The sequence below is a fragment of the Zingiber officinale genome, chromosome 2B (assembly GCF_018446385.1).
Source record: "Zingiber officinale cultivar Zhangliang chromosome 2B, Zo_v1.1, whole genome shotgun sequence".
NCBI classification, from domain to species: Eukaryota; Viridiplantae; Streptophyta; class Magnoliopsida; order Zingiberales; family Zingiberaceae; genus Zingiber; species Zingiber officinale.
Genome location: NC_055989.1, coordinates 112,451,174 through 112,595,352, shown reverse-complemented (window position 1 = coordinate 112,595,352; position 144,179 = coordinate 112,451,174). Strand labels below are relative to the sequence as shown.

At 35.4% G+C, this 144,179-nt stretch overlaps 5 protein-coding genes across 8 annotated transcripts; 3 read left to right on the top strand and 2 right to left on the bottom strand.

Annotated features, from left to right (window-relative positions):
• The first annotated feature begins 18,409 nt into the window (after positions 1–18,409).
• LOC122046835 (transmembrane emp24 domain-containing protein p24delta9-like) lies at positions 18,410–21,289 on the top strand. Its single transcript, XM_042607740.1, has 4 exons — positions 18,410–18,634; positions 18,721–18,930; positions 20,800–20,876; positions 21,002–21,289. Exons 1-4 carry the CDS (start codon positions 18,410–18,412, stop codon positions 21,144–21,146), a joined length of 657 nt encoding a protein of 218 aa, XP_042463674.1. The 3' UTR covers positions 21,147–21,289.
• On the top strand, positions 21,192–43,612 carry LOC122046834 (vacuolar cation/proton exchanger 2-like). 3 transcript variants are annotated; one of them, XM_042607739.1, is made up of 13 exons: positions 21,192–21,334; positions 21,695–21,741; positions 23,737–23,982; positions 34,185–34,252; positions 34,334–34,362; positions 34,467–34,663; positions 34,735–34,947; positions 35,680–35,811; positions 37,937–38,050; positions 38,155–38,208; positions 38,591–38,707; positions 42,808–42,901; positions 43,269–43,612. In XM_042607739.1, the coding sequence occupies exons 1-13, from the start codon at positions 21,259–21,261 to the stop codon at positions 43,280–43,282; spliced, it is 1,401 nt and encodes a 466-aa protein (XP_042463673.1). In that variant the 5' UTR covers positions 21,192–21,258; the 3' UTR covers positions 43,283–43,612. The 3 variants fall into 3 exon arrangements, with proteins under 3 accessions (XP_042463673.1, XP_042463671.1, XP_042463672.1); XM_042607737.1 differs by having other exon boundaries at positions 42,808–43,612; XM_042607738.1 differs by lacking the exons at positions 21,192–21,334; positions 21,695–21,741 and adding an exon at positions 22,816–22,918 and having other exon boundaries at positions 42,808–43,612.
• A 4,918-nt stretch (positions 43,613–48,530) lies between these two features.
• LOC122046833 (15-cis-phytoene desaturase, chloroplastic/chromoplastic-like) lies at positions 48,531–85,704 on the bottom strand. 2 transcript variants are annotated; one of them, XM_042607735.1, is made up of 15 exons: positions 85,533–85,704; positions 84,749–85,079; positions 84,527–84,659; positions 84,266–84,354; positions 79,239–79,296; positions 74,555–74,710; positions 58,194–58,342; positions 57,438–57,557; positions 56,945–57,158; positions 56,736–56,838; positions 56,496–56,540; positions 55,786–55,831; positions 54,962–55,149; positions 49,454–49,616; positions 48,531–48,803 (listed from the first exon to the last, which is right to left on the bottom strand). In XM_042607735.1, exons 2-15 carry the CDS (start codon positions 84,962–84,964, stop codon positions 48,741–48,743), a joined length of 1,743 nt encoding a protein of 580 aa, XP_042463669.1. In that variant the 5' UTR covers positions 84,965–85,079; positions 85,533–85,704; the 3' UTR covers positions 48,531–48,740. The 2 variants fall into 2 exon arrangements, with proteins under 2 accessions (XP_042463669.1, XP_042463670.1); XM_042607736.1 differs by lacking the exon at positions 85,533–85,704 and adding an exon at positions 85,279–85,480.
• LOC122048580 lies at positions 85,430–89,275 on the top strand. Its single transcript, XM_042610133.1, has 3 exons — positions 85,430–85,632; positions 88,568–88,811; positions 89,010–89,275. The coding sequence occupies exons 1-3, from the start codon at positions 85,430–85,432 to the stop codon at positions 89,193–89,195; spliced, it is 633 nt and encodes a 210-aa protein (XP_042466067.1). The 3' UTR covers positions 89,196–89,275.
• A 1,243-nt stretch (positions 89,276–90,518) lies between these two features.
• On the bottom strand, positions 90,519–117,823 carry LOC122046832 (protein STRUBBELIG-RECEPTOR FAMILY 6-like). The gene is made up of 16 exons (XM_042607734.1): positions 117,457–117,823; positions 115,704–115,836; positions 115,550–115,621; positions 115,415–115,486; positions 115,265–115,336; positions 115,120–115,191; positions 114,719–114,790; positions 114,560–114,625; positions 114,423–114,488; positions 114,040–114,341; positions 108,262–108,539; positions 98,734–99,005; positions 94,762–94,897; positions 91,149–91,285; positions 90,906–91,062; positions 90,519–90,825 (listed from the first exon to the last, which is right to left on the bottom strand). Exons 1-16 carry the CDS (start codon positions 117,560–117,562, stop codon positions 90,715–90,717), a joined length of 2,124 nt encoding a protein of 707 aa, XP_042463668.1. The 5' UTR covers positions 117,563–117,823; the 3' UTR covers positions 90,519–90,714.
• Positions 117,824–144,179: the final 26,356 nt, after the last annotated feature.

The following is a 144,179-nucleotide window of genomic DNA, read 5'->3' as shown; positions in this document are numbered from 1 at the left end:
CATCCTGTCAGCCCGTCGACCTGTCTGGACTTCATGCCAACTATCCAGTCGACCCATTGACCTAGCTGGACTTCTTGCCAAATATCTGGTCAGTCCGTCGACCTATCTGGACTTCATAACAGCTATCTAGTCGACCCGTCGACCTAGCTGAAATAAGTATTAGGACAATTTAATAATAATACAGAGTAGTAATTAGTTCTTGTCCTTTCAAGATCAGGAACTAGTCAAAGTCTCAGCTTGGGGATCCCAAATGGACCTAAACTGAACTGACGCCTACTGTCCCTTCAGCTGGGACGCGTCTTCACTTGGTCGTTCTCGTCCAGTGACTTACCTTAACTTACCAATTTGTCAGACATCCGGTCAGCCCGTAGACCTATCTGGACTTCATGCCAACTATCTGGTCATGTCTGATTCCATGTTCAACATAGAACTTAGCAAACATTGATACATATTCACATCATTAACTACTTTGTATTGCCTTAATCTTCTTATTAAATTAATTTTCAAGCTCATTTTTAGAAAATAAATTTCTTTATATCTTAATCCTTACTTTTGAAAAGATACACATATTAGAATTTTATATTATCATCAACAAAGTGATAAAATATTTATTTTTTCCATGTGTTGGTACTTCTTTTAGACCACACATGTCTGTATGGATTAGGTTAAGTGATTCACTACTTTTAATATATTGAATTGATGACCGTATTAATTTTACCTCAACATAATCCTCACACTTGTATTTCAGATCAATTCTGAATGTAGATATACTTTTCTAGTTAATATATATGCATAGTAAATCATAATTAGCATACTCTAATCTACCATATAATAAGTTGGAAGACTTAAACATATAAGTAGAAGAACTATCAATTTTATTTAGGCCTAACGACCATTATACTGAGTTAGAACAATCCATCACATGCATAGTGTTGGTACAGGGAGCACAATATCAAACCTATATTTTAATATAGTGATAATTTAAAGTTAGTTTATTTTGTGATCTCACAAGGGTGTTAAGTGTGTTGGTGCAAATAACTTGACAGAAGACAAAGTCTTCGTAGAAAACCAAGCAGTTTGTGGAAAGTCCTACTAAGCAATGACAAAGAAAGTTCGAATAGGGAACTAAGTAGTAGAAACCTGGCGCTGAGCAGAATATGTATATTATTCTGGGGTGTGAAGTTATAGAGGGATTAGCAAAAAAAATAAGAGAGAAGTAACATAAAAAAAAAAGAAAAAAGAATAGCCTAAATTAGGCTTAAACCTATTATGAAATCAAGAGCACAAAGAAAAAGAGATATAGTCGTAACGTGGCTTAAGCAAAACTAATTGATTCAATATCAAAATAACTTGTCCTAAATATCATCTAAGTATAGATTTATATACTTTCAAAATTCTAAAAAAATCTAAACAAAAAAAATAACCAACTAAACTTATTTCCTAAGATTTAGGATAAATTAACTAATAAGACTTATTCTCTAAGATTTAAAATAAATTAACTAACAAAACTTAGTTCCCTAAAATTTATGACCAAATTAAATATAATTAAGAAAAAAACAACCTAAACTTAATTAATGGATTACTAATTAAAAAATCCAAAAGATGCAAATCTAAATACTTTGGATTTTCTCTTGCATCAGTTGCATGGAGTTGAAGATAATTATATTAGTGCAATCGACCTCCAAGGTTTTAATGTCCGACAAATATGTTTAAGTAAGTTTAATGGAGTTTGATAATGGGAAGTTCTAGTAGTGGCTAGGCAAGGGTGGGAAGTCAACCGAGTGACTAGTCCTAACTGCGGTTAGGCAAGGGAAATCCTAGTTGCAGGCTAGGCAAGGGAAATCTCGGTAGATCATGGAAGCCAGGTGGATTTGATAGGTTTGAAAGACCTAATCCCTGGGTAGCCGAATACTGAAGCAAGGGAAATCTTGGTAGATCATGGAAGCCAGGTGAATTCGATAGGTCTGGAGGACCAGATCCTTAGGTAGCTGAATATTGAGTCTTGGCGAGTGAAGCCAGGTGGAGAAAGCCCCTAGGGGGTGGTAATCTTAGGTTCTGGTGAACCTTAGGTAGCGAGAAGTCTTGGAGGGGTGAACTCCAAGCAAGGTTGATCGGTACATCTTGCGAGAAGATAACCTTAGGTTCTAGCGAGAAGTCTTGGACCAGCAGATCTCGGTAAATCTAAGTTTAGGTTTACCATAGTATTCTGTATTATTATTATTACTGTTGGCTAATGTAGTATTGCAGAAAAAGTTTTAGTAGATCAGGTGATCAGACACTGAGCAGGCAAAGTCCAAACAAATCTAGAGGATTAACGTTTGGCAGGTAGGTTGAGATAAGCAACTGGAGGAGTGATAGTGAGGTCGTGTTCCTGAAAGGAACAACCTAAAGTCGATGATCCAACTGAAGAACCCGAGAATGCTTCCAAGTTGAGATCAATACAGTTGAACTGTCTATTATTATTACTCATGCATTATTACTGTGCTAATATCTGTTTTGCAAGATTATTGTCTAACACTGTTTTGCAGGTTCGGCTTGATTGGTCGACTAAACCCGATGATCGATCGACCAAACAAGGCCAACTCAGAACAAATATCAATTCAGACCAAAACAGAGCAGGGTCTGATCAAAGCTCGATCGATCGACCGATCTCTGATGACTCAGCACAGTCCAGATCGAGCAGAAGCAAATAAGGAAGAGCGACTGATTAGTCGACCGAACCAGGGGATCGGTCTGGATCGGTCGATCGAACAATCATCACTTAATGTCGCATTAATTCCAGATCTCGACGAACAGGGAAGGATATCTGTTCGATTGACTAAACAAGGGGCTCAGTCGACCGAACACTTTAATGTCATTAAATGTCGAAGATTGAATTAGCATCAGATCTCAGCGAAGATGGAAGGGAGCTGGTTTGGTCAATCGAACCTAGGGATCGGTCGACCGAACGTCGACGACTCTTATAAAAGTGAGCTCGAAGTCCGAGGCTAGGGAACAAAATCAAATTTGTTCAAAGTTCATCTCTGTGCAAGTTGTTGTTCATGCTACTACTCTTCTATGTTGGAGGATCGGTGGCCGGTTTGAAGGGGGGTTGGATAGACGGCACCCCCAAAACTCGCTTCCTACGTATTCGTTAGTGCGCAAGCGAAAATACAAATACTAAAACAATGAATACGAAAGCTAAAGACAAAGAAAAGAACTAGCAAACCAATACACGTCAATGTAACATGGTTCGGAGATGATGCTCCTACTCCACGGCTGTCCGTACGGTGGACGATCCCGATCCTTCGGTGGATTAGCCCCCGGAAACTCCGGCTATCTCAACCTCCTTGTGGGTGGAGAAACCTCACCACAACACTCACCAACAACACTTGGACACAAGGGAACCTTGAGCACTTTGGTGACTACTAATTAGGCTTTAACCAAGTCTAATTTCGTCGTCTTAGCCAGCCATACCAAGCTCCTTCTTATAGAGCTTGGGGAAATCAGCCTTGCTGATTTGCCCGTTACCAGTCGACTGGTCCTTGCACCAGTCGACTGGTGCCAGCCAAACGACACTCCAACGGCTATCTACCAGTCGACTGGTCCCAGGACCAGTCGACTGATCCCAGCCATTTCGGGCACAGAAAGCTTCTGTGCTCACCACCAGTCGACTGGTACAACCCTAAACTTAGGGTTTCCCATCCCGAGTACATTTCACTCGCACTCGGACCCTCACGACTCACTTGACTCTTCTTTGCAGCCTTGACCTCTTGCCTTCAAGCCTACTTCCTTTGGCTCTCGTCCCTCGGATGCATCCAAGCCCGCGGCTCGTCCCCAATGCCATCCTTCGCGTATGCCTCGAAGTCGCTTCCCTCGGCCCTTGTCCCTCGGTACCTTGTCCACGGTCCCTCGGATGCTCCATCCTTCACCGGACCCGAAGCCGTCAACCTGAGTCACATGTGTCACCTGCAGTCCTGCACAACTCAAGTACACATATCAAATAACAAGGGTAATCCTAACTTAAACCCTTTGCCCAAACACCAAAACACATGGTCCCACGAACCATTGGGATTACTCCAACAATCTCCCCCTTTTTGGTGTTTGGCAATACGTTTAAGTTAGGGAAAACATATAGCAAATAAACATGCTAATACAAATGGACTTACGATGCCAAGGCTACACACTTGGACTTACTCCGCCGAATGGTCTTACATTGCCAAGGCTACACACTTGGCAACCGCCGAAACAAAATGCAAACATGCATTGGAACCTATCACAAGGCTCCCCTACACCTAAGCTCCCCGTTGAGCTAGGATTTATCACAAGGCTTTTTAAGAACATATCAAAGGCTCCCCCTACGCAAAGGCACCAAAGGTTTTCCCAACTAAACCTTACTTCTCCCCCTTTGCCTAACATCCAAAAAGTTCTCCAACAATATCCCAATTGTTGAAAACTTATCATCCAAACTGACCCTAAACTCATGTATTAATCCCCCTTGGATCCCATACATCTAAGCGAGTTGACATGGTCACAAACCAATGCTGAAAATAATTTCAGACTGGTATCAGTCGACTGCCCTAAGTGCCAGTCGACTGCCCCCTTCGACAACCTTACAGAACCATTCTGTGGTCGAAAAACACTGTTACCAGTCGACTGGTATCTATACCAGTCGACTGCCCTCGTCAAAATGAGCTTACAGAACCATTCTGTGCTCAAAAACATTGTTACCAGTCGACTGGTATCTGTACCAGTCGACTGGTACCCTATTTCTGAAAAAATCAGCCTTTTCAAGCCACCTTCAGAAATGCACCAGAAATTCCCTAGACCTCCAAAAATTCCCAAATTTTGTGGAGAGGTCTATTGTACCCTTGTCTACTTGGGAAAAATACATTACAAAATGTATCTATTACCAATCCCAAGATTGACACAAAATCCAAAACTAGCTAAATGGTTCAATTGAACCTTGACCTAAAGTCCTAGTTTTGGCTTCCTTTTGATATATTTGCTCATACCAACCCACAATGCATCCCTAGCATTGGTTTGTATGGCATCTATACATCCAAAACTAATTATCATGCAATATGACCCCAATTCTCATATTTCTTGCATGAAACACAAACCATGTGTGCCAATTCCCTAGGTTTGAGACTCAAGTCCGTCTCTAAACCACTTGGCACACTCCATGGCTCCTCTAGACCCCCAAGTAGAACCCACCTGAGATCCATTGGCCATGGGTCCCAATTTGACTCTTTGAGCTCGCCCTAGAGCTCTTAACCTTAGCCACCTCCTTAGGTGACTCATCTATTGTGGCTAAACCACAATGATGTTCCTTAGAAGATCTCCTTATCTTCTTGACCTTGGACACATCATCCTTGCCATAATCATATGCAACCCTAGCATATTTCTTTTTATTGGCCTTGGATGACTCTCCCTTGCCCTTATCATGTGTCACCCTAGCACATGGTCTCCTTTTGACCTTGGAGGGACTAGATCGGTATCCCAAGCCCGATCTATCATTGTTGGGTTTTTGGCTACCCAACACCATACTTAATCCCTTAGATCCAATAGTGAATCTCTTAAGAAATTTCTCCAAATTATCAAGCTTTAACTTCAAAGCTTGATTCTCCCTTTCTAGGTTTCTAACCCTAGAGTCAACATGTCCACCATGGACATTCCTAGACCTACCCTTTCTAGGCATGTGTCTCTCCTTCTTGGGATTAATGCCTTGGGTCTCCTTAGGTCTATCATTTCTAAATTTATCATGCATAGATTTCCTAAGGTTATGATCCACATTTACCCTACTCCTATCATGATATTTGAAACCAAAATTTTGCATGGGCATATAATGATTAACATTATTTTTCCTAGCATGCATGGAGGAGTTTAAATTTGAATTAACCTTCAAGTTAGGGTATACCTCCCTTACCCTTGAAGCTCCCCCTTGACTCTTGCTTCTCTTCTTCTCCCATTTCTTTAAATGTGCAAGCTTCTTGATTTCCCCCTTCTTGGGGCATTTGGTGTGGTAGTGTCCCTTCTCCCCACACGTGAAGCACACAATGCGCAATCTCCTCCTTTGAGTTTCTTCATTCCTACAACCCTTGTTAGTGTTTAAATTTACTTGAATGAGTTTAGGAGTTACCTTCTTCTTACCCATAGGACATCTATTCTTATAGTGTCCCTTCTTATTGCACCCGAAGCATATTATATGGTCTTTTGACTTCGCTTCGGTGGAGGTGCTTGCTAGATTAACCACTTCCAAGACCTCTTCTTCTTCTTCACTAGCCTTGGAATTTTCTTCAATTATTGAGGATGTAGATGATGCCTCATCTTCCTTCTCCTCCTTTTCCTCCTCGGATGTTGAGCATGGCTTAACTTCCGGTTGCTCCACCTCCTCTTCTTGAGCAACTACATCCGTTTCTTCGGATTTTTCTTTTTCTTCTTCTTCTAGTGTAGGCAAAAATTCCTCCCATGGAAATTTCTTCACTTTGCTCCATAATTCATGGGCATTTTCATACTCACCTACATCACTTAACACGTTAGAAGGCAAAATATCTACCAAAATTGATATTACCTTATCGTTTGCCTTTAACCGTGTGATTTGCTCCTCCGTCCAATGTCGTGGTCGGAGCTTCTTCCCTTTCTTGTCTTTAGGGACTTCGAATGGTTCCTCCACCACTATCATTGTGTCCCAATCCGTTTCGAAGAAGTTCTTCATCTTCACCATCCAAAAGGTGATGTCCCATAAGCTTCCTCCTTCGAACTTCGGTGGTTCTATCAAGTAGGCCATCTTCTTGCTTCCTTGGCGGTTAGTCCAATGGAGAGCGTCCTCGCTCTGATACCACTTGTTGGAGGATCGGTGGCCGGCTTGAAGGGGGGTTGGATAGACGACACCCCCAAAACTCGCTTCCTACGTATTCGTTAGTGCGCAAGCGGAAATTCAAATACTAAAACAATGAATACGAAAGCTAAAGACAAAGAAAAGAACTAGCAAACCAATACACGTCAATGTAACGTGGTTCGGAGATGATGCTCCTACTCCACGGCTGTCCGTAAGGTGGACGATCCCGATCCTTCGGTGGATTAGCCCCCGGAAACTCCGGCTAGCTCAACCTCCTTGTGGGTGGAGAAACCTCACCACAACACTCACCAACAACACTTGGACACAAGGGAACCTTGAGCACTTTGGTGACTACTAATTAGGCTTTAACCAAGTCTAATTTCGTCGCCTTGGCCAGCCATACCAAGCTCCTTCTTATAGAGCTTGGGGAAATCAGCCTTGCTGATTTGCTCGTTACCAGTCGACTGGTCCTTGCACCAGTCGACTGGTGCCAGCCAGACGGCACTCCAACGGCTATCTACCAGTCGACTGGTCCCAGGACCAGTCGATTGATCCCAGCCATTTCGGGCACAGAAAGCTTCTGTGCTCACCACCAGTCGACTGGTTCCAGTACCAGTCGACTGGTACAACCCTAAACTTAGGGTTTCCCATCCCGAGTACATTTCACTCGCACTCGGACCCTCACGACTCACTTTACTCTTCTTTGCAGCCTTGACCTCTTGCCTTCAAGCCTACTTCCTTTGGCTCTCGTCCCTCGGATGCATCCAAGCCCGCGGCTCGTCCCCAATGCCATCCTTCGCGTATGCCTCGAAGTTGCTTCCCTCGGCCCTTGTCCTTGCTACCTTGTCCACGGTCCCTCGGATGCTCCATCCTTCACCGGACCCGAAGCCGTCAACCTGAGTCACATGTGTCACCTGCAGTCCTGCACAACTCAAGTACACATATCAAATAACAAGGGTAATCCTAACTTAAACCCTTTGCCCAAACACCAAAACACATGGTCCCACGAACCATTGGGATTACTCCAACATTCTACACCTCCATCAAGCAAACTGATGTACCATCCAAGAAGTACCGATCGAGCTGCATCTTCTATCTAAGTCATCGGTATATTTATTTAGTTTGTTTTGTACTTAATCTAAAGTAAGATAGTAGGTTGTTACTATCTTACTCATTCATTGTACGATCTTCTTCTCTCCGAAGTTTTCAGAGAAAAGAGTTTCAGTGGATTGCCCAATGGTGCGATCAAGGATCGCGGGCCATGGAGTAGGAGTCGACCTAGGCTTCGAACCAATTAACCAAACCTGTTCTTTATTTTTTGCTGCACGACTTTAATTTAAACAAGTTAAAAAAAGTTTTTTAAAGTGTCATATTCACCCCCCCCTCTATCGCACTCATTCGATCCTACAAATTCATCCTTGAGTTTAAAGTAGTGTCAGGTGGTAACTCGGGAAGAAGATCATCTGGTACCCAATCGATAAAATCTATTACAAGCTGCTAAACTATGAAAATCCTCATCTATCTATCAATGAGCATGAGATTATGGACACTACTCTTATCCATCTTAAATCTATAATCTTGTAGGTCCCATCTGTTCATGACCTTAGCTTTTTCAACATTTACCAAAATCGAGCCATCATCATATATTGCCAATGAGGTAACTGGTGAGAAGTGCTTTTCCAACACCGCAACACACTTCTTAGATTGCAAGTTCCAAACTTGAATAGTGGCAGCATCACCTCCTAAGAACAACAATAACTAGTTTTGCTAGAATTTGATGAATGTCACAATACCCCGTTGACCTTTGAAGAAATGTGGGCAAAATCCACCATCTATGTCCTAAACACAAACCATTCTGTTTGCTCCACTTGGAAATCCACTAGAAGAATGGCATGCCATGCTCTTTATTGAACCATCATATCCGTTCCATGAGCAAATACACTTGCAGGAGGACAGCTCCCAAACTCGAATTTGACAGCTATCGGTAGTAGTGAAAAGGAACCTGTCATCAAGGCTCAAGGTGAAGGAAGTTGTCACGCCCCAGAGGAGTCCCTGTCCGAGAAAATTTCGGCAGCATCTCCCCTGTACGGTGGACAATCTGAAACTTTTCTACATCCTCACATACCTCACCCACAGGCGACTGGAATAATAAAAAACAATAAAAATACAACCACACATTCCACGCAGTTTATATAACAAGTAAACAGAAAGATAATACCCTGACTCGAAATCAACCCTACTCCACTACACTCGTAAAGCTCAAATCCGATGAACTCACCTCTTCTGCCGTCCAGGCAGGCATGTAGTAGAATAAATCCAAATCTAAATCCATCGACATAATAAAATCCATACAATGTCCATAAGTAAAATACTCCAAAACATAACCAGTTCAAAACAGTCTAGAACAGAAAAGAAACCAAAAGAAAACCAATCATATCCTCGAGGTCTGCAGGGACCAGCAACTGGAACTCTCTCCTGACAGCATCAACCTGGAAATATCAACAATGGAGGCGGGGTGAATCCAACACTCAGCAGGTACAACTGATATACAAAGTAAGGAAATAACACCTAGCACTAATCATGCGTACAGTATCCTGATGTAAGAAAGATAAAAATGCATCTAAAGTAAACAGGAGAGAAACTATACTAACCAGGACCTGGGTATAAGAACAAACAGTCCGAGTGATATGGAAATCCTGTATGCATGTCAAACATAGGTATCCAAACAATATGCAGCATATAAATGCAACAAACGTAAACACAAGCAATAAATGCATCATGCACATGATGCCAATGATGCGTCCTGGTCACCCCTGACGCAGTTGATCATCTCACACAATAGAGAGGCCGAGTGGGTAGGGCTGTGACAACCGTGCACTCTGTCGTCACTACTCCTGATGAGTGACCGAGTGGGCGGGATGCTGTCGGAGTACACCTATCCTCCTACCCCAAATCATAAATGGGGGAGCGCAATGCTCTCACCTCCCGGTACACAATGACGGGGAGGAATCCCTGCCGGATAACACGTTGTGTCACACTACCCATGAGCGGACCAACGGTGCCTAACAGAGTCCTTGCTGCAACACACTCTGCCTGAATCGACCACTAACCCATGAGTGGTGGTGTGTGCAGATCCATGTAACTGACGATGTGCTCAACAATAATGGAGCGGACTATCGCACAGCATGCAATCATGCAAATGGTGCATGACACTAACCACAAAATATCCTGACCTAATCCATATATATATATATAAGTGCATCATAGGCCAACGAATCAAATCAAATCAAAGGTACACAGAATGTATAAAACCTAGGTCCTGAACATGGTGAAGCATGGTATATCACTACCCCTACAAGCATGTATAAACAGGTAAAGTATACATGAGATGCAAACCAATCAAGCATATATCAAGTTTTGGGTAGTGATTAACCGAAACAGAATGAGAAACATAATTAATGCAATTTGTTAAATTCACTACTATGTATATCAAATGACATAAGTCAAAAGTACCCGCCTCCGATAAAAGAAAGGTCCAATCCGGTAATCAAGATACTCGTCGAGATACCGTCCCGAATCAAAGTCCTGTGTCGAACATATATATATATTTTATTTAGCTACAATTCAAATGAATTTAAATAGCTTAATAAAATCCACGAACTAAATCAGGGAAAACCCTAATTAACATAACCAATTGCCTACCCAAAATTAAATCTAACCATTGACTAAGGTTAATGGTCTTAACCCTAATCGTTCCATTAGATTCATTTAAAACCAACTCAATCTACAACAAGGATCCGCCATCAATGTATCATCCTATAACCAAATTAGGTATGTATCAATTCATACATAAAACACATTTTCACCTCAAATCACAGCTGGAGAAGATTCGTTGTTGCAGCACAGTAGACGAAGTTGCTGCCAATAATCCTATCCGGAGCAAGGTGGAACCGTTGCCTAGCAAGTCACCCCTTTCAAATCAGCACCTAGACAAATCAGACGTCTAATTCACAGTGTGTACATGCTCAACCATGCAAGACCAAATCAAGGCTCACCTTGGGGGTCTGATCACCTTACTCACTGTCTGCACTTCACAGCAACCCGAGGCTGAGATCCAGCGCTGGAAGGGCAGTGTAGCACAAAGGGAAACAGGGGCACAGAGAAGAAGAAGTCGGCGTCGGCACCACTTCAAGAAGTAGGCAGTGGCTAGGGCTGAGGAATGCAAAGCTGTGGCCACCGGAGAGAGATGGTGGTCGTGGGTTTCTGGCTAGGGTACGCGGCTGGACGAGGGCAGAGGGTGTCGGAGGAAAGGAAATTAGCGTCAGGGCTCGCTACACTGTGGTGGTCGATGCTGGGGCACCAGAGGTGAGGCGCTGCTCCGTGAGTCGCCGGCGACAGTGGCGTTGGGTCGGAGTGGCGGCGACGCTGCTGGGGATCGGCTCCGCCGCTCGAAAGAGGAAGAAGAAAGGTCTCGGTGGCTGGCGGCTAGGGCACAGGGAAAAGGTGGCGCCATGAGGAGATCGGAGAGGGCGCCGGTGCGGGCAGTGGAGAAAAAAAATTGTCAGCGCCGGTTAGGGCTAGGAGTCGACGACGGGGAAGAAGAAAGGAAGAGGGCGCGTGGAGAAAAGAATCGGGCACGCACAGTATGGGGAGGAAAAGAAAATAAATAAGAAAAAGAGAAAATAAATAAATAAATAAATCTTTTCCTCACTTAAATGGGTAGCCTAAACAGGCTTTCCCGGAACCCAAATTTTATCCTCGTTAACTCGTCCATACGAGCTCCGAAAAAATTCCGAAAAATTTCCAAAAATTCCGAAAAATTCTCTTATTAATATTCGCCTATTTTCAGTATTTTACAGAAGTACTACACTTTGAAAGCCCTTCAAGACTCCTTAAGGAGGAGGAATCAGACGAGCTCACAATTTTACTTTGTCACCGTAGGAGCAAATGAGGAAGGAGACATCGAAGGACACAACAAAAGATCCACCGTCATAGAACTATTGCAATGATGACACACAGGAGTAGCTTTGCTTCAGAACTAGAGGAGATATTGCGTCCATCACCAACTGTGTGGAAGGTCCAGCTTGGATTTGATTGCTTCTGCAGAACTATAGCTCTTCAACTTTGTTAATTTGCTGATGTTCTATTACCTTTGATGAAGAAGAACCACTGTTGAAAGAATCCAATTTGGCTAAGACAGTAGATATTGGTTTGACTTATGTAATATTCATATTGATTTCTTTTATAGCGACATCCTTAGAACCTATTGTGTCACATTGATCATTTGCATCTTGTTTTTGAAAAAACTAGGAACAAGTTTTAGTGGTGCACTTTTCTTCGGTATTGCATGCAACAGTACCATCTATGTCAGAAGCATGATTTTTTTTTTTTTTGCTTCTTTCTCAATTTGAAAATCCCTATCAACTTCATCCACTTCTTTATCATCATAAATTGTCTCGCTAGTTAACTCGGTCTCATCTTGGTCATAAATTGGATCATCAACTATTTCTATCTTGTCATCTATATCTTTCTCAAGAATTTTTTTTTCAAATTAAAATAAAATAACTTACGACTTTTAAGATCTCGGGCACTACGATCACGGTGTGAGACTTCCTCAACCGGAACCTATCTGTCATGCCTCAACTATGCACCTCACTATCTTTAAGATCTTGAGCTGCTTGATACTGGGATAACTTCATAACATGCTTCTGCAAATCCTCAATCATCATTACATCTTGGATATTATGATCACGGTGTTAGGCTTCCTAGTTAACTCGGTTTTGTCTTGGTCGTAAATTGGATCACTGACTATTTTTATCTTGTTGTCTATATATTTCTCATGAAAAAAATTATTCAAATTAAAATAAAATAACTTACGACTTTTAAGATCTCAAGCACTACGATCACGATGTGAGACTTCCTCATCCGGAACCTATCTATCACAACCTCGACTATGCACTATATTCAAGATCTTGAGCCGCTAGATGCTGCAATAACTTCGCAACTTGCTTATGCAAATCCTCAATCATCATCACATCCTGGATATTACGATCATGGTGTTGGGCTTCCTCATTCAGAACCTACCTATTGTGACCATGACCACATCCACGATGGTCCTCCATTGGATCTTAATGAGCTTTGATACCAACTGACTGATGCCGAGCAGAATATGTATATTATTATGGGGTGTGAAGTTACAGAGGGATTAATAAGAAAATAAGAGAGAAATAACAAAAAAAAGAATAGCCTAAATTAGGCTTAAACCTAATATGAAATCAAGAGCGCAAAGAAAAAGAGATATAGTCATAACATGGATTAAGCGAAATCAATTGATTCAATATCAAAATAACTTGTCCTAAACATCATCTAATCATAGGTTTATATATCTCTCAAAACTCTAAAAAAAATCTAAATGGAAAAAATAACCAACTAGACTTATTCCCTAAAATTTGGGATAAATTAATTAACAAGACTTATTCCCTAATATTTAGAATAAATTAACTAAGAGGATTTAGTTCCCTAAGATTTAAGACCAAATTAAATATAATTAAGAAAAAATAAACTAAACTTAATTAACATATTACTAATTAAAAAATCTCAAAAGATGTAAATCTGAATATTTGGATTCCCTCCTGCATAAAAATCCTGGTCAACTGGGAGTTGAGCACTTGGTAGTGGAAGACCTAATAGGTAATAGGTGGTGGAAGTCATGGTGAATTAGTTAGGAGCTACGTACTTGGTAATGGAAGTCTTGGTGGGTCAGTTGGGAGCTACGTACTTGGCGGTGGAAGTTCTGGTGGGTCAGTTGGGAGATGCACACTTGGCAAAGGTAAAGTCCTAGTACAATAAGGTAAGTTGAGTTTCGAAACCTCCAACTTGTGTTAGTATTTTTGTACTAACTTTGCATCGTAGGAAACTACTTGATGTTTCCAGGCACTCAGAGGGAGTCCGGGCGATAGGGTGGCAATAAGTTCTAATTGATCGAGTCAAGAACTTCTAGGAGACTAGAGTGAGGTGTGCGCGACCTTAGTGTCCGGGTGACCATAGCAACTTCTAATCAACTAGAGAAGGTGTGATCTAGCAATCCAGAAGAGACGGTCAAGATATGCATTTGACTATGCTCCAGGCGTATGGAGGGAGTCCAAGCGACTGGAGTTCGTGGAGCTATCGTGATCCAACATCAAAGTGAATCAATTTTGCAATAAAGCCAGCATGTTCTTGGTGATGAAATGGCTTCTAATCTACCGAAAGAGTGTCACATCAATGTTTAGCTGGGCTCTAAAAAGGAGACTCGAGGAACTTGTTTTTCATAATTCACTACTATGAATTCTTCTTCTAAGTGCTCATATTCTCTCTTTTGTGTGTTGACATGCTGCATTCATGTTCATCAAGATCAAAACCTAGGGCGTGTAATTTCTATTCCTTTTATGTTGTCATACATTTTCATTATTATTTGTTCTTAAATCAAGATTATTGTTAAAGAGTTTCTCCACCTCCAGAAACTTTTTGGAAAGGAGATTGTTTATAAAGAATTTGTATATTTTATTAACTTGAGTCTTGTCATAATAATGACATCAAGTGTTATAAATATTGATTCAGTTTGATTTTGTATGTCTATATTTGGTTAAAGAAACTTGTTCTGCTTAGTTAAGTTATTTATCATTATTCAAAAACATATTTAACTTAGTTTATGCTTGTTAATCTTATTTCCATTGCATATTTTGTTTGTTTGTTTATTTAATTGTTAAACTATCAACTCGTAAAATTTTACTACTATTCACCCCCATGGTATACAACTCGATCTTACACATAACTCTTTCCTATAAACATTCTATTTTTTTCATATAATAACTCTATCAGACTCAAATATAATGTGAAAATCATGCTTACTCAGAAGTGATTCGAACATTAGATTTTTTTTTTGAATTTCTAGAATATACAATACATTGTTGAGGGGCATTCCTTTTTAGAAGTCATCTACAAAACCACTTTACTCTAGCCTTTGATGTTTGATATTGTCGAGTTTCCCATGAACAACTTTTCTCTATCTTTGAATTCTTTAAAGTTCTGGAGTAGCTTTTTGTTGGAGCACACATGTTTGGTGATACCAATATCAATCTACCACTATCTTAATTTTGAACCCTATAGTTCACTTCTGAGACCATAACACAAAGGTTTATGTCTGGCCCCTTATTCTGGTCTATCAGATTGACCTCTCGCTTCTTCCTCGGCTTCTTGCATTTCAAGGATTTGTCACAGACTCCATCAGAATTGTAGCATTTTCCAAAGAATTTCATCTTATTGATGCCTCATCTTAGTCCCACTTTAACCCTTTTTTTGGATGAACTAGGGGTCTTCCATTTCGAGATTTGACCATGCTTAACCACGTTGATTTTTACAGTAGTTTGAGAGAATGGTTTTTTTTGTGAACTCTTGTTGCCTTCCTTAATGCAAAATCTAATAATGAGTTCCTCGATATTCATCTTCTTCCGCTTATACTTCAAGTAGTTTTTGAAGTTCCTCCAAGAAGATGATAACTTTTTAATGATAATGGCTACCTGGAAGATTTTACTTAGCATCATGTCTAATGGTCTTTTTTCTGAACTCTTGTTGCCTTCCTTAATGCAAAATCTAATAATGAATTCCTCGATATTCATCTTCTTCCGCTTATGCTTCAAGTAGTTTTTGACGTTCTTCCAAGAAGATGATAACTTTTTAATGATAGTGGCTACTTGAAAGGTTTTACTTAGCATCATGTCTTCTAAATGAATCTCATGCAAGATCACTCGAAGCACTTAAACTTGATTGATCACTATTTCAAAATCAACTATCTTGTAGTCTAGGAATTGACCAATGATAAATTTCTTGACCCCTACATCTGCCATCTTATACTTCCAATATCCAAAGATTCTCACGTTCTTTAGCCATTCTTTCATGCTATGAACATTGTAAAATGAACTGACTGTGCAATTAAGGATGCCATTCTAGCACAGGAACTTTTAATGATTTCATGCATCCACAGCACTAGCAACTTGAACATCAGAATCATTTTCAATCATCTTGGGAGCTTCCTCCATTAAGAACTAGGCCAAATTTAACATGGTCAAGTAAAAGAGCATCTTCCGCTATCATCACTTGAAGTTCAAACTAGAAAACTTCTCAGTTGGGGCTGAGGGGGTTTGCATGAGTTGAGTAGTTTCTTCAACACCATTAATGGTCATCTCAACAGAATAAATATGTTTTAAGCTTGTTAGATGCTAGGAGCAATTATAAAACTATAAATGAAATATTGAATATAAAAGATCCTTGCTGAGATGAGCTTAACCTACTGAACTCAAGGCTGCTAGGATGGGAAGGTTGAGCTGCTGAGTTGGCCGAGTGTTAAGTGGCTAAGGGCTCAAGCTGTTGAGTGCTGCTAAGCTGGTCAAGCTGCCAAGTGGTCAAGCTGTCGAGTAGTTAACTGTCGAGCACCCAAGCTACAGGGTAGACTGAGTGGCAAGTGGGTCGAGTTACTAAGTGCCTGAGTTGCCTAGTCAACTGAGTGTCGAGTGATTGACTATAGAGTATGCTGAGTGTCGAGTAGCCCGAGTAGGCCAAGTGCTAAGCTGCCGAGTAGGCCGAGTGTCAGGCTACCGAGTGGGGAGATGTGCTAGAATGAGGATTGTGGTAAACATAATTTCTTTAAACAGATTTGTTTCCTCTAATGGTGCTTAGAGGTTTTGTAGGACGTTTGTTTCTTAAGATATAAGACTCAATCATGTTCGCAATCAAACACTATTTGTATATGGTGAATTGAATGTGTAGTCAAACGCTATCATTAGGAAAGCAAATTACTGTCAAGTAGGCCTGCCTAGCAGGGAGGTGGAGAATGTGGAGAAAAAAGTTGAATGGATTTTTCACTATACACTCTATGTCCTCTCTTCTACCAAAGGTAGGAGCCTCATTTTATATGCTTCGAACTTTGATGGCATTAAATCAACATTTTCATGGTCAAGTAGTGGTCATTCATTGTCTTCACTTTCTCCAATTGAAATGCCAGCATTTGGCCATCAATGACCGATGGTTACTATTCGAGCGATTATAGGTCGACCATTAACATCCGAGTATTTTGGGTTGACTATTATGACGTGTTTGATTCGGGGTTATCGCTGATAACCTTAATTGGTTATCAACGATAATTTTATTTGGTTTAAGTAATTAGTGATTCCTGATAATGCAACATTCCCGCCTCATCAGCAATTAGGGAATAGAACCAGGAATCAAAAAATCTTGGAAATCTTAGGTTTTCTACGATTCCGGGGTTATCAATATTTTTTCCCCAAAATTACCCTTCGAGGCGGAGGGGTCGGACTGCTGGTAGCAATCGGCGCAGGGGACGCACTGGATCCAACTGACGTCGCTCCTAGTGCCGAGGACCATGTACAGCGGCCTTGCCGGACTACCGACGCCCACCCGAGAGAAGTACTCGCCGCTACCCATGCTGGTTCCGGAGACGATGGGTCCTTCAATCGCCGCCGCCGCCGCGGTGCTTTGCAGAAACTTCTCTTCCGCAACGGGCTTCAGATCGGCCGCAGCGACACCACCTACAGCGAAGGCCGCGCGGGCGTTGACGACACAGACGCGGGCGGCGTCTCGGCGGAGACGAGCGAGTGTCAGTTCTTTGTAGTCGGGGTGGCGTTGGCCATCAGAGAAAGGCAAGAAATCGCGAGAATGGAGAGGGAGCACGCGAGCTTCGGTCCCCGCTTCGCAGCGAGATCGTGGCCGCCTGCGACGCCTGTGGAGATCGTAGGTGCGGCGTCGGCGGTGGTCACGATCGGGCCGATGGATGCGCGTGCGAATGAGGAAGAGACTCGTGATTGGAGTTCGGAAACAACGTCAAGGAAGAAGAGAAGTCACGGGAGAGAAGAGATAAAAAAAAATTTCATTCAATTAAATTAATTCAAAAAGTTAAAGGGTAAATTAGTAAATATAAAACTAAGTAATTGCATAATCTTAGTTGAACCAAACACCTAATAAGTTATGTTGTATTCCTCATAATCTTGGTTATGTGATTACCTGGTAATCACATAACCAAGGTTATAGATGATAACTTGAACCAAACGCACTCTTAATATGTTTGTTATCCATTTAAAATATTCATAAAAAATAATTCATTTAGCAAAATATTAATTGATCTATTTGAGTAATTTTTATCCTAACCGATTTAATATTCAATTCGTACAAATTATACTCGTACACAAATCAACTAGATTTAGTATAATCCGAATCTTAAATTTCTATCCCAACAAGGGTGCATGTGAGAGACCATCTCATCCTATAAATTCACATCTAAAGTTAATAGTATAGTCTCATTTTTTTTTTTGTTTTTGTATGGTTGGCGCAGAGGTATTGAATTACTTTTCCAGAAGTATAAAATATCTCGTTAATCTCTCCCATGTAAAAAATAATTATACTATGACAAAATGTACCGTTTAGGTTTAGAATGAATAATATCCCATAATTATTTTAATGTGTTCATTTCCAAAAATTCCAACCTGCTTCACGATTCACGAGTCACGAGTCACAGCAGAGTAACAACCAGTGACAGCGATGGGAGAGAGAAGCACGTCCACAAGTGGAGCAGGAGGCCGCTTCCTGGTCTCCCTGCTGTTCGCGGCGGTTTCTGCCACCGCCCTCCGTTTCGAGCTCGAATCAGGCTTCACCAAATGCATCTCCGAGGACATCAAGCTCCACGAAGTCGCCGTCGGCAAGTACTCCCTCGCCAGCCTCTCCGATGACGTCCCCCTCCCCGACTCCCACAGGGTCTCCGTCAAGGTCGCCCTTCCACTTCTTTCCAAACCTATTCCATCCACGCGCCTGTTTGATCTATAGCTCCTTACCATTGGTGGATGGATCGCTAGGTTACCTCACCGTACGGGAACAGCATCCATTACGCGGATCAGGTGGATTCGGGCAACTTCGCCTTCACCTCGAACGAGGCTGGCGACTACCTCGCGTGCTTCTCGGCCCACGACCAAAAGCCCCCCGTCAGGATGGCGGTGGAGTTCGAGTGGCGGACCGGCTTTGCCGCCAAGGACTGGACTGGCGTTGCCAACAAGGGGCAGATTGAGGTAAGGAAATTGCATTCCCTTTCCTTCTTGATATAATGCACTTCAAGTGTTGCAGAACTCTTTAATTATTCTATTGTTTCAGCTCGTACGAAATAGATATGAGCTTTTCCTAATCTTGAAATATAAATGAACTTGATGATCTCAATGTGCTTGAATTTGAATGTGGATTTTATAGAATATGTTCTGATTGGAGCAAACAAGAATAGGTTTTCCTGTTAGCTAGGCTCATGTAGATATTACATAGCACAAGATAGAGATCGTCAAACCACAAAGAACGATGCTATGATTATTTCCTGGTGGTGTTGAAAAGTTATGTTAAGAAGGATCATGGTAATAGTACATACAGTTTGTATAAAATGCTCAAGGTGCCCTCAGCCTGGCATGTGAGTTTCTATTTTAAGACCTACATCATCCCATATATGGATGGTTCCTGTTTAGGAAGCTATAATAGTACGACCTGACAAACAAGATCTTCAAAACATCACCACTGTGGTTTTTGTGTAAGAGTTCATCGATCATGGATACAAAATTGATGTCAATTCTTCTATGCAGCTGTTTTACTGAAGCTCAAATGAATAACTAAATCCTCCTGGTTTTAGTCATGTTACTATCAAGTGAACTACTGACGCATTGGGATCAAGTGAGCTACCCACACATTGAGAACATGATTACTTGTATGATTAAGTTTGGGTTCCCTCCCTTGTCATAATTGATACAGTTTTCTAGTCATTTTGGAGGTTTTTTATTGACAATGTATTGCTAGCAGAAGGAGCTTATCCTAACTAAGCTTTACCCTATGAGGCCATGACGGATTTGGCTTTGCAAAGGATTACTAATTTGGATATGGAAGTGTGAATCTAGTATCCTCAGTAACGTGATCATACATTGTGGAGTGGATCAAATCTGATATGAAACCCCTATCATCTATTGAAAGTCAAGTCACTTTCAGAAGATGTCCAAAAGGTGTAATTGCACCTAAAAGTGTACTCAATTAGTTACGAGGGATAAGGCCCGACGTCAGCAGTCTGGCTTTATGGAGTAAGGACAAAGAATCCAAATGCTTTTGCAACAAATTCAGTTTACACTTTAATGCGCGAAATAAAGAACAAATTCAATTCTTACTAGGGAAATATATGAAGGCTATATTTGCAAACCAGTTGCTTCAAATAACAAGCCAAAGTGGTCACCTACTAATGTTTTTTGGATGTCCAAATTTGCTATGTATTGCAGGGATTCCTATTAGGACTGATACAGACCATTACAGAAGTTTGAAACTCCTCTGAATGTGGGCAGAGATCTAAAAGGAAAAAAATCTTTGTTTTCATCATGACCTGGAATATGCTTCCATCTACCTTGAAATACCCCACCTAGTGATAATCCATTAGAAGGCAACATTCAGAATCACAATAACGAGAAAGCAGTACTATACAACAAAATATATTTTTTATTTACTTCTACAGAATCAGAAAATGTTTTAGCATATAAACAAGAACATCTCGTAAAAATTAAAGAAAAGCTCATCTGTATAAAAGAAAGTACCTCATGCATTGTAAAAACAAAATGCTAAAAGAAAGAAAATAAGTCAAAGAATTTGCTTGACAAAAAGTAGGAGAAATCATGAAAGTTCTTGTTTATAGAGATAAAAGTGATCTTAAAGATCTAAATATTACTAGCATGTAACCTTTCTTTGATTTCAATAGAAATATAAGATCCATAGAGCTATCCCAAAATGATTGAGACTAGCATGGCATGAAGGCAATCAATGGTTATTTTATTATTTACTTTATCAGGAACCAATATGGATCCAAGTACAGATCTCAACAACAATCATTTTATTACGATGTTCCAATACTTCGTTCTTGTTGATAGGCTATGGAACTGGAGTTGAAGAAGCTGGAAGATGTCGTGAAGTCCATCCATGATGAAATGTTTTATCTCCGCGAAAGGTAAACATGCTGTTTTAAGCCTGCTTGGGCTAGTTTTAGTTGGTTACAAATTTTTTTTTCAGCAGCTGAATTTCGTGATTATAGTACCACAATTAACTTAGTATCTCGGTGGCTTTGTGGTGCAGAGAGGAGCAAATGCAGGACATGAACAGATCGACTAACTCAAGGATGGCTTGGCTGAGTTTCCTTTCACTTTCTGTCTGTCTTTCAGTGGCTGGCTTGCAGCTATGGCATCTGAAGAAGTTTTTCGAGAAAAAGAAGCTTCTTTAATCATAGATTTTTGCCCTCAGTTCCTTCTTTACTTGCGTACATGTATCAATAATATGGTATCAAGGACGTTGACGACAAGTTAAACTTGGAACCCCTCCTGTTTTGAAACGAAATGAGGATCAGCCCAGCAAGTTTACTGTGCAGCTTCGAATCAATCTTGATTGTTGATCAATCAATTGCTCAAACTGGTTTGCACTTGGTCCCTTTGTTCCCAGTCATATAAGTTTTGTTTGTTTCACACCTGAGTCTATGCCATAAGTAGGTTTTAACCAATTCGAGTCATGTCGATCGTAGTCTAAACTTTGGTCATATTTATCTTATTAACCCAATTAGCTTGGTTTGATTCTATTATGACTTGGTCAAAGTTCGGATTGAGTTTAGTTAAATTGTGATTGATTTAGTCCAATTTAGGTTTAATCAAATCAAATTATGATTTTCTTATGCTTATCTTAATTAGGTTGACCTAATCAGGGGTTTGACTTATCCAAATAGGATCGAACTTATCTAATTTCACCAAGTTAAACTTACCTGATGTTTATCATTCGCAGGTCTACTGAAGACGCTAGCGCTAGTGTTGCCAGAGCAAAAAAAAAAAGTAAACTAGTTTGTATTTTTGAATTTATATTTTTTTTATGCTTAATGTGAGTTATCTTGTTTTGATGTATAATTTGATGCATTTTGAAGAAATTCGAGTTCGAGTTATTTAAATTTTAAAATTTTAAATTATGTTAAAATAATCAGACTATTATGCATTTGAATTTAGTTCGAAAAATTATTTTTGAATTTAGTAATTTTGAATACGAATATTCGAGTCTGATTCGAAAAGCTATTAGTTTGCACCCCTAAAATTTCAGGCAATTACTAGCGTTGCTACCAAACAATATTGTAACATGGAATGTGTCGCACGGGGTTTAAACTTCAAGGGTTGATTTCGGTTTATCGCTGGATTTTGTTTTCAGTTTATTACGAGTTGTTTTTTAATTGATTTTCAGCAAAAATCCTCTACTACAATCGTATATTTTAAAGGGTAAGAAAGCCTTATTTTCTTTTAAATCACGAGAGTATCTCATTTTAATTTTTTTTATTCAAAAGAGTATTTCATTCCATTGTTATATGTATAATTATTTAACTATTCTTTAATACTGTTGTCTGTCTAAATTTTGGGTCTGTCACTCTGTCACATGTATTGTAAGTGTTACGAATTTATTGTTATACTTGTTATGGCAATTGCACTTTTATAATTGTTATAACGTAAATATTAGATGAGATCTAATATACATGATAATAATTCAGTTTTCATAATTTTTATAATAATTATAATAGTTATAGTTTATAACTCTTATAATATGAATGAGTTATAGTAATTATGAAATTGTATAGCATGAATATTTTTTAATAAGTTGAGTATGTATAGATGAATAAAATTAAATTTTGTAATTAAATAATTATATGTGATTGTACACCAAAATATGACGGTTTTGTGATAAAAAAAAAATAAGATACGGTGGTAAAAAACACACGTCCTTTGCCTTACTTTAAATGCATTCATTTATGAAAGAATAATTTCTTGAATTTCTCACTTTAATTAATAATGCTTAAGTAAGGATCTTCCACGTGTACAGCTTCTAATTATAGTGCTTCCCTCCATCCTTGCGTCGAGTATCCCTTCCATTTTTTTTATTTCTTTTATTCCGATGGCTTTCTATTCCAGAGGTTGTGCTTCCCCCCAGATTTGATCTTTCGGTTGCAGGCATTGCTTCGAAGAGACGGAGGTAAACTTTTCGATCTTATCGACATTGCTTTGAGGATCTGGTGTGTTTCTCCGTCTTGCTTAAATCGAAATGAATAATGCGAGCTGGATTTTCGAATGGCTTGTGGAGTTTCGGATCGACTACATGATGTTTTGGTTATGCTGCCGTCTTGATTCTTAGCCTTATCTGGGATTGGTGGGAGCGTGTTGCGTAACTTTTGTAGTGCACTAAGGGTGGGCATTGGTGAATTCGATTTCATCGATTTTTTCCCCTAAATGCGAATTAGAGAAGGATCTGAACTCTAGAACTAGTAAAATGACTTAGGCAAAAACGAAAGACAAGGATGAGTTTGAGACTTGAACCGGGTTTGCTGGTTGCTACAGTAAGTTGTCAGTTTCTGTTGATGATTTAGCTTGAAAGATAACTATCCTAACTTGAATCCAATATCAGTTAGGACATAATTGCCTTGATTATGATGGTTTTAATTTCATGGTTTGAATGTATTTGGGGAATTGTTTAGAGTGGAAGACGCACGAGAAACTTTTCTCCAAATGAAAGGAATGGGTTTGTTCATGACACCAGCTCCATTTCAGATGTCCTAATTTCTTCATTAGCATGTCAAAGTTGACACCTGGAAGGTTAGATGCATGCTTAATTAGTTTGGATGTTTGTGCATGATATTGGAAACTAGTCAAAGAAAAATTTAGTTAGTAATAGTGACCCAAAGGTCAAGGACTTAGTAATGATTCTTCATCATTTATAATCAATTTCTACTCATATTAAGGAGATTAGATGTTTAACTTTTTTCTTATTATAACTTTAAATTTCTCCATATGTAGGTGACACCTAACAAGATGATGGATGTTGAACTCCCAGAAGATGAAGGTACTAGTACACCGCTGAGTGCAAGGAATATGCAGGCATTTGAGCACGTTGGATCATTTGCTGCTGTTGCTCAATATAACCCTAGGAGAACAAATAGGATTCTAATGAGTACTTACACAGTGCTAGTCAAGGCGAAAACCAATGTGCTATTACCTTTTGGACCTATAGCCATCATGCTTCACTATCTTACTGGAAAGCAAGTAAGGATAGCTCGTCAATATGATTGTATTAAATACCAAGTTATCCTCTTCTGTACATTGTTATTCTCAAATCACACTAGTGATGGTTATTCTTTTTGTTTTCTTCTAGTAATGATGAATCACTAATCCTTAGGAAGATTGTCTCATGATGCTTTGTTGTATGCTGGATCCAGCAATTTTAACTTGTTTCTGCTAATATATATAGCGAAATTACACTTTACTTGAAGCCTGGTAATTTTGTTGATAGATCATGGTACAAATGTGTCAAAATAGGATACAATGTAGAGTAGTCCTATTTGCCCAATTATTCCTTTCCCTACCTCACCTTAGAGTGATGGACGGAAAGAGGATATGATTAAGTTGAACCTTGATGTAGGGAAGGTAGATAAGGTTGCCAATGGGGCAAACTCAGGATTTTTTCGTATTTTTTCTCTTACTACTTAGAGTTCAATTTCAGATTATGCTTATGCAATTGATATAACTAAGCTTCTTCAGGTTTCTAAGGACTAGAGAAGAAATTTTGTTCTTGGAATATGCATTAGAGAATACTATCAGAGTATTTGTTAGTTGTCAAGACCTAAAGAGCTTTGTTCCTAGGTAAGGGAGGAGTTTCTCATTGATAACAATATAGCAAAATCAAATTTACAGGGTAACACATAATAGGGTAAACACATATAGCAAAAATAGAAAATAAACATGTTTTATCAATATTTTTTTTAGTTTGACTACATGTTGACATTATATAAGTAAATTCATGCTACAAGAATAACACATGGGTGTTTTTAAGGGTTATGCAGAGTTTGTGAGGATTATGTAGGGGGATTTGCAAGGTTTACATGGGAGCTTTTGTGAGGTTTATTGAGGGATTTTTGTGAAGGTTGGAGGAGGGTGACACAAGCGAGATTAATTAAAACCTAAACCAAACAAACAAATTATATTATTGTCTAATAAAATCTCAAATTTTTCCCCCAAACTCAATCCAACACAAATACCTCATCTCCTCAATCAAAGAAAATTAATATCTGTTGTCTAGAAAAAATTTCAATGGTCTCCTCTTGATTTTTATATAATTTTTTTATAAAGTCTAAAATAAAAAAAATATATATAAAATTAGCAATTTTAGTATTAGTGCTACTACCTATTAATTTCTTTTAACAAACACTTGTGAGTCATGCAATACTACTTTGACCTTTTTATAAGCTTGCAACTTAGCTTTATTTGATGTCATCTCAGTAAAATTTGTAGGTAACTATGTAATTTCTAATACCATAATTTTCAAACTCGGTTGACTCCCACTTATTAGTCGACTCCACTTAGCAAGATAAAGACTTTGCTTGTTAATAGTGGTGGTTGATCTCTACTTATATTCACCCAAATCAACTAGCGTTTATCAACATCCTTTTATGGCATTGCTTAGACTACCAAGCCTTTTTTTAATGTTTTATTTAGTACTATATCATACCTTGTTAATGCAAAGTAATAATAAATAATATAGTTTAATAAAAAAAATATTTAAACTAAGTAAACACAATCCATTATTTTTAAAAAATAACAACAAGAACAACCAAGGATTATCCCACTAGGTGGGGTCGGTTATATGAATCCTTTTATGCCATTGAGCTCTATCTCCTACTATATCATCATCTATACTTAAATAAATTTTATCTTTATTTTATTGTTGCTAAGTCTTTTTTTGGTCTTCCTCTTCCTTGTTAGATATGTGTGTTTGTCATAGTTTCACATCGCCTAACTGGAGCATTTATTAGTCGTCTAAGTACATACTGTACCATCTTAAACATGTCTCTCGGAGTTTTTCCTCAATAGATGCAACTTCGAATTTCTCTCTAATGCTCTCATTTCTTATTCTATCCATTCTCGTATATCTGCACATCCACCTTAACATCCTCATCTCTACAACTCTCATCATCTGCTCATATGCTCGAGTCATAACCCAGCATTCAACTCCATATAACATAGCAGGTATAACTGTGGTTTTATAGAACTTTCCTTTAAGTTTTAGAAGTACTTTACGGTCACATAAAACATCCGACATGCTCCTCTATTTCAACCATCCTACTTGTATTCTATGTAAGACATCTCACTCAATCCCTCCATCGTTTTGCAAAAAATGATCCTAAATATTTAAAGTTATCGGTTGCGGGCAACTCATCATCTCTTATCTTAATAATTATCTCATTAGGTCTAATATTGCTAAATTTAAATTCTATATATTCTATTTTTATTCTACTAAGCCTAAAACCTTTCCCTTATAATATTTCCCGCCAAGATTCTAGTTTAGCATTTACTCCTTCACGTGTTTCATCTATCAAAATAATATAATCTGCAAACAAATACACCACAGTTGACAGTACTATGTCTTGAATGTGTGTAGTGACTTCGTCTATAATTAGTGTAAAAAGATATGGACGTAGAGTTGATCTTTAGTGTAACCCTATCTTTATTGAAAATGCTTCAGTTATTCCACCTGAAGTCTTTACTCTAATCGTTACATCCTTATACATTTCCTTGATTAGTTCAATATATATTACGCTAACACTTTTCTTTTCTAGAATTCTCTATATAATTTCTCTTGGGACTCTATTATAAGTTTTTTCTAAGTCAATGAATACCATGTGAAGATCTTATTTTTACTCTCGATATTTTTCAATTAATTGTCTAAGAAAATGTATAGCTTCTATTGTCGACCTTCTAGGAATGAACCCAAATTGATTTTCAGTCACCGTGCTTGCCTTCTTTAATCTTTTTTGTATTACTTTTTCTAAAGTTTCATGGTATGACTCATTAATTTAATACTTCTATAGTGTGTACAATTTTATACATCTCCCTTATTCTTATATAAGGGAACTAGAATACTTACCCTCTATTGATCAAACATTTTTTTTCATTTTCAATATCATGTTAAATAATTTTGTAAGCTATTCAATACCTTGTTTCCCTAAGCACTTCTATACCTCTAGCGGAATATCATCTGGTCCAACGTTTTTTCCATTGTACATCCCATGTAAACCTTGTTCTACTTCTAAAGTTTAAATTCTACGATAAAAATTTAAATTTCTATACTCATTTAACATACTAAATTACCTAAGTTAAGTTGGTCACCTAAACTTTCATTAAAAAGTTGATGAAAATACCTCTTTCACCACTCTTTTATTTCTCTATCTTTTACTAGTACTCTATTACATTCATCTTTAATACATTTTATTTGGATAAGATCTCGTCTTCCTTTCTCTCACTCTGACTATTCTATAAATGTCTCTTTCCCCTTCTTTTGTATCCAATTTTTGATATAATTGTTCAAAAGTTTCATTCTTTCCTTCATTCATTACTTTCTTAGCCTCTTTCTTTGCTATTGTATTTTTTTTAAGTTTTCCTCGTTCTTACAAATATATAATTCCTTATAAGTTCGTTTTTTCCTTCACTTTCTCTTGTACTTTCTTATTCTACCACTAAAATTCGTTACTTAGTAGTGCATGTCCCTTTGACTCACCGAGTACATTCTTAGCAACTATTTTCAACTTTGATACCATCTTATCCCATGTCGTATTAGAGTCACCATGTATTTCACCTAATATTTTTACTTCTACCTTCTCTTTTAATATATTTTGTTTCTCATCCTTTAACTTTCACTACTTAATTCTAGGAGTCGTGTATATTTTCTTTCTATTGATATTATGCTTGAGGTGTATATCCAACATTACTAACTTATGTTAGGTAATTAAGCTTTCTTAGGGATGACTGTGCAATCTTTATAAATCTTTCTACCCTTCTTCCTAACCATAAAAAAGTTAATTTGCGATTTATTATTCTCGCTTTTGAACGTGACTAAGTGTTCTTCTCTTTTTTTTTAAAAATGTACTAGCTAATATAAGGTCATATGTTATCACAAAATTTAATATAGTTTTCCCTTCTTCATTTCTTGTTCCAAACCCATAACCCACATGTACCCTCTCATATTCCTCATTTTTCATTCCGACATGCCCATTTAGATCACCTCCTATTAAAATCATTTCATTTGGCAGAATATTTTGCAATACTTCATCTAAGTCATCCTAAAATCTTGATTTGTTAGCTTCATATAATTCTTCTTGCGGTGCATATACTCTAATTATGTTCATAGGTTCTATCACCAGTATTATCTTAAGAGCTATAATTTTATCCCCTTTGGTTTTTTCTAGCTACTCCTACAACTTCATCCTTTAGCGAACTATCTACAACAATTTCCACTTCATTTCTTGCTTTACTCTTTCCTGTGTACCATACTTAAAACTCAAGTTCTCTATCATCTTTGTCTTCTCGCATACCCATTTTGTCTCTTGTACACACAAATACTAATTCTTCTTTTATTCATCGTATCTATTATAGGATCGAAATGTGCTAGAGGGGGGTGAATAGCGCTCGTGACTTCTTCACGTTCGTTTAAAATCGATCGAGTAAAATGACAACGGAATAAAGACAAAAAGAAAGAAAGAGACAACGCTAGCATACCAAGAGTTATTTGGTTCGGAGCCTGTGACGACTCCTACTCCAAGACCCACACGTGAGAGTGCTTTCGATGGGCAAATACTAATCAATCCCATGATTACAAGAATAATTACAACTTTAGTACAGTAATTTGAATAACAACAATACCAACAACTTGGAGAATCAAATCTTGAGCGCAGTCATCGTCGGAGCATCTTTCAAGCGTCGAGGAAGCATGTTCTGAGCAGCACACAGAAGCGAAAGTTGTTCAAAATGTTGTTCTTGAGGTGCTGGTCGAATCCTCCTTTATAGCCCACTCCAAGCGCTTGGAACCTCCCCGGGCGCCCCCAAAGGCCTGACGTGGTGTGCTCTCATCGAAACTTGATCTATAAAAATTATCCATCCCCAGGCGCTCGGATCGTGACATAGCTCCGCCAATTAGTGTGCTCCAACTGTCCGAGCATATCGAATTTTGGTTGTCCGAGCGCCTGGAGCAACTCTGGGCTCCCCAACTACGAGGGCGCCTGGCCAGGCACCTTGCTCCAGGCAAAGTCTTCTTGAGCGCTCGGAATAGCTCCATGCACCCAGACTTCAGGCGCCCGGACTAGCTTTTTCCAGCAACTTCATTTTCTACAAAATAAAGTTAGTCCAGACAAAACAATATAAATAAGGTATGATTTTAACAATATTCGGATTGTCCAATCCTGACTTTGATTTTCGTTGAAACTCTAGATCCGACCGACGCCTACTGTTTCCTCTTCGGGGAACGCGTCCTCACCTACTCCTCTCAAGAGAAATTACCTTTTGTCAGACCGATCCTCCAGACCGTCTGGACTTTTGCTCAACGTCCGAGACTTCAAGTCTTCATGTTGAACGTTTGATCCATGACCCGTCCAGTCTTCCACTTGGTATCCGCAACCCCAAGATTTTCTCCTAGAGTCCTCGATTCTAGGATTTCACCCAAGGTCCTTGATCAGCCAAGACTTCGCCCAGTCTCTCGGACCAGGACTTCGTTACCTAACCACAACTAGGATTTTCCTTTGCCTAAGATCACTTAGAACTTTCCTGCACACTTAGTCACACTTATTATATCACAAGACATCTTAACTTTGAACCCCTTTGTCATTATCAAAACACAGGTTCGATCGTCTGATGCTCCCTGCACCGACATTGACTATCTCCAATGATTTATTGGTGATGGTTCCTATGTTGCATATTCCAAATCTTAGACTATTAATCTTCCTATCATATTTGTTTTTATCCAACCTAACTCCGCCCATGACGACCGGTCATGGCCGGTCCCAAGCCCGGATAAAGGAGGAGGGTTGCGTTAGGTTGCCAGTCAGCGTCAAACTATGACAAACATTCATTGAATGGATCCATTAAACTATTGTGCTAATGCTAGGTTGTTCCCCGGAAAGAATGCATTGCAGGGTCCGATTGTAACGTCTCGGCAAGGACCGCTACATTTCCAGAACTCGGGTGTAGTGCTAAATATGCAAGAGTTTGCATTACAGGGTCCGACTGTAACGTCTCAGCAAGGACCGCTACATCTCCATGAGAACTTGGGTGTAGTGTTAAATAGGCAAGAGTTCTCACTCCATAGGTTAGATAAGAACAAATATGATAGGAAAACTAATAATCTAAGATTTGGAACATGGAACATAGGAACTCTCACTGGTAAATCAATGGAGGTAGTAGATATGATGATTAGGAGAAGAATTAGTATTTTGTGTGTACAGGAGACAAAATGGACAGACGAGAAGGCAAAGATGATAGAGAACTCGGGTTTTAAGTTATGGTACACTGGAAAGAGTAAAGCAAGAAATGGAGTGGGGATTATTGTCGATAGTTTGTTAAAGGATGAAGTTGTAGGAGTAGTTAGAAAAGGAGATAGAATTATAGCCCTTAAGATAATAGTGCCGAAAGAAACTATGAACATAATTAGCGTATATGCACCATAAGTAGGATTAGATGAAGTTACCAAATCAAGGTTTTGAGAGGACTTAGATGAAATATTACAAAATATTCCACCAAATGAAATGATTTTAATAGGAAGTGATCTAAATGGGCATGTCGGAGTGAAAAATGAGGAATATGAGAGAGTACATGGGATTTATGGGTTTGGAACGAGGAATGAGAAAGGGAAAATCATATTAGATTTTGCGATAGCATATGACCTTATATTAGCTAATACGTTTTTTAAGAAAAGAGAAGAACACTTAGTCACATTCAAAAGTGGGAATCATAAATCGTAAATTGACTTTCTTATGGTTAGGAAGAAGGATAGAAAGATTTGTAAAGATTGCAAAGTCATCCCTAGAGAAAGTTTAACTACCCAACATAGGGTAGTAGTGTTGGATATACGCCTCAAATATAGTATAAATAGAAAGAAAATATATACAATTCCTAAACTTAAGTGGTGGAAGTTAAAGGATGGGAAGTAAAATATATTTAAAGAGAAGGTAGAAATACAAGCATTAGGTGAAATATACGATGACTCTAATACAACATGGGATAAGATGGTATCAAAGTTGAAAATAGTAGCTAAGAGTGTACTCGGTGAGTCAAAGGGGCATGCACCACTAAGTAATGAATCTTGGTGGTGGAATGAGAAAGTACAAGAGAAAGTGAAGGAAAAACGAATAGCTTATAAGGAATTATATATTTGTAAGAATGAGGAAAACTTAAAAAAATATACAATAGCCAAGAAAGAAGCTAAGAAAGTAGTGAGTGAAGCAAAAAATGAAATTTTTGAACGGTTATATAAAAAATTGGATACAAAAAAAGGGGAAAGAGACATTTATAGAGCAACTAAAGTGAGAGAAAGGAAACAAGAGATCTTAGCCAAATAAAATGTATTAAAAATGAATATAATAGGGTATTAGTAAACGATGGAGAAATAAAAGAGCGGTGGAAGATGTATTTTCATCAACTTTTTAATGAAGGTTTAGGTGACCAACTTAACTTAGGTAATTTAAGTAGGTCAAATGAGTATAGAAATTTTAATTTTTATCGTAGAATTCAAACTTCAGAAGTAAAATAAACTTTAAATGAGATGCACAATGGAAAAGTCATTGGACTAGATGATATTCCGATAGAGGTATAGAAGTGCTTAGGGAAACAAGGTATTGAATGGCTTACAAAATTATTTAATATGATATTGAAAACGAAAAAAATGTCTGATCAATGGAGGATAAGTACTCTAGTTCCCTTATATAAGAACAAGGGAGACATACAAAGTTGTGCAAACTATAGGGGTATTAAACTAATGAGTCATACTATGAAATTTTGGGAAAAAGTAATAGAAAAAAGATTAAGAAAGGAGACCACAGTGACAGAAAATCAATTTGGGTTCATGCCTTGAAAGTCGACAATAGAAGCTATACATCTTCTTAGACAATTAATTGAAAAATATCGGGAGCCAAAACAAGATCTACACATGGTATTCATTGACTTAGAAAAAGCTTATGATAGAATCCCAAAAGAAATTATATGGAGAATTTTAGAAAAGAGAGGTGTTAGCGTAACATATATTGAACTAATTAAGGATATGTATAAGGATGTAACGATGAGAGTAAAGACTTCAGGTGGAGTAACTAAAGCATTTCCAATAAAGATAGGGTTACATCAAGGATCAACTCTAAGTCCCTATCTTTTTATACTAATTATGGACGAAATCACTGCGCACATTCAAGACACAATACCATGATGCATGTTGTTTGCAGATGATATTATTTTGGTAGATGAGACACGTGAAGGAGTAAATGCTAAACTAGAATCTTGGAGGGAAACACTAGAAGGGAAAGGTTTTAAGCTTAGTAAATTCAAGACAGAATATATAGAATTTAAGTTTAGCAATATTAGAAGTAATGAAACAATTGTTAAGATAGGAGAGGACGAGTTGCTCGGAACCGAGAGATTTAAATATTTAGGGTCATTTTTGCAAAATGATGGAGGGATTGAGAGAGATGTCTTACATAGAATACAAGCAGGATGGGTGAAATGGAGGGGAGCGTCGAGTGTTTTATATGACCGTAAAGTACCTCTTAAACTTAAAGGTAAATTATATAAAACCGCAATTTGACCTGCTATGTTATATGGAGCTGAATGTTGGGTTATGACTCGAGCACATGAGCAGAAGATGAGAGTTGCAGAGATGAGGATGTTAAGGTGGATGTGTGGATATACGAGGATTGACAAAATAAGAAATGAGAGCATTAGAGAGAAAGTCGGAGTTGCATCTATTGAGGAAAAACTCCGAAAGACACGTTTAAGATGGTACGAACATGTTTAGACGACCAATAAATGCGTCAGTTAGGCGATGTGAAACTATGATAAACATCCATATCAAACGAGGAAGAGGAAGACCAAAAAAGACTTGGTTAGCAACAATAAAACAAGATAAAATTTATTTAAATATAGATGATGATATAATAGGAGATAGAGCTCAATGGCGTAAAAGGATTCATACAGCCGACCCCACCTAGTGGGAAAATGCTTGGTTGTTGTTGTTGTTGTTGTTGTTGTTGTATTTGTTTTTATCCAACCTATGGTGTGAAAACTCTTGCCTATTTAACACTACACCCAAGTTCTCATGGAGATATAATTGTCCTTGCCGATACGTTACAGTTGGACCCTGCAACGTGAACTTTTGCATATTACACCCGAGTTCCAGAGATATAGCGGTCCTTGTCGAGACGTTATAGTCGGACCTTGCAACGTATTCCTTTCAGGGAACAACCTAGCATTAGCACAATAGTTTAATGGATTTATTCATTAGACATGTGTCATAGTTTTAACGCTGACCGGTAAAGGTTACCCTCCTCCTTTATCTGGGTTTAGGATCGGCCTTTAAAAAAATAACCTTAGCTAAAAAATTAAAGATTGATGATATATTTATTTAGTATCCTAGTGGTATTGTTTTTAAATTTGCTTATGTTTATTACTAGCAATTGCTAATCTAATAATCATAAAACATATACAAGTCCTTGAAATTAAAGTTAAATATTCGTAAGGCTACACTTTTGCAGGTGGCTCATTCTAGTGCAAATCTTTTGTAGTAGTTATTCATGGTTTGGCAAAACACTAAATGAAGCATATCATGCATATTTGAATAGAGTAAAATATGTAAGTTTTAACTTAATTTTGCTTAGTCCTTTCAATTAATTTTCTAATTAGTTTATGTTTTAAAATATTTTGAAACCAAATTTTGCTTTTTTCCTTTCAATTAATTTCCTAATTAGTTTATGCTTTAAAATTTTGACATGGCTCCTGAAATCATCTGATCTATCCAATTTTATCTAGCCAATATTTACGCCCATCTGGATTATACAGATAATAATTCTTTTTTTTATTGACCTATTTCTATACCATAAGCTAGCTCTTGTTGTTTAGGTATTTGAGTTATCCTGATCAATATCAGTTTGTTGTTTCAAAGGTGAAAGCCAGGCTTCTCTAGCTAGATGAGACTGGTTGTTTCTCCATCAATGTAGTGATGGCATGTAAACTTAAGTGGATGGAAACTTACTGTGGTTCATAGTTAATTATGATTCTTTGACTGATGAAACTAAGCTTCATACTGAACCTATTATTTGTCGTGTTAAAGTGGAAAAACCAACCTTCATTTTCATGAAAGCTGGAGCAGTACATTGAAAGATTATGCTGCATTTGGTTCTTATGTTGACTTTGCAGTTTGACACCAATATTTTCAAATTCAGGGATGGGTTTTCTTTTTCAGTTTGATTGGAATCACACCTTTAGCTGAGCGTTTGGGATATGCAACTGAGTAAGTTGGTTTTGTATGACAAATAGGGTTCTCTAGTATAACTCTTCTTAAGTTGCATACTCATTTGTTATTATTTTGCAGACAGTTGGCATTTTATACTGGTCCTCTAGGTACATCTGTGTCTCCTACTGCACTTTATTGCTAGATTTTGTGCAGATATTATTTCAATGTGGAAGTACTATATCTTTTAATAATGTCATGTTACCAATTGCAGTTGGAGGCCTTCTGAATGCTACATTTGGAAATGCAACTGAAATGATAATATCAATATATGCATTGCATAACAGAATGATTCGTGTTGTTCAGCTATCCTTGTTGGGCTCCATATTGTCAAACATGCTTTTAGTTCTGGGATGTTCTTTTTTCGCTGGTGGAATTGTTCATTGCAACAAAGTTCAGACCTTTAATAAGGTAGCTATTAGTAACAAAGCTATGTCTTATCAAATGAGATCTTGATTACATTTTTTTTTGGTATGAAACAGGCTTCAGCTGCAATGAACTCAGGATTGCTGCTCATGGCAGTGATGGGCCTGATGTTTCCGGCAGTGCTTCATTTTACTCATTCAGAACTACATTATATAAGATCAGAGCTAGCTCTTTCAAGATTCAGCAGTTGTATCATGCTTGTGGCTTATGCTTGCTACTTATTTTTCCAATTAAAGGGTCAGAACAATGCCTACAAACCAATTGATGAAGTACGTTGTAAGCTCTAATTAAAGTCTTGGAATTGTAAATTCAGAGAAGCCTTTGCTGTTAGATTTATATTATTATTTTATTGTTGCTTCAAGATGGCCTGTCTCATTTTTGGCATGAGGGAGATTATTTTTATTATGTAACTTGTTACAGCTTTAAGACATAAGGTGTGGAAAGACATTTCATTTCCTGAAACTAAAGTGGCAGACTATAGTAGGAAACTTGGACCAGCTATATAGTTAATAGGATAGTTTCCTGGGGTTATGCTCACTGTATATTGTTTAAAAATTCCCTAGATGCTTTATGTAAAACTCAATGGAGAGGATAAGATTCACAATAGCTGACCTCCAATAGTTGGGACTGACAGGGCTTTACTTTGATGAAAATAATAATGATTTTACCTTTTATTGAAATTTTGAGTGATTTTAAAAGAAAGATTTCCCCGTGTGCTTGCTGTCGGAGGATCTATTTGGAGAAAGTGTTCTCATACTTGAGAAAATTTTAGCTCATTATTTGAGCTTCCAATTAATTCTTGTACTCTTTTGTATTTTTTTCTTGTACTCTTTTGTATTTTTCTGGAACTTGGTTTCCTATTTGGTCCTAAGTTCTGATTGTGTGAGATTTGCAAAGTCAAAACATCAGTGTCCGTGATCAATATATTGATTTATTTGACTTATCCATTTTTTTCCTTTCTGTAAGACTTATCATAATGATTGGTTAAACAAATTGTGTAGGAAGAGGTACAAAATAAGGATAGTGATGAAGAGGATGCACCTGAGATTACTCAATTAGAGGCAATATTCTGGCTCGCAATCTTGGGTGTTTGGATTTCTATACTTTCTGGTTACGTTGTGGATACTATAGAGGTACTAGATGCTTGTTTTGTTCCTTTGATGCTTCTACAAACATATGAGTTCATTTGTTAGTTGTCCATCTTCCTTCATCCAATCTACTGTCAAACTAATGCAAATATGATTACATTTGACATTAAAAAGGACAACCCAGCGCACGAAACTCCGTCAATGCGGGGTCCCAAGAAAATGTCTATCGACAATAATTTTACTGTAACGCTAAGACTCCCCTTCATTGCATCTGGCATTATGGCAATGCATCATCTCAACTCTCTGGCTGCTTCATCTTCAATATTGAAGTGATTGGGCATTTGGTGCCTTCCTACTGCTACCAATTAATGCAGATTTAATAGCTCAAATTTTTCTTTATTGAGTTAGAATGCTCTCTTCTTATTTCTGATTGTCCCTCGTTTCCCTTACTATGCTTCGATTCCTCTAGGCGCTAATATTTGCATATTTTTTTACCTTTAATGGCGATATAAATGCTGAATTTGACAACCCTAGTCCAACCTCACCCTTGGCAATAGAGTCAGTGTTCTATTATATATACACATATAATTTATATGAATGATAGTTAATATGATGTATTAGCAACCAAAGTTGTTAGAAGCCAAGCCAACAATATATTATGAGCAAGCAAGCAAAAGATTCAATAAAATAACTATATTTTCTTAAAGAATTGGTATAGTGAACTTGATACATTATACGACCCATTAATTCTTACATTGTCAATGTCAAACTACTTGACTTAGGGTTGCAGATGTTGCTTAGAACCAAAGGAAAAAAAAGGTTGTGACCCTTGAAAGGAAGAGCTAAGATAAGGAGGAAGGGGGAAGAAAAGGGGAATGCTATCAATTGATAGATCTAGGTCTCCAATGGAATATTATCCCTTAGAAAGATTGGAAGGTGCATAAATTAGTCAATTTCAATATGGGTCGATTGAGTTGGATTTATTGTTAAATATAATCAATACATTCTATAGTTAGACAAGTTGTTGGTTAGAGTTGAAGAGGTAGGGGACAGAGGGAGACAAAATAAAACTCTAAATTAGCATAAAATATTCACTTTGCATATCTCTATATAAAAGAGATATAATCTATTGAAGGATAAAATTCCTATAAGTATTTCAGACTAAGAGGTTGGATGATGTTAAAAGACTAATTTAACTTTCGTCGAGAAATAGAGGATTGTTGATTTTAAAGGGAAATTTTTTAAAATGAGAGGACAATGATTTATAAAGAATAAAACTTATCAGTTATTTCTAAAGAAATTCTTAAGACAAGCTAACAAATGTACCTCAATTTCTTTTGTCAATATGAATTTTTTGATATTTAATAAAATATAATATGAACTTTCTTAGGATTTTTTTATATTTTTTTGTTACCTTGTATATGAGATAGTTTTAAATATCTTATGTTTTGGCTTTTTTTAGTAGTTCTATTATGACCATTTTCTTTTGATTCGATATGATGGAGACTTCACTTCTTAATTTTTTATTTTGATGAATTGCATTACACAGAGGAGATGCTAAATAATAGCCCTATACCTGTATTCATTTAGATAATCTCCCTCCCAAGTACAGTATGTTACAACATAGCCTTGGCCATTATCTATGCCATTCTCAAGCTTTTGTTTAAATGGTTAGTCATTTTGGGTATTAAAATGGAATCCTTTCCCAGTGCACCTCATGGGAAATTCTCATCTCACACTACAGTATAATCAATTCTTGTTAGTAAATAATTTAGAAATTGAAGGATTTCTTGAGGGTAGTAGAGTCTACCTCGACAAATATTATCAATGTATTTCTTAAGATAAATCATTATTTTGGTTAACCTTATTCCCTCTGAGAATATCACGAGGCTCGCTTCATCCAAGGAGCTTCAAAATTTGCATATGATTTTGAAGGAAAATATGCACTTCCTTCCCCACACACCTAGATGGTTACGTTTCACCATGAGATCTTTCTTTCATAACTCATAATTTTGTGGCATATTTTTGGACTTAACAAGTCTAGTTACAAAATACAAGTTTCAAATCTTAAAATAATGTAGTTTTGAGGTCACTACCTCAGCATAGGTTTTGATCAAATTGACAACTCCACTTCTGGATTATGTAATTGTTTTATGATAATCTCTATCAGGGAGCTTCCGAATCCATGAACATGCCTGTGGCTTTTATCAGTGTTATTTTGCTTCCTATTGCTGGAAATGCAGCTGATACTAGTGCAATAATGTTTGCCATGAAAGACAAACTTGTTAGTATCTAATGACATGTCAATTATTGTTTCTTTTAATTTCCCTGGATCTTGTTATTTCCAGTTGGTGATTTTATTGCTTTGAATTTTTTTTGTTTCTGCAGGACATCACATTGGGTGTAGCTGTTGGATCATCTACACAGATATTAATGTTCATGGTAGATAACTTGAAAACTCCTCGCCATGGGGCATTGCATTTCCTTGATGGCAACATCTAGCTTTGTTGTTTGGATAGCAAGCATGATATATTTATTGCCTTTTATTCATTGCCTTCTCTCTTAAACTAATTATTTATTTCCTTTTATACGCACTTAAGTATCCTTGAAGATAATCATATTCTTTTAGTCATTTTGCCCTCTATTGATTGCTTGTGTTCTTGGTTAATTTTTTCTGTATATTGTCCCTAGATTAATGCATTCTTTTACGACAATATAATCAATAGTACAAGCTTTAGTATAGATCCCTTGCATTTTATATGAGCTATTGATATTAGTACATATCTATTCCAAATCAATGATTTCGTCCTTGCTGGTTTTGCAGATTCCTTTCTCGGTTGTAGTTGGTTGGATGATGGGAAAGCCAATGGACTTGAACTTTCAATTATTTGAAACAGCCACCCTGTTTATGACAGTATTGGTTGTAGCATCTCTGTTGCAGGTCTGTTATAGTTCTTGAGTAGTTTTCTTATAAATTGATTTGTTCCCTCTTTAATCTGTGTGTTCTTGTTATCTTGTTCTTGTTAGCATGAATAGGTTCCTTTTTCCCATCTGCTGATAGATCTCATGTGGTTGCTATGCCAGTGCCTCCCTAACAAAAATGATAATCTATTTCAATACACTTGCTTAACATATTGCGTTTAGAAGTTCTCACTGTAGAAGGCCATTACTTGGATCATTTTCTGCAACAATTTTTCATATGTAATCTTCTTGTCATCTTTAATCTTTGCTATATCTATTCCATGATTTAAAATCTGGTACTGTGTATGAAACAGCCAAAACATATTGTTCATCAAAACTCAATATCACTCAGTGTCAAAGTTCAAAATCGCAAGTCTTATCATAATTTCGATCTTTCACCAGAAACTTACTGTTCCCGTCTTTGGTCATCTTTAATCTTTGCTATGTCTGCTCACGCGCACTAGTTTGTGTATACTGGGGCAGCACGCTTGTCACCATTTTTTCCTAAAGATATAATATATTAGAGGTGTATGCAAACTTAATCATAATTTCATTGTCCAAGCTATATTTGTTTCCCTAAAGATATAATTTATATATTAGAAATATATGCCAACTCAATCATAATATTATCCATGTTGTCAGTGTTTGGCCCATTGAGTTGTCTGACACGTATAGTTAACCGGACCACATAGCGCACTTAAAGTTTCCCTTTCCATTGCACTTGATGTGATTGACTGATGTGTACGAATTCAAAAATATATAATTATCATCTAGTAATAAAATATTAATTTTATGAAGATTATTAATTAAGTACTAATTGATTTCACACCGTAAGTTATTTAGACAATTGAAAAATGATTCAGCTACTAACACTTGAAAAGAGAGAGAGGGAGAAAGTTGAGAGTAGAGAGAGAATGAGCGTAAGTGAATAAAGGATAATAAATTCTAGGATTTCGATTTCGTTATAATGCTTGTTAATGTCCCTATGTATTGTTCATCTACCTAACTTCATGCTTACATTCTTGTAAGTTTTCTAACTAAAGTCCGACAACCCCATGCAGGCTGTACCAAAGAATTTACCCAAATCCTAACGCCATTAAATAAAGAAACAACTCTAGAAAGTTTGGTTAAAGGGATATCCTAAGGTCCCCGGTCATACAATCTCTAGAGTTCACCGATTTATTTCCTAACGATAGATTAATGCAACTAAGTAGAATAGGTAACCTATAAAGTCTAATTAAAGGGTTACCCTCTGTAACAGGGTCCCTTGGTCATACAGTTCTAGATTACACAAGTCACTTCCTAACATTAATTTATGAGAAACCCTCTAACTCTAATTAGATACTCCTGGTAGTAAATTGATTTCCTTATAAGAGGATCATCCTAGAAAGTCCACTTAAAGGGTTACCCCCTGTCACAAGACTCCACGGTCATCAAGCTAGTATTTCTCTACAAAGTGACAAATCAACCACAATTCACATGCATATACCACACACATATTTCGTCAAACATGTACAAGGCACAATACACAAGAATAAGTCATAAACACTTTATTAAATAAGAAAATATGCAAGTACATAGTTTATATAACAACATCGCATCACAAATACTCCCTACATCCTAAGAATCGAAGGACCTACTCAATAGAGAAGGAAATACAACCAAGAGACAAGAAATAAAGTCATCTACAACTCAAAACATAAAGAGAAGAGAAGGTTTATCCATGTAGCGCCGGTCTTCTTGGATACAATCCCTACTCCAGAGGTCGATGGATCGGCGAAGATGAAACTTCTAAGGTTCCCCCAGGGGGAAGAAACCTTCTCCAAAGAATGAGGTGGAACCCCAAGCCAAAGATGAGTGAAAAGAGAAGAACCCCTGCCTGGGTCGTGTCACGGCCGTGCCTCTTGGCATAGCCGAACCTTGAAGCGGCTCTGCTAAAGGGGCACGGTCGTATGATTTCACACGACCTCCTAATGAATAGGCTATGGATGGGATGCACGATCGTGTGATGTCAAACTGTCGTATCTCATGGAAATATCTGTTAGACCATTTAGACGTGGTTTTCTCTGGTTGAAGTCTTTCAGCAAAGTTATAGATCTTGAAGTTATCTACATTTTGATATCTGGCACAGCCCGTAACTCTAATTGAGCAAAAGGTTATGATCTTTTTACTTTCAGTCTGCAGTATAGAAAATTCCACACAGTCGTAACTTTTTTCAGACACGGCAAGGCACGACCAAAGCTTGGAAAAAACTTGATTGTCACATAGTCGTATCTGATAGGCACGCTCCAGGCCTTTTGGAAGCTCTAGACTCCGTTTAAGCTCCGTTTTCCGTCAAATTTCTTCCATAGGATCATGCATGTGTCAAGAAACATGGCTAGAACGTGTTCCTTGATTAAATCTCTAATTTGAAGGTCTTTTGAAAGCCTCTTCCTTCATATATGTTTCGTATGAGCATGCTCCTTCCTCCGACTTCACGTTTTAAAGCTTTTTATTCCATTTTTGTTTCGAAATGTGTCCTATGAATCAAAATATGCAAAGATCAGATCTTCGAACAAAAAGAATGGAAATAATATATAATAATAAAATAGGATACGATAAACATAGATTATACGCATAAAATACAAATAGATACGCGTTAAAAAATACTTAAAAACATATATAATTTATGCACTCATTGACTTGTCTAAATCGTGGGGTGTGCTAGACCACCTAAACTACCTAAATGGACTAATTTCAACTGCCCAATCTTCTCAACTTGCTCGGTGGGGCAAAATTAGTCCTCAATTCTCTTAATTTGTTTGGATTGACAAGATCGCCTAGTTGATCCACCAATCTACCCAAACCACTTGATTCACTTGGCTAGCTTGACTACTTAGCTTGCTAGATTAGCAAGTCTGCTCAAAGTGCCTGCGCCACCCAACAAGTTTGACTTGCTTGGATTCCCCCATGCGTCCGATACACTTGAACTTATTGACCCAACTGCCCACTCAAATCAATAAATCATTTGTCCACTCAAACTAACTAGATAGCTTGGCTCATCATATCCTCTGAAACTTATTGAACTGCCCAAATGTACTAACCTCTCAAGTCTCTTAGCACATTGTCCCACCTAGACAACTTGGCTTAATCATCCTGCAGTACCCAATTTTCCATCTAACTCAATAAGCCCTTAGCCCTCCATTGTAATTTACGTGTCCTTTGGCCTCATATGTGATCTCCCACTCCTCGAGATGGTCTGGTGACTAATGCATAAGGTACTGCCAACTCGAGGCCTGAGGTTCAAATCTCAGCATAAGCTAAGATAAATACTTCCCTTATACATCATTCATTATTCCAAGACTAATAGTCATCCGTGATTTACCTCCTTCGTGTTAGCCCTAAGACAGATTGACAGGGACACTAAGACAAGCACAGTCGTCTTTTGCCAACTTACCTTCTACCCCCCTTGGAGATAGGAAAATATTTTCCCCTCCATATGCCAAGCACACAAAAATTTCTTTCATTCTAAAAAATTTTTGGGTAGAAATGATTCTAGAAAAATATTTTATACAACCTAACATTTTAGGGGAAATAATAACATTGAGAAAGAAATTCCACTTTGCTCACTTTAAAGCCATGACATTCAAGGGTAGCATCTTATGATGTACAAATTTCAAAGTTTTAGTTAGTTTTAGCTGTGGATGCTGCGATAATTGTTGGTTTTCAAATTCTTAGTGGGATCAAATTAATCACCTTTTTCCCATACAACAATTTTCAGTTAGCTCCAGCTGAAGACATTAAAAATATTGTGCTTTTTTTTCAGTCATTACTGTTAATATTGCTTGACAATATATCTTAGTAGAGGATGACAATCTCTTCAATGTCTTGGTGTTATCTATTCTATTTCTCTTTCGTACTTGATTTGTTTCAAATAAAACCTCTAATGTCTGCTTTGTTAGTACTTGAACTAAAACTTTGCAGCATTGATATAAAATGGTAAACTTCGATCAAAATTAGATAAGAAGTACAGCTTTACACGCACAGCTTTGTGCTAAATTTAGACCAACAATATAACTTCACAAATGACATTTCTTGCAGGAAGGTACTTCAAACTATTTCAAGGGGTTGATGCTTATTTTATGCTACCTCATTATTGCTGCGAGTTTCTTTGTACATATTGATCCTGCACCAAGTAAGTGGATCATAACTTGTATTCAAGCCAATCTAAATAGAGATATGAACTGGAAAAGTCATGTAATGTGGTATTGTCCTTCAGCTCTCACGCAACAAAGTATGATGTCCCAAGTGAGCTTGGACTTACAAGTTTTGCCAAATCTGACATCATGTTTACTACAAAATATTTCCATTTCTCAGCATCCATGAAGGCACATCATGCGTTTATTCATAGTCGGCTCTCCTCTTAGTTATGCTTGTCAACATTTGTCACAAGATGCTTACAGAATGGAAATTTATTGCTAAATTTAGGAAATTGTTGATTAGAAGACTGACTTACAGAGATTGATAAATTCTCCATCAGTAAACGAATGGTTTTCATGCAGGTGATGTTCCATGATTGAAGCTTCCGATATCTGTCTTTGCTTCAGTTCACGATTTTTGACAAGGTAGTGCAGAATTCAATACTAGAAGACATGGCAATATGGATAGTGAGCAAAATACCCAAAGGTTTTCTATATTTTCGTGGATCTATACCGCTCTGTATCCCAGCCACGAGGCACAATAGGAATGGGGGTGTAGTCGTTTCAGATCAATTTTGTTGTAGTCATTTTTACATAGTCTTGATTGTAGGACACGAACGGCCTGCCAGGATCCTCACGATTGAGTGATTATTCATGTAATGTTGTAAGATTTCTTCCATGCTCAATTGGTCTTGTTATATCTGCAATGAAATTAACTAAAATTCTACAAAGTAGGTTTTCGGCAAATTTAACTTGATTTGAGTTTTTCAAGTAAAACACCGCTCATGACGAATCGGTCATGGTCGGTCCCAAACCCGGATAAAGAAGAAGGGTTGCACTAGGTCAACCAGCGTCAAAATTATAACAAATGTTCAATGAATGAAATTATTAAATTATTGTGCTAATGCTAGGTTGTTTCCCGGAAGGAACGTGTTACATGATCTGGCTATAACGTCTCGGCAAGGACCGCTACATCTCCAAAACTTGAGTGTAGTATTAAATATACAAGAGTTCACATTCCAGGGTCTTACTGTAACGTATTGGCAAGGATCGTTATATCTCCATGAGAACTTGAGTGTAGTGTTAAATAGGCAAGAACAAATATGATAAGAAAACTAATAGTCTGAGATTTGGAACATGAAATATAGGAACTCTCACTGGTAAATCAATGGAGGTAATATATACGATGATTAGGAAAATAATTAGTATTTGATGTGTACAAGAGATAAAATGAGTAGGCGAGAAGGCAAAAATGATAGAGAACTCAGATTTTAAATTAAGGTACACAGGAAAAATTAAAACAAGAAATGGATTAAGCATTGTTGTAGATAGTTCATTAAAAGATGAAGTCGTAAGAGTAGTTAGAAAAGGAGATAGAATTATAATCTTTAAGATAATTGTGACGAAAGAAACTATAAACATAATTAGCGTATATGCACCACGAGTAGAATTAGGTGAAGCTTCCAAATCAAGGTTTTGGGGCAGCTTAGATGAAGTGTTACAAAGCATTCCACCAAATGAAATGATTTTAATAAGAGGTAATTTAAATGAGCATATTGGAATGAAAAATAAGGAATATAAGAGGGTATATGGGGTTATGGGTTTGGAATGAGAAATGAGGAAAGGAAAATTATATTAGATTTTGCGATAACATATAGCCTTACATTAGCTAATATATTTTTTAAGAAAAGAGAAGAACACTTAGTCACATTCAAAAGTGGAAATTAAATAAAAAATCATAAATTGACTTTCTTATGGTTAGGAAAAAAGATAGAAAGATTTGTAAAGATTGCAAAGTCATCCTTGGAGAAAGCTTAACTACCCAACATAGGTTAGTAGTGTTCGAGATACGTCTCAAGCATAGTATCAATAGAAAAAATATATATACAACTCCTAAAATCAAGTGGTGGAAGTTAAAGGATGAGAAGTAAAATATATTTAAGGAGAAAGTAGGAGTATAAGCATTAGGTGAAATATATGGTGACTCAAATATGACATGGGATAAAATGGTATCAAAGTTGAAAATAGTAACTAAGAATATACTCGGTGAGTCAAAGGGGCATGCACCACTAAGCAAAGAATCTTAGTAGTAGAATAAGAAAGTACAAGAAAAACGAACAACTTATAAGGAATTATATATTTGTAAGAATGAGGAAAAATTAAAAAAATATACAATAGCTAAGAAAGAGACTAAGAAAGTAATGAATGAAACAAACAATGAAACTTTTAAACGATTATATCAAAAATTGGATACAAAAGAAGGGGAAAGAGACATTTATAGAATAGTTAAAGTGAGAAAAAAAAGATAAAAGATCTAATCTAAATAAAATGTGTTAAAGTTTAATATAATAGGGCACTAGTAAATGATGGAGAAATAAAAGAACGGTGGAAGAGATATTTTTATCAACTTTTTAATAAAGCTTTAGTTGACCAATTTAACTTAGGTAATTTAAGTTAGGTCAAATGAGTATGGAAATTTAATTTTTTATCATAGAATTTAAACTTTAAAAATAGAACAAGATTTAAATGGGATGCACAATGAAATAGTCGTTAGACTAAATGATATTCCGATAGAGGTAGGGGAGTGTCTGGGGAAACAAGGTATTGAATAACTTACAAAATTATATCACATGATATTGAAAACGAAAAAATTGTCTGATTAATGAAGGGTAAGTACTCTAGTTCCCTTGTATAAGAACAAGGGAGACGTACAAAATTGTGCAAACTATAGGGGTATTAAACTAATGAGTTATACTATGAAACTTTAGGGAATAGTAATAGAAAAAAGATTAAAGAAGAAGACCACGGTGACCGAAAATTAATTTGGGTTCATACCTGGAAAGTCGACAATAGAAGTTATACATCTTCCTAGATAATTAATTGAAAATATGGGAGTAAAAATAAGATTTATACATGGTATTCATTAACTTAGAAAAAGTTTATGATAGAGTCCCAAGAGAAATAATATAGACTTCTAAAAAAGAGAGGTGTTAGTATAATATATATTGAACTAATTAAGAATATGTACGAGGATGTAACGACCAAAGTAAAAACTTCAGGTGGAATAACTGAAGCATTTCTAATAAAGATAGGATTACATCAAGGATCAACTGTAAGCCCCTATCTTTTAATACTAATTATAGGCGAACTCACTGCACATATTCAAGACACAGTACCATGTGCATATTATTTGCAGATAATGTTATTTTGGTAGATGAAACACATGAAGGAGTAAATGCTAAACTAGAATCTTGGCGGGAAACACTAGAAGGGAAAGGTTTTAAGCTAAGTAGAATAAAGACAGAATATATAAAATTTAAGTTTAACAATATTAGACATAATGAAATAATTTTTAAGATAGGAAATGACGAGTTGCCCAGAACCAATAGGTTTAAATATTTAGGATCATTTTTGTAAAACAATAAAGGAATTGAGAGATATGTCTTACATTGAATACAAGCAGGATGATTGAAATGGAGAGCGTCGAGTGTTTTATGTGACCGTAAAGTACCTCTTAAACTTATAGAAAAATTCTACAAAATTACAATTAGACCTGTCATGTTATACGGAGCTGAATGTTGGGCTATGACTCGAGCACATGAGCAAAAGATGCGAGTTGCATAGATGGAAATGTTAAAGTGGATGTGTGAACATACGAGGATGAACATAATAAGAAATGAGAGAATTAGAGAAAAAGTCAAAATTATATCTATTGAGAGAAAACTCTGAAATACACGTTTAAGATGATACGAGCATGTACAGATGTACTTAGACAACCAATAAATGTTTCAGTTAAGTGATGTGAAATTATGACAAACACGCATATCAAACGAGGAAGACAAAAAAAAACTTCATTTGTAACAATAAACAAGATAATATTTATTTAAGTATAGATGACGATATAGTAGGAGATAGAACTTAATGACATAAAAAGCTTTATATAGCTACCTCCACCTAATGGGATAACGGTTGGTGGTTGTTGTTGTGAGTTTTGTAGGTGAACATTTTTTTTCCCATTAATTCATGTTCCTGTTAAGTTGGTTTGGCTTCTTGAAGATTTTCACAATTGCGCGTGAACGTATTGCCAAAAATTGTTACTAAAACTGTTCTTGAAACTAGGAGTAGAGTTAGTGCTTTTAAACTGGTCAATATGGTTCCCTTTCCATTGCAAAAGGAGAGTTGTCGAACTAGACCTCCAATTCAGACTCAACTACTTGTAGCACCAGCACCTATAGATATTTTGACTCGTATTGTGCACCAACAACTATAGAGATTTTGTCACCCCGCTATGACACAATGAGAAGGTGGAATATGTCTCGAAGGATGTTCTTATTTGTATCTTTTATCCAACCAAACTAAACCAAGTGTTATAAGTGATACCTTCCATGAGGAAAAAAAACAAACATCTACAATACAATCCATAAGATAAACATTCAAAAAAAGAACATATATAACCAGTTAAAGATCATTAGCATTCAATACAATCCACTAAGGTAAACATTCGAAAAATAACATAACTAAACCTCTTCATCTAAAGAGAAATCCTTTGGCTTTAACACTTACATCAGAAAACGATGAATTTAATTTTCTTTTCTGATAAACCCCATGTCTATTAGTATCTTATAGAAATATGTATAAGAGGTTACATATACAACAGACGACAATCGTAGGGTGAAGAACATAATCTGAACACCAAACCTTCACGTCCTACTAATGTAGCAACTGAAAAACCAGTTGACTATTACATGTGTAGAGTTCAATCTTTCGGCCAACTAACTCTTCCACTAGAGAATTGAAGGTTGTAAACGAACCAAACATTCATGAACAAGTTTGTATTCGATTTGATAAAAGTTAATTTATATTCGTTCAATACACAAGGTCAATAAATGAACAAGTTTGAAAAACTCGTTAAACTGAATGAATAAGTTTGATCACATGTGTGTTCACCTCATTAATATTTATAAATAGAGATTATGAAACCCCCCGGTCCCCGGCATCTAAAGACCGAATCTCAATCTTAGTAAATTAATAATGAATTTTCTTTAATGGTAGTTGACCTAAGAGCGTTGGGCTAATAGATTGCTCACTGCGAGCACTTCCTAATTTACCCAGATAATCAATGAAAAACTTCTATGGAATCGGGTTGATCATCCCCAAGATTAGTCAACGTGAACTAGATACCTAATGTCAATTAAAAATAAAATAATAAATTAATTAAATAAACAGAGATTATGAATTGTTCGTGAATATTATTCACGAATAAAATTTATGAATCATATTCATTAATAAACTTTTATCAATATGATAAAAAAAAAATTAAAAAAAAATAAACAAATAAATTTGTATTATCAAACTCAATAATCAAACAAGCATTCAAACAATGAAATGAGTTTGAATCGAGAGCTCCATAATATCTAAACAAATCAAACTCAAACCAAGCTTAACCAAACTCAAGACAAGTTTGAACCAAGCCCAAGATTTTAAAAAAATCAAATCAAACTTGAACAACCATTTCAACGACTTAATTCATTTTAGACTTAGCTCAATTTGATCCGGTTACCTTATCAAACAAGCTTAAATACCATAAAGTTTGACTCGACTTGGCTTGCTTACCACCCTAAATGCTAAGAGTGAATTCATATTTAATATTTCTATAAAGAAAATAAATTAGAAGTAGAGTGAAGATACAATACCCTGTATATGGAGGCAGGATTGGGAGTTTGATGTGGAATTGAATTACATAAAATTTGAGCTGTTTGGGGTTACAGGCTCATATTTCAAAACAGGGGCAAGAATAAATGTTATCCTTCCTTCTATAGTTGTGAGGTAAATCCATTAGGCAACACTCATCTTGGCTGTTTGCCTTCGCTGGGCTCGAGATACCAACAAATCATAGTCCTGCAAGCCACATAATTCAATCATTAAGATTTAGAAAGTTGGACTTTGTGACTTGTGAATACAAGAGTGGTGAAGTGAAGACTTTCAATGTATATTTAGTAGAGAGAAGTAGAAACTATTAGTTAGACGGATGACCAAGTGAGAACTTAACTAAGAAACTCTACTTTTCTGCTCAGAATTGGAGGAATTAATTTTTGAAGAAAAGAAGTGATCAGGTCCCTTCAATTTGCCTTTCCATCCAATTCTGAAAATGGAAAATTTCTTTACTTCCTACCCTCTATTTTGGTGCTGGGAAGTATGTTGCTCATGGTCTTCAAGTAGCCAAAGGTAACGATTAGAGTAGTCATTCAACTGCCTTAAAATTGTTTTGGCCGTTTTTTCTCATTCAGTTGCGTACATATTTTTTTATAGAGGAAAAGGAAGAGTGAACTTTAAATTTCCTATAAAGTTGCATTACAGATTCACTGGTGGAGACCACTGAGTATGCGGTGAACATTCAGACCCCTCATTTTAGCCATATCGAACAGTCAAACTTGTGTATCGTCCATCCACTATCAGATCTCAAATGATAAGTAGACCAGGTAAGCAGGAAGGCCAGAACTGTAACTGGCAAGAACTACATTCTCCTCTACGAAAGGGAGTAAACATACCTGTACAATAGCCTGTGCGCAAAGCTTCCCTGATAAAACAGCACCCTCCATGGAAGCCAAGTATTTCTGTTTGGTATAGTCACCAGCCAGGTAGAAACCCTCAACTGGAGATCTTTGCAAAGGGCGGCACGGCTCACAACCTGGAATAGTCTTGTAAACAGATCTGCAATAAAATGCAAAGTGAAGCATGTAAATGTAAATTTTTGTTTGCGAAGGACATGTTGTGTTGGAAATTATTTATAATCATCATCACACAAATTAATTGAATTATTTGGGTCGACTATATGAATCTTATTCCTTGCTCGAGCTCTATGCCTAGTAACATTTAAATTAATTAGATTGTTTTCATTATATTGACCAATATTTTATTTGAGATGTATTTTCTTTGAAATCTCAGATAAAGAAAATGTTAAAAACTATAGAATATTGAGCCTTCTACGCTGGAAGTCTAAACCAAAATTGCATGCTTGAAAGACTAAACCAAATTGTATTGTTGTGACTCAAAACCAAATTGTTTTGGTTTTCATCGAGTTGGATTGAATTATGTAGTGGCTAACTAAGTTAGCATGAGTTAAATTGTCAAGTACATGCATTTGATATAATAGTCTATTTAAAGTAGGAAGAACCAAATTGTTTTTGGACCTCCTTTGTCATGACTATATAAGTCAAGTTGTAGCATGAAAAAATATATTGAGAGAAAAAGTTACATTTCTTCCTTAGCAATACTCATCTAAATTGTTACACTCCTCTTCTATCCCCAAATATCATATCTTCTCCCTCTTCAATTGGTATCAAAGCAAGGTGAGACTCCAGAAAAATGGCATCCAGAAATGTTGCTACTCCATTTTGGCATACTTTCAACAAAGAAGATTATGATTATTGGAGTAGCAGATTTGAAGTTTGATTGAAAGCATTCGACTTATGGATATAGTCGATAAAGGATTTATTGAGTCTGAAGATGAAGAAGCCTTGAGTGATGTTGAAAAGAAAGTTTTGGTGGATAATCGGAAGGGCACTCATGCTCTCAATCAGATCAATCTCGCAATAGACAAAGGTGTGTATGAGAAAAGCCACAAAGCAACAACATCAAAGCAAGCTTGGGAAATTCTACAAAATGCTTATAAAGGCGATGAACAAGTGAAGCATGTTCAACTTCAAATTTTGAGAGCAGAATTTGAAAACTTGGAGATGAAAGAAAATGATAATGTTGTCGAGTATTTTACAAAAATTGATTCTATAGTGAATCAAATGGCTTCGAATGGTGAAGCTTTGGATGATCTAAGAACAAAAGGTACTTCATTCTCTTCCTGAAAAATATCTTAGTCTTGTTTACTATTATTGAATAGATAAGAAATTTGAAAAGCATGACTTTGGAGGATCTACAAGGCATTCTAAAAGCCCATGAAATGAAGATTAATTTATTATTTCTCCAATCATAACAATCTGATCAAGCTCTTAAATCAAGTTTCTATTAGATGTCATGGGTCATCCTATCGAGGCAGCGGCAAAAATTTCAGAGGGCACGATGATTCAAGCTCTCGCGGAAGAGGAAAAAAGAATCAACAATACCATCAAAATGACATCAATGAAAATCAAAGTTTCAAGTTTCAGAGAGGTAGCGGAGATGGTGATTATTAAAGAGGTCGAGGACGTGGTTATATTGAATGTAGCTATTGTCAAAAACCAAGACATAAAGCTATAGATTGCTGGCATAAAAAAACATATGATAAGAAAAATGGTTGCATCAAATGTAACCACTGCCACAAGCCTGGGCATAAAGCTACAGATTGTTGATTTAAGAAGATGACAAGCAAACTGAAAGTGGCCTTATTCATCAAAGTAAAAATGAAGAAACTTTGTTGCTTGCATCCAATGGCAATAAAGTTGATGAAATGTGGTACCTAGACAGTGAGGCTAGCAAACACATAACAGGTAATAAAAAATTATTTTCCAGTTTATCTAAAATTGATCACGGTGAAGTGATGATTGGTGATGCTAGTACTCACAAAATTGAAGCAATTGGTGAGATTTGTTTTAAAACTAAGTTTGGAAATATTGAGAAAATGTCTAAAGTTTATTTTGTTCTGGTTTAAAAAGCAACTTGCTTAGTACTGGTCATCTTATGAAGAAAGGGTATGATTTGCATATGCATCATAATGCTTGCACTATATCAAAAGGCAATCAGGTTATTGCAAAGATTGGTGTGACCTCTAACAACTTATTTCCTCTCAAACTTGAAACTACAAATTTATCTTGTTTTGTTGCCGTTGATAAAAAGGTTTCAAAGCTATGGCATGATAGGTTTGGACACTTGAATTAGAAGTTTAAAGTTGTTATCAACAAAAGAGATGGTTAGAGGATTGCCAAAGATCGACCAAGTTGAAGAAGTTTGTGAAGCATGCCAACTTGGAAAGCAACACAGAGATCCATTCCCACAACAAGGAACTTGGACAGCAAAAAGCCCATTGGAGATTGTTCATTCTGACTTTTGTGGAAATATGCCCACAGAATCACTTGGTGGGAGTAAATTCTTCATGACTTTTATTGATGACTTCACAAGGAAAGTATGGATTAAATTTCTCAAAAAAAAAGTCACAAGCATTTCAAGCTTTTAAGAATTTTAAAGTTGAAGTTGAGAATTATACATGGCTTTGTATCAAAACTTTATGAATTGATCGTGGTGAGGAATAAATAAAGCTGAGAAATATTTTAGAGAAAATGGTATAAGGCATGAGTTAACAGCTCGTTTTACACCACGACAAAATGGTGTAAGTGAAACAAAAAACAGAACTATTGTTGAAAGTATGAGATGCATGCTCAAAATGAAAATTTTACCAAATGAATTTTGGCCAAAAGTTTTTTCTTGTGTAGGTTATCTTATTAATCGTTCTCCAACAAAAAAAAAAACTTGAAAGATTGCACACCACATGAGGCATGGTATGGAAGAAAATCTGACATTCAACATTTAAAGGTATTTGGGAGCGTTGCTTATTCACTCATTCCACAAGAAAACAGAAACCAGTTTGATGACAAATCTAAAAAGTGCATTTTCGTTGGGTACAGTGAAAGAAACAAAGCCTACAAGCTATATAATCCAAGGACCAAAAAGGTTGTGATAAGCCATGATGTTCGTTTTGATGAAGATGCAAGTTTTGAAGATCCAAAAGGCAAAGCAAATGAGATCCACATTCCTTCAATTAGTGAACAAGAATCGGAAGAAGACAATTCTTCTCATTCACCAAGAAATTCACCAAGTCATTCAACAAGTCCTCTAAGAAAAATGCAAAGTGTGCAGGAACTCTTAGATTCAATCGAACCTACTGAATATGATGATTCTATATTCTTTGCTTTCTTTGAAAGAGCAGAACCAATTTCCTTTGATGATGCAAATAAGGAAGAAGTATGGAAAAAGCCATGAAAGAGGAGATGGCTGCCATTGAAAAAAATGAAACTTGGGCGCTCACTTATCTTCCTCATAAAAAATCTATTGATGTTAAATGGGTATACAAGATAAAAATGAATACAGATTGCTCTATCAACAAGCATAAAGCAAGACTTATAGCAAAAGGATACAAGCAAAAACGAGAAGATTTACAGAAGTATTTGCTGATGTCAAGTTGTCATTCCTAAATGGTGTTCTTCAAGAAAAAGTCTATCATGAACAACCTCCTGATTTTATTAAAAAGGGAGAAGAAGATAAATTCTACAAGTTGAAAAAGGCTTTGTATGGACTAAAGCAATCACCAAGGGCTTGGTATAGTTGCATCAATTATTATTTTGAGAAGAATGATTTTCTAAAATGCCCATTAGAGCACATACTCTCTATACCAAATCCAATCCATTTGGAGGTTTTATATTTGTAAGTCTTTATGTTGATGATCTTATTTTTACCGGTAATGATTTGAAGATGCTAGATAATTTCAAATGCTCAATGAAAAAAGAATTTAAGATGACTGATTTGGGAGAGTTACACCATTTTTTGGAATTGAAGTTCTAAGATCCAAGCATGGAATTTTCATCACTCGAGAGTTATGCAAAAGAAATTTTGAAAAAAAAATCAGAATTGAGAATGTTAATCCTGTTTCAACTCCTTGTGTTGTAGGATTAAAGTTGAGCAAGCATGATGAAGGGAAATTAATTAATCCAACTATGTTTCGAAGTTTGGTTGCGAACTTAATGTATTCAACTGCTACAAGGCCAGATATTGCATATGTTGTAAGTTTGGTGAGTAGGTTTACGGAGAAACCATTCTCTAATCACTGGGAGACGGTAAAAAGAATCCTTACATAGGTGAAAGGAGCTCTTGATTATGGCATCTTCTATCAAGCAAGTGTACCAGTTAATCTTATTGGTTATACTAACAGTGACTTAGCAAGAAGTATCGATGATATCAAAAGCGCCTCAAGTTATGTTTTTGATCTTGGAAGTGGTATAGCATGGTGTTCAAAGAAATGGTCTACTATTGCACTTTCTATTACAGAAGCATAATCCATTACTGCTTCTTTTACAGGATATCATTTACTTTAGTTGCATGGAATTTTAGAGAATCTCAGGCATGATCAAGAAGGTCCAAACAACCTTGTTTTGTGATAACAACTCAACAATTTCAATTTCAAAGGATCTTGTTCTTCATTAAAAAACAAAGCATATTCGAAGTCGATATCATTTCTTAAGAGAGTTTGTGAATGAAGATACTGTTCATGTTGAATATTGCAGGACCAATGAACAAAAGGTTGATATCTTCACTAAACCACTTGGAGGACTTACTTTAACAAAAATTGCAGCAAGCTTAGGAATGAAGAGCAAATTTGGTTTACGGGAGTCATTGTTGGAAGTCTAAACCAAAATTGCATGCTTGGAAGACTAAACCAAATTGTATTGTTGGAACTCAAAACCAAATTGTTTTGGTCTTCATCAAGTCAAGTTGGATTGAATTGTGTAATGGCTAATTAAGTTAGCATGATGAGTTAAATTGTCAAGTACATGCATTTGATAAAATAGTGCATTTAATGTAGGAAGAACCAAATTGTTTTTGGACTTCCTTGATCATGGTTATATAAGTCAAGTTGTAGCATGAAAAAATATATTGAGAGAAAAAGTTACATTTCTTCCTTAGCTATATTCCTCCTCTAAATTGTTACACTCCTCTTCTATCCCCAAATATCATATCTTCTCCCCCTTCATTCTATACCACTCAAGTATATCCAATAAATTCAATAATATGTACTTGCCCATGCTTGGTAACCTCTTGTGACTTGTCTACCTGAAAAAGACTAACAGTTTATATGCTAGGTTTACGCCCATATTAAATCTGAAAGTTATTTCCAACATGGTAATAAGAGTTTAACATGTCATATCTTCCTAGTGTTTTACTTTCTAGTATCTTTCAATTTTTGTTTGAAATAATTTCCTCGCATTTCATCTTGTATTTTATGATTACTCAAAATTTCCAAACTATGGAAAGCATAATTAATTACTAGAAAAATATGCTTTAGCTCTATAGCTCACCTTGGTGTCTTTACGACATGATACTTCAGGATCTTAGCTTTACTCTGATCTGCAGCAATTTCATCAGGAAATAGCTTGGAAAGTTCTTTCATTGTGGCGTCAATTATCTCTTGGTCAGTGCATGAGATCCATTCTTCGGCAGGAGCGAAAACTAATTCTAGCATGGAATGATTGGGGTCATAGTATTCCTGTATGAATAATAAGTTAATGATGTAAACAAAATAATTTTTTATATTGTAAACTGATTGTAGAAAAGTTCTTGAGCCAGGATATGCAAATCAGAAGTACATTCTTCAAGCGAAAAGTATCAAAAATTGAAAACATAGTACAATACTTATCCGACCCTCTATACCACCCGTACGTCAAATTGTATCACAATCTCAAAAAGAACAGATGCACGATTCACATCATGCACTGTGTTTGTCCCAACTATGTTCTATGCTAAAAGTAGAAGCATGAGTGATTGTCTATTAGAAAATCTATATTATCCTGAGACAAGACAAATAGTACAAAGATTCAGAACTATTGCTAGGTGTCTTTCAGTTTGCAATGCTTAACAATTAGATTCCTCTTTTCTACTTTGTAAAGAGTACCCTAATCATCAAAGTTGTGACCAAATACTCAAGGTAAAAGGCAGGGAAATTGCAAATGTAACTTCTATTACACTGGGACAAGCTAGCTCAGTAGTCAGTTCGTATGTTCAGATGTTTAAATGACGACCAAGGAAAGTTGCATATCAACTATTTTAGTGCATGAATAAAACAATTAATATAACAATTAAGCTAAATCTGTGAGTCTTATTCTAGTTACCATCACACTGTTACCTTGCATGTGACTGACATGTCTGCATAAACACTCAAAAGTGGACTCCTGGAAGGAAAATGTTGAGGATAATATAAGACAAGAAACAAGGAAGTGATTACACAAAACTTGCATGTCCAAACTTTTCAAAAAAAGGGTTTGCAAAAGAGTTCAAAAGATAGAGAAGAAAGAAGAGAGCTTTAAGTTCATGACATCTAAAATTTAAAAGGAAATTGCGACAGTTAATATACTTACGAGATAAAAATAGTGGAGGTACATGTTCAAATGCTTTATATGGAGTTGTGAGCAAAACACATTATAGACCCAGTTCTTGTGCAACACACGAGGAAACTATTTTGAACAGTTGGTCACACACTCCAATATTTTAATTTCATCCCAAGTGGTGCACAACTATTTGTGACCCAGTGGATGCTGGTAAATTAGTGTATCAAACTAGCACAATTTCTAATTCAAGAAAATTTATAGAAAGTAAGCAGTGTTCTCTCTTCAGTAGTAGTAGCTTTAGGATTGTTGATTGTTATGAGTCAATAGTAGTAGCTTTAGGATTGTTGATTGTTATGAGTCGAGAAATCATCATTTCAATCCACTGACAAGCAACTATACAAAATGTTAAGGCTTATTTGTTGTGGAAGATGGTCGGTCCTTAAGCAACAACAAAGAAAATAAAAAATCATAATTTATAAACTTTTGTCCAAGCAATGTTTGTGGGCACCTGCTGAACAAAAGATGGTCGTAGGTGTTCAGTTTTCTGTCAAACCTGAAAAAAATAAATAAAAGAAACATTAGAGAGCTCTCAATAAATGCAAAGAAGCAAAAAATAAGTAATCATTTAAATTAAATCTAATATTGTAAAAATGTCAAAGAATCAATGGTTCTATTTGACATGAATGTATAAGATTATATACAAACACAATCATTATAAAACATTGAGCTCCTACAACTGATGACTAACCAGATGTGGACATTGATTACCGGGACCCCCACCAACTTCTCCAGCTTCTTGAAGTAGGATATTCCCTTCCACTCGTTAGGCAAAAGGAGCTTCAAAATATCAACTGATAAACAAGTATTATCCAATGTTCCAACATATGCAAGCAAATCGATAATGGGAAAACTGCAGAGTATCACTAATCAAGGAAAAAGAGGCAAGCTACATTATACCGGGTGTGGCAATGACATAAACATCTCCACTAATTATTTCCCCACTAGTAAGCAACAAATGCTTCACAGTTCCATCAGGATCTAGCTCAATTTTCTGAATTCGTGAATTAAGTAGAACTTCACCACCCAATGACAAAACATGTTCGACAATTGGCATGCATAATCTTTCAGGAGGATTACCATCTAAGAAAGCCATCTTCGAGCCATGCTTTTCCTGGAAATTCAAAACACACGGCTTTTTAATCACAATTTCTAATGGCATAAAAATATTTAGGATTCTATTAGACTAGGATTCTTTTTTGTTGAGATAAACATCTAACTATGCATCTAAGTAATGCATTAAAGATTTCAGGACAGAATTAAGATTTAGAATGAAAGGATGCTACAATCCTACAGGTACAAGAAAATTAAGTAAATTCAACTTAAACTTTGTAATGGCCTTATTACAAAAAAGAAGATTCTACTGAGATCACATGAAAAGAAAAAGGCATACCTGAAGAAAACGGTTCAAGGCAATTAGAATACATTGCATGGAGAGCTCATCAGGGTCTATAAAGTTGAGCGCTTTTGACATAGCAATGAAAACTTCGTCATTGACTCGATCTGGCACACCCTAAAATAACCACATAAATACATTTTATAAGCATGAGTACCATGGAAGAAAGCAAAGACTAACTTGTCATACTCGGGGTGATTGCGATAATTCTTCAGACTGACAAAAAACACTGAAAAGAAAAGCAAAGAGCAACACTTCAAGCAAATCTGTCTAATTTCTAAAGTAATTATGTGGAAGAAAACACAGTTTATTTGGAGATCCTATAACATATACATAACAGAAGAGATACCTATCTTGTACCTGATGAATTTTTATCATGCACATTCTTGCAGGAAGTATGCCAACAAATCACATGGGTGGGTCATGAGTCCATCAAATTGTATTCAGTTTTATTAAAGAGTACACAATATTCTTTCAAGTTTCAGCAGGTCATCATTGTTTATTAATTCATTTGGCCACATAATTCTTCAAGAAATGTCCCAATAATCTACCTGAACACATGATAGGCACACTGACAACTAGCAAGACATCATTTCAACATTCTAAAGCCTTGATTGCAATTTTAAATTTTGATCTACACATCTATTGTTCTAAAAAAATTTCAATCATATGAAAAGGTAAAACTAACATCCATAATTTGCAGTGAGGACAAGGAGTAACACTTGCTATATACAAACTAAGTGGAAGTATAACCTGCTTCTTCATCCATTCTGTAACAGACAAACCATCTTGAGCCTCAACATAAGCTTGCCCACCTAGAATTGCTGGCAAAAGCCCAATAGCAAAGCGTACTTTCTCAGGCCAAGTCAGCATTTCATTATTTCTCAAAATTGCAAATATTCCTGCCAATACGATACAATCATTGTCAACCCGCTAATGGATGGAGAATTTTTATGTAAATTATACAATCTAATTTGTAATAACAATGTCAAATCATAAATCACAAATAGGGTGACATTTTTTTAATTTTTTTTATCAAATTTAGAATAACTGACCATTCAATCAATTCTTTACATGGTATCAGTTTATCAGAGCACTGGTCGTGAATCCTAGCTCAAATCATATTATTCTCATGGAATATGTCTTGTCTAATTAATTGTTCATCATGGACCTGTTTGTGAATGTTCTACGCTCTCTTGAAATTCAATACACTAAGCTTACACATAAAGGGATACAAAACCAAAATAAGTGTGGTATCCATTATTCTGTTCCACAGCTTAATCATATGGGATATTAAAACAAAATAGTGATTCCGCTATTCTGATCAAACGGAAAACAAATAAGAACAAAACATGTTTTTAGTTCCATTTTTTATTATGTATTAAGAAATAACAATTCATCTTAAAAATCCCAGTTAAGAATTTCAGAACCCCAGTTAACAATCAGTCCCATTAAGTTTTTGGCAATTGCAAAATGAATAGGAAATCATCATATTATTTCATTTGGTAAATAGTTAAAAAAAATTATAATTGTTTCATTCTGAACATATGATAAACTGCAATATAGTCGTTGGGCCTGAATACCTACTACTCGACCAAGCAATGTAGTAATACCGAACTGAATGAAACTAGCACATACTATTAGGATGAATCAAGAAATTCAAGTAGGCACAATGGAAAATTTTCAATGCGCCGATACCAAATTTTACATGGAAAAACATTTGCAAAAGAAAGGTAAAATACAACAGGAAGAAGAATCCACTAATCACCAAATTCTCACAAATTGAATGGTCATGCCCCTTGGCCTTCTTTCATCCTTACACAGGTTTTCCTCCTTGACAATTCTAGAAAAAACACCAGTGGGAGCTGCTACATTAACACTACTGTACTGGAAAATTTGCTGACCTATTTTAAGCTCATAGTGAGCCAATTGGCTCAGCCCAATGCAAAACACTAATTGACCCTAGTCATCTCTAGTGAAAAACATCATGGACCTACAATGCATATTGGTTTTCTCTAGTTATGGTGAAAAACAACACATGCTTCCAATTACCGTGACATTGCATGGATCTGCAATGTGAAGTACAGGCCCACTTGAGCAGGAGAAATGATGCTACCCAATATTAATAAATGTTCAATTCTATTCAGTTTATGACATTCTATAGGACTGTCTCCGTGCTCTAAAAGAGTTGTAGGCTTATACTAAATTAATAAAATAATGGATGCAATACTTGTACTATAGAGTTTCAGCTCCACAGTCTAAAAGGGGGTGTGCTATTACTAATATTAAATTGACGAGATAATAAATGCAACATTTATGTTTTAAAGCATTCACTCTGTGCTCAAGAATGGCCCTTGGGTCTTTTCAAGCATTTGTAGGATTCAGCTATTTTACATAAGATATCTGTTTCACTATATGAATTACAAGTCGTTCATGTTAGTGCTGCGAAAGTGGTTTGGATCGCTAGAAAAGAGGGGTGAATAGCGTACCTGTAAATTAAAAACGATCTTTTCTCTTGCTGACAACTTAGCAAGGACACACATACATTAAATAAAGAAATAACACATAAAAGAAAGAGAGACAATGATTATTTGGTTTGCAACCCTCGAGTTGCTAGTCCAAGAACTATGAAAGCTCCTTCCACTATCTTCTCTTCGAAAACAACTCGGAGGTGGAGAAACCTCTTACAACGATTAAGCACGAAAGCAATGAAATAAAACTGAACAAAAATGAAAACAAGTATGTTGTACTAAACTTCGAGGTTCAGTCCTCCTTTTATATTCATCACCTTCGATCTGACCGTTTGTTGACGTAGCACCTTCCGGGTGCCTAAAAGCAGTCCGAGCGCTTGGACTCACTGAACTCGATCCACTTGGCAACGGTCCGCTTAATGGCTCTGGATGACTTTGGGCATTCTGGGGGCCTAGAAGCCTGTTGAAGTGGACGCCATCCTGATCCATTTCAGCAATGGCCCTACTGGCATGGCCACAACTTCGGGGGATGATCCGGATGCCTGGAATGGTCAACTTGAGGAGTTGATCATTTTCTTCTCTAGTCGTCCCAACTTATTTTCATTCTTCTCGAGCAGTCTTCCTCCCGGCTTCTCGTCTCTCCGATGCACCCTTGCTTCGTTCACGCTCCACTAGAGTACTCTTCTGCAGCTCCTCGTACCTCGGATGCACCAAGTCCGTCGATTCTTTTCCCATGCCTCTCTCTTGCCTACGTCTTTTGTAGTCTCCGATGCTTCTTAGCCATCGGGTATCTGTATGTCCTACCAAGTCCATGCACACTTAAACATACAAATCAAAATACAACATACAAATCAAAATACAACAAGACCTTGTTTGAACTTATTTGATAATACATCAAAACACAACTAGGGGTTCTAACCTTCTCCCCCTTTTTGATGTTTGTCAAATTAAGTTTAAATTAGGGTAAATCACAATAACATAAGAACAATTGCAAATAATTTTAACATTGCAAATAATTATAACTCTCCCTCCATTTATTCTTAATTTCCATTGCTCCCCCTTTTGACAAAACCAAAAAAATTGGGGTTCAAGAATAATAAGACAAACATGTCGGAATTAAAAAAAAATCTGAAATATTTATCAAGTGTAAAATTCATTATTTTCTATCACATAAAATTAATTTTTAATGAAAATTCTTTTTCTTTAATTTTCTAATTTTAAAATACAATCTTTTCTAAAAATATTTTTAGCAAAATTTCTAAGCATCCAGAAATCATGAAATTTTACCTACTACTAGAAAACATGTTGTACCTTTACATAAAAATATTTTGCATAAATTTTGAAGAGAATATTAAGAAAATAAAACATTTAATTTCATACATGCATATCGAGTCAACCATTTGTTAAAGAAAATTCTTTCTATGGTTGACTATTTTTGAATTTTTATAAATGGTCAAAATAGATTTAAGCGCCCAAAATAAATTCATGCCTACTTGATTTGTCAAATTTGTGGAATAAAGCATTTTGGGTTTTTTCTGATTTGGCCTCTAGGGTATCTAAAATTACATTTTAGTCCTCCATACCCTATTTCTTGTTAGCTAAATTTTATTCTTTAGTTCTTTAACATGATAGTTAGATTATTTGAACCAATGGAAAATTTTCTAATGCAAATTTCTATGTTCCTTCAATTTTGCATTTTCATCCTTAACTTTTTCAAATTCTTTCTTAGAGCATGAATTTTCTAATCTTTTTTCTAATTCAATTTTTACCATTTTCAATCCTATATGCTTAGTCCTTAGTTCGCATAATGAACTAGGAAGCATTTTTATTGCATCTTAAAGTTGATCAGAGGGTAGATTACGTACCTCACTTACCATTTCGGATTCGTTGGTTAGGCTCCCCCTACACTATTGCTTTCTTCGGATGAGTTGTACCTTTCATCCTGATGAGTCACCATCATTGCAAGCCCCGCTATTTGTTCTAACTCCAAATCTTCTGAGGAGTTGTCCCATGCTACTTTTAGATTTTTGTATTTGAAGTGTAGGCTTCTTGTCCTTGCCCTTTTCTTTTTTCTTGAGTTTTGGGCAATTGTCCTTAATTTGATCTTCCTCATCACAATTGAAGCACCTTACCTTCCTTTTCTGCTTTCTTATTAACAATCTTGAAGCCCGTTTCTTATCAAACTTGTTAGATTAAAAAAATTTCTTCATCATCCTTACCAGATAAGCTTCTTCATCTCCGTCCAAAAATGTGTCTAATTCCGACTCGCTCTTCTTTGCTTTTAGAGTTATGTTGTAGTTCGTCGTTTTCTATTTCTTTCATACCTGCACAACTAGATTCGTGTAATTCCATAGTTCAAAAAAAATTCTTCTAAACTACTTACCCCTAGATTTTTTGCAATATAATAGGAGTCTACTATCGAAACTCATTCTTGAGTTCTTAGAAATGCATTGAGTGTAGATTTGAGCATGTCTCAGTTCTCCGAGGTTGCTGAGGAGGTTGAGGATCTCTTTCAACTTCCCATGTAATTGTGCAACCTATCATTTATGAGATGCATCTCTAGATCGACTGTGGGTCATTCATCCTTATATATGATACATTTGTATTGGATGGATTAAAATATATGAAATTTAAGTTTATCAATATTAGATGTAATGAAACAATTATTAAGATAGGAGATGACAAGTTGTTTGGAACTAAGAGCTTTAAGTATTTAAGATCATTTTTGTAAAACGATGAAAGGATTAAGAGAGATGTCTTACATAGAATATAAGCAGAATGGTTGAAATGGAGGACGTCGAATGTTTTATGTGATCAAAAAGTACCTCTAAAACTTAAAAGAAAGTTCTACAAAATGGCGGTTAGACCTGCTATGTTATATGACACTACTGTTGGGATATGACTCAAGTATATGAGCAGAAGATAGCGTTGTAGAGATGAGGATGTTAAGGTGGATATATAGACATACGAGGATGGATAGAATAAGAAATAAGTGCATTAGAGAGAAAGTCGGAGTTGTATTTATTGAGGGATAGAACCCAATGGCGTAGAACGATCCATATATTGTTGTTGTTGTATTTATATTGGGTGGATTAAAGGTCATTCACCTTAGGTATATACAATATATCTTGATAGGGTGGATTGCAAATCGCTCACCCTATATATTCATATATTTATGATGCACTTCGTTTTGAATGAATTGTGGGTTGTTGGTGCAATCAACCTCAGAGTTTATACCAATGTCTGGTCAGATTTGACCAAGGGTTATCCAAACAAAACCTGATGTTTGGAAGTGAAGTCTAGTCACATCAAGGTTGACCAGATGGCTAGCAAGGGCAAATCTAGTCAGGTCAAGCATGACCGGATGACTAGAAAAGGAAAGACCTAGCAAGTTAGTGAGAACTGGATGTTAGGCAAAAGTTTAATCAGGTCAACGATGATTGGATGACTAGCAATGGAAGACCTAGCATGTTATTAAGGATCAGATGTTAAGCAAAAGTCCAAACAAGTCAAGGTGACTGGAAGCTTGGCAAAGGGAAATCCTGAGGGAGTGAACCCTAGGTGGTTAAAGTCTTGAAGGAGTGAACTCCAAGCAAAAAGTAAGCCTAGTAGATCAGGTAGACTTAAAGGATTAGGCTAGGATGTTTGTTTGTATTTGTATACTTGGCTTGCATAAACCTGGAATTGTAAGCAAAACTAGGGAGTAAACAGACACAAACTAGATTGATTATAACCTGGACTGCTCGGGTGCCTTGAACAGATCCAACGCCTGGAGCCCCGGACAGGTCTGAATGACTGGAAAGGTCCGAATGATTGCCCGGACTAGGATATGATCGAGTCGGATAAGCTGCGACGTAATAAGGTCGAGTCCAATCGCCCAGGCTGGTCCAAGTGCCCGGAGAAGTCCTTATAAGCAGACTTGACCAACGCATTCATATACAACAATTCTCTACTACTCATACTTGGTGTGCTCGAAAGAAAAGCTATGACGCAAAACTCTGCGATAGGGGAAGCTCTAGGAGGGGTGCGTTGTGCTTAAGGTTACTGAATTAACCACAACATTGTGTTTGTTTTTATTTACAAGTTATACTTTATTTTATATCTTCTTTGTGCTTGTAAATCAAAACCGTAAGACGCATTTCTCTGCCTTCAGAAGAGTTTCGAAAAGGAGACTGATGTGCTTAGATTATATATGTTTTTAGACATTGTTTGACGCATATTTACTCGTATTTCATGAGTATAATCTATGTTATTTGCACTCTATTCCATTACTATGTCATACTTCCACTCTTTTTATTCAGAGATCTGCTCTTTGCTTGTTTTTATTTTTATTGATAGGATGCAAATTGGAGCGAAAATGGAGTTGAAAGGCGCACTGAAGCAACTTCGGAAGATCAACAACCAGAGTCGTGCCCCCTGGCACGGTAGTGTGCCTCCCCCACAGAGTTGCACACGGGCAGGCCTTGCCCTGGGGGCACAGTCGTTGCCCCCCCCCCCCCCCCCCCAACGAAGACAGCGACGGTAGGGTCATGCCAACCCAGCACAATTGTGCCCCTATTCCCGACCCGAGAGCAACACGACAGGGCCGTGCTAAGAGGCACGATCATGCCTAGTTTCCAGCAGGGAGCACGGTCGGGCCGTGCTAAGAGGCACGGCCATGCCTCCCCATTCCAGAGAAGAACACAGCTCAGTCGTGCCCCTAAGGCACGGTCATGCCGCATTCTCACTGACTGCACGCTCAGGTCGTGCCATATGGCACGGCCGTGTGCACGAAGGGCAGGGGGTGTGCCCCTGCTATAAAAGGGGAACTTCTCACCTTTTTTACCTATCTTTGACTTGGGGCTCCACCCTCATTCCTTCCTTGGGGAAGGGTTTTACCTCTAGGGAAAACCCTAGAGGCTTCATCTTCGCCAATCCGTTCTCCTCCGGAGCAAGGAAGCACTTCGACGACATTGACAACGCAACGTAAAGCATCTCTTCTCCTCTATCTTCCATTTTGGGTTGTAAGAATGTTTTATTTTGTATCTTTGATTTGTAAATCCTTTGCTATGGAGTAGATCTCAAATTCTTAGGATGTATGGAGTAATTATGATGTGTTGTTGATGCATGAACTATGTATTTGCTTATTTCCTTATTCAATGAAGTGTTCATGACTTATTCTATTTGTATTGTGCCTTGTACATGTTTGACGAAATGTGTATGTGGTGAATACATGTAGATGTGAGGGATTTGCCTCTATGTTAAGGTTGACTAGACTGGATAACTGGGGGATCCTTAGTGACAAAGGATGCCCTTAGTGACAAAGGGCATCAATATTACCCCGCTTTCTGGAGGCCTTGATACAGGGACCAATACTTTGCCAGAGAGGCTAATTAGAATTTTAGGAGTTTTTCTCCAAATTAATGTTAGGAAGCGTCTTGTCTAATCTAGGGATTGTGTGACCAAAAGCCTAAGGGTATCCCTTTAACCAGACTTTTTAGGTTACCTCTTCTACTTAATATCATTAATCTATCGTTAGGAAGTACATTAGATAACTCTAGCGACTATATAACCGGGGGCCCAAGGGTATCCCTTTAACCGAACTTTCTAGAGTTACTTATTCGCTTAATACGTTAGAACTGGTGTTAACTCTACGGTGTGACCTGCGTAGGGTTGTGTCGAACTTTAGTTAGGATCCCTACATGAGTGTAAGCATGAGTCATGTAGATGAACAATTCATAGAGACATTAACTAACATCACAATGAAATTGAAATCCTAGAATCACCCCCAAAACAACATTCACCTTCACTCACTTACGCTCCCTCTCTCTCTTTACTCTTTCTTTCCTTCTCTCTCTTCTCTCACTCTCTCAAGCGTTCGTGAACCACCTTTCGATTGTCTAGATAATTCTCCGTGCGAAATTAACTAGTGTTTAATCAACATTCCCTGAATCTATATTTGTTTATTATTTGACGACAAAACCGTGCACTTGCAATTACACATCAAGTTTTTGGTGTCGTTGCCGAAGACTATTTTTTATTAACATTAGTTGATTAGCATATAAGCTATTCTAGACATTTTTCTTTTTGTTTTTAATTTTTTCTTTTTTTAATCAATACAAAAAGTGGTTGGGTGCCTTAATTATTTCATATCTCTTATATCCATGTGCTATATTATGATTATTTCATGTATTTGTTGATTCTATTGCTATTGTTTAAGGTGAAACCAGAAATTTTTCTTTAGGCGGATACATATTCTTGGCAACCTAGAGGCTTCAATGCAACTTATAATTTGGATATTGAGTAAATTTTGAACATCTACAGAGGTTGTGGTAGTCTAATCCACCCAACTACCATATGCCACCTCTTTTGAAAAGATGCTAGTCCTCCCACTGAACAAACTAATGACATCTGTAAGGTTTGCGGTAGCTCATCTCATTCAGCTGCTTTGTGTTACTTCTTCCAAAAAGCTGTTAGCTCTCCTACGGAACTTCAAAATTTATTTCAACCTGAATATCAAGACATGTATGATTCAATTCCTAGTACTTCAAGCTATGACTAAAGGGATCATCAAATTTAGAATTTTCAACCTCAGGACACTTTTGAGCAAAATGAGCAATTACAACCATAGCAACATATCTTTGACCCACCTCAACACTACCATCAAGATTGGATAGATCAAAATTTTGATTATAACTGCATACAAAGTGTTAAGCAATTTTGTCAAGCAAATCAAAGTCCATCAGAATTTCAAGATGATTCACTATTAGACGAACCACATCAATTGTCCCAGTCAGACGAAGACCACATTTCAAGAATTGAAAGAGCTCATAGTGCAACATGGGATCTTGTTTCTTTGATCCCTACAGCTTGATGCATCAAGTCATTATTTGGAGATACAGTCAAATCATGTGTTAGAGGGGATGGAATGTAAAGTTTTGATGGCTATTGTGTACATGATTCTACAGTTTTACATGGTGATTATATAAGCGATGATTCTCCAGATATTGATAGGACTATTAATGCATGTTCAACTAATCTTGTCATTGTTCTTATCGGAACTCCTGATAATTCATGCTTGATTGATGATGGGATTATAGATGAGGCAGATGATAATATTAGTGTGCAGCCCTCCAAGTGAGAAGTGGGGGATAACTGGACCAAACTTGAACACTCACACTTTTGCCTATGCCTCTATTTCTTCTGAACAAGCCTCAACATCAACTGTAACAATTGCACTCTTGGCCTGGATACTTCAATTGCACCTTCTCCAACCTCCAAAGGAATCTTCAAGGAGGAGAAGAAGGAAAGAGTGATTCCTCACGATGAAAGCTCCCTCCACATTATGGGCCATTAGAAAGAAAATTCGAAGATATCTTACTCCGGCAAGATCATGATTTAAATGAGCCTAATAAGGACTCGAGCTAATGACCTAAAACAAACGCTTCTGAGGAGGCAACCCAAGATCTTTCTTAACTTCAAGTCTGGAGATGTATTGGGTTTAGTTTAGTTTTTTCATATTTCTTTTTACCTAATAAAATTTTTCCTAGTTGTATCATACATCGTGTCATAATTGTTAATTCCTTAATGCCCGTTTGTTTTAGATTTCATATGATTTATTATTGGCTTATGGTGTTAGTATGTCTAGTGATCTATCTTTTTCTATCAATAATAGCATGAAGTGAGCAATATTTCTACTATAAGAGTTTGAGTGTTGCCTTGTTTTATGATCTCCCCACACTTTGCCTAGTGTTGATGATAGATAATAATCATGATTTAAGAACTAGACTAGTACTTGCGTTTCTAAGGTGACCTTTCAATTACATTTTGGTTACTAGATGATCTCGGATCATGGCGACTCACTTGGAAAAATCAAAATCCCTACATTTTCATTTATATACTTGCATTTGTATTAGTGCTACACTTTTAAAGCACCAAAAAAAATAATCATTTGAATAGGGGATATAAAACAGTTATCGTGAGTGGAAACTAACAATTTATCCCTTTGAGACCGAGTTAGATTACTAGGGAAATAAATGTTATGTTTCTCTTAATTCCGAGTAATCCTTTGAGATCTTGTGTAGTATGAGAGGGAAGAATCATACGTGTGACAGGTGAGTGTCTATTGCCAGAAGCATAAGGAACACGATTAGATAACGACTTAACTAGGCTTAGAGCTTGACACTTGAAAAAATTTAGGTCACTATTGCACTGAGCACAGAGAACTAATCCTTAGGTCGTACACGGACAACTTTTGTATCTTGCTCACTAATGAAATCATTTGATAAGATTAGATTGATTCGCTAAAGACTACGATGCACTATTTAGCCACCTAAGTCTATATTGCAAGTTTTTGCTTAAGGACAAGTAAAGGTTTAAGTCTGGGGGTGATAGCAGGCGAGTCGGATAAGCTGCGACGTAATAAGGCCAAGTTCAAGCGCCCAGGCTGGTCCAGGTGCCCGGAGAAGTCTTTATAAGCAAACTCGATCAACGCACTCATATACAACAATCCTCTACTACTCATACTTTATGTGCTCGAAAGAAAAGCTATGATGCAAAGCTCTGCGACCGATGAAGCTTTAAGAGTAGTGTGTTGCGCTCAAGACTTCCGGATTGACCGCAACATTATGTTTGTTTTTATTTACAAGTCATGCTTTATTTTATATCTTCTTTGTGCTTGTAAATCAAAACCGTAAGACATATTTCTCCGCCATCAGAAGAGTTTTGGAAAGGAGACCACTAGTGGACAGGCACCTTCCATATTTAGGCTTTGGACATATTGATCCTGGGGTTAAGAACCAGGTAAATCCCGCGAGTCTTTATTATATTCCAATGCTAATATGATAGATCAAACGAACAATGAAATGAAGAAAAGAAAGGATCGATATTCACCCCCCCCCCCCCCCCCCTTTCGGCTCTCACTGGTTCTACAATTGATATCAAGACCTGAGGGCTCTTGATTGGACTAACCCCGAAGGGAGCAAGGAGACCACAAATTAAGAGGGAGCAAAGGTATAATTTAAATATGTATTTCAAATTCTATATTATTTGTTTAACTGCAAAGAGAGGGCACTACAACAAATAAGTGTCATATTCATAAGATTCGAAAGAACCGAGAGCACATCACGTGCTTCAAGTGCCAGAGATTTAGACATTACAAGAACAACTGCCTAGAAAAGAAGACGAAATAATAGTCCCCGGAAATTAAGGGTTGCAAAAAAGATTAGTATGTTTAATTACAAAAATGGCCCAAGTATCTTGCACAATAAACTAATTTTTTCTTATAATAATTTAGATTTGCATTATAACATTAATTTGAAAGATTTAATTAATTCTAATAAATTAAAATTAATTAAAAATATAGATTTGGAAAAATTAAATATAATTAAAAATTCGAAATTAAATAATCATTTAATTAATAAAAATATTAAGTTGAAAAAAATCAATTAATACAAATAAATTGAAATTAATTAAAAATATTAAATTGAAATTTAAATATTAAGATAAATTCAAATATACATCTTAAATATTCAGAAATAATTAATAATAAAATTAATCATGAAAATAACTACATGATTATAATGTTGGTAAAAAAATTCCTTAATCCAAATTTAATTTGGATAAATCAAATGTAATTATTACAAATTTAATTAATAAATCAAATGAAGATAATTCTAAATCAAAAACTAACCAAGAGAAAATTAATTTAAATAATAATCAAGATAAATCTAAACATTCAAATTCAAATCTTAAACATTTAAATAATTCAAAATTAAATAATAAATTATTTATTTAAAATAATTTTAAAAATAATTGGATCAATTTTAATCTAAAAAATTTAAATGCTGAAAATCTAAAATTAAATCTTAAAAATTCATAAAATAAAACTTCAAATTTTAACAAAGTAAATTCTCATCTTTAAAGTAATTTTAAAAATTTAAACAATAATTATCTGAACAAAACAAATTCAAAAGATCAAATTTTAAATGAGAAAAATTGTAATCCAAATCTTAAACATTCCAAAGAACATCTGAAATTTTCAAAATTAAATCTTAAACATTCAGAAAATAAATATACAAATTTTAATAATAAAAATTCAAATTTAAATGTATACAAATTTGAAATTAAATTTTAAAATTCATTATAATAAAGTCCCTTTAATTATGAAACAATGATTAATTCTAAAAACTGAAAAATAAATTAAAAAATTCAAAATTAAATACCAAAATTCAAGAAAAAAATCTACAAATCTTAATAAGTTAAAACTAAACTAAAAACCCTGAAATTAAATGTTAAGACTAATTATCATCAAGTTTCATTTAATTATGAAATAAAAATTTACTCAAATTTAAATTCAAAAATTAAATCCAAAACTTTTAGAAATTCAAAAATACATAATTAGAAAAATAAATTAATATTTCAAAAAATAAAATATCAAACCCAAATAAAGAAATTAAAAGTTATAAACCAAGTTATAATCTGAGTACATTATAATTATGAAACTAATTAATAAAATTATACCCTAATTCAACAATAAATCTAATAAAATAAAAATGTGTCAAAGTGGGTTGCCACATTCACGGTTCACACAAATGTATCAAATTGAGAATTTAATATTATTAGAAATTAACTTATAATTGTTTGACTTCATCGACACATGAATACTTACCATGCTCATGCTTAATTTATGCTTATAAATGTCTTGTCATACAAGCAAGTAGTTTATTTTTACTTAATCTAGAATGGTTAGATAGGGAAAAGATGGTTTGATTCTTGCCCAACATAATACCAGGGTTGGACGAGATAATAGTATATTACAGAAGCTTAATTTGGGTAGTCAGGTAGGGTAAAAAGTACCCTACTTAGTTTGCTTAGCTAAGTAAAATTAATTGAAGCTACCTCGCCACATCGTAGACTAGTTAAAACAGGATTTTTCAAGAAGTAGGTTAAATGTGTAATTTCTTAAAAAGACTTTGTCTAAGGAAGTAGTCATTGCTTTGATACCCAAGAAGGTTAATATCTCGCCATGACCTAGAAGTCAATTTTTAAAATATACACTTAACTAATTGATGATTAAACCTAAATCTATCATAAAGTCAAACAATCTTCCAAATTCAAATGTAAATTTTAAATCAAATAAAATTGAAAATCATCTCACAAGACGTATAAAATTACCATGATTGATTGTACTGAAACACATAGATTGTGTTTGGTTAGGGGTAACACAATCAAGCTTGTAATGTAATTAATACTATATTACTATGTTTAATGAAAGAGTTGTATACTATGCATGTAATTTTTTATTACAAGACTTATTACAATCTTTTATTTGGTGTCCATTATTTTTTATAAGAAATATAATTCATATTATTATAAAATGACAAAAATATCCTATGACCTCTGCCATCGGCAACGGCCGATGACACGAGAAAGCTCAGGCTGCAGCAGCGACAGCGACGGCCGACGGTGGCAACCAGTGGCCACCAACGGCGGTCAGTGGCGGCCGACGGCGACAGCGGCGGCCGACGGTGGCAACCAGTGGCCACCAACGGCGGTCGATGGAGGCCGGAGGCCAGAGGCGGCCACAGCGGCCGACGGCGGCAGGCGACGGAGGCCACCGGGGGCCGGCGACGGAGGCCACCGGCGGCCGGCGACAGAGGCCACCGGCGGCCGGCGACAGAGGCCACCAGCGACCGGCAACAGCGACCGATGGCGGCGACGTTGGCGACCGACGGCGATGACGTTGGCAACCAGTTGGTACGGGAAATAGACTAAGGGTATATTCGGTATTTAAATTTTAATTAAACATTGAGTTTATAATGTAATTGGATTACACGGTATTGGCCTTGTAATCCAAATTATAAATTTTTATTATCTTTTGTAATCCAGATTACATTACAACTTTAAATCTATACCAAACAAAGTAATTATTATTGTAATATAATCTTGATTATATTACAAGGCTGATTACCCCTTACCAAACGTGGATGAGATGATAACGATCATTAAAATTGACAATATTTTCAAAAAGATTTTCAAAACTTAAAAAATATTTTCCTAAATTATTTTTAAAATAGTGATTCAATATAGTAATGTTTTGATGTATTTATTAATACTTTTTGAAAGACTATATACTTTGAAAAATCATGTTTGTTAACCAATACTTAGAGTCAATATCCTTAAGTCAACCTTGAAATTCTAAAACCCTAAAACACAGAAGATACATAAGACACATAAGTAGATGTTCCTTGTGGTTAGAAGGATGAGGTTTTTTCAAAAGTACATTTCAAAAAAAATATATTATGTTTTTACACCTTCAAAAATTTTAAAAACTTTTGGAAAGTCTAGAAAAAAAATTTATGAAAATTCTTTGAAAAATATTGGAAAAATACCTGAAAAATTCTTGTTTTTCATCAAAGTACTTAGCAAAAATTTCTTAAAAATCCGTAAAAGTACTTAAAGGAAATCTTATTAAAAATTAGTTTTTGAAAACATTGGCTTATCTTCAAAATATTCTAAATGTTTTCAAAAAATAACATTTTGTGATAATGTGCTTTAATATGTGTTTTTCAAAAACATTATTTCCATAAACTTAACTTGAAATCTTTTGAAAATTATTTTTTGAAAACTATTTCAAAAACTTATTATTGGTGCAAAACGTAAGGATGTCTTAGGTAAATATTGTTTTGATATATGTCAATAGGGGAGAGTGAACCTTAAGTTAGAAATATTTAGAATCTCTCAGTTTTGGCATAAGACCCTTAAGATGCAAACCTAACTTAAAAGTATTGTTAAACATCAAAAAGGAGGAGATTGTTGGTGCAATCAGCCTCCAAGGTGTCAATGTTTGACAATATACCAATGTCTAGCCAGATTTGACCAGGGGTTATCCAAACAAGACCTGAAATTTGGAAGTGAAAAGTCTAGTCAAGTTAAGATTGCAAGTCTAGTTAGGTCAAGCATGACCGGATGACTAACAAAGGAAATACCTAGCAGGTTAGTGAGAACCGGATGTTAGGCAAAAGTCTAGTCAAGTCAAGAGTGACAGAATGACTAGCAAGGAAAAGACCTAGCAGGTTATTGAGAATCGGATATTAGGCAAAAGTTCAAATAGGTTAAGGTGGTCGAATGCTTGGCAAAGGAAAATCCTAGGATAGTGAACCCTAGGTGGTTAAAGTCTTAGAGGAGTGAACTTCAAGCAACAGGTAAACCTAGTAGGTCAAGTAGACTTACAAGATTAGGCTAGGATGCTTGTTTGTATTTGTATGCTTGTCTTGCAAGAACCTGGACCAGGATATGATTGATTATGGGTGTCGGACACGTCCGGCGGCCCCGGACCAGGATATGATCGACACAATCGGATCGGATGAGGCCGAGTCCAGCGCCCGGGGTTGGTCCAAGCACCCAGAGAAGTCTTTATAAGCAGCCTCGACCAAAGCATTCATATACAACAATTATCTACTACTCATACTTTGTGTACTCAAAAGAAAAGCTATGACGTGAAGTTGTGTGACCAGGGAAGCTCCAGGAGGGGTGCGCTACGCTCAGGACTTCTGGATCGGCCGCAACATTGTGTTTGTTTTTATTTACAAGTCATACTCTATTTTATATCTTCTTTGTGCTTGTAAATCTAAATTGTAAAACATGCTTCTCCGCCTCCGGAAGAGTTCCGGAAAGGAGACCACTAGTGGACGAGTACCTCCCGTACTTAGGCCTTGAACGTACAGACCTGGGGTTGAGAACCAAGTAAATTTCGTAAGTTTTTCGTTCTTGTTTTTTATTATATTTTCGCTACAAGTACTAATATGATAGATCGAACGTATGACAAAACAAAGAAAAGAAAGGATTGATATTCACCACCCCCTTCTATCGACTCGCACCAATCCTACAGGTTGTTCATCTCGATATACGATGCATCTTTTACTAGGCAAATTGTAGTTCATTTATGTATATATGTGAATTCCTTAATAATTAAATCAAGGATTCTTGTAAGAGTATAAAAGAGAAAATACGATAAATTTGTGACAAGAAATTAATGAGGTTAAGTTCAGAAAATGATGATCATGACTATTTCCTATTAGATTTTGTTATGAGATGCACTTCTCTTGTATGCCCAATTTGCATTTTTATACTCACATTCTGGAGTATTTGGCCTCCAGGTTACTTTTCTGAGATTTATGCATATACTAGTGGTGGAAGGTTATTTGCTAAGATTTATACATAATAGTGGTGGAGTTTCTTCAAAGTTATGCATTTAGTTAGTTGTTATTTGTATTTTTGCTCTGACACTATTGTAGTTTACATGTAGTGACTGAAGCTAGCTTAACGGCAAGTCTAGTTTGTGCAGGACGTGACAATGTGACTCAATATAAGTTTGAAATACAGCAATATCTAATTATCAGCTTTCCCAATTACCAACCCCATCATAATATGCTAAAACCTGCCCTAAAGAGTTGGGAGTAACTTAGTTTGATAATCATGACGATTATGGTGTGCTAAATGTTCATTATGGTATATCTTGTTTCCCTTTTGTTGTTCCCTACACTGCAAAGTTCATGCCTCCATGACACTGAACATGCATTTGTTAACAATGGGATGCAATTTCCTAGAGAATACTTTTGCAATTCAGAGTCTCATGATGAGACACCAAAAGAGTAAACATACCATTGAGAGGCGCAGGAAGAACCTCTGGAAAGTCAAATCTGCTAAATTCTCCTGGATTGTTTGGCATAGCAAAAATCATGGAGTGTTCCTTCCATTGCAAGCGATCATTGATCCCAAGTTCCCCAAACAGGTTCTGTATATTTGGATATGCTCCAACTTCAAGAAAACAAGGATGAAATTAGCGGTGCAGTAATGGATTCATTATTCTCTATGCTAAAGGTGCAAAAAACTACAATTAAATAGTTGAGCTAGTTGGATTTAGCAGTTAATATAAACAAAACACAAAAGCATCCACTAAACAACTAGATCATGTCAGCAATTCCATAACCATGAACAGCAATTATAGATACCATACTGGCAAATTCCAGAAGTAAAACAGAAGCATTTGTGTGTTTTATGTGCAGTTTCCTTGGTGTCATTGAGTGTCCATTTTGAACTAACTCATGTGATCACAGATTAAGTATCCTGTTATCAGAAATATAATTCAGACACTTCTTTTAACAAGATACGGACTGTATTCTTTCTTTAACAAGATCTGGACTTTCTTTAATGACTGATTTGTAACTAAGCAAATTATCAATGTGGACACCATAACATCATGGAGACCCACTTAAGATGCAAGCACTATATCTACATCTTAAGTTGGTTGTACATAGTACTTTCATCGTAAGCGGGCTGTATTAGTTAAGGAACTTTAACTAATGCCTCTTGATATATTGTAGTTCCTACTGTAAAGATGAGGGACTACCTTTATGTGTTTCAATAGCATTTTTTTTTTTTTGTCAATTTGATCAAATAACCATTTGAGTACAAAAGCTTACATATGTTGTTAACATAAATGTAAATCTGCAAAATAATGAGTACAGCTAAAAAATCATAGCTATATCAGCTGCTTTTGGATAAACATAAAAAAAAAAAAAAAAAGACAGTCCGGTGCACGAAGCTCCAGCTATGTGAGGTCGCAGGGAAGGATCTACGCAGTCTTACCCTGTTTTTTGCAAGAGTTGTTTCCAAGATTCGAACCCGTGACCTTTTGGTCACAAAACAACAACTTTACCGTTGCGCCAAGGCTCCCCTTCTGTTTTTGGATAAACATAAAATTAAATTTTTGAGTCATGCCAAAGTTTGTCTTTGACTGGAGTGATACAATTTCAATACCATATCATATTGTGTTGATATGGTTTCTGTACATATTTTTAAATATGTGTATTATATTAAAAAACTCATTTTCATTAAATTTAATTGTTACAAAATTTCACTTTTAAATTTATATTTCAGGTGATGACTGTTGAATTCATGGTCACGGAAGTTGGCCTCTAGCTTAAACAAAATATTAAATAAAGGAAAATAAACACATGTTTCTTTCTAAAAAAATTGAAGCAACACTAACTCGAATTTAAATTTACACAAATAATTAGGATAAGTTTAGTGAAATAGACAACATGTCATCTTGTTAATACCTAAAGGAAAAGGAATGTTGTTTATCGGATGGAAGCATTAGTTCTAGTAACATCCTTGTAAAATCAACCACAGTTTTTCAACACCTAAATTAAATAATCATCCCTGAACATGTGGTTTTACATTTGATTTCTCCACATGTCCATCAACATGTCTAGAAACTAGGAGTTAATTTTAAGTAGGCATCACTTGAATTAAAGCTGAAATAGAGGTACAGACACAAGATAATACTACAAATGTCTCTGAGCTCTAATATAATATATCGCCATTTGATGCAAGATATAATAAGAGAAGAATATGATGAACCTCGATCAAAATCAATCTCAACTAAACTTTCCCACATTTGATAATTATAAGTTTTAGTTTGTATGTCACCCTTATATTGGCATTGATACTAACTCTTAATAGTACTAGTGCCATGATCATTATCCTAAGTTGCATGTCTGTACCCTTGCTTATATGTCCAAGGCTCACATGTCAGAGTCAAGGAAATATAAGCTTCACAACCATCAAGTGCATCTCTACTATCATCACCTTTATCAGTAGTTGCCCTGTTGTCACTATCATCATTTTGAGCTTTTCATCGATGTTTCTTTATTTTCCTTTGATTGTGTTTGAGGTTGAAATGTCTAAGAACATCTTGGTTAAGATCCATACAATAGAAATTCCTAGTCAAAAGCTTCATCATCATTCTCTTCCTCACCAACATCTCTTCCAATTTACACTTCTTCAATCTGTTGGGTAAGGAATTGAGATGGTCATGGTGGATCTTCTGCTTCATCAATTAACAAATTCTTGGCCTCAACAACACTCCATTAATCCATCATTAAATTATCCTTAATTTGGATGAATCCAATATGAAATAGGTGTACATCACTGAACTCTTATTTTCGCTCTATTATGTTATGACCTTAGTTGAAGACATATATTATAGTGATCATAGATCATCTTCTCCAATTGAAGATAAGAGAGACTCACACTTTGTATAAATGAGGGAGAAAGTGATTAATTCTTTCGCAACCACTAGTAGGCATCATGTACAAGTGGATCTACAGTCTTCTAGATTTAAGGATAATACTCTATATTGTAACCACCAATCAGTACCACTCAATTGTAAGATAAATAAATAAACAAAATTAAAATAGTCATTTATATATATTGATAATGATTAATAATAATATATCATTATGACACCACAAAAGAATGGCTAAAAGAGTCATATTTCTCAAACTAATCATAATGTACTTGTCATAATGGCTAAAGGAGATTATGATTTAATATGCTAGATTGAGATAATAACTTAAATAACTAACCATATATATAATATCAATAATCAATATTAATTTTTTATTATTAAAAAAATGTACTTGTCAAATGAATACTTTGTTCCATTTGGTATCTCATCTTATAATGAATATACATGATATTTATATTTGGTTGGTGACTATAGCAACCTTTGGATTTACTCTTTTGATTCATGAGTTAAATGGCAGATGTTGCCTATTTATAGCATCTTGACTCTGTTAACCTTATGCAGAGCAACGCTCTATTGCCATATGAATCTCTACAATATAGTCCCACTAGTAGAGATAATAATTTTTTATATAGTGCTAGACTATTATGAGGCTTCCTAGTCCTTAAATGTAAACATGTCCTTCAATCTGATAGTTTTCTAGGATAATGACTTTAGCAGGAGGAAGTAAGTTACAAACCTAGATATTATCAGTCATAAAATCTCCTTGTCAACAAAACCTCATTAATCCATGAACCCAACAATAATTATAAAGAAATTTTGTTAATGATTACCCCTTCTCAATAGCTTCTTCACTGTATCAGGATTATTGTTGCCCAACATCATCAAATCGATGAATGCGTTGCACATGGTGTCTTGAACCATGTTAGATGTTCTTCCTACAATAGATCTCTAATGTTCATAAGCAATGTTGGCAGCATTGTTATATCTTCTACACTTATCTCTCAAATTACATTGTCCATTAGGCAATATATGTAAAAGGGATTCTATAGTTGCATCAATAAATTTATGAAGTTCCACCTTTTATTGCAGTATAATAGAAAATTAATAATGCTTCCAATCCAACTATCCCATCGACATAACCTCATATAGGTTCCATTTAGGTATGGAGTAACAAATTTTATATGCAATCATAGGTTGGACATCAAAACTAGACTTTGGATGTTGAAAACGATGTATGGTAACATGTAATGTTTGCTGCATTAGGAAGAATTTGATTAAAACTATTTTAGTTAATCTATTTCTTTTTCTCCCTTGTATAAGCATCATCAGTTCTACTAGAACTGTTTACTTTTGCTATCCTGGTCGGGGAAGGTCATCAATATCAATGGCACAAAATTCATCCTATGGAAGGAAGGAAAAGACCAATAAAACCTTCCGATGAGTTAACATAATTACTTGCACTCTTAATGTTGGTGTAGCAATTGCACCACTTCCCCTAGCACAACTTCTATCACCACTATATCACATTTATTGCTTATACTCATATTTAGCACAGGAGGCATGAGGAGTAGCTAGAAATTCTTAATCATTTGGTAAGCAGGCATATACATGTATATAACAGTTATTTTAGCTAATGTACATATATCAGTTTTAATTAAATCATTATATCAAAAAATATAAAACCTCAATTCCCTTTCCCATTTCTTATAATTCTGCTTGCTCCCACCATGATTTCTCAATCATGATTCAACCAAAGATTGCAACTCCCACCCTCGACCATTTCTTCCTCCCTAATTCGTCAATGCGCTACTGCTCCAAAGTTTAATATCTCTGATGGCCGCTCAACACTGCTGTTGGCAGCCCTTCACTCCTCATTTGACACTTGCAGCCACTACCTAGTGTTGATCTCTTAACCACTCATTTGTTTTATAGCCATTAACTTCCCCAATTCCTTCGCCATGATCAACAGAAGGAATCAAACTTAATTCCTTCTATCTCGTCCCATGCTAGCCACGAGCACGTGAGACCGCCTATGGTTGACCACGGGAATGCATGTGTGGTACAAGTGGCATGGGGTAATTTACCCTGCGTCGACATGTCTTGGTGCCGGTGTGGAGTCGAAATGGTAAATTTTGATAGTTTGGAGTGGAATAGCATGGCACTGAAATCTTTGCATAAAAGACTAATATAAATAAAAAAAATAAAGTTTTCTTCATCAAAAATTGGCAATTATAATAACAATAAACTTACAGAATATGTGGAGGCCAGTCTCATACCAGTCGCCATCACTGTCTTTCCAAGCAGCAACCTGCAGAAAGAATAATGCCATATGTATGACTTACTAAGAAACCAAAAATGAAAATAATTAATCTATCTAGATATTTAACCTTTTCAATGTTGAACGTAGAATCAGAATTAACCGTGTCAGATCTATTAAACAGAACTTATATATCCCAATGGAAGATATAGTTATTAGTGAAAGAAATTGAGTATTTTAAGGGAATAGCGCCACCCTTTTAATAGTCATTTGGACCAATGGATTGCTTGCTCACAAGCAGCCAGAAAATTGTGTGTTCTAGATTCTCATGATATTTTACAACTTACATCTCTTAATTTTAATCATGCCTTATTTTGTTATGTAAAGTTATATTAGGAAAATATGTAAGTTCCCTATATGCAACTAATGTCAACAGGATACTGGCACAATAAAACACAAGCCACAAAATTGCAAGTCCTACCTACTTGCTGTCATCTATGTAGATCATCATCTTGTTCCAACTTATATCTCTTAATTTTATTGTGCTTATGCTGTGTAAAGTTCTATTAGAAAACATACAAGTTCTGTATATGTAACTAGATTGGCATAGAAGAGGAGCTATATTTAGAGAATATCATACACGTAGGTAGTTTAGCGCTGTGAAAGGTGTGGTTTAATTACTGAATGGAAGGGAGTCTCGCAATATCTAAGCATGAACAACTTGTCTGTAAATCAACAATCTCTCCTTGCATTGATGTCCCACCCAGAAGAAAGAGAGCAATGCTAAAAGGTTCAATGAACAATGCATGGCCCCTGAACCTTTGGTACACTTAACATAGGTAATCAACAAGAAGTTGAGAAACATCAACAAAATGAAGAGGAGAGGCTAAACAAGCTGCTATTAATTGAACACTAGGTACTTGGTGCAGTGGCTCATTGGTACTGATATAGTTCTACTTTTCTTTCTGGAATTCTGCTTGATGTTTGTGCGCTGTTTAGTCTCTAGAATTAAGACCATTTCCATCATTGACTGTAGCTTCTATTTTTATTAACTTGTCACCATATGGCCATTGCTGACCCCAATCAACTACAAACGACCATTATCCTTCCTCTGGCACACTCACTCACTTTGTCTCTTAGTTCCTCTCTCACCCTCTTGGCTATGTTATGGTGGCAAGCATTGTCGTCATCTTGAGCAAGAGTAGTCATTGTAGTGTCTCTCCTTTATTTATCTCATTTTTCTTTCCCTTTTGTCTAATAATAATTATTTTCCCTCTCTCAACTCTTTGTTAGAGTTAATGCAAACCATCGCCCCTTCCCTCCTTGCTCTCTCTGTTTTACTTTCCCATTCCCTACATGCTCCACCTATTGTGCTTGGCATCATCACACAAACTTTTGTGCCCCAATATGTACATATTATGTTGCCACTACCTAAAGTCGTTCATGTGCTAGTGTCATTGCCTGATAACTATGTGCACCCAAGCGATATCGACTAGCTCTCGTCCATCTTTAGAGTAGGTTGCCTGGTTAGTGTCACCCTGCAGACTGATTTTGGTTAGTTTGAAGGTAAGAATTCAGTGAATCTTTCCTTGAGGTATTGTTGAATGATTACCTATTTTAGATTGATCACAATTTATAATTTAGGTTAAACTAATCTGAGTGTTTCATATCATCGAAATACCTACTTGGTTTTGTCGATCAGAAAAAATTGTTATATTTTAATTTTAGTTTGGTTCTCGTATTTATATTGGTGTATTTGGATTAGGATGGGAAATTAATGGTTATTTGTTAGTATTAGGAGTTGTATTATTTTATTTGGGTCGTATTGGGTAGTTGGATTAAGATTACATCCATCGACCTTTAGCTCTAATTAATTTTTAGATTTTGTGTTACTATCATATTTAATTTATATTGTTTTTCTAAATTATTTTCATACTTGTTTTTGTAGATACATACCCAAGAGAGCACACTAACTTTATAGAGTTTAAGATCACTACTCATTGTATATTTGAAGTAGGTAAATCAATCTTGCATTCATTTACATGTTTTTTTTCATAAAATAAATACAACATCAACCAAGCCTTTATCACACTAAGTGGAGTCAGTTATATAAATTCTCCAGCGCTATTGGGCTCAATCTCTTACTATATCCTCATTAATATTTAAATGAATTTTATCATGTTTTATTGTTGCTAACTAAATCTTCTTTGATCTCCCTCTTTCGCAATTAACATACACATTTGATGTGTTAGTATATCGCAGACATTTATTGATCTCCTAAAAAACCATCTTAAATGCATCTTTCGAAATTTTTGCGTAGGTACAACCCGACTTTCTCTCTAATGTTCTCATTTCTTATCCTATCCATCCTCATATGTCCGCACATCCACCTTAACATTCTCTTCTCCGTAGCTCTCATCTACTGCTCGTGTATTTGCTTTATAGCATAATATTCATCTTTATATAACATAGAAAGTTTAACCAACGTTTTATGAAACTTCCTTTTAAATTTTAGAAGTATATCAATCATCCTGCTTATATTCTATGTAGAGCATCTTTATCGACCTTTTGCAAAAACGATCCTAGATATTTAAAACTTAATTCATCATTTCCTATCTTAACAATTGTGTTGCTACATCTACTACTACTAAGCTTAAATTCTATATATTCAATTTTTACTCTATTAAGCCAAGATCCTTTAACTTTCAATATTTCTTGTCAAGATTCAAGCTTAGCATTTACTACTTTGTATGTCTCATCAACCAAACAACGTCATCTCCAAATAACATACATCACGATAACGTGTTTTGGATGTATCTATTAAATTCATCCATAACTAGTGTATCTAATTTCATATCTTTTTACACTAGTTATGAATTAGTTTTTTCTTAGATATTGCATACTTTTAAAAGTCGCCTTCATTCTTACAAGTGTATAGTAACTATAAGTTGTTCTTTTTTTCCTTTAGTTTCTCCCCTAACTTCCTCATTACACCACCAAAATTCTTTATTTAGTAGTACACATCCTCTTAACTCACCAAGTATGTTCTTGACCATTGTTTTTAAATTTAAAGCAATCATATCTCATGTCATATTCGTGTCATCATGTATTTCTCCTAATTTGTGTACTCCTATCTCCAAAAAATACTTTGTTTCTTATCTTTTAATTTTCATCACTTAATCCTAAGAGTTATGCAATTTTTCTTCTACTATTATGTTTGAGGGGTGTATCTAACACCAATAACCTATGTTGGGTGTTTAAATTTTCGCTAGTGATGACCAAGCAATCTTTATAATTTTTTCTATCATTCTTCCTGACCATAAAAAAGTCAATTCGCAACTTATTGCTCCCACTTTTGAATGTAACTAGAACTATAGCCCTCATGCATCCTATCATATTCCTTATTTCTTACTCTTATATGCTAATTTAGATCTCCTCCTATGAAATTATCTCATTTATCAAATTTTTTTTTACTATCTCATCTAGGTCATCTCAAAATCTATGTTTTGTATCTTCATTTAATCCTACTTAGCATATATGCTAATTACATTAATAATTTTTTCTACTACCACTATCTTGAGAGCTATAATCCTATCTCTCTCCCTAACTACTACAACAATACTTGTTTCATTTCTCATTTTACTCTTCCTTATGTACTATAACTTAAAACCTAAGTTTTCTATCATATTTATCTCCTACTCATCGTCTCTTATAAATACAAAATATTAATTTGTCTTCTAATTATCGTATATACTACCTCCATTATTTTGTTAGTAAATGTTCCTAAGTTTCATGTTTCAAATTTAAGATAATCAAAATTTAATACTACAGTCAATATTTGTCTTCTCTCCTATCCATTTTCTCTCTTGTAAACACAAAATATTAATTCTTATCTTAATCATCATATCTACTATTTCCATTGTTTTGTCTGTGAGTGTTTTTATATTCCATGTTCTAAATTTAAGATAATTAATATTTAACACTGCATCCAAGTTCTCATGTGACCAACGGTAAAGTTGGTCAACGGTAAAGTTGGTCAACGGTAAAGTTGTTGTCATGTGACTAAAAGGTCACGGGTTCGAATCCTGGAAGCAGCCTCTTGCAAAAAGCAGGGTAAGGCTGCGTACAATGGATCCTTCCCCGGGACCCCGCATGGCGAGAGCTTCGTGCACCGGGTTGCCTTTTTTTTTATCCAAGTTCTCATAGTAATGTAGCAACCAATGCCAAGGAATTAGACCTGCAACGCATTCCTTATTGGAACAATCTAACATTAGTGCAATACTTTGATGGATTCGTGCATAACATTTTCCTATGTTTTAGTGTTAGCCAACAACCTAAGCTACCTTGCTTCTTTATCCCGACTTGGGACTGCGACCATGGAAGAGTTTTTTCGCATGAATTATATATATATATATATATATTGATCTTTTTAGAAGAGAAATGGTAGCGGCCAAATATAGAGTGGACGAAGAAATTAAAATTAAAAATAAAATAAAGATAAAATAGAAAACTAGAGCTTAGTTGATCTTAGCAACGGTCACAAAAGACTCCTCATACTAGTTTAAGCATCTGGCGGAGATGGAAGAACCCTTCAAAGATAACTGTTACATTCTGAGCAAATTGACTAGGTAAAGATGATGCTCTCGATGAAGATTTTTTAGCATTTGGTGAATCATCGTCTCAGAGCCAAAGCTAGAGCAAAAGATGAACTTGTAAAGAGAAAGAGAAACCCTACCCTAGATGAGCAATACGAAAGAATTGGAAAGCACATATATAGTAGATATTGAAAGCCCACGCCACTCTAATAGTACACATTCTGCGAGCTAAAACTTGCAGAATGTTAGCAGAAGTTTGCAATTCCAACCTTCTCTCAAAGAGAGCATACACCACAAAGTTAAGTCAGTCCGAATGTTGTCGGAAGATTTTAAGGAAATTTTCCAAACAAGGAGTGACTGATACTGAAATTTACTAAAAATAACACATGTACTGAAATACTCAGCCATTCGAGATGGGGGCAAACCTTTCCACCTAGCACATCTCTTGCCTCCAAGAGTATAGGTTTATGGCCTGCATCTGCTAGGTATTTTGCTGTAGATAAGCCACCCAAACCTACCAGAAGGCTAATATATCAATAACTGAGATTTAGGCAAGATGATAGTCAAAATATTTTACAACAATCAGTAGAATGTGTAATGTGTGGAACTTATTTGGCTAAATATCATAAAAGTTCACCGATAACATATTTTCCATTCATGTTTCAGAACATAACAGAATGGTGTACCTGCACCAGCTATTACAATTTTCAGAGGTATATTTGGACGAGGACCAGTCTTGAAGGATGAAGATAATTGTGCAGCTTCTAAATAATTTATAGTGTTCTCAAGTTCAGGTCTTGGAAAATCTTTGCATAAAACCTGCGATAAGGACCAATAACCTTCTATTCCTAGTGAAAAAGAAAAAATTCAGAAGAACCCAAACAATGAATGAAAAGCAGATGATAAACCTGGAGAGATTTTGCTCTGTATCTTGGCTTCAGGGCTGTGTGCAATGAGATTGTAGCCTTCATCGGGCAACCCATGAACACACCACTTCCCAATATGTGATTGCTTCCAGAATCATTGTGAAATGTGCTCCTTTTCCCAAGATTTTGATCCCACCAGTATGTATTTTGGGTGATCACACTTAATTTCACACGGGAGACGGATCCAATGATGTTCATGCTGAATCTTTTGTTTTCTATTTTCGGCAACTCTATCTAGAATTGAAGTTCCCTCTTGCAAAGCACAAGGAGCTCATCCGAGAACCAAGGTATTCCAACACTTCCCTTGATTATACTGCAGTTGCAGACGGCGTTAAAACACAAATCTAGTTATTTAACAAAAAAAAACAAAATTGAACGGTTCCCTTTGCAGGAAAAAAAAAAAGTGCTTTCGAAAAGAGCCAAACCAAATGGAACAAGAAACGACAAAATCTTACAACATAAAGCTATATCAAAAGGGAAGAAAGAGGCAAAGATTCAGAATCCTATCTTACTCGAAGATAAAGTTGCAATTTTTAAGCGACCAACTGTCTCAAATCAACGCCGCTGACTGCGCCATCGGAAGAACGAGTTGGTAGCCGAAAATGGAAATTTTAACCTCAAAAATCCAACAGTGAGAGAACAAATTCCGAGTTCGAACAATCAATGGTCGAGAAAATCGCGAAGGGGAAATCTAACTGGTTCCACAAATCCCAAACCAAAAAAAAGGAACAAACTGCAGCAGTGCTGAAGGGAGAGAAGAGCTCACCAGCTATAAGAGAGCTCGAAAAGCGTGAAGGGAAGTCGAGGAGGATGATTCAGTGCGTAATGGCAGCAGATGATAACCTGAGCGAATTGGAAGTTGGCATGTAGCGCGCAATCGGGGCGGCAGGCGTGGAAGATGCTCTTCCCACTCTTCGGCCTAACGCTATCACATCTCCACTTAATTTGTATAAAATTTTCATCTTACCCCTCCTGCTTTACCATATGTTTCAAAATGATCCTCATGATTCTATAAACATCAAAATGCCCTATATATAGAGAGAGAGAGATAGTTATAGTTATAGTTATAGTTATAGTTATTACATAATTTGAATCTAGATAAGTTATGGGATTGAAATGAAACCTTCCTAAGTTAAAATTTAGATATATCACACTAAGTTTTGTTTTTGCTAATGAGTTATCATGTAATACTTATTGAAACTCTCAAAAATATAAAATTTTAGTTATTAACCAAAACAAATATAAAAAAATCACAAGAAAAATATATATAATTAGTAAAATCTACGGTAAATTTTAATAAATATATATTCAACAAACAACTTAATATGATGGTTTGTAGTTAAGATTGAGGATTGGACATGAAAAAGAAATATAAATAATCTTTATGGTCAATAGACAGTTTTCCTTAGAGTTTGCCCTTGCAAATTAATTTTCTAATTAGTAGTTAAGATTTAGGGTTATATAGGAAGAAAATGATTGGAAAACAAGATTTGGTAAAACTCAAGGATAAATCAAGTAAAAGGATATTATCCACAGGGAAAAATCTATCCAATGGAAAACCACATAATCAAAATTAGATATACTAAAAAAAAGTTATTACACATTTTCAATAAAAGCTACATGATTAATTAAGGAATGTTAGACTTCTGGATCACCCGTTACACGTGATTTCCGATTTATTCTGATGGTCGATGAAAAATTTTTATGAGACCAAGTCGATCATCTCAGGCTCAATGTTACTTAGCCTAATTAATCATATCATAATAAGAGTTATGTGATTACTTCAAAATAGAATTTCGATTTTATACTCTTAATGAAGGAGTTGCGTTACTTATAGTTTGAAGCTTTGGCTTTAGGATAAAGAAAGAGTCGCGTTACTTGTACTACTCATAATATTGAGTTTCAATTTTGTACTCTTAATGGATATATATATATATATATATATATATATAAAATATTTTAGAAACATATGAATTTGATGATAATCAGTTAAAATAAATTTTAGTCAATATTTATTTAGATTGGTAATTTTAATTTTTTTACTAATCAAATTAGATTTAGTTAGTAATTTTTAAATTTTTATTGGTCAAAATTATTATAGGTCAAAGTTAAATTTGGTTGATAATTTTTAATTTTTACTAATTAAATTAGGTTTGACAATAATTTTTATTTTTTTTAATAACCAAATTATGTTTTATAGATAATTCTTAATTTGTTATGAGATTAACTGATAATTTATTATTTTCAAGGTAAAATTTAATCAATAATTTTTTATTGTTTATTTATCAAAATTTAATTTATTGGTTAAAGTTAGGTTTATCTAATAAATTAAAAATATTTATTTATACTTATTGATATTTTTTATAAAAATATTTTTAAAATCTCAAAAGTATATTTAATATTGTAGTAGATCATTTCCCTCTAAATTTTACTTTTTTTCTTTTTATTTCTTCTCTCATCATATTCTTTATATTGTTGTTATTATTATATGCTTGCTCCTCGGCAAGTTATTATGTGCGCCCTCGCATTTTTTTTTTTTTTTTTTTTTTGTATTTCATCATCGCCAGCAAAAGATTAGAAATTTAATATTTTTGACTAAATTAATAAATTTTGATCGATAATTTATCAAAGCTAAAAATAATTTTAAAAAAATAATATGATGTATTAAACTTCCGCTAATGCAAGATTTAGGGAAATATTCTATTGTACAATAATATGATGTATTAAACTTCCGCTAATGCGAGATTTGGAGGAATATTCTATTGTACGCACTCTTCCCTTCTTTGAAAGAAGTAGTTTTGATAATTGAACTTGTGATCTCTAGTCTCACGGTAATAATTTGTCTGGTGCACTAAGACTCCTCCTCATCAAAGTCCAAATTAATCAATAAAAGAATTTAAAATAGTAATTAAAATGTATATTAATAATATTATAATAATTTATCACTCATTCCTAAATTTGGCTAGTACTTTTAATATTTTATTGATGGAATTTAATTTATTAAATTAAAAATATTTATTAGACAAATATATTATTTTTTAACAAATTATATTTGAAAGTTTAGTAAAAAAATTTATTTTTTTATTTTATTAATAAAAAAGTGAATTTTAACAAAATGATAAAATTATTGTTGTGTAACTTAACTATCATGATTTTTCAATTGTGAAAATAATCTTTTATAATACATTAAACTGTCTTTTTTTAATTTTACTAATAAAATTAAATATTTTTAATAAAATTTTATATAAAAAAATATTTTAAAAATTTAAATATATATATATATTAAGTCCCCCAAATAAATTTTGAGCCTGGAACCTCAAGGATTATTGAAACAATGTGGGAGTTGTGTTACTTATAGTATAAAGTTGAGCACAGATCTTCTGGATCACTTTTTTATGGTCCAGGGGATGTGTCACTCGCATTTATGGTCGGATCACGATCGTAATCCGACCGCAAATGATTGCGATCCCTTCCTGGGTTCACTGTCCCTACTAGATTATAGTTTTTGTTCGGAGGACCGGAGGCCGTCTGAAGGCCTCCGGTGGTGGATAAGTGGCTAGGTTACTGGACACTGAGCGAAGGTGCCCTCCGGGCCGCCTCCGGCCGCTCGTTTCAAACAAAAACTATAACCTGGTGGGAACGATAAACCCAGGAAGGGATCGCAACCATTTGCGGCCAGATCGCGATCGTGATCCGACCGCAAATGCGAGTGGAACATCCCCTGGACTACAAAAAGTGGTCCAAGAAATCTTAACTTTAGGATATAAAGGAATTGTGTTACTTATATCACTTAATTACCAGGGACGGATCTAGGCGAGGGTTGGCGGGGGCTAAAGCCCTCGCCAAGATCCCCCGGGGAAGGAGCCATGGATTGACGATTCTCATTGGTGTCTTTTCTCCCGTTGCCCTCTTCTTCTCCTCCTCCTTCCTCCCTGCGGCGGAGTCCCAAGGTTCCCACGTCCGCAAGTTGGAAGAAGAAAATGACTACTTCCTCACCCAAAAGGAGCATTGGTTCAATCAAACCCTTGACCACTTATCTATTATGGTTTGCACCTCTTTCTCCATTATCTTCTACCTCCTTGTGATTCTCTTTCTTTTGTTATTTTCCCTCTGCACCTTTGTTCATTCAAGCAGTTGGCTATTTAGTATCATTTTGAGATGTTTTTCTTTGTGTTCGTATTGAATTACTGGGATTTTTTTAATGAAAAAGGGAAGTAATCCATAATTTTAATGGGATTTGTAGGGATATCATAAATTCCAACAGCGTCATTATGAATTTCTTGATCACTACCAAGCTCCTAAAGGTCCAGTATTCCTTGTAGTTTGTGGTGAAGAGTCTTGTGACGGCATTTATAATTATGAGAGTTATATAGCTACAAGTGTGGTGCTTCTTGCTAAACTACATTTAACTTCCTTTTCATGTACCTAAATCCTCTTATGTATGACTTATCATTTACAGGGATATTAACATGTTTAAAGTTTTATTGGAATTTCCATTTCTTTGAAGAATCTATATTCTAAACATAAACTTTAAGCTGCAAAAACAACCAGAAACCTACGATTTCTTACCTCAAACCAAGCTTTTTTGGCATGGTTATTTTTCGCTAGTATTACCAGGTTGGTACTCTAAACTAATTGATATTTATGGATCAAACTCTATATCTTAATCTTGTTAAATTATGCTTCTCCACTCTCTGATCATTACTCCAGGGAAATAAGGAAGAAGAAGCTTCTCTCTTCACTATCTTCATCCCTTTTTTTAGACTCCATAAAAAAAATTCTATAACCCTCACTAGAAATTATCTCTAGATCCACCCCTAATAATCATATAATCAAAGTTATGAGTAATAAAACATAATCTAATATTATTTGATTCAATTTTGAATAATATAATAAAAATTTATTTATTTATAAGTTTTAATGTATAACCTGATTTAATATTTACTATATTACCTCTTTCAATCCTAGATACTTTTGCAACTAAATCAATTTGATATTTGGTTAATTTTATTAAAATAAAATAAATTTAATTAATTAATATTAATATTAATTATAATAATAAAATTGATAATATATAGTAAATAAATATCATTTATTTAAAAATTTTAAAATTGCACAATTGAACTCGATCTAATGCCACACAATCAAAACACTTTCCTAGCCGTTCGATTTTTTTTTATATTAATTTGTTCTTCTTTCTACACGCGGGAACCTAAATCTTTGGGTACTAACTGAAACCGGCAAATTCCGAAGGCTTGCAGTTCCACGATGCCTCTCTTTCTTGTATCGAGATTGATCTGGATCAAATCCACCTTCTTCGACACTATAGAGAGTCCGCAGCAAGAATAAGCATGCATGCTCACAGGCAACTTCGTATTCGCCACTGCTTTTCCTGGCCAAACCCTCTCAGAAGGCTTTAACATCAGATTGCAAATTGTTCATCTTATATATATAATACATCTTTACCAAATATTTATGATACATTTCATACTAAATGAATTGTTAATCATTGATGCAATTATATTATTACGATAAAAAAAAAATTTGTTATATATATTGTAGTTCAGGAGGTATGTATATACTAATAGATATAGAGCAGTATTAATATTTGGTGAATACAACAGAAGAAATCAAACTATGATCAAATCTAATTTTTAAATTTCATTTAATTTAAGTTTCTTATACCCTTTTCATACAAAATAACAACAATTGTATCAGAATTTTCTTTCTCAGAGCAATCGAAATAGAAACATTTACCTCACCAAAGAGTTTTCCTTGAACCATGAGAATTACACTTGTGTTTCATTACAGCAGGAAAATCTTCATCCAAAGTTGCTTTAAAATGAGACGTCGATAAGAATAAGACATATAAATACATAAAGCCGACAGAGAACTTATAAACATCACAAAGAAGATTTAACAGGATTGGAGCTAAACTATCTATGCAATTACACATAATCTTCCTGTTCGTCCATTCGCTTGCTTGAGTTAGCCCTTTGAACCAAGCGAACTAAAGCTTGCACCACTTCGGACATGGGTGGTCTGAATTCTGGCTCAGGCTATTGCCGGCGAGAAAATTCAGCTTATTGTTTAGTTTGATTATAAAAGAAGGAAAAAAAATATCAACTGAGACCTTTACCTGAACACACAGAGCAATTACATCAGCAAATCGAGAAAGTGATTTTGCAGGGTATAACCCCTTGAGGCCAGGATCAACCATACTATCCAGTGCATCGATGTCGTGGAGCTGAGGAGTAGCCCATCGAACTAGTGATTGATCAGCTCGTGTTCTTGAGCTGTAAGAAGGTTAGGACATCATTTAACCTGTTCTACATGGGTTATGAGAGTGAGTTTGCATTAAGAGATGGCTTCAGTTGTGTACCTGTCAAAAGGTTTTCGTCCCGTTAAAAGCTCTAGCATCACAACACCAAAGTTGTACACATCACTCTTCAAAGTGTACTGGCCTGACATGGCAACTTCAGGTGGATTATAGCCAGATGCCATATTCTCTTCTGATGCCTATAGAATTTTTTTTTTTAAAGAAAATCAGCAAATCGAGAGAATTCAGGGAAGGAAACTAGACTTAAGTATGCTCTGGGTGTTTCGAAAGGACTGCCCACGAGGTAACATCAATCTTGGTAGTAATTAGTAACTATATCAAGCGAGCTCTGATTAATTAGGCATGCCATAGCAGCAACAAGCACACAATTATAACATGTATATTTTCGTGCCACAAATTATTTAATATGATATTGAAAAAAAAAAATATCTGATCAATGAAGAGTAAAGTACTCTAGTTCCCTTATATAAGAACAAGGAAGACATACAAAATTGTGTAAACTATAAGGGTACTAAACTAATGAGTCATACCATGAAATTTTGGGAACGAATAATAGAAAAGAGATTAAGGACGGAGACTGCGATGACCAAAAATTAATTTGAATTCATGTCCAGAAAGTCTACAATAGAAGCTATATATCTACTCTAGCAACTAATTGAAAAGTATCGGGAGCAAAAGCAAGATTTACACATGATATTCATTAATTTACAAAAAGCTTATGATAGAATCCTAAAAGAAATTATATGAAAAATTCTAAAAAAAATGTTAGCGTAACATATATTTAACTAATTGAGGATATGTATTAGAATGTAACAACTAGAGTAAGACTTCAAGCAGATTATCTAAAGTATTTCCAATAAAATAGGGTTACATTAAGATTAGCTCTAACTTCCTATCTTTTTACATTAATCATGAACGAACCACACATTCAAGACACAAGGTGCAAATTTGCACATAATATTAGTTTGGTACATGAGGCACGTAAAGGAGTAAATGTTTAATTAGAATCTTGACGGAAAATACTATAAGAAAAAGGTTTTAGGCTTAGTAAAATAAAAACGGAATATACAAAATTTAAGTTTAGCAATATTAGACGTAATGAGACAATTGTTAAGATAAGAAATGACAAGTTATTTGGAACTGAGAGCTTTAAGTATTTAAGATCAATTTTGCAAAACGATGGAGGGATTGAGAGAGATGTCTCTTACATAGAATACAAGGTTGAAATGGAGGAGAGTGTCGGGTGTTTTATGTAATCGTAAAGTATTTCTAAAACTTAAAAGAAAGTTATATAAAACGACACATGTTATATTATATAACGCTGAATGTTAGACTATGACTCAAGCACATGAGCAAAAAATAAGAGTTGCAGAGATGAGGATGTTAAAGTAGATGTGTGAACATACGAGAATGGACAGAATAAGAAATGAGAGTATTAGAGAGAAAATCGGAGTTGCATCTATTGAGGAAAAACTCTAAGAACTATATTTAAGATGATACGAATATATACTTAGACAATCAATAAATGCTCTAATTAGACGATGTGAAACAATGATAAATATACACATCAAACGAGGAAGACGATAAAAAAAAGACTTTGGTTAGCAATAATAAAATAAGATAAAATTTATTTAAGTATAGATGATGATATAGTACGGGATTAGAAGGATCCCAATGACGTAGAAGGATCTATATAGCCGACTATACCTAGAATGATAAAACTTAGATGTTGTTGTATATTTTCATACCATAAGCTCTCTATAAACAACTAGCTCTATGTTAGTGATCAAAACAATTAATTTTAAAAACAAAAAAGTTTTCATTAATGAAGCCTTATTTGGTTCAAATGTATATGCGGGCACATTTTTTTGTGAATATATGTAAAGGTAGCAGAGTTCTAAATTGTTTTTATTACTCGCCATACTTGAACATTTAACTTGTCAGTGCTGTTGTCAGGTACATATATGAGAAATATTTGTTTCAATTCATAAGCGACTCCTAGACATATTTCTGTGTTAGACAACAAACTAGATAATGAGTCTATGATCCAAATATCTGGTATGGCTTGATCTGGTACAGTTTGCCATGTTCTCACTGGATTTTCTATATTTATAAACAGATACTAGTAATGTCAATAAGTATCCAGCCCCTTTTTTATCTTTGATTTGTGGAATGTCTGGAAGGTCGACAATAGAAGCTATACATCTCCTTAGACAATTAATTAAAAAATATTGGGAACAAAAACAAGATCTATACATGGTATTCATTGACTTAGAAAAAGCTTATGATAGAGTCCCAAGAGAAATTATATGAAGAATTTTAGAAAAGAGAGGTGTTAGCGTAATATATATTGAACTAATTAAGGAAATGTACGAGGATGTAACGACCAGAGTAAAGACTTCAGGCGGAGTAACTGAAGCATTTCCAATAAAGATAGGGTTACATCAAAGATCAACCCTAAGTCCCTATCTTTTTACACTAATTATGGACGAACTCATTACGCACATTCAAGACACAGTACCGTGGTGCATGTTGTTTGCAGATGATATTATTTTGGTAGATGAGACACGTGAAGGAGTAAATGCTAAGCTAGAATATTTGAGGGAAACACTAGAAGGGAAAGGTTTAAGCTTAGTAGATTAAAGACAGAATATATGGAATTTAAATTTAGCAATATTAGAAGTAATGAAACAATTGTTAAGATAGGAGAGGACGAGTTGCCCAGAACCGAGAGATTTAAATATTTAGGATCATTTTTACAAAATGATGGAGGGATTGAGAGAGACGTCTTACATAGAATACAAGTAGGATGGGTGAAATAGAAGGGAGCGTCGGGTGTTTTATGTGACCGTAAAGTACCTCTTAAACTTAAAGGTAAGTTCTATAAAACCGCTGTTAGACCTGCTATGTTATATGGAGCTGAATGTTGGGCTATGACTCGAGCACATGAGCATAAGATGAGAGTTGTAGAGATGAGGATGTTAAGGTGAATGTGTGGACATACGAAGATGGACAAAATAAGGAATGAGAGCATTAGAGAGAAAGTCGGAGTTGCATCTATTGAGGACAAACTCCGAGAGACACGTTTAAGATGGTACGGGCATGTACTTAGACGACCAATAAATGCTCCAATTAGGCGATGTGAAACTATGATAAACATGCATATCAAACGAGGAAGAGGAAGACCAAAAAAGACTTGGTTAGCAACAATAAAACAAGATAAAATTTATTTAAATATAGATGATGATATAATAGGAGATAGAGCTCAATGCGTAAAAGGATTCATACAGCCGACCCCACCTAGTGGGAAAAGGCTTGGTTGTTGTTGTTGTATCAGTATGTGTAATGATCACCGTGGAAATCCTCAGTAAAGGCAGAAAAGAGGTGAAGAAAAGTGAAAACCGCCTGCTGCACATGACCAAAAGAACTGACCAGGAACTGTAAGGTACCGCTCTCTAAGAGACTACAATATTCAAGATCCGAAATTAGTCATAAAGTTATTAGAGGGGAACAAGTAATCTGTTCATTCACTAACCAACTGTTTTAACACAGTCAAATCGCACTTCTAAGATAAAAGTAAGAAAGGACACCATTCTACTTTGAGAATCTTTTGGAAACTAATTCAAACTAGACATACTAATTAATCAAACTTCACCTGAAATTCGGCATCAGGAATAAGGCTTTCAAATCCATAATCCGAAAGGTGTGGGTTGAGTTCCATATCTAACAAGATATTGGATGACTTGAAATTTTTATGGACTAGAGATGGTGAGCAGACCTCGTGTAGATACCTGAGGATACAATTTCAATATGTTTCAGTTAATCAGAGTAAAAGGTAAATTATGCCAGAGAAATGCAGGGTTTCAATAGAAATGAAAAAATGCAGAAAAAAAAGGTATCAAATCAACTTCAGGAAATATTTGATTCAAATTTAAGAGTTACAAATATGTATATACATATAGTCACTAATTGCTATGCATCTTATAGATAGATATCATTTGACTTTTTGCATAACTGAAGATTATAAGTATTAAAAAGCTTCCTCATGTCTTACAATGCACCTAAGACTTAGCTCAAAAGACTCGGTGACAAATGGTTACAGAGGACATCAACATAACTAGTCATTCAAGCTTAGAGCTAACAGTGGAACACCTACTCAGTTATTAGTAAGGTAAGAGAAATAGTTGAGGCAAAAAATCCACCAAAGCAATCACACAAATAAGTGTCAAAACACATCAGACATAAATGACCAATCATTCTAACTGAGACTCTCAAGCTCAAATCAAACAGAATCCTGGAGATAATATGACAATAGAATATAATTTTGAAGAGAATTAAAGTGCAACAATTTTGAACTATATTACTCAAACTTGGATACAGATAGCTGACATGGACATGAATCCAAATGTTTCACATGTGATTTTAAAAAAAAAATGAAACATGGGAACTAGTTAAAAGAGTGTATGGGAACACAATGGATCTTCAAAATATGTAGATGTTTAATTGTTTGTGTTTATAATAAATATGATATAATTATATAAATTTATATAATATATAATCAATGTTTGTGGTATATATAATATTATTAGTAGTATATATTGTGTATATATACATAATATTTGAAAAGTAAAAAAAGTTTTAGATGGCTTTTAAAGATGATCTCTATCCTTTATAATCATCCCCTCTCTCTTCTCCCAACTCTCCCTATTCTTACAATTGCAAGTCTCCTTTTTCTATGATTGCCTGCTTGCTGCCACCTAGCGCCCTACACTGCATGGCTTGCATTGCTTGCCTGCTACCCCACCCACCTGCTTCCACCTCACTCTAGATTCTCAAGCTTTTGTGAGGGCTTGATTCCAAGTTAGGCTATTTTTTTTTCTTCCTCTCCACTGCTTCCCTTTTATCTTTCTTCTTCCTCTTATGTTCCTTCTTCCTTGATTTTTCTTTGAGGAGATGTCAGTCTGACGAGCAAGAATTGTATTTCTTATTCATGCCTACATCATGTTCACACACATATGAGAGTGAGAATCAAAGAGTTCAAGTATCAAAAGTTATAAGTCACTGTCTTTCAGGTGAGCCTCTTTTAGATTAGACAGAAACTTCTTAATATGAAAATAAATTGCTTGTATAATACATGAACAAGTGATTTATGTTAATTCAGTGTTCCAAATATGAAAATAAATTGCTTGTGAAGGTACAAAAAGCACTATAACAACACTAGCATCATATGACAACTCAAGTATTTGCCATATCAACATTTGTTAGCCATTCACTTTTTTTTTGTAATCTAATATCCAACTCTTCGAACCAATTAATCCTGGAGGTAACCAATCCAACCCCACGGAAGTTTTCCACCGGCCACAAGAGTAAATCGGGAAGCACTCACGGAGGCTCATCCAAGCTGCCAACTTTCTTAGGTTTGTCGTCCCAATACACCGTAGCTGGGATTCAAACCTTAAATGTCTGGTTAACCACTTGAAGGGCCTAACTGCTGCACCATAGCCCCGAGGGCAAGCCATTCATTTTAAATTATCTTAGGAGTGAAATCAATTGTGAATTATCTGTGTGAAGTGGGAAAAATTACCACTAATTCTAATGTTGTTAGATGCTATCTTGAGATGATTAGAAATCATGGGAACACAGTTTAAGACAAGTGCTTTGGATTTAACCGATGTAAAATCGACTTGTGTTTGGTCAAATTAATTAATAGGCAGAGACTGTGACAAAGATAGATTGGGCATTTTGGCCAAGCAATGACAGGGCACTTACTTTGAAGCCTTTTATAAATGGGGTCAAGGGCCACATTAAAAGGACTTTTGCAGGCTTACTGCAGTGACAGTGCTCTTGGAGAGGGCAATAACTTGTTGCCACTGCACTTTTGACTAAGCATAAATCTTCCCCCAGTCCTCTCCACCCTGGTACAAATTGTTCTCATTCTCTACGACACCATTATACAGAACTTAGCTTCATCTCATTATAAATACTAAAATGCCCAAATCCTATCCAACCTTTAATCACCTTGGACAAGCTGCTTGCACCTCATCTGACCTCAATCCACTTCGACTGCTTATACAGCCTAGCTACATTGAACTTGACACATATCCCTACTCAGCCAAACTCCCCCAACCCACTCTTTCTTATCGACTTCCTGTAATCGAGGTCCAACCTAGTGCAAGTGACTAGCATGCTTCTATATCTGTTATAATTTCACTCGTAGTATATTGATGTCATCTTTGGGAAAGTGATAGGCATCGAAACATGAGGTAGAGAAGAGAAGAGATTGATTAAAAAATCATCTCACTAACCACTATAGAAATTCAAAGCTTCAACCAAGCAAAGACGACACAAGCCATGAGCTCCTCCATTGCAAATGAAAGGTACTAAATTCTGGAGCCATGAGCCCAGAGGTCCCACCTGATTCTGTGGTGAAAAACATCAAATTAATGTTAAGATGCAGCGAGATATACTTGCAAACTGCTAGAGAAAATTTTAATGCAGTTTGTGCAGCAGTAAGCAAGAGTAACACTTTGTAATACCTGATATGAGGGAGGGAGGATAATGTAGGCGTACACATGACCTCAAGATAACAACCATTACAGGGAAAAGTTGAACATTTCGTTCATGTGTCACCCTGCTTTTAGGCAAGTGCTCAGTTTCAGGCCTATAAAAGGTGCTCTTTTGGAGGTGTATCAACATCCTACTTTTGACTAAGCTTGCTTCTTACCAAAGATCTTTCCACCCTAGTGCAACTAGTTCTCATTGTTCTACCACAAGACTCTACAAAGCATAGCTTTGTCTTATTACAATTCTAGAAAATTCCAAATCCTTTCCCACCTTCAATCACCTCAGAAGAGTTGCTTGCACCACACTCAACCTTAACCCACTTATACCAAACTCTATGATTTGGCTACTGAGCCAGTCCTATATGGCTATATCCAAACTTAACCAAATCTCTCTCCTCTAGCCAATCACTTAATCGAGGTCCAAACTAGTGCACACTGGCATACTTGTATATCTGCAATAGTTTCACCATAATACTCAACAACGTTCATAATATTGTGCTAGTTAAGTAACTTGCTTATAATCTTCTTTGAATTAACAATGTGGTCAACAACATTTTGCTCACATATTTATGATCATTTTAGTTAAATTATGAACTTTGAGTTTTTCATTATTTTTCTGTTATGTCTAAATAAACCAAACACAACTATCACCATATGGGCGTAGATGAATTAGAGCGGAAACTAACAAAGAAATTGATGGTTCTCTGATTTAAACAAGCCCAAAATAGGCAAACACAAGAATGTAAGAAGACCCTGAAGGAAGAGGAGGATGAAGAACATTGCTTGTAAAATTGGTCCAAAAGCTAATGCACATAATGAGTTGAGGATGTTGAATATCACCCCATCACCCATGGACTGAATCCAAAAAGGGTCCACATAACACATAAAAATGTCATTGTTGCAAAATCATTTGGATAGGTATATTCTCAATGAACTTTTCTAATCAACACAAAGCATCATTTGATATTAATTCTTGATAAAAACAAACTGTAGGATCAATGATGTGGTTAGTGAAATGATTTCCAGATTAAAATGTAACAGAAAACAATAATAACTTCACTTACTCTAATCCTCGTGCGGTGCCAAGGGCTACTTTGACACGAGTATTCCAGCTTAGTGACTTGCTGTTCTCATCTGAGAGGTGAAGCAGATCATGAAGAGAGCCATTCTTATAGAACTCATATACCAGTAAATGTTGTCCATGCTCAGAGCAATAGCCTACAAGTTCACTCAAATTTGGGTGATGCAGGTGTGAGATATTGGAAACCAATTCAATGAAGTCATCCGATGACTGATTAAGCAAAGCTGAAGAATTTATTTTCTTTACTGCCAGAACCTACCAAAGTGAAATTTGTGTTATTTCGTTTCATTCTAAGAACAGAAACTTGTAAACATGAATCTGTAAGAGAGGAAAAACATTGATGAATAAAGAGTCAGTTATATAAATGTAACTCTATTAAAGACATGCATTAGTTGAATCATGTCCAAGAAAATTTTAATGATATATATATATATATATTATACTGATGGAGAAACAGTATATTGCGCTAAAATCAGGCATACTTGATGTTTCTATACAAACAAATGATATCAACCAATGTTTTAAAAAGTATTCCCAAGCAGTAAATCCTAGGTAGACATATACAGTTGAAATTAAAATATATATGTATACAAATATTTTATATTGATAAAAATAATTCATAATTATTTATACTAATCAAAATCCATCCAATTCAGGAAAATACGTCTACCAGTCATACAATATAAAACATATAACATAGCAATGTAGAATATGATATATTTATCAGCAATCTACATATAATTAATGTCTTTATCACTTAGCAAAATAAATGTCCTTTGCAAATGTTTAAGTTAACACTTTTGAATTATGCGTGATCACATCAAAAACTTGGTTTATTGTTTCACGATCACAAGAAAGATTCTTCTTGAACATAGAAAAGGCACACCAAAGGTCCACATTAGATTATCAAATGAACCAAACCAATTTTCTTCCCTTTTCATTGCATAGTGGTTCACTAGCTCGCATATGCAACCACTTGGCCCACCTATGTGCCTGAACCACCTAAAGGGACTACATATTGCATATATGATGCAGTCCCTTGACAAAACACCTAAGTGACTGCATATGCAACCACCTAGATCCTTTTCAGAACAGTGATATCAATTAGAAAACTATGGAGGCGCATTCTTGTGCATGATATTCTTTTTACATTTTCACAGTAAATATATATTTGCATTGCTGAAGTAGATCAACTAAATTTAATCCAAATTTATTAGGGCTTATTCAATAATCTATTTTTGTCTGAGGAAATTAAAGATCCTATTAGGTTTTTCAGTATTTTATTTGATGAAATTTTCAGAATTTATAATGATTTAAAATTTCGACCTATGCCGAGTTTTTCCCGGATCAGAACGATACGATTTTAGTATCATATAATGCCACATCGATATGGTTTCAGTATTTTTTAATATAAAATATATTAATTAAAAATAAAAATTAATTTAAATATTTTAAAAATAAAATTCATTTTAAAAAAAATGAAATTTTAACACTTTTATATGATAAATAAATATAAATGTAAATTTTATTACATATTTTTAAAATTAAAAAAATAATAAAATATATATGTTAAATTAATGGGATAAATTTGTTAGGGTTTGATTACATCTGTTTAAATCATCATCCCATTTATAGTGAGGAGTTGATTAAAATTATTAAGTTTTTTTTTAGTTTTCCTATGTTTTAATTAAAACCTCGAACATCCCTGCCTCCACAGGTCACCGCGTGCCCGAGCGCAACCCATCAGGATCATTACGTTTGAGGGCCCGCGAAGTCGCAGCACTTCTGCGACCCTACAATGGCCACCGGGGGTCGCGATGCTTCTGCAACCCCGCAGAGGTCACCATAGGGTCGGCGCTTTCGTGACCACAAAGGGGTCGCCGGGGTCGACCCCACAACAACTGGTGGTGCTAGCAGTGGTTCCGATGTCGACCGACGGGCGGAACGGTAAGTTTCACTCATTTTGCCGGACACGAAACCGTATTTAAACCTTGGGTCTTATTATTAAGTGTTCTACCCTGCACACACAAACCATAACTTTAGGCAACACACCATTCTTCCTCTCTTGTCCCTTTTTGCACCTCCTTCCTCAAAGTGTCATAGAAAACTTTTCTTAATTCCCTCTAGGATTTCAATATATTAGTCCCTCAACCTGTACCTTAGACTAGGCGTAGGGTTGCTTGATTCTACATCTTCTGTCATATTCTAATAGGTCATGAAGAGTTGTTTTCTACCTTTCACCATTACCACCTATCTCGATATACGACAATTCAGATGTCCCTACTAAATTGCAAGAATAGTTGCATAATTCTTCATCATTAATAGACAAACCCTTATATGATCCATAGTTACACAAACTTATTGTCCCATATCATCATTACAAAATCATTGAATCGTTGTGCAACTTATTATCCCACTCTTCGTGTAGTTTAACATATAAAGATAAACGCAACCATGGAGTTTGTGAATCTAATATGGTCTATTAAGGCCATGAATGATTTGCTTTTAGTGTTCTATCTAACACTAGCATCATCTCTTAACTAGTCGATCGTCGTCTTGGGCATCTAAGGCCAAAATGTTAAAGATAGTGTCCTAAGCTCATTCAAATTGTAAGAGAGAATTACTGTACAATGTAATTTCATAATTATAACTTTTATTTTATCTATCTTGTTAAATCTGTGCAACTAAAAGAGTTACTTTAGTGATAGATTAAGAGATAGGAGACACTCCGAAAGCACATAATTGTTGAAATAGCTTCTATCTTCTTATAGTGATCTAGAGAATAGGATATCAACATAATCTCTTAACCAGTTGATCCAATATTCACTCATTTTTTGTTCATGCTATAAAAAAACCTCTACATGAGTTTACTTATGAAGTTGCCCACATTTATGCAAAGAGGGAGTAAATAGCGTTGTGATTGCATAAAGAATATTGATGTATGTGATTCATACCTATATTTCCAACCTTGTTTGGCATTTGTTTCCAACATTACATGAGCATATTTACATTTACTTCTAGCACCTTCATGCATTTTCATACTTATAGTTCAGAAGACTGCTCGTTTGCACTTTATGTTGACAGGACATGAAAATCTCGGCTTTTGGATGCGTTTGGAGACGGATGGCCTTATTCCAGTACCATACACGGCCTACCCGTGGTCCATGCCACGATTGTGTATAGAAGTGTCAAAAATGAACCCAACCCGAGTCAACCCAAAAAAAAAATCGGATTCAATTTGGGAGTTTTCCGGTTCAAATTGGAGTTTTTAGGTTGGTTTAGGTTCGGGTCAGGTTGGCCTGAATTTAGGATTTAGGATTTTTTTGGGGGGTTAAATCAAATTTTATTTGAATAATTAAGATGTTTTATGTACATAAATAGTTATTATAACAACGATGAAATATTGAGATAAAAGTGAAGATAGGAAAATAACAAAAAAAAAATATTGGATTGGACGGGTTATTCGGGTTGATCAGGTTATCCAGGTTCGGGTTTAAGAATTTCGGGTTGAATTCAAGTTCAGGTCAGGATTTTTTTAGTAACCGATCTTCAACCCGACCTGAACCCGCCCGAATTGACACCCCTAGTCGTGTATCATTCTTCGAGGCAAAACACGCATCGAAGCAATAACACGAAGTCCAAGGCCAAACACGGCCAAGCTGTGTTAGCCGACATGGTTGTGCCAGAATCTACCTCCTCCAGAGTTGCAACATAGGGAGCAACACGGCCTGTACAAGTTCTCTAACACGGTTGTAGAGCGTCGAGACGTTTTACCCTAATTAAAAGAATTCAGTTGGAGACCGAACAACCCTCAAAAGCTATAAAAGGAACCAAGGGGTTCCCGCCATAGGGATTGAAGAATACGGGGTTAGTGACAGAAACCCTCCTTGGGAGAGTCGTCTTGCAAGGAAGTGGAGATTGCAACGTAGCCAAGGAGCGATTAGAGATCTTCCGAAGACATCTCTGTGTGCCTTCTAAACCTTATTGTTATTTTTCATTGTAGAATTATGTCTTTGGCTTGTAACTCCATCGCCATAGAGTAGTCTCCCTAAATCTAGGATTAGGGAATAACTAAATGTTTTGTTCGATGAAATAAATACATTGATCCTCATTTTGTTTATGACGCATATGAATTATGATTGGTTCTAGTTTGTTTCTCTCCATCCATCATTGTTGCTAGATTCAACTTAGACAGTAACCTCGTCAGGATTGACCGAGGGATAAACCCTAGCCGTAATCATTGCATATAAGCATATGATTGGATCAACAGAGAATAAGAGACGCCCTTATCAGCGAACCTAATCTCTGACCTCTAGAACCAACTTGAAGGTTCTTATCACGAAGTAAGGTAGCATCTTCATATTCGTGGAGCTCTAGTGACAAGAGTTTCCTTGAAAGCGACACAAAAGTGGTTAACTCTCACAAGGCTTTCATGATTCGTCATAGAACTTAAAGGTCTATCCTAATCCACTTTATGAGTTGAGATCAGTATAGACACATCAGTGTTTTCGTGCTTCTCTTTACTCTATAGACGCATCCACTCATTTTTGGACAAATCCCTTTATCATATACATTGAGCTAAAAGGACTTGCATTCGTCAACATACATCATAATGAAACTGAAACCCTAGGATTTCCTTCCTAACTAGTTTTCTCACCGTTTTCTCTCAATCTCTTTTGGTTATTTAACACAGCACATCTTTTCTGGACCTTCTAAATAATCAGCTTCACAAGTATTTTGGTACCAACACTTGACGACACCATGCGCTTGTGGTTTGCACACATCAAATATGCAAGCTAAGCCAATCCCCAGCTAAATTTCAAGTCATGTCAAAATATATTGATTTAACTAAATTCAGTCAATATGTATACTTCTTACAGGGGTCATTTAGTTAGTAAGATAAATTGTTACCTTTTTTTGGTATATGCATTTTCACCTGTAAATATTTATACGGATTTATGATAGGCTTAGGAGTGATTAATTTAACTAATAAGGAATAGATTCAAGTTAGTCTGAATTGATTGGTTAGGTTAATTAATTAAATATAATATAGTAAATATACACAGTACATTTCAGCATCTGATTTTATAAATAATTTGTCAATATAAATAATATTATTGTTCGAAGAACTATAGATAACATATACAACTACATATGAGTCTACATGCAACATATTTGTTATGCAGTGCCTTGCCGACATATTGCATGCATGTCTTTTAAATCTTTCCACTGATGTAACATTTTTTGTCTTATTTCTTAGCTTCATCCAAATCTATGTAGCTCCCACCCTAGCTCTCTCTAGCTCTTCACTAAATTAATCCAAGTACCCTAACTACTCTTCGGCATAAGATATACCTCTATTAGTCTGTCAACCTACTCAGGTTAATTTGTCTTCGAACTCTTTCTAACATCAACACTTGCCATGTATAACAAACTTACCTAGAGCCCTTCGAAAAGGTGAGCTTACCTTCATAATGCATCTCATCGTCAATTTCCAAGAACTCTCTAGCATCAATACTTGCTATGTTTGACAGATTTATGTATAACTCTTCAAAATGGCAAGTATGATATAATTGTTCATCTCATCATCAATTTCATTTATTTCAAATATTTAAGCCCCTCCTTTGACAAGTGTACTGAGTCATTTTCCTTTGTGATGACCCCCATATTACACCACAGAGTTCTTAGTAAAATTTTCATTTTAAGCAATTCATAGATCAGATGTTTGTTATTCTCTCAAGGGAAACATAGGAGATAATTACTTTTGTCTCATGATCTTCAACCTATTTATGATGTCAGATTCCTGAGGTTAAGTATCTTCCTTTAGTTGGTACAAAGCTTGATTGGCTGAAAAAGGTATATACCCAAACATCAGCATCACTGCGATGCTTTATGCAATTGCTCATATAATTCTATATATCTTCTCTTTTCCATTTCACTGTTAACCAAAGTTGGAAAGTATTTTAGATAAATGAAAAAAATATCTTTCTTTGTGATAACCTTTTAAAGAAGTTTATCAGAGTAACCTTCAGATTGCCCAAGGGGAGGAAAAAATTGAACTCAGCAATCGATGGTCCCAAACAAATAACTTAACAATGGTTAAATAAACTTTTATCAATTTTGGTACAAAACAAGTCATTAAGATTATGCAAGACTGTAATCAGAATAGTGATTTTGAAACTTTACAGAAAATACAAACCATAGTTTAAAATCTCGAACTATGCTAAGGTTTCAATCTCAGACTGGAATAATACAGTTTCAGTACTGTATCGTGTTGTATCAACATAGTTTTGATATTTTTTAATTATAAAATATATTAACTAAAAATAAAAAATTTAATCTAAATATTTAAAATATTATTTTTATATATATATATATATAGAGAGAGAGAGATAGAGAGAGAGGCCTGATATGTTGCACCCCTTGTGCGGCCACGTGGGCGCCTGAAGAGGAAAGGGGGGGGGGGGGGGGGGCTGACGTGGCATGAGGGGGTCAACCCCCACCACGTGGCGCTCCCTAGGCGCACAGCATATTAAAATACCCCCACCTATTTCGCGCTGCCAGCTACCGTGGGCCGACGCGACGCTTCCAGGCGCATCGCCAGCTACCTCTAGGCCAACGCAACATGTCTGTGGGGCCTCGGGGCACACCGACACTGGCACTGGAGCCATGCCTATGCCTGTGCCAAAACGAAATATTTCGCCCGCATCAGACAAAATGGCACAAGATTTTAAACTATGGTACTAACTATATTGTTTTAACGAGGAGTAACAGGCAAGGTAGTGCATAGGCACTACATAAATATTATTTTCTAGGAGTAGATGTTGCTTATAGTTTTAAAGCTGAGATTATATTATTGATCATCTGCCACAAACAACGTAATTAGATGCCAACTGTAGATATTCTGATTATCCTACATCAATATTTGTGATCAGAAAATGGTGATGATTTGAAGCCCTTCTTGTTATTAGAAGACTCTCCAAACCTCATCTATTATAATTACTAGGCCTGATATCTCCTTTGTGATTGATGTTGCAAAACATTACTAGCAGAATTCTGAGAAGCAATCCTTGGAACCAGTGTTAAGTATAACATCTAAAACTAATACATTTTCTGACAAAGGCTATGTTGGATCTATTATTGATACATTTTGCACTTATGTTAAAGGCAATATGGAAAAGGAAGTAATTAATGTTGTAGCTCGCCCTACTATTTGAATCAGAATATAGATTTATGACAGCTTATGAGATGCTGTGGGTCAAGTCTTTACTTGATGATCTCAGATTAGAAGTGATGAGTAAATGAATCTACAACCTAATAACAATCACATGATCATTAGCTTGCATGCATTCAGTGTTTCACAAACCTACTAAATACATTAAAATTTAGATATTCAAAATTTAAAGTTTAATCTAACATTGGCAAATATTTTTTCATGATCCAACTTTTATAAAGAAGAGATCGAAAGAAATTATTAATTGTTTAACTTTTTGTTGTCCTCTTTTATGTTTTCAAAAGATTAAATTAAAAAAATAATTAGAGTTCGACAAGTCTCTTTGATCAAATAAAAAAATATTTAATTAAATTTAAAAAATCTATAATTCTTAATTACATAAAATTATTATTTTTTAAATCTATTTTCAAATGTAAATGTGATTTTATTGAAAATCTTACACCTAAAAGTTTCAAATTTTAGTTGAGTTTAAATCAAATTTCATATATTTGATTTTTTAAAATTTAAATATAATATTTTACATCCTAAAATTTTGAATATCATTATTTTTAGTCCACCTAATAATTATAGTTAGGTGGAAGAAACAAAAGCTAAATTAAAATTAAATGATAGAATTTTAAGTATCTAAGAGTATTTTATTTAGGTTTTTACTAAACTAAATATAAAAAGTAATGTTTAATTCTTTTTTAAATGCTTATAAATAAATTTTAAACATAATTACATAAATTAATAAAAATATAAATTCATTTTAAACACAATTACATTATTAGCAATCAAAGCTTCTTGGGCTCGTGCTTTCAAATATGAAATCACTAATTTTGCTTAATTTAAAAGTAAAACATGCTAAGTTTATAGAGCACTAGAGAAGGTCTCATTTGCTCTTGCGTTTTACCTGCAAAAATTGAATAAATTATAAATGTAAATATTATAAAATGAAAAAAAAAACTATAATTTAAACTAAAATTAAAATTAAAGATTATAAGCATTTTAATTATAAAAACTGAGATAATTGAATAAATCATAAAGAAAAAAAAACATATATTAACAATATAATTAATTATTAATTTAATAATTAATTATAATAAGCAATTAAGTAAAAATTACTTATATTAAGTAAAATTAATTATGTTATTATTAATAATTCAATTAAATAAGTATCAAAATCATATTAAAACAGTATAATATGGTACTGATGTAGGGTAAACCTGGTCGGGTAATCGCCTTATCTGGCCCTGCACGCTAGACGACGCCTGCCATGACAGCAAGGCCCCATCTAGCGCCAACCTCCCTTACCCACACGAACATAGGTTCCCAAATGACGATGAAAGACAGGTTGAGCGATTTCTCCCTAACCTCACCCTCCGACTGTCCTTGACGCAAAATTGACCTCAACGAGGCTGCCTACTTGGAAAGCGACATCGGGTTAATGACCAAACAACGTCAAGAGTACGGCCCAATGGTTGTCACCCTTAATGCAACATCCTGCTCGTGCAGTTGGTCAACAGGCAACGCTTTGCTCATGCGGTCGTCCACGCGGCCTGCCTAGGGCTCACATGGCAGCTTATGTGAACCTTCCCCCTCCGCGACTATATAAGGTTCCGCAAAGGTAAATCAAGGTATGGTTTTTTTCTTTCACTCAAAGGCTAATCTTCTCCATCTTCTTCTTTAAGTTGCTACGCTCTCTCGTGCACGCACACGAGCCTTCCCTCTCAACCTGTCGCTAACTTAACCGTCGGAGGGGTCACGTCGGCAACGCCGGTCCCCGACTGACATGCTTTGATTCGTAGGACGCAAGCAGCGAGCACACTTGAGGGCCTACCGCAACCACAATCCCGAAGGAAGGAGAGGAGGAACCCGAGCGAGTGAAGGACACCATCAGATACCAAAACAATATTGTTCCCATCTTAGTCAAAGACTGAAATTCTGGTATGATTCAAAATTTTAAACCTTATTTGTCTCATATTTGAAGCTATGATATGTTGTTAGCTTTTGGAGATCCATATACATGGAGACAGTCATTGAATTGATAGATAATAAAATCCCAATTTTCTACTTCTCCAATTGGTTACCATACCAACTGCTTCTATCACATATTCACTTTAAATGACTAAATGCTCCCATAATTCACCCTTAAAGTTTGACTCTCTTTTTAAGAGAAAACAGACATCTAAAATTGGCATTTGCATATTATGTGAGCATATTTGAAAAAAAAAAAAAAAATGGAAATGAATAAAGCATGAAACAGATGGAGAAAATCTAGTTTGAAGCAAGAGATACCTTTCCATCACCAAATTGTGCCTTGTAGACACGACCAAAAGAGCCTTCACCTACAAGGTTATAAATACTGAAGCTGTCTGTGGCAATCTGCAAATCTGCAACTGAATAAATAGCTGTCTTGATTGCTAAACTGGTGACCTTCTTCACATTGGGCTTGTCTGAAAAATCATCTTTGTCAAATGATTTATGCCTATCAATCGGAGGAGGCTTAAGGCTTAATGGAGCTGGAGGCAATGTCCTTGCCTCAGATGAAGAGGATGTCTGGATTTTCTTCACCTCTACAGAAAATTGTTCATTGGATAAGCACATAGCAAAGTGAACGTAAGTGTAGAATATTCAATTAGGCATATACTTCAGTGAAATGGAATTTGAGAAGTATATGATCATTTTATGATGAGACGTCTGACAATGGCAGGAACAAATTTAAAGGGATGAGAGGCAACATCTACTGATTCCAAAGGTAACAAGTCTACTAGTTATACCTTCATTATGAGATACTAACCTATGACAAGTCACAACATAGTGCCAGTTATACAATTTAAGCATCAATTGCAACACAGAAATGAACCAGAAACATTTTTTGTTGAAATCTAAAAAAAATGAATTGATGTTTTCAAGCAAAGAAATTTTTGGTTTATGTGAACACAGTGAATTTCTTGATCAACTATTAATACCAAATAGGGCATGAAGGCAATAGGTGTCCAATTTTACTTAAAATTTGTCAATAGAAGAGCCAGTGCACCACATATGCTTCATTCCATTAGACCTGAACAATGCAGCTACCTAACCAACACTAAAATATTAAACTGCACGTGCATTCACATGTGTATAGAGGCTACATTAATGGCATCATAACATGCTTGTGGCACATTTTATTCGTGTTAAAGTGGTAAATATTGTGATTCAAGGTATGGCTATTGACACTTGTGACTAAATTGGCAATATGATGATTCTAATATATCGAGTATGCAATTTGTCGAGAAGGAATTAAGTGAAGGGTGGACAAACCTTTGCATAGGAATGTCAGATTAATGTTTGTCCGACTAGATCCAATCAATATATAAGTTAGCACCCTGCCTGTGCTATATGAGTTAATGAGAAGAGTTGGGACAACAAATATCAATAAATCAATAAGATACGGGTAGTAGTTTTACCATAATGAAGTACCAAAAACACTGTCCACGTGTTGTTTCAAGTATTAAGCGCATCTTGGCTCCCAGAACTCTACCCAGATAAAGAACTTGAACTCTAATATTGTGGATGTCTTGCACACAAAGTTGTTTGTGATCACACCAAATCCTATCTGTCACCCCAAATCCTAGTCATCTCTGCTATTACAACTATTGAAGGTCTGCCAACCCTAACCTCCTCTCCTTGTCTCTTGCATCTTAATCGCGGCAGCTGGAGAGGTGAAATTGGGATGGCAAAGTCTAGATAAGATGAGCGGTGGCGTGACAGAAAGTAGAGATCTTCTACTACCCTGGCGGAACATGGTGATAACAAAATTACAGCTACTTATGACAATCCTTCTCTCCAATCCAATTAAATTAGATGGATTTTGATCATGCTTGCTATTCATTCAGGCTACAGAATTGCGAAGCTACATCAATAATGGGAAAAGAAAACAAATATTCCTGATCTTGGACGCTTAGCAAATGAGACTCAGAGACTTCTCGCATCATGTAATGGTTGATCAACTCTCTCATCATCTTGGCTCTTGCACGAGGTTACCTTTTCTCCTAGATACAACTCAAAAGATTTGGGATGCAGCTACCCCCAATCACGTAATGATGCTCAAATATATAAGCCAAGGAAAAGGGTTCATGAAACCAAACAAGTTGAGATGACAATTGCAGAGTATCTTTCTGAACTTAGTGGCTTGTGGAAAGAACTTGGGATTTTCAAGCAACATGTTTATGATTTTCTGGTAAGACTAAATGATATTTTTGATCATATAAGAATAATAGTTCTTAAGCAAGATCCTTTTTCCTCCTTACAACAAGCATATAGCTATGTGCACCAGAAAGAGAGCAGATGGAATATACTATGATATCAATTATCTTTACTCAAGGATCAGGGATGCTTATTGACTCCTCTATAGGGACAGATCTAGGAATTAGAGTTGGGAGGGACTTGAACTTCGTGAGATGGGCTGGGCTTTGGGTGTGGAAGGAGTGAGTTTTAGTGGACTAAATAAAAAATTTACATAGGTAATAATAAAAAAAAATTGGGTTGGGCTAGAGCCCAGGACAGCCCTAAGTAAGATCCGTCTTTGCTCCTCTACCATAACTATAAAACCTAATGCGGTTGGAAGTGAATCTATAAGGGAAGAATAACAAAATAGTGTAATTGCTATGGGAAACCAAGACATACCAAGGACATGTGCTGGAAACTTCACGATCGTCCAATACGTGATCAATGTGAAAATTGGTGATCCACGGCCTCTAACTCAGATGTCTAAAACTCTTGATACCATGCTGCCAAGAGAAACCAATCCTTCTGGTGGACTATCTAATGAAGAACCGCAAACTCTCGGGTTTAAAATTTCAAGTTGTGCTGGAGTTTCAGTTTATGATCGGAATGATACGATTTCAATATCATATTATATCATGTCAATATGGTTTTGGTACTTTTTAAAATATAGAAGTTCAAGCAGGATCTAATTTGAATTTATTTTGATCAATTTAAAATTAAATAAAATTTATATATAAAATAACTTAAATCATTTGTAATGATAGATTTTATAAGGTTTGAATTTATATTATTTTTTTCCTTAAAAATTTGTCTCTTACTTACATCCTTGAAGATGTTTTTTTCTCTGTTGGTCTCTATTTACCACTTGGTCTCTATTTACAAAGGGAAAAAAATAATCGGAAACAAAGTCGCAAAGGAAAGAAAATAAGGGGGGAGGAAAGAAAAAAAAATGACACTGTCAATTGGCTGCATCACGACCTCACATAAGCCTTTGTGAGATCACCGCGAGGTCATGATGGCCTCACAGCTATGAGATGGTACTGATCAACAGATGGAACGGTACCCGTGCCAACATGCATGGCTCGGTGTTTCAAACCATGCTCTTAGGCTCCTTATACAAGAATGGAATCCCCTCCTACCACAGACACTCCTCATCTTGATCTTGCACATTAAGGTATACCATTTTCATTCTTTTTTATTAGTCATTCTGTCCAAAATTGTCCATGGTAATTCTGAGAACTTGTGGATTTTAGATCTGGAGCATCTGATCAGATGATTAGTGCTCATAAAAACTTGCTCACCTATTTTTCTTGTTCAGGCGCTGAGAAATAGTCCATATAGCCGGCTGGTCTTTATTGCCTATTGTTAGGAAAGGTTCTATAACCTACATTCCTTCCACTAAGTTGCTACTTGTCTTATATATTTCCCAGTTTTCACATAATCTTCTACCTGTTAATGCTCTTACAAGGGATCTAAATTGTAAAATTTAATTTGTCCCTTCTCATTGTGTCATGCAAAAACTGAGCAATGAAAAAAATGATTGGTTGTGGTAGAGTTCATGATGGCTTATATCGACTAGTTGAAGTATATCAACTAGTTGAAGGACCTCTTTTCAAAGGTCCTACTTTATTAGGTGAATATAATTATGCTCAATTGCTCATCACTAAATTCTTCAGTGGCAATGGAGATTAGGATATCCTTCTTTTCTTATATTGAAAAACTTTATCCCACTAATTTAAGCAATGTAATGTGGAAACCTCCGTTTGTGATGCTTGCGAACTTGCTAAGCATACTAGAAATTCATATCCTTCAGTCAATAATAAAAGTTCCCCTCATAATGATTTACTCTAACATGTGGGGCCCTAGTCCGATGACCTCCTTATCTAGTTATAAATGGTTTATGACTTTTATTGATTGTTACCATAGGACCAACATGAGTGTATTTGATGCATGCAAAAAGTGAATTGTTCCCCTATTTTCAATCCTACATAATGATTAGTATACCGTTTGGTGTCAAAGTGAAAAATTCATGGATTGATAGATAACGGTATCGAATATATAGAGAAGAGACACTCATGAGATTATACACCAAACTAATTATCTTAAAACTCACCCGAAATGGTGCACCGGATCTGAAAAATAGATATCTTCTGGAAATTGCTAGAGTTCTTATGGTCACTATGAATATCCCTAAAAGTCAATTGGGGGATGCAATACTTATTGTTGCCTACTATAGGATCGATATTGTGCTTAAGGGGGTGAATAGGAGCATTCAATTTTTACTTTTGTTCGTGTTTGCTTTTCTACAAAAGGTCAATGCGCAACGAAAATATAGAAAGGCAACCCAACACAAATGAACAAATGCACGAACTACAGAATTCGCGTAATTCAGAACCTCTAATTCCTACTCCACGACCTATGATTTGTAATTCTCTAGTTCCTACTCCACGACCTATGATTTGTAATTGGATAACTTCCGATAACACCACTATATTTTCTCCTTCTTTAGATATCTTCCAAAAGCAGGAAAACCTCTTACAATCTTTTCTTAGGACAAGTAGTCAAAAAGCAAATATACAAGTAAATACAATCAAATGACAAAAATACAATAACGGAAATTACTGAAAGAAATTGCTTTGGATTGTTGTAGGTTGCTCAAAAGGCCTTGAGATACAGTAGCACTCTCCTGAAACCAATCATGAACGATGCCTCGAAATTTCCCCAAGATCAGCTTATACAGCCCTTGTATTCGCCAGCCATAGTCAACAGCTTATTGTTGATCTATCAACTGAACCATGACACATTGTCCGTTTCGGACCTGTTCATCCACTAACTAGTTCAAGCAGTTGACTGAACTTGAGTTTAATACGACTGTGTTATTTGCTGACTGAATCTTCTGCTTGTTAGGTCATCAATCAACTGGACTTGAATCATCAATTGATTGCACCATCAGTAGATTGCTTGACCAACATCAGTTGACTCCTTTACCCGTAAATCTAACAAAACCACAATTTTGTGATTTCAAGTTCACCAGTTGAATGACACTGATTCAGCCACACCAAAGTTGAATCTATATGTCAAGAGATCCCATGTCTTTAGGACTTCCTCATTTGCCTGATATATATCGATCTTGACCTACTAGGACTTTAACCTTGCCTAGTATCGGATTAACCTGAATCAGACTACCCACTTGCTCAACCTCAAGCCAACCTCGACGAACCCAAACTTCCACTTCAACCTTGAATACATTTGTAACAAACTAGGATTTATAATATCTTTGAATCTACTTCAGGGAAGTATTATATGGACCTAATTGTAAATAAGTAAGGTCTACTTGAATTTGTAAGTATACAAATCATAGGGTTATAAATAGCTGTTATACACCTATTGGGATATATAATGGGATTACATTTAATGGGTTATAAATAATGTTATACACCTAAATAGCAGTTATCAATGCTGAACTTTACAACTTCGATTACATTTGTAGTTGCTTGTTTTATTAGTAATTACCAGTTTTTGAACTCATACTTCAATTTAGGTGTGCATTTTGGTGATGTTATTCTAAGAATTAAATGGTAGGATTTATTTAATTGGAATTTCTTACAATCTTATTATTTGCTCTTACAATCAAAATGGCATACTATCATTCAACCTTATTTAGGAAAGAATGACTGCCTTGGTTGGAGTGAAGCAACAAATATAAAACCACCAATAAAAAAGAAGAGCAAAGGAAGGCTAGTGGACCACAACCTTATGGAAAATAACCACCAAAAGTAATTATCTTGAGTGCAGCGAATTTACCTTTGGCATCATCAGAAAGAAGAGTGGCAAATGACTGATCATTTTTAGGAAATTGTTCCCTTGAAGGTTTGTGTGACTTCCACGTAACCAAGAAGAATGCTAGTATTCCTGCTATGACCAACACAGAAGCAACAATTCCTACTATAGCTCCAGCACTAATGCTGGATTTGTTTCCACCTCCACTGCCTGAGGAATTGATACTCCCACCAGAATGTTGGTCAGGGTTGCTTTGTCGGCTTGGTGGAGGGTGATAAGGTGGTGGTGGAGATGCTGGCGTTGAACTCCATGAGTTGCCATCAGTTCTGTAGAATTAGATATATACATGACCGGTAAATAGTAATGAGCGTTATGCAAGAATGTAGCAGAATTCATTTTGTACTCACTGAAGACTATTTATTCTCTTTAGCTGATCAGGAATCCATCCAGTGAAACGATTATTTGCCACATTCCTAAAAGCAAGAAATGCATACTAAATGTATGATACACAAATTACTTCTTACCTATACAGATATGAACTTACAAATTCTGAAGGGGAAGATTAACAAGAACATCTATGCTGCCAGTAAATTGGTTGTTCTCCAAATTCCTGGATAAATAATTAATTTACAACAATCATACTACTCAAGACAATGTGTTGAAATTAACAGTCAATGCTGCACAGATATAAGTAGCAGCATACAGTGTTGCCAAACTTGACAGATTGCTAAAGCTCTCTGGAAGATCACCTGTAAGTTGATTGACGGACAAGTCCCTGCAGAACAACTCAAGTATTTGCTAAGTCTTATGATTTTTTTAACATTCACTTACATAATATCGAACCCTATACCTCAATGCAAATTGGAAACCCATCACTTTAACATTTTCAATTTTTTGGAAAAAGAATTTTACCCCATTCTATTCTATCAATATAAGTAAGATGGAATGTATGTTATGTATGGCAAATGCTAGCTTAAATATGTCAAAGTAGATGTTCCAGAAAGCATTCTAGCAGACATTATTGTCTAGTAGATGAGGCAAGTATTGAGAAACATGTGGCAATAAAACAAGATATATGGTCCGGGAACAATAACGAATACTAACATTGTTGTGAGATTACCAAGGCCACCAAACATATCAGTCAGATTCCCCTGCAGTTGGTTATGTGCAAGATTTCTACAACAGTAAGAAATTGCTTAGTTTGAAAGTGTTAAGAAGTTAAAATGCAGACAATGGCATCGCCACTTACAGATTTTTAAGTGCCACCATCTTGGAGATTGAATAAGGCACACTGCCTGAGAATTGGTTACCGCCAAGATTCCTGCCCATTTTATCCTCATACAAACAATCACATAAAAACCAAGAAAAATGTTGATGTTGTCAACATCAATAAACTTACAGAGTCAGGAGGTTTGGAGGAAGGTTATAAGGTATTTGGTTACCACTTCCAATATTATTATCGCTAACATCACTGCACCAAGATTGACAATTAGTTTCTGAATTAAAAATATTATGAAGGATTTATCTAACTCACAATATTGTTAGTGAAGTCATGGTTTGTAAATTATAGCCTATTGTCCCAGAAAGTCCCAAATTTGACAATTTTCTGTAGCAATCCATCAGAAAAGATGTATCAGGCAAAGTAGTGATATCGCCAGGAAAAGAAAGAACAAGGTGGGGAATCTCACATCGCCGTAACAGCTGATCCTGTACATTCAATACCCCTCCATGATTGCCCACAGGGATCCCCTCCATTGGCAACCCAGTTTGTTAACACAGATGATGAATTCAAGCTGACATATATTACATTGAGAGATGAAACTGTACAAGAAACATCAAAACAGGAAAAAATGAAATCAGTATCAAAGTTTAATTGGCAGCTCCAATACCATGCTATTTTTTTGCACAACAAAAAATACTTTCAAGAAAATACTACAACAACAACAACAACAACAACAACCAAGACTTATCCCACTAGGTGGGGTCGGCTATATAGATCTTTTTACGTCATTGAGCTCTATCTCCTATTATATCATCATCTATACTTAAATAAATTTTATCTTACTTTATTATTACTAACCAAGTCTTTTTGGTTTTCCTCTTCCTCATTTGATATGTATCTTTATCATAGTTCATATCGCCTAACTGGAGCATTTATTAGTCGTCTAAGTACATGTCCATACCATCTTAAACGTGTCTCTCGGAGTTTTCCCTCAATAGATGCAACTCTGACTCTTTCTCTAATACTCTCATTTCTTATTCTGTCTATAACACATCCACCTTAATATTCTCATTTCTACAACTCGCATCTTTTGCTCATATGCTCGAGTCATAGCTTAAACAACATAGCAAGTTTAACTGCGATTTTGTAGAATTTTCCTTTAAGTTTTATAAGTACTTTACAGCCATATAAAACACCCAACACTCTCCTCCATTTCAATCATCATACTTGTATTCTATGTAAGACATCTCTCTCAATCCTTCCATCGTTTTACAAAAATGATCTTAAATATTTAAATCTCTCGGTTCCAGGCAACTCATCATCTTCTATCTTAACAATTATTTCATTACGTCTAATATTGCTAAATTTAAATTCATATATTCTATCTTTATTCTACCAAGACTAAATCCTTCACTTCTAGTGTTCCAACCAAAATTTTAGTTTAGCATTTACTTCTTCACGTGTTTCATCTACCAAAACAATATCGTCTGCAAATAACATGCACCACGCTACTCTGTCTTGAATATGTGCAGTAAGTTCGTCCATAATTAGTGTAAAAAGATAAAGACTTAGAGTTAATATTTAATGTAGCCATATCTTTATTGAAAATGCTTTCGTTACTCCACCTCAAGCCTTTACTCTAATCATTACATCCTCGTACATATCCTTAATTAGTTCATTACATCCTCGAAAATAATTTCAAGAAAATAATAAGCGTAAATGTCAGCCAATCCCACTCAGCTAAATTGTTCAAGATGTCGAGCGAAAGAAAGATTATAATTCACAAATATTGATGAAAAAGTAGAATTGTGTTAGGTATGACAAAGCAAAGTGAAGAAATGAAGCGACCAATCCATGTCTGAAAATCCAACACAAAGTCTCATTACGCAAGAAAGATATCCCCGCAAATCTATCCCAATACTAAAAGCTAGATTCATTCCACTTACACGATATCAGTTGTGATGGCAACAAAAAAAATCCAACCAAAACCCACTTCAGTTACAATAACCATCAAGAACACGGACTATCTCCCTCTGAACAAGCGCCCACATCAGAAAAAGGAAGAAAGAATCCGACAGATGCAAGATTGAGACACCAACGCTGTAACCATCTCCTACTTACCTCTCCAGCGCAACCAAAATCCCCCCAAAAAATTGTTTTTTTAGCAAAAAAGCGCTTTTTTTTCAAGCAAAAGAACTGAGAATCTCAAAGCCGCTTACCGTCATTCTGGTTCGTGGTGCCACACACACCTGCCTGATTCCCTACCAAAATGCCGACCAAAAGAGCCCAAATCGTCACCACCTCCCTCCCTCTCCCCTTCGCCATTCTCTCCTTTCCGAGAGGGCCAGAGATGCAACCACTCTTTCTCCCTACCGCAGCTAGCAACTTAGCGCAGCCTACAAAGTAACAATCATCAATTTCAAAGAATACGACTTCCGATTATTCACCCAAGGTGGGTGACCAAGCTCTGCTGGCACGGAGAACGAGATGAATCCAGGGACCAGAATTGGAGTCAGGCCTCAAATCGAGGAAACGATGGCGCTCTTTCACTGTGAACTCGGTAAAATGAAAAAGGCCGCTCTTTTCTCCAGAGCGACCGACACTATTCTCACTGGCGGTGACGGGACCCGCGGAGAAGCGAAGGTAACATTGTAATTGTGGTCTTTGGAGGTTTGAATGGATCGACACCGTTGGATGGTACGCGTGACAAACAAAGGCCATGCAATTAGTCAATTTGTGTGATTTAATGACAACTTTTTTTGGTTTTTGTAATGCAGATTTTTACGATTAATTTGGGAGGCGATGAATTGTATCCTATAAAATTTTATATCCACCGTCATGATACATTTAAAAAATATATAGATGGATCCTCGTGGATAGCCTAACACCATCATTAGTTTGAATTCTACAGACATTTGGGAATGCTCAACGTAAGATTCAAATTCTCGTTATATGAGAATCAATTCTGTCTTTTACCATTGCACCGTACTTCAGGAACGATTTAATGATAATTTAAGTTCAACCATTAAATGTGTCAAATCTTCTTCTTTCGATGACTATATGGCCTTCGCATTAAGCTAATTTGGTATGAGAATGTAAGAATGTTTGTGACAAAAGTTGATGGAGGTATTTTAGTCGTATGCTCCTCTCAGAGTCGAATTTATCATGTGTACAATAAGTGGACACTTGCCGTAGTTGAGTCATAAAAAGTGTATCTAAGTTTTTATAAAAAGATGAAAATTTTGAATACACATAAAAAGTGACTTCGGATGAAATAATAATTATTCTAGAGGTTGATTTTCATGAAAAAAAAAATTCAAAGATAACACAATGTTATCTTTAAATTTAACTGAATAAAATTTATTCAAAAGTAAAACATCATGTTTTTAACATCAACTAAATAAAGATTTAAATAGTCTCAAAACTCTAACAATACAAAAAAATATAATAATCCTATAATAATGACAAAAATTTATCAATCCTAAAACAATGACAAAAATTTATCAGAACCTCTGAAAATACTTTAAATGTTATTTTTTGGGCCTATGACTATACCCTATGATTAATTATAGATTCATAAACGAACTTTGATTTGATATAGTTCAACCTGAATTAAAAGTTATAGTCTCTCGAAATTCAAATCCTCTTACATCCAAAAGATAAGAAGCAATGTAGAAACTCCCATGGGCTTAAGGAAAATCCAAACTAACAGGTAACGAGAGGTGTTCATGTCTCAGGAAAATCCATAACAATATCATATTTTTTGGGGTAAATTATCCTAAACTCTCTACATGCAAACTCACCTTCCTCCTTAGCCCCTGTGTCATAAAAAAATTATTCTCACTCCCTACATATAAACTTTTCTCTACTTCAACTCTCTAATACACACTGATTTAACTAATTGCCCTCATTTTTTAGATACAAAAAGTTTAAAATGAGATATAATTTCTCCTAAATTTAGCACATTTAAATTAAAATCTAGTATATTTTCTATCAAAATGAGCATGACTTTTTTCCCACCTGGCCAATCAATTGATATACTCGATTCTAGTTAAATGAGATTGAATTTAGGAAAAATTATACCATTATTTTTATAGAATAGAATCCCTCAATATTTTGTATAGGTATAAAAAGTCCAAAATGAGGTATAATTCCTCCTAAATTTGGCATTATTTAACTAAAGTAGAGTATATCAATCGATTGGTCAGACGGGAAAAAGTCGTGTTCAATTTGATAGAAAATATACTAGATTCTTATTTAAATGTGTTGTGTTTAAGAGGAATTATACTTTATTTTGGACTTTTTTTACCTAAAAAATTAAGGACAATTAGGTAGATCAATGTGCATTAGGGAGTTGAAGCAAAGAAAAGTTTACATGCAGAGAGTGAGAATAAATTTTTTTTTATACGAGAACTAAGGAGGAAGTTGAGTTTGCTATTAGGAATTTTAGGACAATTTATTATTTTTTTAACATACATAATGTAGCTTATGTTTTCCAAATTGAACTATATTAGTGCAATCGACTCCTAGTCAAGGTTTGACCAAGTTTAAGTTAACTTGAGTTGGGATTTTGCTGTTTGTTTAATATGGTATTTGGTTGAGAGAGACGTTAAGTAGATCAAAGTTTACCGGATACATGACAGTCGATCAATATGTTAAGTTGGTTGAGCATAAAGTCAAGTAAGTTAAGGTTCACCAGATACTTAATAATATATAAAAAGTAACAAGTGGTATTAGAACAAAACCACTTTTCATAGAACTAACAATCAAAAGAAGTATAAGCTAGAGGAAGAATAAGAAGCTAAAATTTTGAGCCCTCCAATATCAATAAGTCAAAGGATCGATCATCAAAAGAGCTTAACCTCACAATGGATCCTCAAGACGGATTCAGATATGACATTCGAGTACCTCCACCATTCGGATTGGGAGGATTTGAGAAATGAAAGTCAAGGATGGAAAACTTCCTTATCATAGACATAGAGCAATGATTTGCTCTAATGGAAGAATTTGAAGCTCTGAGAGATACAAAAGAAAAAACTTCTTCGGAGGAGCAAATGGACTAAGAAATAAGTTCAAAAATCTTAGGCAAATGAAAAGTTAACCAAATTATCAGTAAATATTTTATCTAACGATACCTTGAACAAGATAAGTCAATATTATGATGCAAATGATCTATATAACAAGCTTGCAAAACTTTACGAAGATTCAACATTAAGGCAAAGTGAAGACGAGCCTAAGGAAAAAGACTCGTCGACACTAGAGAAAAATGACTCGGATGTTAAGAGATGCTCAACATCTGAGATGGAAGATGAAGAAGCATCCACCTCAAAGATTGAGGTGCAGCATAAGCCATCGACATTAGAACAAGAAGAACCCTCGACATCCGAAGCCAATGAGGATGATTGTGCCACCTCTACGAACGAAGATAGCTCAACTCATGAAGGTGTAACAATTTTGATTATTAAAATTAAAAATCATATCATTTGCTTTGAGTGTAGAAAAAAAGGACACTACAAGAGTAAATGACCTAAATTGACGAAGAAAAAGACTAAGTTGGCAGCCAAGGTGAGGGAGAAGTCAAAGGAAGATGAAATCTTGATACGAAAGAGCAAAGAACATATTGTGTGTTTCACATTCAACCAAAATGAACATTATCAAAACCAATGTCCAAAGGGGAGGCTTCAAGGAAAAGATAAGGAGGAAGCTCAAACTTAGGGAAAGCTTCAAAGGTATTAATTCATAATGCAATTTCCTTATATCATGCAAACAAACATGCTAGAAATAAGTTTCATAATTTAAGAACAAATTTATTATAATAATAGAAAGTATGATAATTCTAAGAACAAATTTAGGTCATATCATACTAGAATAACTTCACCTAAAGATAGAAAGGTTGACAATAATCTAGGCAAGGACTTTAAGCAATTTAAACACATGCTTAGAAAAAGGAAAATCCAAGACAATCATGAAAAATCAAGAATAAATGCCTTAAAGGTTGAAAAACAAATTTTGAGGTCAAACTTGATCAATTAGAAAATACCCTTAAGAAAATAATGAATGAGGTTAAAGGGCCCAAGAAGTAAAATCTAGGTTTAGGTGGGCAAGAGTCATCTAAGGGCAAAAAAGGGTTATGATACAAATTTAAGTCTAAGAAAAGCATGACTCCATATCATAGAGTTCCATATAACTATGGAACTAATCTTAGGTCTAGAAGTGAAGTCAAGATCCAATGACTAAGGTTTCTTAGAAGTTTAGAAAAGTCATTGGAATATATGTAGAGAAGTTATCCTTAATGAATACCTAGGACACCCAAAGAGCTTCAATATGTATTAGGTTCCTAAAAGTGTAATCTTTTCACACTAAATGGGTATTGGGTGTGGCAACCCAAATAGGAAGGGTAGTTAATCAACCATAATAAAGTTGACATTTTAAGATATTTTCAAGGAATTGTAATATCTTGAGAATGAAAAATCAAATTTTATCTTGAAAGATTTCTATAGTGTACCATTAAGAATTGAGTTTTTAAATTGATCAAAATTGGCATGATAGGATAAAATTCAAAAATGTACCAAATTGAGAATTTTTATATATTCAAGGAAGATAGGTTGTCAAATCATGTATTTTGGCATAGTGATTAGTTAATAATACTTATATAGAAAATCTAGATATTTTTTATGTCATAATTATCATGCATTGTGTGTCATATCTATCATATGGCATGACATCATGTCATATCCCATATATAAATATCACATCTTGCCAATATTTGATACATATTATATCATACATGCATGTTATGATAGTTTTTTTCTTTTGAAAGTATGTATTTGATGTATATCATACTCATGTACATACATAAATCTTAATTTCTTATAACTAAATACAATGATATTAGTTAACATCCTAGATAGGATGATCAAATGTAGAATGCTTAGATAGAAATGTATGATCTCTAAGTTTAGAAAAAATCAATTTTACATCTCACAAAGATCATAAAATGACTTGTGTGTACTGAGACACACTAGACAAAGTAAGATGCTAAGATGATAAACTAAGTTCAAGATATAATTTGATGTATTAAAATGAGCTTTAGTTTATTCAAATCCAAGTAGATTTTGCATGACCAAATATGAAGAAAATTAAAGTGCAAGTCATGTGCATTTAGCCTATAGATCATAGTTGAAAATTGTGTTTGAAAATCATTTCAAAAGTATTTTGAATAATATTGGTGAAATCTATTTATTGATAAGAATCAACATTGATTAGGTTGATACAAATTTAGTATAAAATATTAAAATTTATAACCTTATACCATTCTTTGAAAATAAAATATATTTTCATGTATTATTATGTTTCCTTGATAGTGTTTGACATAAGTAATATTTATATGAAATTTTATGATTTTTTAAAAATCATATAATTACTTATATATTTATAAAATTTGGTCTAAAAATTAGAATTATAGTTTTTAGTCAATCAATTGACTAATGTTAGTCATCAATCAACTGATGACTTTTTTTGGCTGAAATAGATTATTTCAGTCATTTAAGTTCACTCTTAAACAGCTTAACTGTCCATAATCCTTTGATATACTTGAATAAGCATTCAAAGATGATGTTCTTAGAGAAAATGAGAAAGGAAAGTTAAAAGGAAAAAAAATGAGGAATTGAGGAGGAGGTTTAGATTAAAGGTTGAATCTTTTACCCCATGACTTAGAGTTGAAATTTTTTTAAAAGTTTAGGAACTCTAAATCATTATTGGTGTAATGATTGAAGATAGAGCATATTTTGAGGGGGAAGTCCTCCCTAAAGGCATAATTTCGATAGAGAGGAGTGAATAGCTTCATCCGATTATTTGAACTTGATTTGTAGTAGAAACTTAAAACGAATAACTCCACAATGCTAACATTTGAATTTACTTGGTATCCACATCCTTGAAGTGACTAATCCAAAGGTCCACTCCTCACACATAGTATGTACTATGAAAACCTCCTTCTTGGAAATAATCCGGAGGCGAAAAAATCTCATACAAACTCGAACACAAGAATACAACAAGAGAAATAAAAGCAAAAGACAAATGAAATCGAAAATGACTTTGCAATAATAAAATCTTGCTTACCTTGTTGTCTTATTGCTTGGAAATGTCACTTATCAATTGGAAATGCAGCAACACTTCTTCCTCAACCTCCCAAGAACTGACTACTATAAAACATCGTGAAACCCCATTTTCTAGGGGTTCTCTCGAGTTGAAAAATGCATCTCAATCGATTGGCAATGTTAAATCATCTCTTTAAAACTTGCAGAATTATTTTTTTTTTCATTTGTCCAATCGATTGATAGCTTTTAATCAATTGATTCAATCGATTAAGAAACTTTCTATTCTTTGCTAAAACACTCCAATCAATTGCCTCAATCAATTTGCCTAAGCCCAATCAATTTTGACCCTCATTGTGCTCTTGTAAAAATACTCTAATTGAGTCCAATCTATTGACTAATCAATTCTGGCTCTCACTATACTCTCGCAAAAAAAACTCTCATTTGATTAGCCTAATCGAATGAGTTATTTCATTGCCTAACCCTAAACTCTGAACCTGAGTTTAGGGTTTCTTTGCTCAACCCTAAAGTCATCCATGACTCGATGAGACTTTTCGTTACCTAACATCCGATCAACTTTGACCTGTCAGGGCTTGTTTACCAAGTGTTCAGTCCTTCTTAACCCATTTGGACTTTTGTTTATAACTTTCTGTTAGACTTCTAATTACCAAGTATTCGGTTAACCTTTGATTCACTTGGACTTTACCCTTATCAACCTTCCTGTTGGACTTTCGATCACCAAGTGTTCAAGTAACACTTTGGCCCACTTGGACATTTCCCATGTCGACCTTCCTGTTTGACTTTCTCTTGCCTAATTTCCAGTTAGGACTAGTCACTCTGTAGATTTCTCACCTGTCTAACCTCTAGTTAGGATTTTCCCTTATCTAGCATTCAGTTAGAACTTCCATTGTTTAACCTCAAGTTAGGACTTCCTTTGCCTAGTTTCCAATTAGGTTTTTCACCACCTAGCTCCGCTAGGATTTTCCGCTACCTAAACTCCAGTTAGAATTTACCAATCAAATATTTGGTCCCCTCTTAACCTTCTTGACTTCTCTCTCATATATTATCAAACATCGAAATTCAAACTTGAATCAATCGAGTTTAGTCAACTTTGTTAAGCTTGATCAAAGAACGATTACATCAATAGTTAGATATAGAGTGGATCCTTACCGTGTAAGATGAGTTAACTCATTTGAATGAACTAATATTCAGAAATTATCCCAAATAAAAAAATCAAGTTATTGGTACTCAATGGATTTTTTTTTAAAAAAAAATAAGCTAGATGAAAATGCAAGCATTGTCTCTTAGGAACATGCTAGATTAGTTGCACACAAATACAATCAATTAAAATATGATAAGGCATAGGAAAAGACTTGTTATTATTGTTGAGTGCACCATGTTTTCCAATGCCTTTCTTATTTATTTCTAATAAAGGCATTTAAAAAAAAAAATACCTCTTTTATTTATATCATCAAAAGGTCGTTACTTTTTAAAAAATAAAAAATAAAACAGCGCCCCACGCATAATTTCTATTCAAAATATTACTTTTGGAATTCCATTAACCAAGGATTACATTAATTAGAAGAGAGAAAAAATAAATAAAAGGACAAACAAAAAGGAAAATAAATAGAAACCCTTAATAAAAGTAATATATAGCTAGTTACAAAAGGAAACAATAAAAAAAATAGAAAATCAAAGAAAATTTAAAAAAAAAATACTAGGAAACGGTTTTGATCAATGCAATTATTCTTTGGGGACGACCCACCCGTCTTCAAACAATTTCTTGTACTCTGTTGTTAATCTCATTCGAATGTGTGTTTCGTGAAGGAAGAGTTTGCGTGCAAAAACAAGACGTTTGGATGCCTCAGATATCGGTATCTCGGATGCTTGAGAAAATGAAATGAGATAAGATATAGGTGGGAGGGTACTATCATACCACAGTAATTTAGGCGTATAGATTTATATCAGGTGCTTGATTTGTTTTTAATTAATATTTTCTTAAAGATCCTGGACACTCTAACTAATAGAAAGCCTTAAGAAAAAAAATTATTAACTTAAATTTATTATAATTTAATTTTTAAATCTTAAAATTTTAAATTTTAAATACATAATATATTTCGTGAATATTTAAAATTTTAATCTTAAACATTATAATTCTGAACTCTAGAGAAAAAATCTTATTGACTCAAACTCATTATAATCTAACTCTCAAATCTTAAAATTTTAATTCTAAATACATATAATATATCTTAAAATAAAACAAAACAAAACAAAATAAAAAAAAAACTTACTGACTGAATCAAAGCACATGGATTCATTCCAAGCGTCTGGATCATGTTATGCACGAACGTCTGAATTCATTCCAGACGTCTGAACTAATCTCGTACACCGACGTATGGTAAATGATCCTCAACAGAGTAATCTGTGTGTACATATAAATATCAAATAGTTAGTTGATTTGAAAATATTAAACTGATGAGTTATGAGTATTTTTTAATTTATTTTAATGATCGATATAAAATTTTTATAGAATTAAATTCATCATCTCGAAATTAATCCAGGTAGGGATATAGGGTGTTAATTAAAAAACAAAACATCATACATATATTAATAATATATGCATTAGCGTCCGTTTCAAGAAACTGCAAGAAGTCTCATGGACATCAAGGCTTTTGAGTTGGACATTTCATGCATCATTGAGTTGAAACAAATTGAAATATCATTTTCATTCTAACTATCCACCAAGAAAAGAACAATGTTTATTCAGATTAATTTACTTCATAATGGTCTCAAATTGACAGGAGGCCTCAACTACTCCAACCATTTTTTGTTGCCATCTTCTTGATAACTACGAGCATTAAGTTAGCGTGGGTAGAATGGTGAAGATAAATAATAATTATTATTTTAATAATGAGTATAATATATTTTTATAGGTATAATGCATCTATCAATCCTAATAAATTATGAAAAAATTATTATTTTATAAAATATACCGAACTAAAATATTCGGTCAATTAATTAAAATCTTATCAAATCAAATAAATTGATACAGATTAAATAGATGAATATCAAATTAATTTTAATTGATACTAATTAATTCATTAATTAAATTTATACTCTCCCTGGGCTTGACTGTAAATATTGATAAGGCCAAGCTTGCTGATAAGAAATTTATGGGTTCGTTCTGATAGTCTTTTTTGTGAGTAAGTCAACCAACTAATGAGAAGTAGGGATGTATTCAACATTGAGACTACCTTCTTCTAATTTTTCTTTGATTAGATATCTATTAACTGTTAGTACCCTAAGGTAGTTTTGATGTGATCAACTAAGTCAAATTAGGTGTTGTTGGTATTTAACTCCTATTTCTAAGTGTGCAAGAACTTAGGAGCACAGGAAGCCGAGCGAAAGACGCAGCTAGCGAGAAGGACAACACGAAAGAGAGCCGACGGCCTCGATGCGTCCGAGGAATGAGGTGCTGCGGAAGAGTACGCGGGTGGACAAGAAGGAGACGCGGAACATTTCCGACGGATGAGAAGTCGGAGCAGAAGATTGCTCGAAAGCCGGAAGTTAGGTTCGGGTGAGTCTTATTCTGGATGGCCGAGATCACCCAAGCGAACAGAGCTGGAGCAGAAGACCCGGACCCAAGCGAGCGAAGACCCGAACCAAGGCGAGCGGAAACGGTGTGGAAGATCGGGATCGAAAAAATTCAACAAAAGTTGATTTTTTCAGTCCGGGCGTCCGGAACCCTTCTGGGTGTCCGGAGCAGAAAATTATTCGGAATGCGACGTGGCGTGTTCCGTTGTGACGGGAATAAAAATGTATCCCCTCCTAGGCACCTGAAATCCTTTTAGACCCCCGACCAAAGCTATAAATATATCCCTGGTCCAAATGGTTAAGTACAACTTGTATACTAGTTTCTTTAAGTATTCTACAACTTTGTGTGCTTCCAACACTTGTAAAAGACTTTTCTGCCTACGATGAAAGGAGAATTTGAGTAGTGCTTCAGAGTCTTGGATTACAACCTTCCCGGTTATAACCAAGTAAAAAATCTGTAGCCTTTTTCTTTTTTGATTTATTAATTCTGTTTATACAAGTATATTTTTATTTCAAAAGATCGAGAAAGGTTTGTTTATTATTATTGTGCAGACAATTCACCTTCTCTTACCGGCCGCACCAATCCTAACAATTAGTATCAGAGCGAGGTCCACTTCAGAAGGATTAACCGTCATCCGAAGCAAAAGAAATAGCCAGATCCAACATCTACCCGTCGAAATTAGAGGGAGAATTTGTAACTTAGAAGAAGCGCATGAAAGTATTTTTCAAAACTGACTTCAAAATTCTCTTAAGTATAAAATATGATTTTGTAGCACTTACGGATTAGCACAGAGTTGAGAAAGAAGAATACACATGGATGAAGAAGGAGCAAACCGACTTCGTGGCTAATGAAAAAGCAGAGTTCCATCTACTCAACGTTCTTCCACCCCAGGAGGTCAGCCAGATCGAAAGTTACGACTCTGCCAAAGATCTCTGGAAAATATTCTTGGAGCTTCACAAAGGTACCTCATAATCCAAACTGGCTAAGCATGACATCCTCCAAAGCCAACTGACGAACCTCTGGATGAACAAGGGAGAGAAGGTAGTCCAACTCCATGCAAGAATCAAAGACCTGATCACCCAACTCGACGACCTCAGAGAAAAGGTAACAAATTGTGACTCCTTAAGGTATGCACTTAACTCCTTTACAAGAACTTAAGAATGGCCAGCCTTAGTAGACGCTTACTACATCTCTAAGGACCTTAAGGTATGTACTCTTGAAAGCATATTTCTAACTTTTGAACTTCACGAGTCTCACTGTATACATTCTCAGGAAATAGAGAAATCAAATAATATTGCTCTAAAAGCCAAGAAGGATGAATCAGACGCTAACAAATCCTTTGACGACGATGAAATAACATACATGGTAAGGAAATTCAAGAAATTTTTTAAAACTAATAAGTTTAATCAAGTGTAGGCAAAGAAAAAAAGAGCAAGGAAGGTAAGATGCTATAACTGCAATGAAGAGGGGTATATTAAGGAAGACTGCCTAAAGCTGAAGAAGGAAAACAAGAAGGGATCAACCACAACAAAGCACAAAACCTTGAAAGCGATGTGGGACGAGTCATCATCAGAGTCAGATCTAAAGGAGAACGCTGGACTTGCACTGATGGCAAGCTACCAGGAGGAGAGCATAGATGAAGGGGGAGACTCCTCAGAAGAAAATAACAGCGAGGATGAAGAAATAAACTTTAGAATAGATATGGTAAGTGAGGTATGTTTACTACCCCTAACTAGTTATATTCAAGTATTAAATCCATAACCAGATCCTTATGTAAACTAAAAACAAAAAATGTTAATTTGAAAAAGGAAGTTTTGGAATTAAGAATAATCCTAGTAAACAAAATGCCCCTAGAAATGTATGATAAAATAAAAGATAAAAATGAAAAATTAAAGGACCAAATTAAAAATCAAGAAATTTTGCATATGATAATCAAAATACTTAAAAAAATTATAGAAACCTAAATTAGTATCTTTAATATCATAAGGGCTAAATTAGAAAAATATCACAGAAGTATGTTCTTAGAAAGTTTTTGATAAATCAGTAGGAAGGAATCCGCTTTGGGTTCTAAAATCATGCTTAAATTAAAATTATCTTTTGATGTATGATCTGTTTTAAGTTAGACTTAGGGCTTTCAGAAAGAAAATTAAATATTTAAATTCTTTAAGAGATTTTGTCTAGAAGTGGTTAATGCTCCAATAACCAAGAAAGTCTAATGCCTCGCCAGAGCTTGGAAGACAATTACTGAATTGAATGTTTAATTGACTTACTATGAAACATTTAACTAATGCTTTAAATTGCTTATTAAAATTTCAGTTAAAATTATTTCTATGAATTAGTTATCAAAATGCAAGTTTGTTTTGTGTGAATTTTTTTCCTAAAATTCAAATTTTTACCCTTGTTAAATCTTTTTAATATTTAAAGTTTTTTTTAAAAAACTTGTTAATAACACCAGAGTTCTTGAAGCTTAACCTTTCATTTTTTTTCTTAGACTCTATATTTACCTTTTCCAAAGTCATTTTTAAAAGTATCCCATTTTTAATGTGATCAAAAGGGAGAGTAGTGAAGATTAAGTCTAGGGGAGATTAGTTAGTACATAATTTTATTTTTTTTTGCAAATTTTTATCTTTCAAAAATTATAACTATTATTTTTGAGGTTTTACCCTAACTTAACTTGTGTTTACTCACTTCAAAAAGGGGGAGATTGTTAGTATCCCAATATAGTTTTTGAGTAATCAACTAAGTCAGGTTAGGTCTTGTTGGTATTTAACCCCTGTGTCTAAGTGTGTAGAAACTTAGGAGCACAAGAAGTTGAGCGAAAGACGTAGCTAGCAAGAAGGACGACACGAAAGAGAGCCGACGGGCTCGGTGTGTCTGAGGGACGAGGTGCTGCGGAAGAGTATGCGGGCGGATGAGAAGGAGGCACGCGACGTTTCCGAGGGACGAGAAGCCGGAGTGGAAGATTACTCGAAGGACGGAAATTGAGTTCAGATGAGCCCTATTCCGGATGGCTGAGATCACCCAAGCGAATGGAGCTAGAGCGGAAGACCCAGACCCAAGCGAGCGAAGATCCATACCAAGGTGAGCAGAAATGGAGTGGAAGATCGGGATCAAAAAAATCAACAAAAACTGATTTTTTGGTCCGAGGCGCCCTGAGTTGGTCCGGGGCGTCCAGAGCAGAAAATTATCCAGAACATGACGTGGCGCGTTCCGTTGCGACGTAGATAAAAGTTTATCCCCTCCCAGACACTTGGAACCCTTCCAGGCTCCCCGACTAGAGCTATAAATACATCCCTGGTCCAAATGGTTGAGTACAACTTGTATACGAGTTTCTTTAAGTGTTCTACAACTTTGTGTGCTTCCAACGCTTGTAAGAGGCTTCTCCGCCTATGACGAAAGGAGAATTTAAGTAGTGCTTCAGAGTCTTGGATTAACAACCTTTCCGGTTGTAACCAAGTAAGAAATTGGTAGCCTCTTTCTTTTTTGGTTTATTAATTCTGTTTATACAAGTATATTTTTATTTCAAAAGATCGAGAAAGGTTTGTTTGTTATTATTGTGCAGGCAATTCATCCCCTCTTGCCGGTCGCACCGATCCTAACATCAACTTCAACATGTTTAGTTCTATCATGATAAATAGGATTATGAGCTATGCTGATAGTTGATTTATTGTCACAGAATAGCTTCATAGGGCTTTCAAGATTTATTTTCAACTCTTTCATAACCCTATTAATCTGAAAGTTAACACGCTCCATGAGCCATATCTTGATATTCTACTTTTGCACTGCTTCTTACCACAATTGACTATTTTTTGCTCCGCCATGTTACTAAATTCCCCTAAACTAGCGTATAATATTCGGAGGTAGACTTTCGATCTTCGATTGATCCGGCTCAATCAGTATTAGTAGAAGCACTTACTCTTTGATCATTAGTCTTTGCAAAAAATAACTCTATCCAAGGAGTTTGTTTCAAATATCTCAAAATTCTATAGACTGTATTGAGATGACCTTGACATGGTGAATGTATATATTAACTTACTAGACTCATTGAAAAAAACAACATTAGGGTGAGTGTATGAGAGATAAATGATTTTCCCAACAAGGCGTTGATACCTTTCTTTGTCCACTAAATCCCCATCAACCATTCTTTCTTTATTTCCCTACTCAAGTGGTGTATTGTTTGGTTTGCACTCTAGCATCCTGATTTCTTCCAACAGATCTAAAATATACTTTCTTTGAGAAACATATATACCTTTTTTCTCTCCTAGCAATTTCTATTTCCAAAAAATATTTCATTTCTTCGAGATCTTTAACTTCAAAATCCTTTGCCATCATGATCTTAATATTCTTCATTTCTTTGTTGTCGTTTCTAGTTACTATAATATCACCAACATACACTATGAGAATAGTGATTTTTTTCTTTGTTAGAATGTTTAACAAAGAGCGTATGATCAACTTGTCCCTGCATATATCCAAGTTTCTTGATAATCTTAAAGAATTTGTCAAACCATGCACGTGGAGACTGTTTCAAACCATAAATAGACTTGTTGAGTATGCAAATAGTTTCATTTTCTAGTTTTTCTTCAAATCCTGGGGGTTGACTTATATAGACTTCCTCTTTAAGTTCACCATTCAAGAATGTATTTTTTTATGTCAAGTTGATGTAGTGGCCAATCAAGATTTGTTGCCAATGATATAAGTATTCGAATTAAGTTTGGCAATAGGAGCAAATGTCTCAATATAGTCAATGCCATAGGTATGAGTAAATCCCTTTGCTACAAGGCAAGCTTTGTATCTTTCAATTGTGACTTATATTTTGCCATAAAGATCCATTTGCAACCAACTTTATTTTTCCCTCATGGTAATTCGACCAAACTCCAAGTATTATTTAGCTTTAAGGCATGCATTTCCTCAAGAATAGTCTTTCTCCATTCAAGAACAACCAAAGCCTCTCGAACAGACTTGGGAATTTTTATGTTGGATAAACTCAAGGTAAAGGTATAAAATGATGATGATAAATTGGAATATGAAACACATTTTGAAATGGGATGTTAACTGCAATACCTCACACCTTTCCTAATTACTATAGGAATATTGAGATTGGAGACAGTACCTGATTGAGGATCCTCTACCGGTTCATTTTCTTGACTATGTTTAGAATATAATTCATAATGTCTTCAGTAGCATGAGGTTTTCATCTTGAGTAAACTTGTAACTCTTGTTCTAGTATTACTTCCCCCCTTGTTTATAATACTAGAAAATGTTTTAGAATGTGATTACTAGACTGGATTGGATTAAGCATGGGTGTTGGAAGAAGGGGATTATCTTGACAAGCTTCATCTATTCTCCCCCTGAAGCGGAGTTGAGAAGAAGTAAGGTGTATCTTCTAGGAATTGCACATCATGAGAAGTATGTGTTTTTCGGGTTTGAGGACAATAACATCGATAACCTTTTTGTGTTGGTGAATACCCAATAAAGACAACCTTAATAGCTTTTGGATCAAGTTTACTTTGGTTGTGGTCATATATGTAAACAAATGTTGTACAACAAAAGGTTTTTAATGTAAAGTTATTGGATGTAGGCACATGATGGTATCTTTGAATGAGGACAAACAATGGAGTTTTAAAATTGAGAGTGCAACTTGGTAGGTGATTGATTAGGTACGCAACCGTGAGAATGACATCCCCCCATAAGTATTTTGGGGCATTCATGGTGAATATTAGAGCGCGGGCTACTTCCAACAAATGGAGATTTTTTTCTTTCTGACATCTCATTTTATTGTGGGGTATCGACACAAGTGCTTTGGTAAAGAATCCCATTTTTGAAAAGATAGTCACCTAAAATGGTATTGAAGTATTCTTTACCAATGTCGGTGTGAAGAGTTTGAATTTTAGTGTGAAATTGGATTTGAATCATCTGGTGGAAGTTTTTGAATATTTGACTTATGTTAGATTTGTTGTGAAGAAGATAAATCCAAGTGGCTCACGTATGATCATCAATAAAAGTTAGAAATCATTTTTTCCCTTGAGATGTGGTGATTGGTGAAGGACCCCAAATGTCACTATGGATTAATGAAAAAGGTGGAAAGTGTATATGGTTTCAAAGAGAAAATAGTTCAAGGTTGCTTAGCCAAGTGACACATTTCACAATCAAGAATACCAAGATTTTTATTATGAAATGGAGAAGCAAGCAATATTTTCAAATATGAAAAACTAGAATGACCTAACATATGATGCCACAACATTATTTCCCTAGGACTTGAAATAGAAATAGAAGCAATGTTACAGTCGAGTTGAAAGACCTTCAGATGTGGCAACCTCAAGATAATATAATCCATTGTAAATTCTAGCATGGACAATTATCTTCCTCGATAGTAGGTCCTGAAATTGACATAATAAAGAGACAAAGTTAGCAACACAATTATTGTCATTAGTGAATTTGCTAACAGAGATGAGGTTGCATGTTAGAGACGAGACACGGAACACATATTTGAGGATAATATCCTTAGACAGATGAATATTATCGATACCCATAACTAAACTCATTGACCCATGTGTAATTTTCACAAATGTGTGACTAGGGTAGGGACCATAGGAAGAAAATAAACTAGAATCCCCTGTCATATGGTCGGAGGCTCCGGAATCAATAATCCAAGAGCCTATACAAGCCGAGCAAAGAGTTGAATAGAATGTACCAGATTGGGTTATGGAGTCGATAGAGGGGTTGAGAGTAGTCTGCCGAAAAAGACGACAATATTATTCAATCTACTCAATTTGTTCCTTTGTGAATAGAGCTGAAATGCCAAAATTTTTAGGTAATTCTTGGGTGATTTTGTCCTGATAACCATGTGCCTCTGTTTTCTTTCAGGACTGCCAATTTGTTGGTTTGTCATAGATTTCCCAACACTTTTCTTAGGTATGACCTGGATGCTTACAATGTTCACACTAAGACGAATTTGCTGATTTTCCAACACTTTTCTTTGGTATGACCTGAACACTTACAATGTTTACACCAAGGCCTTTTGCTAGTGTGCAGAACTTGAGATAGCATCCTGTGAGTAACCAAAGCAGAAACATCATGGGTAGATTGTTGAGAAGGTGAATCATTAAAGAGCATGACCTTCTAGCTCATCTCTTCACGTCTGACTTCAGCAAAGACATCGTCGGTAGAAGGAAATGATTCCCGAGCAATCACACAACCACGAACATCATCAAGATTACGATTGAGGCCTACCAAGAAATCAAAGAATCTTTCTTTGTCAAGATTTGTCTTGTTTTTGATATTGCATTCAACACACACTGAGGAATCTTCGAGGAACATATTCAATTCTTGCCAAATATCCTGAAGTTCTGAGAAGTATTGAGTCATCAAATTATTTCCCTGTTTTATATCATTCAGTTTGGAGTGGAGTTCAAATATTTGAGAGGCATTTCCAATATCTAAGTACATTTGACGAGTGGCATCCCACACTTCCTTAGCTGTTTGGAACCTATCGTTTGTTGATATTGGGTTCCATGGAGTTTATGAGCCATGCAAGAACTATTGAGTTTTCAACCACCCAAACTTTGTACGATGCATCTTTGTGGCTTGGTGCAGGAGGATCACTAGTGAGGTAGCCCAGTTTGTCTCGGTGGCATATCACAATTTTTACAGATTGAGCTCACAGTAGATAATTTCTATCGTTTAGCTTGTGAGACGTAATCTGTAGAGAAGAAATATCACTACCTGAAAGAGAAGTGACTGATGCAAATGATTTTCCAACCACAATGTTGCTGGATGAGCCTGACAATGTGTTTGAATCCTTGGACATATTAATTGGGCTTCAATGAAATGACCTACAGGTTAGGAAAGATGAAGCCGACAAAAGAAATTGGAGAAATCAACCTTACTCTGATACCATGTAGAAAGGTGGAGACAAATAATAATTGTTATTTCAATAATGAGTAGAATACACTTTTATAGATACAATGGGTCTATCAATCCCAACAAATCATGGAAAATATTATCCTACCAAATATACAAAACTAAAATATTTTATCAATCAATTAAAATCCTATCAGGTCAAATAGATTGATACCAATTGATTTTAATTGATACCAATTAATTCACTAAGTAAATCTACCGCATACATATTGTTCATCTTATGAACCGTCATTTTCAACATGAACAACACGAAGGCTCCTCCTGTTCATTTCCACCAAGAGAAAAAGATTAGAGTGAGACCTAAAGATATCAAAAGAGGCCGCTCAGGTTTGGTAGAAGTACCTAAAATGATTTGACTGAGTGTCCATGAGGTTTTTGCACAAAGGGATGGTTCAAAATAGGGTTGTAACTGGGTCAAGCTAAGTTAAGTTTTATATATGTAGTTCAAGTTTATTTGATAAAGTAATTTATACAATTGTTTAAATTTGATTGGGTCTTTTTTATGAGCTTAAGCTTCGTTCAAATTTGGTTTGAGCTTGATTCTTTTAGATGATTTACAAACCAAGCTTAGTTTGAGTTCAATTGTCTATGAATATTATTCACAAATAATTTATAATCTTTAATTATTTATGAACATTAATAAATTGAAAACATATTTGTTTAACCTTATTCGCTAGTTTAATAAGTTGTTCAAGTTTGTTCATTTAATTGAGTTTATCTATGTTGTTTAGTGTTGTTTGTTAGTAGGTTGGTGTATATCCTACGACAACCAACTCTAACTTAGCTTTGCCATTTGTTTAAAAATTTATGCTTCTATGTATTAGTGCATATTCAAGTCAGCATTCGTGTATTCACTTTCATGAATTCAATTCATATGTAAGCTAATACTTTTATCCAATCATAGGGAACTCATTCTTTTTCACTCAAATAATCTTAACCATTAATTTTTCATTCATTCATTATATTTCATTTATTGACTAGTTTTCGTGCCATATTTTCACGATTGAGACGATTCAGGGCGCCTAGAATCACTAGGGCACCTCCGATTCATTCAGGGCGCCCCTAGTGATTCCAAGCACCCGAGACGTCTCAGTCATGGAAATATGGTGCAAAAATGAGTTGGGCACCGTATTATTTACCTATATATATATATATATATATATATATATATATATATATATATATATATATATATACAATGCTGTTAGCCTGCGGGACTTAAGAAACGTGCCTGTGCGCGATTTGTTTGCTGGCATTGCATACGTGGCAAAAATTAATTTCTTTAATATGGATTGCTTTTTAACAAAAGCTCAGCTCATCCACGCTAAGCTCTCTTCGCACAAACAGTATAGACGAAGCTAGGGCACGCCACGCGACTTCCTTCCTCCTCGCGCCGCTCACCTCCCTCGGCCGCCGCTCACCTCCCCTCAACCGCAACTCTTTCGAAGCGAAGCTAGGGCACGAAGCTTCCAAATCGTGCCCCTCGGTCCGTCTCGGCAACCCGTCGAAGCTTCTGCTAGGGCACGAAGCTTCCAGATCGTGCCCCTCGCCTCCTCGCGCGATCTCTCTCGGCAACCCTCCGAAGCGAAGCTAGGGCACGAAGCTTCCAGAGCGTGCCCCACACCGCCTCGCGCGATCTCTCTCGGCAAACCACTTAGCTTCCATCTCGTGCCCCCTCACCGTCTCGCGTCTATGCGCCAACCCCTCTCTGTAAGCTGAAATGAGCTTTGTTCATCTCTGTGATCTCGAATGTTTGATTTTTTCATCTATGTTTTTGAAGAAACAAGGACCTGTTCCAATTCATGATTTTCCCCTTGACTACAATGCCCTTCTGTAAATGTTTTCCAATTCATGTGTTCTGTTTTTATGGATTTCATAAGTTATATCTGTGTGTTTTTGTCCTGGTTGCATGCGTGAATAGCATGTTTAGAGACCCAGCAGTTTATAAGTATCTAAATAGCATGTTTAGAGATTTATAAAAATATGAGTGATAGCCATATTGCAAATCCTTGCACCTTATAAGAGTAGAATCCAGATCTTGTCTTCTATTTGTTTAGCAACTTGATAGTCAAAAAAATATGCACATCAGAGTGTTCTATTTTTATGGATTTCATAAGTTATATCTGTGTGTTTTTGTCCTGGTTGCATGAGCTTGAAGTATACATTTACAATTTTTTTTCTGTTTATTTGATAATGATATGCAGAATTTCATTTCATCTACATCTGAAATTTATTAGCAATGAGTGAAAATCATGGTGAAGATCAGTTATACATTCCTCAAGTTGCAGATGATCGAAAGCCAAAATATGGGATGGAATTCTCATCAATAGATGAGACATTTTCATTCTATAACCAATACGCACGCGAATCTGAATTTAGTGCAAGGATAAATAGTAGCAAGAAAAATAAGATAACAAATGAGGTTGTGTGGAAAACATTTGTATGCTTTAAAGAAGGGCATACGGATGATCAACGGAATAAACAAGCAAAGGGTGATCAACGTACAAGGGAAAGAACACGTGGTGAAGTTAGAACTGGTTGTAAGTCAAAGATTTCACTTGTCAAGAAATAAACTGGATCTGCATGGGTTGTTACTAATTTCACGGAAGGTCATAATCATCCACTATCGACTCCTTCAAAGGTGCATTTGTTACGCTCACATCGTTATGTTTCAGCAGCAAAAAAAACATTGACTCAACGATTTTCAGAGGCCAATGTGCCAACTGTTAGAGTGTATACTGAAAGCCTAAGCTTTTGTAAACATTTATTTTGAATAAAGAATCACATTTGGTCAAATCATCTACATTTGTTGTAGTTGTTCAATTAATTTATATTGTAGATAACATAGTATGTGGTGTCACATACAGAAGATGATGTTATCAGTACCTTATAAATTATAAACAGTAGCTCGCGACCAAAATGGAAAGGAACAAGCCATTGGAAGGTCGTAGTGTAATTAGGTATTATTTTATCTTAACTATATAATTATACTAGTACACTTAGAGTGTATTGAGTAGGACCATCAGAGGTCGTTTTCTTTTATACTGACTTTATAAAGGAATAAAGACCTCAGTTATTATGGAAGTGTGTGCTCTTAATCCTAATATAATAACAAGCACATATATTTGATATTTATTTCTTTAATTTATCAACGGGTGAGATTTAGTTCGATGAATCAATAAACCCGATAAGTTGAGAAATGATATCACTTATAGTGTGTGTTGTTGATTATAGAAGGAAACTGTGTCCTAGTAATTTAGGTTGATAATGTCCCCAAGATGAGCTCATAAAGATTGTCATGTTAAACCCTGCAGGTGGACTTAGTCCGACATGACGATAAGGTTGAGTGGTACTATTCTTGGATTAAGATATTAATTAAATGAGTTGTCAGTAACTCACTTAATTAGTGGACATTTGACATCTTAAACACAGGGAGACTAACACACTCATAATAAGAAGGAGCCCAAAAATGTAATTTGGGATTGGTACGGTAGTTCAATAATAGTTCTTTAGTGGAATGAATTATTATTGATAAAATTAAGTTGTGTGTTCGGGGCGAACACGGGATGTTTAATTTTATCGGGAGACCAAAACCAATTCCTCCTCTCAGTCCCTATCGTAGCCTCTTATTTATAGAGTACTATACCCACCTATACCCACCTTCATATCCATGAGAAGGGGGCCGGCCAAGCTAGCTTGTGGTTCAAGCTAGGGCCGGCCAAGCCTTGGTTCATGGGTGGCCGGCCCTAGCTTGAACCCAAGCTTAGGTGGCCGGCCCCCATTAAATTAAAAGGAACTTTAATTTTAAATATTTCTTATTTGAAAGATATAATTTATTGGAGAGATTAAAAATTAAAATATCTTTTTTAAAAGGATCTACAAAAGATTAAAGAAAGAAATTAGATTTCTTTCCTTATTTGTAGATTGGAAAGATATTTTATTTTTCTTCTTTATAAATTATTCACATGTAGAATAATTAAAATTATAGAAATTTCTTTTTATCAACCATGAAGGGATTTTAAAAGGAAATTTTATTTTTTAAAATTTCTGAATACAAATAAGGAATTTTAATTGGTGATTAAAATTACTTTGTTTAGTCTCCATGAGGTGGCCGGCCACATACAATTAATTAGGAAATTTTATTTAATTTTTCTTAATTAATTGTTGTCAAGGAAAGTTAAGGAAATTTTATTATAATTAAATTTTCTTATTTGCCAAAGCCAAGGAATATAAAAGAAGAGGTTGGGGTGCCTTCATGAGACACAACTTCTATTATTCTCTCCCTCTTTTCCTTGGTGTTGTGGCCAGCCATCCTCTCTTCCTCTTTGTGGTGGCCGAAACCCTTCTTTGTTTGGAGCTCTTGTGGTGGCCGGATACTACTTGGAGAAGAAGAAGAAGAAGGAGAGAAAGCTTGCATCCCTTGAAGCTTGGTTGGTGTTTTTTCTTCATCCTTGGTGAAGCTTTTGATTTGGCCGAACCTAGCAAGGAGGAGAAGAAGGTGCTTTGGTGGTTTCTCATCTTGGAAGATCGTTGCCCACATAACGTCTGAGGTTAGAAGAGGAATACGGTAGAAGATCAAGAGATCTTTCTAAAAGGTATAACTAGTATTTTTCTTTTCCGCATCATACTAGTTATTTTTGGAAATAAATACCAAATACAAGAGGCATATGATTCTAGTATTTAGAACTTGTTTTCGATATTGTGTTCTTTGTTTTTCTTTTCCTTGTGATTTGATTGTTCTTTTCAGTTGACCTAAAGTTATTTTAGGAAATTAAATATTAGCTTTCCTTTAAAGGTTTTGTCTAGTCGGTGGTGGTTGCTCCCATATCCAAGAAGGCCATGTGCCTCGCCACGTCAGTACTGGGAATCAATTTTGGAAATTAATATTTAATAGAATTAATAACTCAGGTGATTTGGATTAAGTTCTGCAGGAGATCCAAGTCAAAACCTAAAAGAATAAATAGATTAAACTTGGATCAAACGTGTTAAGTTCCGTAGGCGATTCAAGTTTAATTTAAAAGAACACATGGTAGCTAGGAAAAGGTTCAGGCCTATGTACAAAATTTTTGTACAGTGGACCATTAGGTTTTTCAAGTAGCAACCAACACCAACTTGCAAACAAATGCGATTATTGGAGATAGAATATGGAGGGCCCGAGCAAGTAGGTTGCACAGAAAGAGGTATCAGAAATTTTGAGAAAGAGCTAAGGGATGAACAAAAGGGTATCGATGCTGAAACACTAATCAAGCTATTTGCATCTGAGAAAGAGAAAAATCTAGCTTTTTTCTTTGAATACCTTACTGATTCAGATAACAGATTCAGTAGATGTTTTTGGGCTGATCATGTATCAAGAACGGCATATAGTGTATTCGGTGATGTGGTTGTATTTGATACAACATATAACACCAACAAATATGGGCTGATTTTTGCACCATTTGTAGGAGTGAATCATCATCACCAGACAATTAATTTTGGTTGTGGCTTTATAAGTGATGAGAAAACTGAATCTTTTGTGTGGATGCTTAACAAGTTCATAGAAGTCATGTCTAAAGGTGCACCAAATGTGATCATCACTGATCAGGATCCTGCTATGACCAAAGTCATTGCCCAAGTTTTTTTTCAAACAGTGCACCGATATTGTTTATGGCACATACTGAACAAATTTTCAGAAAAATTGCATCCTTTGACTTTTCGTGACTACTATCAAAGTATAAATAATGTTATTAGAAATTCTACTACACCTGATGAATTTGAGAATTCATGGCAAGAGGTTATCAAGTGTGCTAACTTAGAGAAAAATGATTGGTTAGCTTTGATGTATGAATTGCGACATAAATGGGTGCCAGCTTATTTTAGCCATGTATTTTGTGCTGGAATGTCAAGTAGGCAGAGATCTGAAGGCTCCCATGCATTTTTCAAGAGATATGTTTCAAATAAAAATTCATTGATGGACTTTATCACCCGTTTCAATAGGGCACTGAGACACTAAAGACACAATGAGTTAGTTGTAGATCATATTGATATGAATGAGCATCCTAAGATTAAGACAAACTGGCCAATGGAAACTCAAATGGTTAAGTTGTATACGAAAAAGAAATGGGTGGAGTTTCAAAGTGAGATGAGTGAGAGTCATGGTTATTATGTTCAACAAGTATCTATGGGAGTTGACTCAGTGGTTTATCATGTGATGAATTTTCAAAGTTGTTCTTCCTCTAAACCAAGGGTGCTCACGCATGACAAACAGAGGGATAGCATATCCTGTAGCTATAGGAAATTTGAGTTTGATGGCATTCCATGCAGGCATATGTTAGCTTTTTTTCGTATCAACCAAGTGTTTCATTTGCCTGATAAGTATATACTCAAACGATGGACACGAGATGCAAAGGTTGGAGCAATATATACTTTGGGGGTGCAAAATTTTATTGATGATCCAGATAGGGTTTTGATGTCAAGACACTCAAGGTTATCTTATAAAGCTTCAGTATTAATTGATAATGCATCTTTGACTGATGAGGGGACAAACTTCTTGGATGAGCAATTGGATTGTATTTACAGTAAAATTCAAGAGATGAACATTAGTAAAAAATGTGACAATAGAGGTCAAAGGAAGAAATCTATGGATGAGTCCCCTAATATTATTGATCCTTCTTTAGTAAGAACAAAGGGATGTGGGAAGAGATTGAAATCATCAAAGGAGAAGTCAACCTCAAAGTCCCGGTTATGTCGTGGATGTGGGCATCGAGGTGTGTCACATGACAAGCGCAATTGTCCTATTTTACAGCAAGTGTATGTGTCGATTAATTCTCCATTTGTATGCTAATTTTATTTGCAAAATCAATATCTTTTATTAAATGTGTACATTTGACATGGTGTTGATTGTCAGATCAACTTTGGATAATCATCATAACAACGATGATGACACATATGAAGAAGAATTGACATCTATAGCAGGCAAGTACTATCAAAGTTTAATTTAAAGTTAGTGGTTGATTGATTGAGATATTAAAATTAATAATTATCTTTATTATTGTAGGTTCTACCAATATTCGTTAGCAAATAATTCAATGGGTCCTCTAAATCTCAATTCATTTGATCTAACAGCAATGCAGGTAGACATCATTCTACAATTGGTTTGTCCAATATTTTTTTTTACAAGGATTAAATATTTGACAATATTTAGCTTATGTTTTTCCTCTTGATTGAGTTGGTGATGCAGAAACAGAAATTAATGGTTGACTGATTGAGGTGCAACACCTAAATCTAAAGTTGCATTACCTAAAGGTGGAGAAGATGATGACGTACCAGACCTAGTGCGTGGAGAGACATTTGAACAGTTTCATACGTTTCATATTTCAGCAGGCTGTTTTGAACTCTTTAAGCATTTCTGTAACTGTTTAAACAAGTTTCATACTTTTTACATTTGAGTAGGCTATTGTGAACTCTTTAAGTATTTTCGTATCTGTTTAAACAAGCTTCATCTATTGTCAGTCATTGCAAATTTATTTTGAGACTAGTACATTAACAACAAAAAGTCTCTGCTTTGTCCATATTTTTGTTGGTCTCTGCTTCGTCCATATTTTTATTGATATCTGCTTCATATTTTTATTGGTCTATGCTTTGTCCATGTCTCAAAGCATATCTGTTGCTTTGTTATGCTTCTTCAGTTTCTTATATTTTATTTTCATGTTATAGTCCCATTGACAATATCGTAGCTTTGTTGCTTTGTCAGGTCTCTGCTTTGTTGCTTTGTTATGCTTCTTCAGTTGCTTTGTTATCATTTGCAAGTCCCATTGACAATATCGTATATCAGAAATAGAACCAGCAAATGAAGATGTTTGTTCTTGCAAAAATGTCTATTTTTTTATTTGGTCATATAAGATGAAAATAAGATCTAGGATATATGCAGTCATTTGTTGCAGCAAGGGAGAAGCTAGCAGCAAACCTACTTTTTTCAGCAAGATGCATGTCTTGTTCTACTGATTATATTTGGTGATATTGATCAATCAAACAGGCTAGAACATCTTCTACAGCGTGATGGTAAACAAGCAGGTGCTTTCCCAAGCAATCAGGTTCGATTTCCACGCAGATCATACCTACAGCGCTCGATATATAGTGGGTATTTATCTGAGGATTATATTAAAGTGAATGGATCCATGAAGAGATGTTTAGTGATACAAAGTCTGTTGATTATATTAAATATCAAATCATAATTAGTATTCTATGGTATTTATCTGTTTCTTTTTATATTAAATTTATTTTCTTTTATTTATTTATTTATTGTGAGTAGATGATTAATCCTGCCTACCTAACCTAAAAAATGACAACAATAATTGATAATTAGCTACATCCTAAAGGAATTAAAATAACTCAAGATCACAAGAAGAGGAAGAAAAATGCTTTATAGTTTGCTGGCCTTCGTCCATGGGAGGACTAAGTGTATTGAGTCTTAAAGAACTTAATCTAGCCCAGCTAAGCCAATGGTGGGGGCTTCTGCACCGAGTGTTCGGCTGCTTGGATCTTGGGTGGTCTCAAAAGACTGCTTTCCAGAAAAATCATGGGAGTGTAGTGCTCTCTGTTAGAAGCCAGCCACATGATCATATGTTTCGAAAACATAGAAGATGGGTTCGTGGAGAACTGCTTGAATTGGAGTTCCATAATCTCCTTTCCCTTTGTCCAAATCAAGGTGTTAAGCTAAGACACCTACATCTCAACCACAACTTTTGGTTTGCATTTTGTGCGACCAATCAGTTGGGTAAAGCTGCACTTTCTGAGGAGTTATCTTTGGAAATCACTTGGAGATGGAGCGATAACGGAAAGTTCACTACCAAATCTGCCTATCTGCAACCTCTTATTTTGGGCAGGTGGGCATAGAGCAGGGTGGATTCCAATCGCAACACCTACAGTGAAAGTTTTGGCTTTGGTTAATCTTTTGGGGGCGAGCAAATCTGCACCAGAAGGAAGTCCAAATTCTGGACTTTAACTGCGACTCATGTGACGACCAGGTAGTGGAAGATGTCATTTGTTGCACAAATAGTCTCAGTCAGTCTCACTGATAGCAGTTAACCATCCTGTAAGAACATCCATTGTCACAGTTTGGTTTGCATCCCTGTGAACTCGTCTCTTTCATAAGCTCGAAAGCTTTATCAGACATGTTATGATCCTCAAGACCCTTGAAAATGGAGGTGTAGATAGTAGCGTTGGGCAATATATATTGTTTTTGGATCACGTTGAAGAGGTCTATTGAGGCATAAACTTTTTGATTCTTACAATAAGAATCAATGAGGATGTGATAAATAACAGTGTTGGCTGGCACCACTGACACATCCATGCTCCT

What these genes read in the sequence shown, in the direction of transcription:
- LOC122046834 (XM_042607737.1), top strand. Translation starts at nt 21,259, where the DNA reads ATGAGGATCAGCCCAGCAAGTTTACTGTGCAGCTTCGAATCAATCTTG. An exon ending in CCTACAAACCAATTGATGAA is followed by an intron (nt 34,948 to 35,679) that starts GTACGTTGTAAG and finishes CAAATTGTGTAG; the next exon opens with GAAGAGGTACAAAATAAGGA. An exon ending in TTGCCATGAAAGACAAACTT is followed by an intron (nt 38,051 to 38,154) that starts GTTAGTATCTAA and finishes TTGTTTCTGCAG; the next exon opens with GACATCACATTGGGTGTAGC.
- LOC122046832 (XM_042607734.1), bottom strand. Translation starts at nt 117,562, where the DNA reads ATGGCGAAGGGGAGAGGGAGGGAGGTGGTGACGATTTGGGCTCTTTTG. An exon ending in CCTCCAAACCTCCTGACTCT is followed by an intron (nt 115,337 to 115,414) that starts GTAAGTTTATTG and finishes TAAAATGGGCAG; the next exon opens with GAATCTTGGCGGTAACCAAT. An exon ending in TCTTTCTGATGATGCCAAAG is followed by an intron (nt 108,540 to 114,039) that starts GTAAATTCGCTG and finishes AATTTTCTGTAG; the next exon opens with AGGTGAAGAAAATCCAGACA.
- LOC122046835 (XM_042607740.1), top strand. Translation starts at nt 18,410, where the DNA reads ATGGGAGAGAGAAGCACGTCCACAAGTGGAGCAGGAGGCCGCTTCCTG. An exon ending in CCAACAAGGGGCAGATTGAG is followed by an intron (nt 18,931 to 20,799) that starts GTAAGGAAATTG and finishes TCTTGTTGATAG; the next exon opens with GCTATGGAACTGGAGTTGAA. An exon ending in ATGTTTTATCTCCGCGAAAG is followed by an intron (nt 20,877 to 21,001) that starts GTAAACATGCTG and finishes TTTGTGGTGCAG; the next exon opens with AGAGGAGCAAATGCAGGACA.
- LOC122046833 (XM_042607735.1), bottom strand. Translation starts at nt 84,964, where the DNA reads ATGAACATCATTGGATCCGTCTCCCGTGTGAAATTAAGTGTGATCACC. An exon ending in ACAGAGCAAAATCTCTCCAG is followed by an intron (nt 84,660 to 84,748) that starts GTTTATCATCTG and finishes TCCTTATCGCAG; the next exon opens with GTTTTATGCAAAGATTTTCC. An exon ending in CCTTGAACCGTTTTCTTCAG is followed by an intron (nt 57,159 to 57,437) that starts GTATGCCTTTTT and finishes TTGAATTTCCAG; the next exon opens with GAAAAGCATGGCTCGAAGAT.
- LOC122048580 (XM_042610133.1), top strand. Translation starts at nt 85,430, where the DNA reads ATGGTCGAGAAAATCGCGAAGGGGAAATCTAACTGGTTCCACAAATCC. An exon ending in AGCGAATTGGAAGTTGGCAT is followed by an intron (nt 85,633 to 88,567) that starts GTAGCGCGCAAT and finishes CTTAATTACCAG; the next exon opens with GGACGGATCTAGGCGAGGGT. An exon ending in TTGACCACTTATCTATTATG is followed by an intron (nt 88,812 to 89,009) that starts GTTTGCACCTCT and finishes TGGGATTTGTAG; the next exon opens with GGATATCATAAATTCCAACA.